Below are 144,179 nucleotides of genomic sequence, written 5' to 3'. Positions count from 1 at the left end.
AAGAAACCTCAGAACAATGATGGATTTCAATGGGATGATTGCAAAATGAGCCTCAAACCTTGAGGGTTAAACTCTGACTGTGTTTATTTGCAATCATTTTACCTCGTGATCATGTATAACGGCTCAGTTTAGTCTGGCAAATATCCACCGTCTCGCTCAGGAACAAAAGATGGTCTCATTCGGTCGAGGTCAGTGAGTTCATGTAAGGTCGCTTGGTAGTGGGCAGAATTAATTCCTTTTTGTTCATTTTTTTATGTATATTTATATTCACCTTTATCGTAAATCTGTTAAAAGAAGAAAAAAATCAGCTTAAACGGTTCTCATTTATTAGTTATTTCTCAACATCTTTTCTTTGTTAACAAATGGAAAAGTCAGCATATTTTGCTTTGATGCTCTGTTTAAGCAAACACATTTCAGGAAAAGTGAAATATTAATAACATTCATCAATCCGATGCCACTCTGTCATCCTGAAGTGGGGGAATCCCTGTTTGCTGGCTCAGCAGTGGAGAAAAGGAGTGGAGAGAGAGAAGGCGGCCTGGCCTTCCAGGAAGTCTCGCCTTGTTCCTTGTGGTTTGCCTGAGAATGTACAAAGTCAAATTATGCCGTTGCCATTTGCTAAACAATATCAAAAGTCATTCCCCTTAGAGAACTGCAATTTTAGTTTTTTTTTTTTCTCTCTCATTTTTGGAATCAAGTTGACTTCTGGGATTTCTTTGTTCCATTTGGCAGCGCTCTGCAAATGTCTTCAAAAGATCAAAGCAAGCATAAAATGCGTTATAACACGATTCTGACAGCAAATCACGACCACAGTCGTTTGATCAGAGTAAATGGGCAGGCTGTGACCTCAGGTTTCAGAATCCACCTGGCTGATGGTTTTGGCAGCACCTTCACTCCTGAATCGAGCGCTTCTTGGGTTTTCAGTGGGAGTGAATCCAGTGCTGAGATGGTCTATATCAGGTCTCTCCTGAAATGTTGCCATTCTATATATGGGCATAAAAATGTGTTTTTTTCCGTTGTCAAGTCATTCTTGTTCCACAAGCACTTCATCCTTCCCAGCACAATGAAATCAATGAGCAACATCATTTGAATGCGGAAAGACAACTTAACCACTGCCTGGAGACAGGAACAGACTGTTGCTTAAACACTCGACTTATTATAGTGTGATTTAGGCCTAGACTTTTAATAAACACTGCTCCAATAAATGACAGTCAATTTAAGAAAGTTGGAAACAGTTGGAAATCCAGCATATTCAAGGGTATTTATGTATGATTATTATATAATTTTAATGATTTATCTTTTAAATGTATTACAATTATAATTTATATAAAATTATATATATATATATATATATATATATATATATATATATATATATATATATATATATATATATAATATTTACATTTTTAAATATTACATTTTAAAAATAAGTTTTTTAAATTGAAAATTTAAAAAAATGTGATATGGATGAGAAAAAAATTATGCATATAATGGCGAATTCTGTTCTTTTAAATGTGAAAATTTTCATCTATATTTCATAAAAAGTTTGTGTGTGTGTGTAAATATATTAAATATTATGGACATTAAATTAAAGATGTTTATTACAATTGACATTTTTATATAAAATAAAAAAATTAAATATTATATGTGTGTGTGTAAATATATTAAAAGATTATGGATATTAAATTCAAGATGTTTAGGTAACACTTTATCTTAAGGTGTGCTTGTTACACGTTACCTGTACTTACTATTATAATAACAATTAATTACGCATAATTACATGCAAGTAATCCTAACCCTAACCAAATAGTAAGTGTGTGTGTGTATGTTTGTATGTGTGTATATATATATATATACTATATATATATATATATATATATATATATATATATATATATACACACACACATATACATGTATGTACCCTTAATATTTGGTTAGGGTTAGGATTAGGGTTTGGTTTAGAGTTACTTGCACGTAATTATGCATAATTAATTGTTACATATTTGTTGATATGGATGAGCCCTTAGATAAAAAAAAAAAGAAATGATGCATGATGGCCGAGTTTTCTGCTCTCAGTTTCATGTCGCTGCTTTTAATCTATGTTTATAATCTCCATAATCAAGTATAGAGGAAGTACAATGACTTTGAATTTGTGGCTTCTAACAGAACTAGCATGCATTTGTTTTTAAACCTTTCATCTTTATGAAAAAGCACGCAGTCAAGCTCCGAGGTTCTCACAATACTGCTGTGACCCATCTAGCATCACAAACATATACACACCTTAATTACTGCAACAAAGTCATGTTTCGTAGCAGCTCTGATACAGCTCTGAATATCCATGCACAAAGAATACAAGGAACTAAAGCACTGTGATATATGATTATAGCAGTACAAGCCATATTTTAAACTGTAAACAGCTCATTTTGAGGTCAGCCCTAATCTGACTCACACCGAAAAATGGTTCCTATTAATGAAATGGATCGAATACCACAGCCCCTGGCCACCCTCCAGTTCCTGGTTGTTTACCACTCACTGGTTTTCCTCGAACAGTGAAGAGTTCTTGGAAAATCTTGGCTGTGCAAAGAGCATCTTGAGCCCCTTCAGAACCCCCATACATTCCACTAGCGCACACATGCACTCTTTTACTACAAAAGCCTTTGATTAGCTGAGTGCATTGTCCTTCACAACCAAAGCATAATGCAGTGTTGTTTGCGTGTTGTGTAATATCTTATGTTCTTCTTTTGTGCTTCTTATTTATTTTGTTGGTTGTTGGTGGTTTTATTTGTTGTTATTTTTTTTCACAGTAATCTGAACTCTCATGCGTACGGTGCTTTATGGTGAAACCGGATAAATTACACCGTTTAAACAGCATAATTCGTCCCGCAATCTCCACCACATTCTGGTCTGTTATCAACATGTGTTTCATATCCAGATACTGTATCTTAAGAAGTTTCATTCTTAAAGTGTGCTCACATTTACTGTTGCTTGTCGAAATTCTCGTCAAAATCCAATCATTCCAATAGGAACCCGGAGTTTCACTGACAAACAGAAAGTGGCTACTGTGGCTTATCTCTGTTCTTCACGAACAATGGGTATTTATTGCAATTTCGTTACAATTTTTTATTTATTTATTTTGGCTAATTTATTTGTTTATAGTGTAATCTATTTTATATATATATATGTATTTTTTGCAAATATATATAATTTATTGTTTTATTTTGAGGCTATTTACAAAGAATTTTAAATTGTGTAGATCTTGCATTAATTTTTATTTTTTCCACTTGTTTGTGTAAAAAAAAGTTTATTGACTTTTTTGTTGTTGGTTTATTTCATTCATTTATTGTTTTATTTTGAAGCGGTTTACAAAGAATTTTTAAATTGTTTAGATTCTGCATCAATTTTTATTTATTTATTTATTCAATTTATTTTGTTTTATTTATTGTATTATTTATTGTTTTGTTTCATTATTTATTGTTTCATTTTAACTATCCTTCACAGTTGTTCTATAAACTTTACGGTCTATAAACTTCCCTCTGAGACTTTAATTAATGATAAATATAATGTATTTCATGACATCTTCAAATGTTAACAATTTAGCGTTTTTCGCTAATTTTGTGACCACACCTTTAGTTTCTTTGTAAACTTTTTGCATTACTTTGGACCAGGTCAGCAAGTAAAATAGCGATTGATGAATTATTTTTCTTTTCTTTTCTCTCAGGACCTCCATTGTCTGGATGATCTGTCGATCTTCTCCCCTCCGACCGACTCCTTAACCGAATACACCGTTAATAACTTAATTAATACTGACATGCCTCCCAACGTGCCCACGATATGGGACATCAAAACACCAGCATCAGTCCAAGAGGTGAGGCTAATTCCTAACACACACTTATTCCAAATGCTGAACTTAACCAATGGTTTCCAGTCATTTTTGGCATATATGCCGAATGTTATTTCCGTAGTATGAGAAACCACACCTGTGATTGACACACGCATGAACTGAACCTTTGTTCCCGCTCTGATAGTAAACCATGTGATCTTTCTGTTGGCTTTAACTTTTTCTTTCACTCTCTTTTGTTTCTCTTTTTCCTCTTCAGTTGAATTCTAACAGGTTTCAAGGATTAAACTCGTTAGATGACATCACTGCTATCATTAATACACCACCCATAGGAGGTTATCAGGTAATTGTATATTTTTAATAATGAATAATATATATTTTTAGAAAAACTGTAGCAGTGGTTGTAGTTTTATTATATATACAATTTTACAATAATACAATTTTATTATATATAAATGAGTTTAAATAAAATAATTTAAATAAAAGCATACTAAAAATGTAATTCAAAAATATTTGTATACAAATATAAATATGATTTTTTTAACATGTAAATGAGATTTCAGTGTCTCTGTAAAGTCTTTTGCTTTCTGTTTTTCTTCTCAATCATATCATGTGTTTACACAGAGACCCCAAACACAGCCAGAAGAGGAAGAGGAAGTCGAGGTGGAAGAGGCAGAAGAGCTGGGTCATGTTGACACCTATGCAGACTACAGACCCTCTAAATGTAAGCATTGATTTTAGGAATGCATGTTATGGCTATTCGTGTCCTACTGGAGGATTTAAATTATTTTCGCTTTCTGTTTTGCTATCTTAGCCAAGATAGGAATATCCCATCCAGACCGAGTGGTGGAAACCAACACTTTGTCCAGCGTACCTCCTCCAGATATCACCTACACCCTGTCCATCCCAGAGACCACCATAAACAGCGGCCAGCTCTCTGCCTTGCAGCTGGAGGCCATTATCTACACCTGCCAGGTACCCCAACCAGCTTTGCCTTTCTTCTCCCACTTAGTTAAACAACATGCACAACAAAACATTAAAAGAAAATAATGGACTGAACTCTTTCACACAAGAAAAAAAACATATATATATATATATATATATATATTATATATATATATACTATATATATATATATATATATTAGAGGCTATTTACAAATGATTTAAAAATTTGCATAATTAAGTTATTTGTTTATTTATTGCTTGATTTGTTTTATTTATTGTATTATTTATACATTTTTTTTTTCATTTATGTATTGTTTAACTTTGAAGCTATTATAAAACATTTAAAAAAAATTCAGATCCTACTTTTTTTATTGTGAAATTTATTTTACTTATTGTATTATTTATGTATTGTTTTATTTTCAGACTATTTACAAAGAATTTTTAAATCCTGTATTTATTTATTTATTTATTTATTTATTTATTTATTTATTGTTTTATTTTGAGGCTATTTACAAATAATTTATAAATTGTTTAAATCGTGCATTTATTTGTTTGTTTATTGTATTATTTAATGTTTTATTTTGTGGCTATTTAAAAGAATTTATAAATTGTTTAGATCCTGCATTTATTTATATATTTATTTATTATGTTTTATTGTGTCATTTGTGTTACTTATTGTATTTTTTTTTTCATTATTTTTGTTCCATTTGAAAGATTTACAACAAAAAAAATATATACTGTATAAATATCCTGCAGAGTTCATTAAGGCTGTATTTCCCAAACGTACAGTATATGTCTGTCAAAACTTCTATGAGGGACATTATTTACTATAAACTTCCCTCTGAGACTTTAATTAATGCTACATATAATGAATTTCATGACATTATCAAATGTTAGTAATTTGGAATAATTAATTAAAACAAACAAAAAACATTTAATTAAAACAAACCTTTTTTAACTTAATTTTATATTGCATGTTAAAAGTTATACACTTTTATTCAATTCAGCATTTGGTATTTCTCTCATAATCTCACAAACGCCCCTGCAGTTCTATCATAAAGATATAGTAAACTCAGTATCAGACTGATTGTTTGCAAATATTTTATTGTTTCTAATCATTAATATCAACTTCTTTATAACACTCTACAGCAACATGAAGTGATTCTGCAGAACAACCAGCGGGCTGGCTTCCTCATAGGGGATGGCGCCGGAGTGGGCAAAGGCCGCACAGTGGCTGGCATCATTCTAGAAAACTACCTAAAGGGAAGGAAGAAAGCACTATGGTAAGGGATCTCCAGATCCGTCAAGCCTTACAAAACTCGCACCGTTGACTCCACAACAAAGACCGACTCTAGATCTGATGCCTCATCCTTCTCATCTCTCCTCCAGGTTCAGCGTCTCCAATGACCTGAAATATGACGCAGAGAGAGATCTCCAAGACATCGGTGCACCCAATATACAAGTGCATGCCTTGAATAAGGTCACTATTACTGTGCAGCTCAATATGGCAGCCCTTTTAACGGAGATCACGTTTCCAGTGATGCACATTCTCACAGACTTTCCCCGTAGCTTTTCTCAACACGTCTAACTCTAACTGTTTTCCATGCAGATAAAGTACGGAGACACAGCTACCTCAGAAGGGGTCCTGTTTGCGACCTACTCTGCACTAATCGGGGAGAGTCAGGCGGGCGGCCAACTCCGAACGCGCCTGAAGCAGATCTTAGACTGGTGTGAGCCGGGTTTTGATGGAGTTGTATCCTTCACATTCTATGTGCATAAATAGATTTTGTTGGCAGGGGTTTGCTAACTTTGTGTTGCCTTAAATTCCTTGCAAAATACATGTTGTTTCCAAAAATTAAAGCACTATTAAAAATTCAGTGTTATCACAATAATACATATAATAACAAATAATAACAATGTAAATATTTATTACAATTCTGGAAATTGAAAAATGAAAAAACGGAAGACGAAATGCAAATATGGAAAATATTTGTAATACTTTTCATTATTATTATTATTATTATTTATAAAATGTAATATTATTATATAAAAAATATTAAATATAAAAAATAATGTATAATGTTTTAATTTACATATTTATTTTTATCTAATCGGCATTAAAACACTATTTCCAGTTTCAATACTGTTTTCTTTGTATACTACTTTTTTTTTTTTTTAAGTAACATTGGTATTGTAAGTGGTGCATTTTATGTATCATGTATAATTTACTTATTTAATGTAATGTTTATTTATATTTTATTTATATTATAATATTTATTTATAAAGTTATTTTGTTTAACACAGTTTTTATTTCTTACTGTTAAAATACATTCTATAAAATCTCTTTTTTTTTCTTTTAAGATATATGCAGGCCCCATTGCAACTTCTGTTTTTTGAACGTTTGGTTTCGTTTTGTTTTAACAATCCTCAGCAAAATATGTGGGTGATATGAGTGTGAACAGTGAAGTTTTTACCCTTGACCATAGACATAGATTATATTTGACGAATGCCACAAAGCCAAAAACGCAACATCCACAAAGATGGGCAAGGCCGTGCTGGATCTGCAGAACAAGTTACCGTCAGCCAGAGTGGTATACGCCAGTGCCACAGGTGCCTCTGAGCCAAAGAACATGATCTACATGAGCCGCCTGGGGATCTGGGGAGAGGGAACGCCCTTCAGAACCTTTGACGACTTCCTCCACGCCATTGAGAAGAGGTTTGTAAAGGAGCACGAACTTGCTAGCTTTCAAGTATGAAAACAGTCCTTTTTGGATATGTAATCTGAATGTACTCTTCATTGATAGGGGCGTGGGGGCCATGGAGATCGTTGCAATGGATATGAAGGTCAGCGGGATGTACATCGCACGCCAGCTCAGCTTCTCAGGAGTCTCATTCCGCATAGAAGAGATCAGTTTGGATGAAGATTTCAAACTTGTGTACAACAAAGCTGCTAAACTTGTGAGTTATGAGAAGAATCCCAGAGATCCAAACTATTCTTCTTACTTTTACTTTAAAGAGATAGTTCACTCAAAAATAAAAATTACCCCATGATTTACTCACCATCAAGCCATCCCAGGTGTACAGGGTGTACAATCAGAGTTATATTAACCATTTGACACGTGGGTTTAAAATATACTAGCTGAGCCCCCAGAGTGAGTTTTTTTTAGGCGACTGTTATGTATCGCCTTCAGAGTACACGATTTTAGCACGATTTTGGCACAATTTGCTTGACGTAGGGATTCGTAAATGACAATGGGCGTCGGGATACAAGGAGCAGAGAAGCGCCTTTGTACATGCTTTCAAAGATGCTGAAACAGAAGAGAGACAACGGTATCAGTCCAGCTAGGTGTAATTTTACAATGGAGGAAATGTTTGTGGATCTATGGCTACAATACTCCTGCATTTATGATGTTTTCTCGAGGGATTACCGCATCAGAGTGGAAAAGTTCAGTTAAAAACTATTTCACCTCAGTTCTCTTTGACAGTCCTCTTCATGAAATCCAGATTTGTGTCCACTGTCAGGTTTTCTTTCTTTTTGGGCTTTCCTGATGACAAGACAGGGCAGAACACGCTGTTTGCTAGCCATTGTTTGTTTGCGCTCATGTCACCAACTGTCTAGTTCAGCGTTATCGATGGCAGCACGCAAGTCGTTAAAGACGGCAAGCGAAGAATGTTCGGGTAGAAACGTGTAGTCTGATGTTTCTTGTTCACGACACGACAAGATTTTTGGAGTCAAAATCGTGTGATCTGGCACAGTGACTGTCGTAAAAAAAAAAATTGTGTAGTCTGAACCGGGCTTTAGTTCACACTGAATCCGAACTGTGGGATTTACAACACGCAAGTTCATCCTCTACTCCCAAAAGATGTTAAAGTAAGTCTCCGGTAAACTGGGAAAAGATCAAAGTAAACTTTATAGTTACCTACACAATATGTATATGATTATCAGTAAAATAGCTTATATTTTGTTTAAGGATCATTATTGCCGCTTCCATAGACATCAGCATGTATTTTACAAACTATAAATGAATGATTTTGCCACTACGTATGTGTATTTAAATCTCTGAAACCTAAAATAAGCATTATATGGTTGAAAACACTGGATAATATGCACTGAACGTTCCAATCACACCGATGTGATCGTACGCGTTACAGGGTTAAAAAATGTCCTGGCTCTTCCAAGCTTTATAATGGCAGTGAATGGGGGTCGAGATTTTGGAGGCCACAAAAGTGCATCCATCCTTCATTAAAAATGCTCCACATGGCTCAGGGGGGTTAATAAAGGCCTTCTGAAGTGATGTGTTTGTGTAAGAAAAATATCCATATTTAAAACTGTATAAAGTGTAATCTCTAGCTTCGGCTAACTGTCGTACTCGTGTTCACGAGAGAGTGAGAGTCAAGTTTTTTATAATAAAGAAAACCTAGTCTCCTCTTGGCTTATATTGAAATCTTCTGATATATTTTTCTTTAAAAATAGAAGGGAAGAGAATAGGGACTAGAGCTGTCAAAAGTAGCCAGTATCACTCAGACTGTATATTCCCAGTCTTCTGAAGTCAATGTAAGACTAAAAATGTATCTGTTCACTGATTATCTTCCCCTGAAATGATGAAGTTGCAGCAGAGGAGAAGTGTGGCTTCAGACATTGAATACAGTGCAATACCAATATGAACCATTATTACAATACTTTAACATTTTGGTCAATTTGAAGCTTAACATCTTCAGTCTCCATTCACTTTCAGTATATGAAAAAGAGTGACCAGGGTGTATAGGTTTGGTGAATAAATGATGAACGAATTGTCATTTTTGGGTGAACTGTTTCTTTAAATAAAGTACAGCAACACAAGTATCTAAATTGGTCTGTAAGTGGCTCATTCTGCTGTGTAAAAGGGTTTGTTACTAGTACCAGATTGTTACTAGTTAATGACTGTCCGACAGCTTACAGCTTGTTCATTCGTTGTGTATCCATCCGCAGATTATCCTTATTAACATTATTGGCTAATATTACTGGTTTAAATAATTATTGTTTATCTTAATGGTTTTAAAAAATATATTTTAGGCGTGCCAGTATGTCAGTAAATTTAAACTACTGCTTGCATTCAGAGTATAGGTGTGTGTGTGTGTGTGTGTGTGTGTGTGTGTGTGTGTGTGTGTGTGTGTGTGTGTGTGTGTGTTCGTCTGTGAGTGTTTGAAGGCCAAGTGCCACTATTGTTGTGATTTTGTAATGTTAAATAAAGAAGATAATGTTTAAGTATTATTGTTATTTTTTGCCCCTTGCCATCAACTTGGTATCGAGTATCGTGTACTTTTAATAGTATTGTTACCGACTACTAGATTTTTGGTATTGTGACAGCCCTGCTGTGTATCTGCACTGCACTGACACATAAATCTGATATCTCATCTGCAGTGGGCGGAAGCTTTGGTCGAGTTCATGGAGGCCGCTGACGAGCTCTGCATGAGTTCCACGAAATCCCTGTGGGGTCAGTTTTGGTCGTCCCACCAGCGTTTTTTTAAATACCTCTGCATCGCCGCCAAGGTTCGCTGCCTTGTGGAACTGGCCAAAAAGGAGCTGGAAGCAGGAAAGGTCAGTCAGATCAGTGACCCTGACCTTTCTCTAATGATTATATGTGTTGCTATAGGAATTTTACACTTCTTTTTGTTTCTCCTCTCTCTAGTGTGTCGTGATAGGACTACAGTCAACAGGTGAGGCTCGAACCAGAGAAGTCCTTGACGAAAACGACGGACACTTGGACAGATTTGTCTCTGCTGCCGAGTAAGTGAATTTTGGGCATCATTGAAACCTTTCTGAAATATATGGACACCTTATGACTACTTCTTTCCAGAGTAGTGCTCTTGTGGTTTCACAATGATAGAAAGCTTTCTCAATATGTGTTACTGTGTCTCACAGGCCATGCATCATTCTGAAACCCAGTGTCATCTGATAATAACCACTTCCTGAGTCCATCAGCCATTACAAAAAAAAGACTTTTTTGACATATGTTTGTGTGTTGCATGTGTTTGTGTTCCTCAGGGGTGTGTTTCAGTCGCTGGTCCTCAAACACTTTCCGTCCGAGAAGCAGATGAGAGAAAAAGGAGCGGGGAACAAGAGGAAACGTGAGTTGTGTTTCGCACTTTAGTATGAATGTCCATACATTGGCGGTCTTCATTTTTATCTTCATGCTTTGATTGAACGTTCTTCCACAGGTAAGCCACGGGGACGGCAGCCAAAGCAACCCCGGCACGGCACTTATGTAGCGGGAGTGATCAACATCAGCGATGACAGCAGCACAGAGTCTGACGTCTTGGATAGCGACTCCAACTCCTCGCCAGACTCAGTCCAAGACAACAATGACGATGTCATCTTCGTCGATCAAACCAGCTACCAAATGGGTACATTGACTGTGTATTTCATGAAGCAACTCATATTATCTCCACGCATCCTGATGATTTTCACTTACAGCACCTTTGAAGTAAGCGAAAGCAATTGATCTTCGCTTTTATCCTTCCTTAGCACGGTTAGAGGAGAAGAAACAAGGGCTTCTCAACAAGATCGCTGAGCTGGGAAAAGAACTACCTCTTAACACACTGGATGAGCTCATTGATAAGTTTGGAGGTCCAGAACAAGTATCAGAGGTCATTATTTAAGTATTCATATTCCTATACATAGCTACACCTCAAAACAAGGTTGTGTCCCAGTGCTGAACATTCTTTGTGTCTATACACCCAGATGACGGGACGCAAAGGCCGAGTGGTGCGTCGACCTGACGGCAGCGTCCAATATGAGTCTCGCGCTGAGCAGAGCCACACTATCGACCAAATCAACATCAAAGAGAAAGATCGCTTCATGAATGGAGAGAAGGTAGATCTTAAAAAAAGGAAATCTCCAACCGTTCTGCTCTGATTCTTTTGGTGCATCCAGTAAAACCTTACTTTACTCCCTTCAGTTGGTAGCCATCATATCAGAAGCGGCCAGTTCTGGGATCTCACTTCAGGCTGACAGAAGGGTGAAGAATCAGCGTCGGAGGGTTCACATGACCCTGGAGCTCCCTTGGAGTGCAGACAGGGCCATCCAGCAGTTTGGTGAGAAGGCAGCATTACCTAATGTCACCTATTATGTTGGTGGCCATGCACTATTTATTTTGTTTACTCTAAGTGGGTCAGTCTTCCAGCTCCAGGCTAGATCACAAGTGCTTGTGAAAAGTGGTTACACTGTAAACACCCAAACACAGCGTCAATAATTCCACCTGCATCACCAAGCCACAACCTCTGTTATCAAAGCTCTCTTCCCATAAAGAGTGTCACTATACCACAACAACTAGCTGACAACACTTTCTGTTCTTCAGGTCGTACTCATCGTTCCAATCAGGTCACAGCACCAGAGTACATCTTCCTCATCTCCGAACTGGCCGGCGAGCGACGATTTGCATCCATCGTGGCAAAGAGGCTGGAGAGTTTGGTGCGTCCCTGACATGCTAACTCTTAGTTGGTTTCCATATCTCAGTAATGTAAAAATTGTAATTACTAATATATACAGTATATATTTAGTATACATTTATTTTAAATACTAATTGTATATAATTATACTTAAAACCTTGCATTTAATTCACTACTTTGGTCCTGATATTTCTAACCGACGTGTTTGCTTTTCACAGGGAGCTCTGACTCATGGTGACAGGAGGGCCACAGAGTCTAGAGACCTTAGCAAATACAACTTTGAAAATAAAGTGAGTATCTGACATACAACAGTGACTACTAAAAATACTCCGATAAATCATGGACTAACCCGTGGTCTGTTTTGGCTGTTCCTCATAGTATGGCACCAAAGCTCTAGATAAGACTACCAAAGCCATCCTTGGTCAGATCGAAAGCAAGGTACCCCCTCCACAGGACTATCCTGGTGGTGACGCCATGTTCTTCAGAGGTAAACTGGTTTTGTGCATTCCTCTTACTCACATTAAGATTGAAACTTGATCTCACAAAAGCCACCACTGCCTTCTAATCTTAGACATGAAGCACGGTATGAAGGACGTAGGCATGCTATGCAGTCAGTCACGCTTGGGCATCAGCACTGAAAAAGGTAAGGTTTCCATAAGAGACATATCGCATTTGTTTTGTACACACGTGACATATTTCCTCACATGCTAATCACATATCTCCCCACATCATGTGACTCGTCTTTGTTTTAGACTGCAATATCAGCAAGTTCCTCAACCGGATACTGGGCCTAGAGGTGCACAAACAGAACTCACTCTTCCAGTACTTTACAGACAATTTCGACTACTTGATTGAAAAGGACAAGAAAGAGGGCAAATATGATATGGGAATACTGGGTAAGAAGCACTACTTCTGTTGGTATGGTACTTTACGTTGGATTTATCTGCTTAGATGACAACCAAATATCTGCATTCTCTCAGATCTGGCACCAGGCAACGATCAGATTTATGAAGAAACACAGGAGAAGTTTCTAACAGCGGGAAATCCTCAAGATGGTCAAGTTATCCTGTACAAGGTCAGTATTTTTTAAAAAGTTGAAGGTTGAAGATACGCAAAGTTGCATAGATTCTTACAAAGAGAGGTTCATAGAAAACAGCTCTTAAATGGTTGAGCTTAGAAAACATGCCTAAGGCACAGGAGTTTCAAGCGTGACGCACACTGAAAACACGCTAATCATCCCTTCCACCAAGAGCAAATTTGTTTTGAGAGCTTACGCAATGAGGACTGGTTTAACAGCTATTACCGTAAGTGGTTCCTTGCCCGAGAATAAACCACACTGCAAGACTTTTCTCTTTGCATATATTTGGAATATCCAGAAATATGTGATGATTAAATTCGGTTGCGATGCAAAACAAATCGCGATACAATTGGAGTAGGAGTTTTTAGAAAAGTTTACATGGTATTTTCTTTTCACCATGCCTCTGAATGATGCATATTAAAGGGCTACTCCAACCCAAAATGAACATTTTGTCATTAATCACTTACCCCCATGTCATTCCAAACCCATAAAAGCTTCGCTCGTCTTCGGAACACAATTTAAGATATTTTGGATGAAAACCGGGAGGCTTGAGACTGTCCCATAGACTGCCAAATAAATAACAGTATCAAGGTCAATGAAAGTATGAAACGCATCGTCAGAATACTCCATCTGCCATCAGTGATTCAACCGTAACGTTATTAATGTGACGAGAATACTTTTTGTACAAGAAGAAAACAAAAATAACAACTTTATTCAACAATTCCTTAAATAAAGTTGTTATTTTTGTTTACTCCTGGTTTTCATCCAAAATATCTTAAATTGTGTTCCGAAGATGAATGAAGCTTTTACGGGTTTCTGCTGTTTCCTTCAGATATGTTTTATGTATAGTTTTCACAAAACTAAAGTCAGACCATTCTGTCTTTGCTTCAAATTTCGAAATTTTACAGTCTAATTTAGATTAAAAACTACTCATGCTGCATCGTGAGTTGAGAGAATCGTTACATCCCTGTGGACATGACTGATGAACATTATCTCTGACAGAACTCTTTGTTTTGTTGAACAGATAAGTGTAGATAGAGGTATGCCATGGTTGGAGGCTCTCCAGAAGGCCCAAACTCTCAGCAACCCGGATGAAGGCTTCTATTTATCCCATAAAGTGAGTATATGAACAAAAAACTCTCATCTTTCCAAATTTGCATGTAGTTTCCTTTTAGTAACAAAGATGGTTCCTTGGAAGAACCTTTCTCTTCAGGGGTAAAGGAGGGTTCATGTGTCATTAGAGTTCTTCCGTAGCTTACTCTGCCAATGAGCATGTTTGTGCCTGTCTCGTTTGCAGCTGAGAGGTAACTATCCATGCGTGCTGCTAGCCGTGCAAGGCCAGGAGCGCAACATGATCATCTACAAACCAAACATCGGCAAGCAGGCCCAAACGGAAAGCCTTGAGAACCTCCAACATAAATACCGCAAGGTGGGTTCAAATGTACTGATTAAAAATTCAAATTAAAAATGATGTGCAGAGCTGCCATCTAGTGAGCATTACCGTTCTAAGACACTGTTTAAGTGATGTTTTCTACTCTTGCTTCAGGTCACTCCGGAGGAGGCACGGGATAGCTGGGAAAACCAGTTCACGTTCTCCTTCAGGAAATGCAGCCATGCTAACTGGTGAGAAAAGAGACCTTCCCGACTTGGTACTAGCCAAACTGAGCCAAGAGATTCTAACATGTATGCATGTTTCCTGCAGGAACGGGAGGTGCAAAAAGGTAGACGAGGGTCAGGAGTGCTTAATGGGCACTCGATTGCGTCAGTATCACATGTTGTGTGGCGCTTTGCTCCGCGTTTGGAAGCGCGTGTCTGATGTGGTCGCTGACATCACCAGCTCCAGCATTCTCCAAATTGTCCGCCTCAAGACCAAGGACAGCAGCAAACAAGTTGGTGAGTCAACCTGATACCCCTTCCTGAGGAGTTCCTGACTAGCAGATTATGATGCTCTGGTCCGATATCCAAAAAGGTAACCACTACAGCCGTTTGGATATCCTCTCTTTCTCCCAGGTATCAAGATCCCAGAGAACTGCATTTCAAAGGTGCGTCAGGAGTTGGTGAGGATGGATGCAGAGGTAAAGCAGCGACGTCGAGAGAAGGAGCAGCAAGCTCAGGAGCAGCGTCAGGCCGAGGAGCAACAGAGGCTGATGGCACAGCGTCAGCTTCAAGACTTCTTCACCCCGAATTTGTTCACCACTTTGCAACCCCCCAACATGCCCAGCTTACCAACCCCATACGTTTCCTTCCCCTCATTCCCTTCCATTAAAAACCCTTTGGAAGAAATCCTGGACTTGACGCTTCCCAATTCCTCGTCCTCCTCCCAAGTTAGCACTCAAGCTGACCTGGGTGTGGACAACCTCTCCAGGCAAGCCGACCCTACGGTGGACGACTTCAACCTTGAGTTTATTCAAGAGCAGCCGCAGCAGGAGAGCCAGGCCATACAGGAAAGCAATTCAGCACGGGACAAAGACCTGTTAGACATGCTAATGTCCTTGAACTCATTTATAACACCCCTTAGTCAGACTATCCCTGCCTCTTCCTCCTCAGATGCACCTTCGTCATCGGTACCCATGGTCTTTCCAAATACCTTCTCTTCTTCCTTGTCCAACTTCACTCCCTCGCTCACACCATCTTCCTCGCCGCTCGTCTCTCTCCCCCCTACGGACCAACAGATGCTCCCGTTACCCAACAACCACTGCAGCTCTGAAGCCATCATAAACGTACGAGAGGTGTTGAACAGCATGCTGCAAGGTGGAACAGAATCACACCACTCTGTCATTAAGTACCAACAACCCGAGTGAGAGCTTTCCAGTCGGACTCTCCTGTAAGCTCGCACACACTCAGGGCTGTAGTCTGACCACTGCCCGCGTCCTTCTCCGCCATCGGTCTCGGTTCCACAAGCATGAGATTCTGCTTCACAAGATGGGAGGAAGTTTGGTGTTCGCTCTGTTCTCCAGTCGAGTATGATCCCGACAGGATAGTCATCCCTGTTTCGCCATCCTGAATTGTATACACTGGGGCTTCTACGAGTATTGATTTACCAAAAATCTTGGGTTTTGTTTCGGTTGTATCATACCACATCGTACAGTATATTTGGCTCAAGATGGAGCATGCAGGAGAAAAAAGGCACTTGAGGTACCATTTTGGTTCCTCATTGGAGGAACCCTCTGGGGAAGCTCCAGGCACCTTTGAAGGTGCCTCAAATGTTCTTTTGAGATCTCCGATACATATATTTGAAATGCCTCAAAGACTAAAGAAAGGAACTAGCTGTAAGTTCCGTATAGAACATTACTGACTCTCTCCATTTGAAAGTGTGCCTAGAGGTTCTCCAAAGGGTTCTACCAAAGTGCCGACCAAGAGGAACCCCAAAGGAATGGTACCTCAAGTATCTTTCTTTTTTTTTCTTCTGTAGTATCATTTTTTCCATGTGGGCCTAGCTGAAGTTGTACGTGCCTCACATAGGCAAGACGTACCACGAGGAGCTTAAGCTTTGTTTTGCATCGAACAATCATCAGCTTTATATTTCCATGATGCACTTCTGCTAAACAAAACACTTTTTTCACCTGAGGAGCAAGAGAACAGGCTACTGTCGAAATGTGCCTTTGGAACAGACAGTGGAATGTAGACGTAAACATACTCCTGTACCCTTCACGTGCAGATGTTTGTAACGTATTTATTGCCTTTATTTATCAGGCCTTGAAACAGTGTGCTAGTAGGAGAGCGTAACTACCTACAAATCACTGACCTGTGCAGCTGTCTCTCTGTTGTTCTAGAACAGAACAGTCTTTCCTGCTGTCCCCTGACAGAACGGTAACGATGTGTTAGATTTATTTAACCCCAAAGGACTTTGTCGCACTTCGTCCCTTTCTTAGTACAATATTTCCATTGTGACCTAGAAACTAAAAAGTCCTTTCTCCCTCACAATCCAGTATGGATAAAAAAAAAAAAAAAATCTGATTTCTTCGTTTGAAGCAATGTGAAATGCATCCCTGGTACAGTCAAGAAGGGGCAATAAAACTTTTATCCAGTTGAATTTTAGCCCTTATTTAAGAGATTCATTTAAGAGATGTATATTAATATTCGTAACGTGTGTAACAATTACTTGATTATTCTTATTTAATTTTAAAGGGACATGTTTTAGATTATTTTTTATGTTTTGTTTTATTGATATTTTGTTCCTTTTTTCCTGTTTATCTTTATTCTTTATGCAATTGATTCATTCTTAGATATTTTCACAGATGTTAATATTGAAAAAACCCAAATATTCACTTCGACAGTTCATGGCTCTATGGTGTTAAAACCACTCCCTATCTCAGGATGAAATTTATGTCCGATGAGTTATTTAAATCTGATAAAAATGTATCCAGATGTTTAATGTCTGCCTAAAGACATATTTCACACATGAAATATTATTTATTTAGCCATTATTGCATATTTACTGCACAGTTTATTTTATTCTTTTCATTAAGGGAAATTCTTTCAGCCACATTTGCACTTGAAATTATTTTTATTTTTTTGTGAAATTACATGTAGATTCTTTCTCCTGCATATAATTGTTACATACTCGTACAAGAATTTGAATTGTTCCGTAATAGTTCACATAGTTTTTACTTTACAAGTGATCCACAGTGTATCCATTTAGCTTTCTCAGTGCCTCCCCAAAAAGATGAACATGTGACTTAAGTTTCTGTTATGCATTTTAATAAAGCGTCTTATACAACGAAAGCACTATACGGTGAGGCCATGAAACTGGGACAAAGTCAAATTAACCTGTTACTAAATAGAAATGCATTTGACTTGCTCTGTGTATGATTTGCACTAAAACAGCATAAATGAGTTTCTGTGTGGTTTGTGATCCAGTGCTGCCATGTTTGTTTGCTCATAGCCCTTCATGGGAATGTTCAATACTGTAAACATCTCGATTCATTGGCTTCGCTTTTATATCAATATGGCATTTACGTAATTTATTGCTATGAAAAAAAAACATGCTACTGACAATATATGTATCTTGAACTGTTTTAGTCCTGTGTTCTTATGTTTTTGTCATTTACTATAGGCCTATTTATAATTTAGATCCAATTGTATATATTGTACAAAAAAAAACAAAAACAAAAAAATAAAAACAAATTGTGCCTTTCGACTGTTTCTTAAAGAAATTGTTTTCTACTTGTATCTAAAGAATGGAACATATTACAAACTTTGTTAATAACAAAGCAAAAAAATTAAATAAAATGTTCAGATTACACAGTTTGTGCGATTATTTGTGTTTAATTGCTGTTGCATTGTTATATGTTGCCAATACAAAAATTGTAGTTTACTGATGACAACAAAATAATTTTATTGTATATATTTTAATTTCAGACTGCTTAGCTGATGTTTTTCTAGAAGTATATAAGTATGTTGGTTTGTGCTTTGAACCGGTTAGTGGCTTTGAATGTTTGAATATAAATTTATTTGAATATACAAATTTTTAAAAGACATCTCTTTGGAAGTTTACTAAGGCCCCCTAGTGGTCACCTGTCCTCTGGTAGACAACAATTGATCTTAATGATTCTGTCTGGTACTTCTTCAAATGATACCATATCATAGTCTTGGTACCAATGTCAAGAAACATTGTAACACCATACCTTTTGTAAATGTATGAAATGCCATAATCCAATTAAATTACATACCATTTTGAATTACACTTGACACCATGGACCATTAAGTTTATTAAGTTTATAAATGTAAACTTGCAAATGCAGTGGCACAACAAAGCATTTCATGGTAGCCTGCTGTTTTGCGTAATATATGTACTCTTCCTGTTATTTTAACGAATCTTACCTTATTTTTGGTTTGGCATCTTGTTTAGGTGAGGGACAGAAAACTAGCAGCAGCTACGCGCTTCAGGCGCAGGGTTGCCAGATTTTCACAACTTAATCTGTTGTTTGTTTGTTTTTGTTTTGCAGAGGTTCCCCTGGTATAATTCCCATTCCAGGGGCTTAATAACACGTTTTTGGGGTCGCTTCAACTCGCGGACATGAAAAACAACCCGCGGTAACAGTGTTAAAGTATCCCAATTCCGCGTGAAAATCGCGAACTTGGCCACACTGTTCAATAGCGCGCTTTTCGGACGAGGGCGCTGTAGCGTAGGGAAAATAATTATTTTACACTAAAATTCAAAATATTTTTTTCAGAGACCTCTAAATGTATTTTTAGACAAAATAACAAAGGGGAAAAATTCTAAAAACATTTTATAGCACATATTAGTATAAAAACAATTTAAACTTCAAATTAGAATTGTCTTATTTTACCACAAAGACTTACTCGATGTTATTTTGACACTATGCATTCCACAATTATTTGGTGGGACATAATGGAAAATAAGATCAAAAGCCACTGTGTTTGGTATAGAAACTAGCCTCGTGACGAAACTGCCCAACCCACCTGTATTAAACTCCTCCCCCTGCTTACAGGTACACGATCAGGTGCTGCGAAATATAACGAAACCTTATTAGAAAACTGCAGGTCCCAGGCCCTGTAAGGCCTCCGATACGGAACTACCTGTGGATTTTAGTATAAGTTTTTAAAGCGGACACATCATAAGGTGAGTCGAGTGTTTTTCTTTTCTGCTCTGCTCTGCTTTGTTGTGTTTATCGATTGTGTTGGCCCTGAGTCATGGTTCTCCTTTTGCTGAAATGTAAGCTGTTGGACTGGAAATTAATAATTGGTGATATTATGTAAACATGACCTGCTTCTGAATTTACAGCTTGTGGTTTAGATCATATTTTAGATTATACATGATTCTTATACCTGCTTCTCTGTGTTGAGTTAGCTCTTCGTGTAGTATGGGTTGCCAGATTGTTTGACGCAAAAATACAACTATTGGTCCTAAAGTCTGTCGCGGCTTCCCTGTTAAATCATGTTTTTAGCAAAGTTCAGATTTGTTGACAGCTAAATGGGAATAGCCTAATGTTGATGCACTTTAATATCATTCATAAGAGAAACACCGTTAATTGTTGTAAGGCTTTAAGTAAGCATACGTCGCGACACGTCCTCAATTTTAAACCACTGTCTTGTGAACATACAGTGGTTTCCTTTTAGAAACGAGCAGAAAAAGTGTTCATTTTTAGTCATTTAAAATATTCAGACTCATTGACAGCTGCGTGAATGTCGGTTCATTTTAATTTTTCCATTACATTATGAGAACCGATGTTCATTAAAAAAATATATATATATAAACTAATCGATAGCAATGTTGAATCTTTTGAATCGAATCTTTTTAATGAACACGTCGAGTTCACAAATCCAGTCTGAGAGAATCGTACGAAATGAATCGGTGTACTGAAAAAGTGATTCTCGAGTGAACTGAACCGAACGGAGAACCGTTTGTAGGACTTTTTGCTAATCTTCTGACTCCTAATGAACCGAGAACCAGAGTAAACCAAGAATTTCACTGATAGGCCGACAAGTAAGTTCAACAGCGATGTTTAGCGCGTTTGCAGTGAGGAGGTAGCTACTTTAATCGGTTCCTTGACGTTCTGTTCGAAAGAACCGATTCGCAGAAATGAGACAAAAGATTGAAACAGTGCTGCAGTAAACTCAGCCTAATCTGGCTCTACTGGTTCTGCCACTCGTTTCAGTCAATACGTGCATTGTAGTTTCACTGTGGTTTCGAGAAACGACTTTCCCATATATCCACATTTCTCTTCAGTGATGCTATTCATATGTCCGAGCCAAAGATACACTACTTATGAAGGACGTGTTTTTGCTTGTTTAGTACAATATGTAGTATTCCCATCAACTGTATTCAATTGTCATTGTATCCTATGAGTTTTAACACTCTGAGGTGTGTTTCAGCCAGCCCGCCCAATTAATAAAAGTAGTTTGTTTTAAGAACATTTTGCTAACATTCCCATTAAGTTATCTGAATGATCAAGACAGTAAAGGTTTAAAAAATTATTGTCTTGGTTATGTGTATAGGCTACATTAGAGAGTGCATTAAGTTTGCTTATCATATTGTAACAGATGGAATGTTATTAAAGACCTGATCACTTTGAATGAACGTTCTGTTAAAGAATGTTCTTCCATGACTTTGAGGGAACTTTGCCGGAGCGTCACCCAAAGTTCTGGGAATGTTCCCTGTTGGTGGGGTGTGTAGAAACATCTTGTATGTTCTTTGTTTCCTAATGTTTTCTGCTATGATGCAGACCGACAAATGAAAATAGTTATGAAGAACTGTGCTGGACCACCAGAAACCTATGGCCTCCTATTATGAAAGTGTTTCCAGATACTGTTTGAGGGAGAACACCTTAAAACAACACCGTCTGACATTTGTACATTCCTCCTACATTTCCTGTCAAGACTGTTGGCCTGAGGGCGTTAAATGATTCCAGGAAGATGACCACAATTGGGTTTTTGGAAAAAGTGTGCTTAGATTTAAACAGTTCCTAAATTTATTTTGATGTAATTACAGAGATGAAGCCCACGTCTTTGAAATGGGAAATCCAGCCGTGTTACATTGGTAATTAAATGTTGTGCCTGTTGCTATGCTGTTGCTAAGGTGTTCAGAGTGGGTTTTAGTATGTTGTTGTGTTTGCTAGGGATAGTTGACTTAAAGGGACAGTTCACCATAAAAATGCAAATTCTGTCATCATTTACTCACCCTCATGTCGTTCCAAACCCGTATGATTTTTCTTTCTTCTGCAGAACATATTTGACAAAGTTGACATTTTTACGAAAAAGCAAAGGTAACTTTTTACCATTTTTATATATATATATATATATATATATATATATATATATATATATATATATATATATATTTATAAATATTCTTTTTTTTTTTTTTTTTTTTTTTTTTATATAATTTTTTTTAATAATGATTGTGTACACTCGCATGTATTCAAGGTTGGAGGAAAATATGTTTTTAGTCTACTTTTTACTTGATGGTTACATCACTTCTTTTTAATTTAATTAAAACTCTTGTTGAAAATGATAAAAGTTCTTAAAAAACATACGAAACCAACATGAATACAAATACTACATTTCAGGATTTTTTTTATTTTTTATTGTGGACAGTGTTATTATTGCTAACTGTGTGTGTGTGTGTGTGTGTGTGTGTGTGTGATTTTATTTTATTTAAGTTTTTGCTGTTTGAAATAAAGCTGACAATATAAATTACAACTATTAAAAAAACTAGACCTAAAAAATAATAGGACTAAATTAGACATTTTGCTTTGGCAACTTACTGAAATAAATAATATAACTGAAATAAAATTATATTAAAGCTAAATAGAAAAAAAAATGAATACTAATGACAAAAGCACATAACAAAGTTACTAAAACTAAAAACTGGAAATATAAAATAAAACCTAATTCAATATAGTAAAAATACTGTAATATTACATAAATAATACTAAAACAACATTGATTGTGGACCCTTATACTAATGTCACTGACCCACATGCTTCCCTTCAAAACTAAGCGTTAATCTTCGTGTTCCGCTTTCTCAAGCCCAATATATGCAGAAACCTTCACTAGGCCAGTGTGCAGATTAAACATTAACAGGCCGGGGTAATGATTGTCAGTGTAACCTCATCAGCTTCCTTCAGCAACTCGACAGCTTGTTATCAGAGAAAAAGCTACTGTAGTGTTTTTTAAATACAAAAAAATACATATTTTTGTGGTTTTCAGTGCCTTGGATACCAAGTCTGGGTTATGAAACCTTAAGTAAACCAATCTATCCATCACTAGTCTTCATAAGGGTTCATTGTCTCAGTGAACGGAGACCCTCCCACCTAGAGATCCCAGTTCCTCCTTAATTCCTTGAGGGATAGTAAATATCAGAAAGCACCTAAGGATTTATTGAACTAGTGGGTGGAGCGTGTCTTGGGCTCAGGTGAGGGTTCGTACATGGTTTGTTTTTGTCCTCATTAACCATATGTGTTCATATTTCCTGTGGGCTACAGGAAGTGAACTGCTTGTCAGGTGCATCACCAAGAATGGAGATACTATACTGATTCCAATATTTCGGATACCCTGCTTTGTTTACGTTCCTATATGCTAATAAGGTAGACGACCTTGTTTAGTTCTGGAAATGGAAGTGAGATTTAAAGGGACGGTAAGTAGTTGTTGTGTATGCTAGTAGTTGAAGGTGTCTTAAGTGTACTAAACAGCGGGATGTGTCATCTGAGCCGTGTAATGACAGCTTTACCCAGACGGGAATGTAAATACTGACATGCACCTGTTGTACTTGTAGTGTGAGACTGTTATAGGGTTATGGAAGAGTAAAATAGCCTTAATTATGTACAGATTGTGTACGATAAATTGGCAAATAGCGTACTTATTTGTAATACACTAATTGCAGGAGTCATGTGCTTTCCTCATGGGCAGGGTTGTGATTTTAGTCATTTTCTAGATGCTTGCATGCTTTTTTTACCACACGTTGGAAAATTTTATTACTGTATGCTATCATGTGACTTAGCTATGACTCTTAAAGGGACTGCTCACCCAGAAATGACATTTCTGTGATCATTTATTCACCCTCATGTCATTGCAAACTCATATGATTGTTAGCACAAAAGAAGATATTACGATGAATGTCCTGGCTGCTTTTTTTAATATAATGAAAGTGAATGGGGATTCGAGCGGTTGATCTCTAAAATGGCACAAACTCATAATAAAAGTTGTCCATATGATTCGAGGATTGTGCTGGTTAGGTTCATGCTAGTTCACATAAATGAATGGAGTCTGGTGAGCCATTAGCTTTGTGTCTGTAAGGCTTTGTGCAGTGATGTGTTTCATATGATCATAAACTACAGCATAGTGAGACTCAGGAGTATGTCAGAACAGGTGTAGGAGCACCAGACTGTTAGAGTCTAACATATTCCATGAAGGGAGTTTCCTAGAAAAGAGTAGTTCTGATATTTGCATCCCTGCTCTCCACAGTGTGAGCCACTTCCTTTATGACTATTGTTGCTGTCATCAACAGAAGTCATAGTCATTTCATATCAGAAATCTACGCAATTTCAAAGTAATACTAGTGTCCTGTGTAGTCAGTTTTTTAAATATACTGTATATAGTACCGTTCAAAAGTTTGGGATTGGGTATTTTATGTTTTGGAAAGAAGTTTCTTATGCTCACCAAGGCTGCATTTGTTTGATCAAACATACAGTAAAACAGCAATATTGTGAAAGGCTATTATGGGTTCAAATAACTGTTCGCTATTTGAATATATGTAAAAATCTAATTTATTCCTGTGATGGCAAAGCTGAATTTTCTTCAGTATTTGCAATCACATATTGAAGAGACATCAATCTAATATGCTGATTTGGTGATCGAAAAAACATTTCATATTATTCTCTATGTTGAAAACAGTTGTGCTGCTTGTGCTCGAAACTGTTACTTTTTCCAGGATTCTTTCATTAACAGAAAATTTATTTGAAATGCAGCTTTTTTTTAACATTATAAATGACTCTACTATCACTTTTAAACAATTTAAAATGATAGTTCACCCAAAAATGAAAATTCCCCCATGATTTACTCACCCTAAAGCCATCTTAGCTGCATATGACTTTCTTCTTTCAGACGAATACAATCAGAGTTATGTTAAAAAATGTCCTGGCTCCTTTAAGCTTTATAATGGCAGTAAATGGGTGATGAGAGTTTGAAGTCCAATAAAGTGCAAAAATCTATCATAAAAAGTGCTCCACATGGCTCCGGGGGGTTCAATAAAGGCCTTCCGAAAGCAATCGATGTGTTTGTGTAAGAAAATATCCATATTTAAAACGTTATAAATCGTAATCTCTAGCTAATCTCTAGTACAGGTGTAGCGTAAGATCCAGTGAGAAATGACGAATGCGGAAGCACAGAGAAGAGAGCAAATCAAAGCACAAACAATATTTAGAAATGAAGTTTATAAAGTTTACCCCCAACTTGAGACATGTGGATTACTTTTTATGATGGATCGATGCACTTTACTGGGCTTCAAAATCTCAACACCCATTCACTCTCATTATAAATCTTGAAAGAGCCAGGACATTTTTTTAATATAACTCTGATTGTATTCACCTGAAAGAAGAAAGTCACATAAAGCTAAGATGGCTTGTCACCAGTAAATCATGGGGTGGGCCTTATTTTCATTTTTGGGTGAACTATCCCTTTAATGCCTCCTCGGTGAATAAAAGTATTTTTTAATATAATAGTTTAATATAATATGTATACATTTATAGAATACAGTATGTTCATTGATTTATATAAAATAGGTTTATTGTTAAGGGGACACTCAGTTTCACAGCTAGATTTTTATATTTTCTGAAGAAAATGAGTAGTAGCCTATTTGTAGATGTGTTCGTTTTGCTATGGTTGATCAGCTTTGCGAACAGAGACTCTCCGTGACCTTTGCTTGCCAACAGTGGCCAATAAAAACATGGGACACATTCCAGGAATTCTCTAGTCCAATAGAAACCGCTCTCAAAGTATATCATGGTGATTGCAGGTCTTTGTTTGGGGACACGTAAAACAATAAAATGTTAGTTATTAAAATTCAGCGAATTTTGGAAAGTATTCATTGCTCATTATTTACAAGAAAAGAAACTAAGTTGTATGAGCTGTGCTAAACATGAACTTTGGTAAAGGGTATGGTACTGATAATGGCTTTACCAGTCACAACTGACTAGTATTTGTAATTTAAGTCATCGTATGTTGGTCAGTTTCAAAATCAAATGGCATGCCAGTGATTTTAGCTACTCAGTGGGACATGTGTATTGTCAGACTGTGTATTGGTTTGGTGAGCCGCTGGTGAGGAAGTGTCGGGTATCGCTGATGTCATGCACTGGCTCCGCCCCCGTGTACCTGTACAGCAGGAATTCAGCAGGTTGGAGCATGCTCAGCTAGAGCCATTACTTCTCATGCTCGGCCGAGTTGACAAACAACAGCCGAGTGTTGGACCTTCAAAAAGAAGTGAGGCCCTCAAAAAACGGTGCTTTTCGTCTGAACAGATCTTTGTTTGGTAGCTTTGTAAACAATGTGTATTTGTTGTTGTTTGTTTGATGTTGCACATATGAATGTAGCTGTTTCTATCTCGTTTCAGAAAGCAGAAATGGAGGAGATGACGATATGGGAGCAGCACACGGTCACGTTATCGAAAGTGAGTTGCGAATTGAGGGTTTAATTTGCTTTAGCCACACCTTTATCGAGCTCTGTACAGGTGTGTCAGAGAACGTGACACCCGGTGTAGAGTTTCCCTAACAACTGAAAGTCGAGACGGAAAAGTTTAGCAAGCAATTGTGATACCAAGATTGTCTTAAGAGTTGTTTCCACCTGTCACTAGGACACACCCGAAATTTGGAATGTCAAGTTTGGGGTCATGTGGTGCATTTCAGTATAGAAAGAAGTTGCCTTCATTCAATCTTTTTTTGTTTGTTTGTTTACTTTTTTTTATTTTTTTCACTCTTTTGTCTTTTTAAATTACATTATTCATCTATTAGATTTTTCTTTTCCATTTTCTTTTTTTTTTTATTCTTTCATAATTTTTTTTATCTTTCTTTTGTCTGTTTGTTTTTGGTATTTTTTTTGTTCTTTCTTTTGAACTTTTTTGTTTGTGTGTGTGTTTGTTTATTTGTTCTCTTGTGGTTGTTGTTGTTTCTTTTATTTTGAACGTTTTCGTTTGTTTTTCAAATTTTATAGAAATTTCTTTTACTTTCAGTTTTCTTTCATTGTTTTTTGTTTGTTAAATCTTGTTTTATTTCATTAATTTTGCTTCTATCTGTTTTTCCTTCTTTTATTTATTATTTACTCATTTGTTCTTTTTTTCTGTTGTTTTTTGTTCATTTGATCTTTCTTTTTCTTTCTTTCATGCATTCTATCATTCATTCATTCTTTTGTCATTTCATTCTGGTTCTTTGCTTTTGTCATTCTTTCATTCTTTTTTTCTTTTTTATCTTTCATTTATTTAATTTCTTTCTTTTCTTTTGTTCATTTCATTCCATTTCTTGGCTTCTCGTATTCTTTAATTCTTTTTTGCTTGTTCTGTTATTTTTTTTTGTCTGATCGTTCATTCTTTTGTTTATTTATTCTTTCGTTTGCAGGATTCCAAGGTCGGCTTTGGTTTTGCGGTCTCAGGTGGGCTTGACAAGCCAGTAAACGGGGACACAGCAGTGGTGGTCTCTGACGTGCTTCCCAGCGGCCCCGCCATGGGTCGTCTTCAGTGAGTACACAAACATAACTTCCTCCCACACATCCTGTCTAATCCTGTCCAACCTGTCATGTTTGTGTACAAGATGGAAAAACTAACGCAGACATATCTGGCAGATTATTTTTGTGATAGAGACTCACGTGATTTATTGCCCACAGGACACGGGATCAGATAGTTATGGTGAATGGCGTTTTGATGGAGAAGGTCACCTCACTTTACACTATTCAAAATCTGAGGAAATGCGGGAAAACGGCAAACATTGTAAGTGAAAACATTGCCAAATCATCATCTCGGTAAAACATTCATAAAGTAAACGCTGATTTAAAATGTTTGCATTTGAACTGAATTCAATAAATTTGCAAATTAAATTGTTTGTTCATTTTGTAGACTGTGAAGAGGCCACGCACAATTCAGATCCCTGCGAGCAACAGACCTACTCGTTCTGCCTCGCAATCCAACATACTAGACGACGATATGCCACAGAGGAGGGGTCAGCGCAACACCGACACCAGCCGTAACCAGCGAGCTCGAAGCGTGACCCCTGACCGCAACGGTCACGACCTTCCCATCATGTCCGGCTTCAAGAGACTTCCCAGTCAGGATGTGCAAGACAGACCCATCAGAACAACCCTTATCAAGAAAAAACCCACAGACGGTCAGAATCTCAACAGCTTTGCATTGCTCCAATATTAGTGGTTCTTGCCAAGATATTAACATGTTTCTCTCTGTAGAGTACGGCATGAAGTTAGGGAGCCAGATTTTCATCAAACACATGACTCCCACTGGTCTGGCTGCCAAAGAGGGCAGCCTTCAAGAAGGAGATCTTGTTTTGAAGGTGAAGAACTGCTTCTTTAGAAACCGTTCCAATGCATGCGGATGTTGTGTAACCTTTTTGAAAATTCTGGTTTAGATTAACGGCCTGACGACAGAAAATCTGTCCTTGCTGGAGACCAAGCACCTGGTGGAGAAGTCTAGAGGTAAACTGACCATGCTGGTGTTGAGGGATGACAGAAAGTTCCTCGTCAGCATTCCTGAAGTGGAGGACAGTCCTCAAAACAGTGCCGACGAGAGGCGGCAAGACAGTAGCTCAGAGATGGAGGGTGAGCGTAGATGTTTTTACAGCACACAGCTGATCTGTGCCATATAGTGTGCTGACATGATGACGTATTTTTGTAATCCAACCCGGTCGGCATCAACCTGGTTCCCTCAAAAAAAAACAATAGGATTATTTGCCAAAAGTCAAGAGTAGATCCTGTTGCAAAATACAAAGAGATCCACATCCAGGCACAAAAGCCTTTATTCTAAGACAGAATTTTTGACATTTTGTTCCCTCTCTGGAGCAGCCATAGTTTAGCTTGCTTCAACATCACCGCCATTAACCTTAGCTTTCGACAACTCTTTCCATCTATTTAAAAACAATACGAGTAGATGAGTTTACCTGTTCGCCACTGAATTCAGAATGGTGGAGCCAGAAATGCTAAAAAAATTTACATGTTTCGGCCTACAATAATACGTCATCCCTGCAGCACTCTAAAAAGGTGGGTTTTAATATTAACTTTTCAAATTGTGCCTAGAAATCTCAGACCTGGATTCTGACCTCCCCGCAACACGAACATCCCGTCCGAGAGACCGTCGTTCTCGCAGGTGAACATCTCAACTTTGACTTAATCTCTTTTAGTCAAATGACCTTTGCACTAACAGAGCTCATTAATCCACAGAAACCGTGCCAACCCTGTGTCAAAACCACGAGAATCGCCTCCTCTGCGCTCTACAATGCCCCCTCGCAGAGGTGAGTCTTACTAGCAAAACTCATTGGGACTCGTTAAGGAAACACGTAACCATTTAATTCAATTTGACATTAATAGATTATCATGACCGAGAACTTATTTATTATAAGATTATTTTGACCTAAATACTTTGTCCATCGTTGTATATGTAAGTGGCTGAATGATGCTTTGGCTCTTGTGCAGTTCCCTCAGAGTCTGAATCCGACCGCAGTAACTCGCCTCCAGCATCAAGACATGGCACTCTTGATAACAGAGACCGATACAAGTAAATATGGCTTCATGTGAATTTACTGGCCCCATATGCATATTGACAATTATGAATCTACAGCACCATATTTATAATGTATTTATATTATGTTGTATTTAGTTTTTGTTCAGAAATTATGATGAAACTGCATTAATTCATGCCTTATGAAATTACATTTTGTTTATTTATTTATGTTTTGCTGTTTTCTTTCTGTCTGGGTTTGTTTGTTTGTTTGGCTTTTGTTTTTTTAGTTTGTTTTTTTCTGTCTGTGTTTTGCTGGTTTTATTTATATAAAAAATGTTGTTGTCTGTTTTTTTCTTTCAGGATGTTTTGTTTGTTTTGTTTTGTGGGGAAGGTTCTGTCTGTTGTTTTTTTTATTTGTTTGTTTTTGTTTTGTTTTGCTGTTTTATTTTCCTTTTTCTGTTTTTCTGTTTTTTTGCTTGTTTTGTTTTGCTACTCTTTTCATGTTGCTGATTGTTTGGATGAGATGCATGGCTCACATGTTTGTTTGTTTGTCTGTTTCAGGGTTCTCCCCGGGATCTCTGCGTTGCCAAACCCTCGAGCCTCACCCGTCACCCAGAACTGGACCCCCTCCATTGCCTCTCAGCCTCGCAGAGGTCTGCCTCAAAAGCGCTCTGACACAGCATCGCTGATTTTTCCATATTACATATAAACCAACTCTGGAATCAAAGACTGATGATTCAGTTAATGATATGCATAAATGTTGTCATTGACATATTCTCAGTAGCTTAATGGCCATTTGTTTTGTGTGACCAGCCGTTTCCGAGTCCGATTCAGACCGAAGCGCCTCTCCTCCCCCAAGGCGTGAGAGTCCCAAACCTGAAAATCACTCCAGATACAAGTATGAATTCACAACATGAGCAGCAAACACCCAATCCAATGAAATCTTAAGCACATTTTCAATATCAATAAGTCATTGAATTGTCTAAAAGACTTGCTAATCTCAAGTATGATTGGAAACATAGAAACCTGTTTTTATTCCCAACCAATTATTTTCTTTAAACAATTATCAGGGCCAATCCGGGTGATGTTCATATAGTTCTGATCCAGTCCAATCCTGCTACTGGAGGGCCAATGTCCTGCAGAGTTTAGCTCCCACCAGCTCCAAAACACTTGCTTCTAGTGAGTCTAAAGACCTTGTTAAGCTAGTTTAGGTGTGTTTAATTAGAGTTGGAGATAAACTCTGCAGGATAGTGGCCCTTCAGGAACAGGTTTGGACACCCTTGATGTAACAGTTCTCAAACACGCATGTCACCCTCGCTTAATTCACAAGTTTTAATGATATATCGACTACTGAACTAGAAAAGTCTTCATTGCCTCTTCATATCTGTTTTCCCAGGGTGCTTCCCGATCTTCCTCCTCCGGGTATGAAGTCCTCCTCTCTTAGCAAGTCTCAGGATTTCCCTCGCCGCATGCCGTCTCCTTACAGGCCTCCACCCAAAGGTGATTTTTCACCCCAAAGCAGACTTATTTGTTCCATTATTGTGGCCAATCTAGCTCATTCAAGAGCATGTCTTTTCCATACAGCTGCATCAGAGTCCGAATCGGACGATAGTACCGGACCCCAGCGCAGCCAGGAGTCGCGCAATAGATACAGGTACACATGAAGGAGGCCTCGCATCGGGCTCTTTCAGTAGGGGCTGATCATCTATCTGCTCATGATGAGAAAACAGTTTTATTTGCTTTATTTTTTTGTTGTTGCTGTTGCATTATGTTGTTTGTATACACTTATGTAATTCTGTTTCATTGTGATATCTGAAAATGTGATGTGTGTGATCTTTTAAAATAAAACACACCGAATCAACCTGAGTTTTCTCTTGTAGTATGTTAATTTTTGTCACTGAAAAAAAAAAATATTGCTTCTAAGATGTAGATAATCTTGGAACTAAGATCTAAAGTATACAATCACATTATCTAAATAATTCCTAAAACAACACGTATAGTGTTAATATTCTGCACATCCAGAGGTGCAATAGAGATGGAGGTATCATAGATATTAATCTAATTAGTTTACTGTAGTATTTTCTGCTTGTCCTTATGAATCATTGATTTTTGGGACTTAAATTTGACCATATAATCACTTATGGATATGGATAGCCCACCCCAATCAATGAGAGAGAGACCCCCAGAAACCCTGAGGTGAATATCTCCCTCTGTTCCTAATCATCAGTGATTTTTGCATTAGTTCCCACTTCCTTCACGGACGAGCATAATTAAGTATCCCCGCCTCCCATCCTCCTCTTGTCTCTGATCGTCCCATCTGCCCTCTTTCTCTTGCAGGGCGACACCTGAGGTCATATCAGTCCCTGTAATGGATCCCCCAAAATGGGCAAAACCCTCAACGCCTGTACAGAGAGGTACGAGCCAATCATAAACCGAGTAGTCCAGGTTAAATATTAAATACTGATGGCATGAAAATTAGGTTTCTTTAATTTTTCTTTTGTATGTCACATTTAAATAAAAATATTTTTTACATTATTTTCTAAATATTAATGTGTAAATTACACAAAATTCTGTTAGTGTTCATACACATTAAACATTAATATTCGCACATTATTTTCCCCCAATATATAAAAATTAAATGCTAAGGGCATGGAAATATGTTTTGACATTTTTCACACCTCAGTTTTTAATATTTTTAAATGTTGATGTGTAAATATTAAATTTCAATCTTAAATATTTTCAAAAAGTTATTTATATATTATTATACATTCTTTTTTTAATATGATTGTGTAAATTCTGTAATTGTTCATTTACATTACACATTAATATTTATGCATTAATTTTCCAATAATTTATAAATTGCATTTAAATGCATACATATGCATTTTAAATTTTGATTAAATGAAAATATTTTGTCATTTTTTTTGTTATTCAACTTTATATATTAATGTATATATTTAAATATTCATGTGTACATTAAAAATGTTATTTAAATAAATTCTTTTTAATAAATTTTCTAATTGTTCATACACATTTCACTTAAATATTTGCACATTAATTTTCCATAAATTTATAAATTACATATCAGTACATGCATATACATTTTAATGACATTTTGATGACGTAAAAATCATTTTTGTCCTTTTTTTCCTTTTGGTTACTCAATCTCAAGCATGAAAAGTATTTATTAAAATATTAATTATTCATGTGTACGTTAAATATTAATATGTAAATATTCACTTGTAAATTACTGTGCGTTTCAAATACATTATACAATATTTATGAACATTAAATCATTTTAGATATGTCATTAGCTATTTATTTGAGTTTTAAATAGTTCCATATGCATTTTAAATTATCTTTGAATTGTTAATAACACATAATGCGCTTTGATTTTCATATTTCATCAGTTCCCTCAGAATCTGAATCAGATAGTTACAACTCTCCTCCGTGTACTCAGTATAAAGTAGTTTAAAGTCTGTAGAAGCTGAAGAGGGTGAGAGGTGTTAGAGATATTAAATGTATTTTATGTTTTTTTTGTTATTGTTGTGGTTGTAAATGTGGCTTTGTATTATTGTTTTGTCTCAGAGCTGAAATGCAAGCGCCGGTCATCAACATCCGACAGGATTCTTCACTCAGAGCCGCTCCTGTCAGACCACCACCTGAAGGTCTGAATAATGCACTTGTTGCCTTCATGTTCCTGCATCTGTGCATCTTTGTAATAATGTTGTTTTGGTTCGTCCACCAGATTCCTCTGAATCAGAAAGAGCCCCATCGCCTGTCAGGAGATCTGAGAGTCCCAGCCACAACAGCGATCTCAGGTCAGAAACGCCTCCTCTGATTTATATTTATATAATCCACATTTATAACAGCGAATTATGTCATGTTGATACAGGCTTTGGGAAAGTATGAGTCAGTTTCCTTTTGGGTTAAGAACAACAGGCATTTCGGTTAATGCCTGTTGTAAGTCAATAAACACCTTTGTTGCTGCTAAACCATTCCTTAAGACATTATACATGATCGTAGTGACTCACTGTGTGAATGTGAATATTGCCTCTTTCTTTCAGTTTCCCTCGTGCTAACGGCACTCTCCGCTCTAACATGTCTGTTCCCAACCACACCATTTTGAGTTGTGAGTATCAGCAGTCTTAAAGCATGCCCCCATAATGCATTGCAAATTATCGAGTGGCTATTGGGTACTAAATTTATAACTGTTTTATCTCAGCGAAAACTGACGAGGAGCCACTTTATTCACTTCCTCCAGATGCAGTGCCAACACCAAACCTGGGGTGAGAAATGTAATGTTTCTTTGTGTGCAGATCAAAGACACGACATGAGAGGGTCATATTTCACCCCAGAATTAAAAGGAAATAATAATGATTAATATTTTGCATTAAAAAAAAGGCTTTTTTGTTGTATTTGTCTTATGACAGCACATATAAGTGTCAATCAAAGGTACTACAATTATGTATAAATACCTTTTTTTGTTGTATTTGTCTTATGACAGCACATATAAGTGTATATAAGGGTTGTTAGTTTTATTTTTGGGTAGGTAGGAATTGTGGGTGGGGGGAGTGAATGTACAGCGCTCTCTCCACCCTCAATACCACGACTTAGGTGCCCTTGAGCAAGGCACTGAACCCCAACTGCTCCCCCGGGCGCCGCAGCATAAATGGCTGCCCACTGCTCCGGGTGTGTGTTCACAGTGTGTGTGTGTTCACTGCTCTGTGTGTGTGCACTTCGGATGGGTTAAATGCAGAGCACAAATTCTGAGTATGGGTCACCATACTTGGCTGAATGTCACGTCACTTTCACTTTCACTGTCACTGGCTGTATGTGTCGTTAATTTGTATTTCAATTTTGTTTGTTTAGATTATTTATACTTTTGTATATTTTGTTATATCATGTATATTTTTATATATTTATAGTTCATTTAAATAAGCTTAAATTAATTTATGGGGTATACATATTTTACTTATATGTAATTTAATATTTTTGTTTTTTAAATGTATAATTGTTTATAAGCATACGTTAAAAACAGTAAGACAATTATTAGCATGATGTTCAAATACTTTATTTAGATTTAATTTTTTGTTTTTAATATGTATAATTAAGATCAAGAACAACACAACACATACTATGATAAACAAATAATTGTAGTTAATTTAAAATATTATTAATTATAATATATTTTATAATATTGTAATATTTTTAGTACTGCCAAACGATTAATCGCAATTAATCTCATACAAAATAAAAGTTTTGTTTGCATAATACAAGTATGTGTGCTGTGTATATTTATTATGTGTATATATAAAGACATACATACAGTATATATTCTGAAAATACAGACATGTAAATACATTCATATAATTAATATTATAAATAAATATATTTAAAATATATATATATATATTTTTCTGATATATATGCATTTGTGTGTATTTATATATATACATAAATATACACAGCACACATACATATATTATGTAAACAAACTTATTTTGGATGTGATTAATTGCGATTAATCATTTGACAGTACTAAATGTTTTATATTTTTAATAATTATAATTAAATGCATAATGACAGTACACTAAATTCTATCATGATGTATAAATACACAATTTCTTTTTTTAAATTATCTTTAGCTTTTTATATTTATATTTAAATAAGCATAAGAAAAAAATTTTAAAAAATCCTATAATGTATAAATACTTTATATGTATTTAATTGCTAATGTTTCTTTTTATTTATTTATTTATTTATTTATTAAACCGATTAAACTTTTAACAAATGTACTTTCTCTATATCAGGTACAGCTCAGATCAGAACCACGTCAGCTTTGTGAAGGAGGGCAGCGTTGGGTTGAGGTTGGTGGGAGGAAATGATGTTGGCATCTTTGTTGGTGGTGTCCAGCCCAACAGTCCAGCCCAGAGACAAGGCATGCAAGAGGGTGATCAGATACTGGAGGTAGGACCAAAGAATCACGTACATGAACAAACCTTTCAGCAGAACCTTTCTTCAAGACTGCTATTTTGGTAGGTGAATGGTGTGGACTTCAGTCACTTCACCAGAGAGGAAGCAGCTATGTATCTCATGAACGTCCGCGCTGGCGACCGTATCGATATCCGGACTCAGAACAAAATGGACAGTGAGTGCCTTTGTGTCTCCATATTAGGATTAAGAAGTCAACATGAAATCAAAATCAACCCAATTTCGGTTTTATAATACTAAAAAGACAATCGGTTGCTTGTCTTATTGTGAACATAAATCCATTGGGAAAGTAAAATGGGTTACGAATAACATTTCCATATTAATCTTGACATTTTAGTCTACAAGAAGATTTTGAAGTCCAGCCTTGGTGACTCTTTCTACATCCGTACACACTTTGACCACGTGGCTGAGAGCACTGTTGACTTGAGCTTCACCAGAGGCGAGGTGTTCAGAGTGGTGGACACTATGCACCGTGGGAAGCTGGGAACCTGGCTAGCTGTGCGCATGGGCAATGATCTACACGAGCTGGACAAAGGCACCATTCCTAACCAGACCAGGTATGTTAATAGTAGTTTTCAGTCTTCCTTCCAAAGCTGTGGTAAGTTTGTGTGCTTGTTAAGTATGCTCCATTATAGTACCTGCTTGTATTCTAGGTGTCTTGATTCTCTTTCTCTATCTCAGGGCTGAAACTTTGGCGAATTTAGAGCAGGCACAGAGAATCAGTGCAGCTGAACGCCAGGCCTCCGGCCCCAGAGCCGAATTCTGGAAGTTACGGGGGCTCAGAGGGGCCAAAAAGAATGTCAGAAGAACCCGTGATGACCTCCTACAGTTGACTATTCAAGGCAAATTTCCAGCATATGAGAAAGTCGTTCTGAAAGAGGGTTAGTGAGTTTTATTTTTTAAAAACACCTTTATTTCTGACTGAATCTTTGGTTGTAACATATGTTTGCTTGCTCAATTGCAGCCAATTTCAAACGGCCTATCGTCATTTTGGGTCCTCTGAATGACATTGCAAATGAGAAGCTGGTCCGAGAGTTACCAGATGAATTTGAAGTTGCAGGTATGAAAAATTGGATGTAGGTTTTGAAATCACTATTTCTTAACATTTCTATTGAAGGTTTTTCACTTTCAAAAATTTAAAGGGATAGTTAACCCAAAAATGGAAATTATGTCATTTAATTACTCACCCTCATGTCGTTCCAAAACCGTAAAACCTTTGTTCATCTTCGGAACACAAATTAAGATATTTTTGATGAAATCCGAGAGCTCTCTGACCATCCCATAGACCACAACACAACTGTGTCTCCATTTGACATCAGTGGTTCAGCCTTAATTTTATGAAGCTCTGAGCATACTTTTTATGCGCAAAGAAAACAAAAATGATAAACTTTATTCAACAGTTTCTTCTCTTCCGTGTCAGTCTTTAAAAAGACATTCTCGAGAGTACCACAACGTATGTTTTCTTTGCGCACAAAATTATTCTCGTAGCTTTATAAAATTACGGTTTAACCACTGATGTCACATGGACTATTTTAACAATGTTCTTACTACATTTCTGGGCCTTGAATGTGTCAGTTGCGTTGCTGTTTATGCAGGGTCAGAAATATCTTAATTTGTGTTCTGAAGATGAACAAAGGTCTTAGGGGTTTGGAACGACACGAGGATGAGTAATGAATGACAGAATTTTGATATTTGGGTGAACTATCTCTTTAATACTCCTATTTTATTGGTTATAGAAATGGTACCCAGAGGTGGAAGTGAAAGTTCATCCAGTGTCATCAAACTGGACACAGTGAGGCGAATAGCAGAGCAGGTAATTTTTTTTATTATAATACAGAGTAATGCTGTCAAAATAAACCAACATTACCTAAACCAAACACTTGTAACTTGCTCTCACTTACAGGAAAAGCATCCCTTGCTGGACATTACGCCCACTGCAGTAGAAAGATTGAATTATATCCAGTACCATCCCATGGTGCTCTTCTTGGATCCTCATAGTCGAAAAGACGTGAAGTCAATGAGGCAAAAATATATGCCAGGCTCCAACAAGAGCTCTCGTCGCCTATATGCTCAGGCCTTAAAGCTGAGGAAACACAATAGTCATCTATTTTCTGGTACACCTTTGAAGCCTGTCTTGAATTCCCTGTTTGAATCTTATTTAAAGACACCATTTAATGTGCTCTAAAAGACAATCTCTGGTTTCCTTCACAGCACGTATTGATCTTCAGCCTAATACAAACATGTGGTATGATGTTTTGAAAGACAAGATTCGGCAGCACCAATCTAAACCGGTCTGGGTTTCTGAAGTTGCGGTAAGAACCCTAGAGAGAATTATGGTACTAAATGGTGCACTCACATCATGTAGAATTAACGTAATTACAAGTTTTCAACTTTAAAAACCTTATTTTTCTTTGTTAAACTCAAAACTTTATGAAAGCTCCAACTTTATCATGGTGGCATAGCCAACAACTCTAAATCAAATCTCTTCGATCTCTTGATTACCATAATTCCAACAAGATGTGAATGTAGAATTGGTTTAGAGCCTGCATTTCATACTTTATTTGGTTAACAAGTACTTGGTGTATGTACAGTTGGAGGGAGGCGGAGATGAAGACCTTGACGCATTCAACCGTGAAAATAACTCTGACTACCTCAGTGGTGCCAGCGACTATGAGGACACCGACGGTGAGGCTATTACGGATGGTGAAGCCTACACAGACAACGAGGACCTGGAAGAGCCCTCTGTAGGCATTGCCAGAAACCGCGGCACTGCACTGGCCCGCTCCTCAGAGCCCGCCACTGGGCAAAATCATAGTCCTGAACCTTCCTATGACCCAGAGCCATACCTAGAGGAAGAGCCCGAGTACACCCTACCTCCCGGGGAAATACCTCCCATCCTCCATGTTCCAGAGCCCCGATCTTCACGCCTTTTCCCTGGCAGTCCCCAACAAGAAGACGATGTCCCCTCTCAGCGGAGTTTCTCAGATTCAGACTTTAGTGCTGGTGACTTGGCTGCACCACCAGCACCTTCTGATGTTCCGCCCAACTTCAGGGCACCAGATCCCAAAGAAGTCCAATCAGAGACCCCTCCACTGTCAGCCATAGAGGAGAAACTACAACAGGTACCATATATACCTATCACCCATGCGACTGACCTATTGAGCAATCAGACATAACATGATTTAGACAATTAGGATATGTTCATGGATCTACATCAGGGATAGGCAACTTCGATCCTGGAGGGACACTGTCCTGCATAGTTTAGCTCCAACCCTAATCAAACACACATGCCTGTAGTTTTTTTGTGATCTTAAAGACATTGATTAGCTTGTTCAGGTGTGTTTGATTAGGGTTTGAGCTAAACTCTGCAAGACAGTGGCCCTCCAGGACCGAAGCTGCCCATCTCTGATCCTTAGTGGGACAAAACATACCATAACCAACCTTTAAAAACAGAGGGAAATAAGTTGAAAATGTTCTATACACCAGAGATCCCAGATGTGAACCTAACCCTGACCCTAAAATCTGATTGATTGGTAGAACCACACAGTTTGAGTAGTACATCATGATTTAGTCAAGCAGGACATGTTCCTAGATCTATACCCTTAGTAGGATCAACAAAGGACAACTTACACTAACCATAAAACAGAGGGAAATGATTGAAGTTGATAATGTTCTTCAATCCACTAATTGCAAGGTAACCCTAACCTTGACCCTAAAATCGGATTAGTTGATGATTCCACCTTAATTAAAATTTGAGTAGCACAACATTAAGTAGGACATTCTCCTGGATCAACATCCCTAGTAGAACCAACAAAGACCAAACATATCCTAATCTTTACCTACCTTTAAAATCAGAGGGAACTGGAAAGTCAATAGTGTTCTTTGTCCCAGTCATCCCAGAGTTAACATAATCATGACCCTAAAATCTGACTGGTTGATAGATCCACCAAATTACAGACTGAATAGCACAGCATTATTAATTCAAGTATAGGACATGCTCCTTGAACAACACCCTTGGCCAACAAAGACTTACCCTAAACATAGCCTACCTTTAACAGCAGAGGGAAATAAGTTGATACTGTTCTTCATGCCTCTAATCCCAAGGAAGCCCTAACCTTGATCCTAAAATCTGATGATTTGATGATGCAACCTTAATGTAAGTTTGAGTATCACAACATCATCAAGTCAAGTAGGACAGGTTCCTGGATTTACATCCTTAGTAGTTCCGGCAAAGGACCTTTCCTAATACCCACACTTTCTTCACTACTTGAGAGCACAACAGGAAGTGCACAAGACTGTCCCATGTCTGAAAAATGTTACTAGTAGTAGAAGTTTACTAGTAAAGTACAAGTAATTGCAATCTTACAACACTATTGGCACTTTTCCACTGCGTGGTATGACTCGGCACGGCTCAGTATGGTACGGTACGGCCCGGCACGGTTTGCATTTCCACTGTAGTTTAGTATCGCTTCAGAGTGGGTGGGATTATTCACATGTCATTATAGTTGCGCTGCCTCTACTGCCACGACTCCTAAAAAAACTTTTTCATTCCACATCGCCCCATCAAGCTCTCGCTTGTCCACTCCTCTGCTATCAACGAGAGTAACGTCTGTACTTCCGCAACAGACAACGAAACTTTTGGTTGTTAAAAAAAAGGTGCGTTTGTTCAAAACAGTTGTGTTCGATCCTATGCTGGCTGTGCTGATTTAAATCTAGCGGTTCTTTTGTGTTTGTGTTACAAGTTCAGTGACGCAGGTAGTGACGATTCTCTCCGGCCAATCTGTGATCAGAAGAGTTTACACATCATGTTTTGGTAATGGTACAGTTCACTTGGAACCTTAACCGAGGTGGTACTAAAAAAAGTACCAGGTACCAGGAACTATACCCAGTGGAAAACCCCCCAAAAGTGAAATGTACTGAGCCGTACTGTGCCGTACCATGCAGTGGAAAACCGCCATTAGTTGTAAGTGTGTCTCATCAGGTAATCAAAGGTTCTGTGGCATTCACAGCCATTTGAACGTTTGGGCCAAATACACAAAAAAATAATGCATATGTGGGTTTTGGGACAGGCCCAAAGGCTAAACCCTAACTCTAACCATAACCTACCTCTACAAAAAGAGGAGAATTATGGTTGGCAGTGTTCTTCTTGCCCCTAATCCCAAAGGTAATCCTAATCCTGACCCTAAAATCTGATTGATTGGCAGATCCACTGATTTACACTGAGTAGTATGGCATGATTTAATCATGTAGGGCATGTTCCTGGATTGAAATACATATTAGGACCAACCCCTTTCCCTTTCCCTAACCATAACCTGCCCCTAAAAGCCCCTGTTCTTCACATCATTAATCACAGAGATAAATGTAACCTTGACCCTAAAATTTGATTGGTTGATAGTGATGTTGTTCTAAGACCAACAAGGATGGCGATCCAGGAACATGCTCTACTTGACTAAGTCATGTTAAAGGGATAGTTCACCAAAAATAAAAATTTGATGTTTATCTGCTTACCTCCAGGGCATCCAAGATATAGGTGACTTTGTTTCATCAGTAGAACACAAACAAAGATTTTGAACTCAAACCGTTGCAGTCTATCAGTCTTATAATGGAAGTGGATGGGGATCATGGCTTTGAGAGTCAAAAAAACATACACAAACAAAACCAAATTAAACCCTGCGGGCCCTGACGATGCATTTATGTGTAAACACACAAAACGATCGGTCCGTGCAAGAAGCTGAACGGTATTTAATATAGTTTTTTTACCTTTGATTTTGACCACATTGTCCGAACTGTCCTAAGCGAGTTCTCAACAGCCAGCACCTGACACGTCTTCTTCTTCTTCATGCTTTACAGCGGATTGCAGACTTGTAAGCGCATTACCACCACCTATCTCTCAAATGGACCACTGACACTCTTAATTGAGATTGTAGATAGTGTCAATGGTCCATTTGAGAGATAGGTGGCGGTAATACACTTTATAAGTCTGCAATCCACCGTGAAGCAAGAAGACGACGATTATGGGTCAGGCACCGGCTGTTGAGGTGCCGCTCAGGAGAGTTCTAACATTTCGGACAATGTGGTCAAAATCAGAGATAAAAAACAATCACAACACAGACCAATCGTTTTGTGTTTTTACACATGAATGTTTCGTCACAAGCCACAGTTTGGTTTGATTTTGTTTGTGTATGTTTTTTTGACTCCCAAAGCCATGATTCCCATTCACTTACATTATATGACTGACAGACTGCAATGGTTTGAGTTAAAAATCTTTGTTTGTGTTCAAATGAAGAAACAAAGTCACCTATATCTTGGATGCCCTGGAGGTGAGCAGATAAACATCAAATTTTCATTTTTGGGTGAACTATCCCTTTAAGCTCTTTGGATGCATTCAATATTAAATATTTTTTAAATACTTGATGTAGAAATTGATGTGAAACACATTCACATGTGTTTTATTGTTTCAGGCCCGTATGGCAGAACAAGAAAGGAAACCCTCCCCTTCATTTATAGTGTAAGTCTTTATGCGTGGTCTGTCAAGTTTAGCTCAGAAGAATAAAGTACTAAATGAATTTGTTTTTCATTTTTAAATGTATTTATAAATCTTTTCTTTTAGACTGGCACATCACGAAGCCATGCAAATGCGGAGAACACAGATCAGAGGAAGCGACAGTGACAGCGATGAAGATGACAGAGATGATGATTTTAGTGTAGATGATGATGAAACTGATGACATTGAATGGGGACCTGCAACAGAGCTGTAATACACATGGATCGTACTAACATGGACTTCTCATGTCTTGGTGTGGACATTTACACAAATAAACTGGAAATATTTTTTTTTTATTTCCAGTGTTTTTTTATGCAGTGTCCTTATGGACTTGTGATAGATAACTGTAATCTTGGATCGATTTTGAAGATTTGTGACCAGAATTGCTTCCTTTTGTGGGTTTCGTAGTTTTAATGGATGTGCTGAGATCTTCCTCAGGAACATATTAAAAATAAATATTGCCAGTTGTAATAAAGACAATTTGGGTATGGTTTACCCTCTTCAGTAACTTGATATATATATATTATTTTAACTATTATTGTTTTTGTATTTTGAAATAAATGGAACAAAACATTTAAGCTCACACGATTATTGTTAAAAAGTATGCTGAAATTCATCTTACTAAGAAGTCTTTTCCACAATTTTCTGGCGTGAAGTGAAGTGAAGGGCTTAGCAAATTGAATTGAAACAATAATAAAATGTTTTTATTATTTATAGAGGCTCTAACCTTCCCCTTTCTCTTAAAGCATTGATCAGGAAGTCAGTCATTTTAAAGGGATACTCCACCCCAAAATGAAAATTTTGTCATTAGTAACTTACCCCCATGTCGTTCCAAAGCCGTAAAAGCTTTGTTCGTCTTCAGAACACAATTTAAGATATTTTGGATGAAAACCAGGAGGCCTGTGACTGTCCCATAGATTGCCAAATAAATAACAGTCAATATCCAGAAAAGTATGAAAAGCATTGTCAGAATAGTCCATCTGCCATCAGTGATTCAACCATAACATTATGAAGTGACGAGAATACTTTCTGTACGCGAATAAAACAAAAATAATGACTTTATTCAACTATTTGTCTCCTCTGTGTCACTCCACATCAGCGTAGCGCCATTTTTGAGAATCTGAGCTGTACACAGGCAGCGTATGCTCTTCTGTGTCAGCCGTGCCACAAGGATACGTTTCTATGTATATTTACGCTTTGATTTGAGAGAAAACAGCGCATCAGTGCAGCGCGGCTGACACAGAAGAGCATAAGCTGCCTGCGTACTGCTCATATTCTCCAAAACGGCGCTACGCTGATGTGGAGTAACACAGAGGAGACAAATTGTTGAATAAAGTCATTATTTTTGTTATAAAAAGTATTGTCAGTGCTCCATAAGGTTACGGTTGAATCACTGATGGCAGATGGTGTATTCTGACGATGCTTTTCATACTTTTCTGGACCTTGACAGTGTAACTTACTTGGCAGTCTATGGGACAGTCACAAGCCTCCCGGTTTTCATCCAAAATATCTTAAATTGTGTTCCGAAGACGAACGAAGCTTTTACGAGTTTGGAATGACTTGGGGGTAAGTGATTAATGACAAAATTTTCATTTTTTGGTAGAGTATCCCTTTAAGTGCTGTCTCAAACAAAATCCTTTTTAGTGAACTGGAATGTTCTTTCCCTAAAAAAAACAAACAAACAAAAAAAAAAAAAACAGGAAGAATCTATGCTCACTATGTTCTCTTACTGAAATTACTGCATTCAGTGCCTGAATTTGTGTACATTATATACAGACTCACTACCTAGGGTGCAAGGGAGCAGACTGAGACACTCCTAGGAAATTATATATAGAGAGAGAGTCTTAAAAATAAAGGTGCTTCATGATGCCACAGAAGAATCTTTTTTTGTTTAAAGGGTTCCATAAAGAGTCTGAAGAATCTTTCTGTTTCACAAAAGGTTCTTTGTGGCAAAAGAAGGTTCTTCAGATTATATAAAGGTAAGAAAGAGATGGTTCTTTGTGGAATGAAAAATGGTTATTTTATGCCATCGCTGTGAAGAACCTTTTAAGCACCTCTATTTGTGTGTGTGTGTGTGTGTGTGTGTTAAAAAAAAATTGAAAAGGTGAAATTGTCACCATTCCAGATCTAACCAGTGGTGAAGATGTTATTGCATTTTGCGATTGGTTTCCTTGTATTTGTTTGCATAAGACTGCTATGCTAAGATATTTCAAGACAGATACAATATTGCTTTAGCACAGATAGTCCTATTTCATTGTGGAAATAAAATTGCAGTTAAAAAGATTTTTTTTTTGTCAAATAAAAAGATTTCAAGACATGATTTTGTCTCGAAAGTGGGCGGTGTTTTAAAATTTAATTAAACAGCAGGTGACAGACATTAACAACAACAACGTGTGGGGCAGTTGGCCGAAGCTTATTTTTGTTCTAAAACGATGTGACTCATTGCACAAACGTCGTTTTAAAAGTCTCAGCGAGCATGCATGATGTTATCCAGACCTCGTGTTTCTACATGGCAACGCAGTTTCACTTGTCAAAGTCACAGCGAGAGAAAAAAAAGCGGATGCGCCTCAGACTGTTCTGATGAGTGTCAGTAGATTCAGTCAATGTGCGATCATATTAGAGGTGCGAGACACAAGCTCGAGCTCGGAGTGCGGAAACCTCGCATCAGCGCATTGAAATGGGGAGCTGGGGGGTTATATCGTAAATTAAAAGAAATACGCGTAGGATCGAAACAATTAAAGCTTAAAATGTTCTCAAAAAGGACAAGGGAACTGATAAAGACGCACTCGATGTCAAAGAAGAGCCGAACAGGAAGCAGCCCATCGCCTCTCAACTCTCCATCAGTAAGTCTCACAGCATCTCTCGACTTTTCCTCCTGCCAATCAACTGGAGTGACATTTCACTCTCGCGCTCATGTTTTCGCTTGGTTTTCGACGTTGCTGAGAAATTTACGAACGCTATCAGTGTTTTCAAAGACAAAGTAGAATTCAAGTTGAATATTTAGAACGTTATGGTATCTAAAATTATAAGAAGAAAGGGACGGACTAAACTTCCTCAGTGTGATATGGCGCAGCAAGGGGCAAGAAGTTCAGGTTTTGCCTTACTTTGAATATTTTTCTCCTGGTTTCAGGACTTGATTTACTTCCAGGTGCTGTTTAAGGTTCAGTTGCATGTATTAAATCAAAAGGATGAGATATGATGGCTAACAGTTGATTTTCAACGCTCAGTAGCTGGAAATGTTGAAGCGTGGTGGATCAAGTAGCAAAAGCTACAGTCCTTACGCGACTAGTCAGAGAGTGAAAAAATCAAACGGCAAAACTAAATTGGACATCTTACCAAATAGACCCAACGTCTGGCTCAAACAGGTGGGTTGTATTTAAAAAAAAAAAAAAGGTACTTTTTTGTCAATATGCATATTTTAAGTAGTAAATATTTGTGTTACTGTTAAAAATATGCATTTGTGTATGATATGCGTACTAATATGAATTTATCGTTTTTGTCAAGTGGTGTAACCAGTTGTAAAACTATTATACAAGTTATCTTAGGAACTTGAAAGTCTACAAGGAATATTTGTTCTTCTAAAAATGAATTAGATCAAAATGAACTGCGAAATGTTAAATGTATATATTTAAACTTTAATATGTCTTATTGAAATATTCCAAGTATTATGAAGAGTTGTCAATTTAATTTTCATAATTTGTTTTTGTTTTTTTATTTCTCTTTATATATATATATATATATATATATATATATGTACCTATATCTATAGTTTATATATATATATATATATATATATATATATATGGGGAAACGTAGTAATTTTTATATATATCTTTTTAAATGAATCTTCTTTAAACGTGAACTTGATTTTTGGGATAACACCCTGTTAACACTTACTGGTTTATGTATCATATTTCACCATTCGTTCATTGGTTTGTTGACTAAAATTAGGCTGGAATGAGTCATAATTGATGGGGTTTTCGGTAGGTTGGCTTTGATTTTTATTTTTGTTTGCTTGGGTGGGTTTTTTTTTATGAGTGAGGGAAGTTAGTTTGTGTTGAGTTATTTGTTGTGTGTGTGGAAGTAGGTAGGGGTTGGATTACTTGATTTTTTTTGTGAAGTTCTGTTTACTAACAGCCGTCTATTGTAGTTGGTCACACGTCTTGTGTTCTATCCGCAAAACTTTCTACCTTAAGACTTGTCATGTTTATCAGTTTGCCCACACTATATCCTTGTTTTCTTCTTTATCATACAGCTCTCTGCTCTTCAAGAACAGCCTCGTAAAGATGCAGTCGATGGCGTCACCTCTTTATCCCATACTTCCTCCAGTCTGTCTCCCCCTGTCCTAGAAGTCCCGTCTTCCTGTCCAGGTACCCCTTTGGCCCAGCACACTAAGCTGGTTGGCAGCCCGTCCCCAATGGGCACCCTAAAGCGTCCGACTTCCCTGAGTCGTAATCCAAGCGCCGCGGGCTTCCCGATCCAGTCTTGGGTCTTCAGTAAGGGTGCAGGAAAATCCGTCATCGCCCAGAGTCCCTCGCCGGAGATGCCCGAGACTACAGTGGCTATCGAGGTGGAAGACATCCCGTCGTTGTTGCGCATAGTGGAGCGGTTTGCCAAAGCGGTGGAGAAACTGAAAGATGTTGTGCTTGAAGGTAAGATAATGGGTTTTCTTGGAGAAGAACTACAAAAAATCTGTGAATTTTTGGGTGAAAACCAGCAGCTGTGGTTGCCAGAATTTTAACGTAAAAATATGGTAGAAACGTTTTAGGTTTTACGAACTGAAGTTAAATTTACAGTAAAACATTTCATTAATATAATGTTAAAGTACCAAAGTGAACAATAATATACCTAAAATGTGTTTTGTACATTTACAATATACTTACAACCACCATAATAAAAACCAAAAACAAAACAATGTTAGTAAAAATTCAAACTTCATCACAAACAAGGTTATAATAGTCAAAAAAAAGAAAGTCAAACCAGATTAAATGCATGTTAACTAATAATAAAATCAAGTCTTAACTTATTAAAAACTTTATTTAAAACGTATTTTAAAATATTTATTATATAAATCATTGAAATCAATGAAAACTGTAGACGCATTAAAAATAGCAAACTAAATTACAACAAAATTAATAATAAAATTATAAACAAAGAAAAATGACTAAAATTAACAAATGGAAGTGGAAAATTACAAAAACTTTAATAAATGATGCTAAAATCTGCACAACTTCGTGATTTCGACTTAAAATAATCACAACATTTGAAAGAATTTTGGGAATGTAAAGTTACATAAAGTGGCGTTAGATTTATTAGGTTTTCACCTTATATAGTAAGAAGTTACCGTTAACCATTTAACATGTTTTTAACATAGCATTTTTAGTCGTTTACCGTTATAATTACAACTTTTTTTTTTTTATAGTGTAGTTGACATGGATGAAATGTTTCCGAAACGTATCCTGGTACTTATTTTCATGTTAGAAACTCCCAACAGTTCTCGATACTTGTCTGCCACATGACTATTTGCACGTCCTGCCGCAAACATTACCTTCCACTGAGGATCATGTGATCGCGGAGCAGAGAAGGGGCGGGGCTGAGTTTGCTCAAGAGGCCCTGATCTTCCTGTATCTGCACTGAGGCTGAGTTCCTGTGGTGCACCACACTGGCGCAGGAAATGGTTCTCTCAGAAAACACCCCCTTCCACTCTCAGGACTCGTAGAGCAACGTCATTCAGCATCAAGCATGTAGTGCTACCCAAAAATAACAAAATCAGTTCTAGTTTTCTGATATTTCACTATAGACAAAACTATCTTTTCCCGCAGAGGATCCTTATAAAGAGCACTGTGATGGTGCCATGATACAGTGATGGTAAAAGCATGGTGTATATATATTTTGGAAAATATTTCGTGCGCATTAAGTTGATCATTTTCAGTTAGATCAGTTAAATCTGAAGAGAAATAATTTTCATTTAATATTAATGCAACATTTATTCGTATAGATCTTTTCCCAATTCATCCAAACCAAAAAATCCCCTAAAAAAGACAACAAAGGCACTATTCTTGAAAGTTGTTGTTGCCAGGAATTGTATAATGTATATTTAATCATATTTTATAAAAAAATATTTAAATATATGTATTTCTATTAATATTCCTATGAATTCTTTTGCTGGTCCAAGTTTGAAAACTTGTATATTATGGAAGTAAATGATATGATACTTGGTAGTTGTCCAAAAAATAAATGTTAATTAACCAATTAATACTACTAATAATAATAATAATACATTTAGTATACATCTTTTATTCATTTTGCCATATTTAAAATATATGGGCTTGGTTTTGGTGGTTGACTCATGCCACAATTTCCACCACTTTTTAAAAAAAAAATTTATCATTGAACACAAATAGCCTACTTTATCTGATTGGAAAAAACAATTTCCACCACTTTTTAAAAAAAAAATTTATCATTGAACACGTATTGACCACATAATGTGAACTTAAAGTGATTGGTTGTAGGTGTTTTTGTTCTTGGTTTTAATTTTTGTAGAAGTTTTGTAGTTTCAACCGAACAAAGAGAAACTAAAGTAAGAGTTGTAGGTGTTTTTTGCTTCGAGGGCCTGTCTTGCATCATCTTGACTCTTAGGATCACTGCAGATATTTCTCAGCATGACAGACATTTACATGTCGGTTAAAGGGTTACTGGGTTCACAAAGAAATATCCAGGTCATATTGTGCCCTATAACCAGAAGAAAAATGTTAAGATGATAAAGTGAAACCTGTTAATTATTTAATTTATTTAATTTGCTTTTTTTTTTTTCTTCTTCTTTCTTTGTTTTTGTTTGTATAATTTTTTATTTATTGAACAAGACTGAACAAATTAACAATTAATAATTTTTTTTTTTGTATCATGTAGGATGAAATATGACCATGGTATTTTTTTTATTATATTATTATTATTATTATTAGTAGTATTTTTTTTTTTTTTTTATCATTTATAATTTTTTGTATAATGTAGGGTGAAATGTGACCAAGGAATTTATTTTATTTATTTATTTTTGTCATTTGGGCATTTGTTTTCTTATGGGTTGAAATATGACCCAGATTTTTTCCTCATAATTTGTATGTTTTTATGTTGTGGCATTTATTTTCAAATGGAGTGAAATATGACAGATTTACTCATTTTTCTTAATTTTTTTCCTTAATTAAATTTTCTTTTTTGCTTGCTTTCTTTCTTTCTTGATGAAATATGACCCAGATATCTAATAATAGTTTTGCTTATTTGATAACACGGTGTGAAGCGTTATCATTTGGCACAAAGATCCAAGTTTAATCAGAAGTCTTAACTTGTGAGCTTGTGCGGCTGTAATCTAGATGTTTATTTTCAGCTGTTAAGAGTCTGATGATAATGTTGTTTATGGTTTTTGGCAGACAAACAGGAGAACCGGCGTCCACTGGCCCATGAGTGTTTGGGGGAAGTTCTGCGCATCCTGCGGCAGGTCATCAGCATGTACCCTCTCCTCAACACTGTGGAGACGCTCACCGCTGCCGGCAAGCTCATCTCACAGGTCAAAGGTTAGAGCAGCCATTTACAGCCATTCTACAGCAGTAATGAGTTCCTGTCATTTTAAAGGGGTCATATGACGTTGCTAAAAATAACATTATTTTGTGCATTTGGTGTAATGCAATGTGTTAATACGGTTTAAGGGTCAAAAAACACATTATTTTCCACATAATGTACATTATTGTTGCTCCTCTATGCCCCACCTTTCTGAAACGCGTTGATTGGCCAGCTATCCAGTGTGTTGTGATTGGCTGAATACCTCAAGCGTGTGACGGAAATGTTACACCCCTTAACATATTGTGATGCTGTGTCCCAGCACGATAAGACAAAAACATTAAAACCCAGTACAAACGAGGCATTTGTTGCATCCAGTGGGGACATAATTATTGATTATAATGACTTATACTGGCTTTTAAAACGTTGCGTTGCATATCGCGCTGCGTAAACATAAAACCATGTCTGCATTTGTGATCGGAGAAACGACAAACAAGCTCTACTCTACACTGCTCAAAACTCGCATTTAAATCATCAGTGGCAAAACCTTTACATAAGAAAACATACTTACAGACTGTGAGGCAGAACAGCCAGACTGCTCTTAAAAATTTGGAATTGCCCCACTTTATAAAAACAGTCTTTGTGCCACAGACGCATTGCAGGCTACTGGTTCAGGAAACAGTCCTCCGTAAATGCGCTGCCACATCTGAATATTTGGGGTTGCTGTTCTGGAACAGTGTTAAAACAGTAAACCACTGGATTTCTAGTCATGTCCCTCTTTTGGAAGACCACACAGTATTTTCGCTTTCACAATGAAACGGCGTCTCCGACAACATGGTGCCGTGGCAACAGCGAGAATAAAGGTACACCTTCCTATCGTTTTGCGTGAACATTGGGCCGGTTTTTTTAATGCAAATATTCCCACCAATGGTGACGTAGACATGGCGGGGGAGCCCGCTTCCTTCTGTGTAGACGAGCTGTTGGAGGCTTTTGGAGGGCGTGGACGAGTGTTAACTTTTATATAAGAATATCCTCGTTTGGGGTTGAGACTTTAGTCTTTGTAAACTTTACAGATCGTTCTTTATGCACCAAGAGCTTGAAACACTCCAAAGAGAAAGGAAAAATTGAAATCGCATCATATGACCCCTTTAAGCAATTTACTAACAACATTTTTTTGTCTTTGACTTCAGGATACCACTATGAAGTGTGCAATGAAGCAGACAAGAAAGATTTTGAGAAGGCCATCGAGACCATCGCTGTAGCCTTTAGCAGCAAGTGAGTATGAAGCAAAAATTAAGAAAAACCCTCTTAATACATAAATACCAAGAGAGCGATTTATTGTTAGACCTCATTTTCCCCCCATGACTTGTTGGACAATTTCAAAACAAACTTTGCTGTCGAATGTTTCAAAACTGCTAATTATTCAATTTGTCTATATTTCCCTCTCCCTTTCTTCCACTAATTTCGCTCCCCGGTCATTCTGTCCGCTTAAAAACAAAGGTTCAAAACATGCTAATATACTAATTTTGTATCTATTCCACTCTCCTTTATAACAGTCATTCAATTCATCACGTGTTCATTCAGGAACTTAAAAAAAAGTCCTTTCTTCCACTAATTTCTCTCCCTCGGTTCATTCTGTCTCTTAAAAACAAATTTCACATTTTATACTTCTTTTCATGGAATGTTTATTTTATTTATTTTTATTTGTTTGTTTGATTTTGTTTACTTTTTAGATTCATTCTGAGAGATAGCACATTCTTTTGCAAGGTATTCATTTATATGCATTTAAATAAAAAAATAAAGGGGGAAATTTCTCCTTGAATGAGTGGAAAATGTATTTATTTATTGATTGAGCTTATATTGTTCAGTTAATTTGAGGGAAAAAAACACCATGTGCCTTTTAAAATGTTTTGGTTTACTCCGTTTATCTATTTAGTTTAAGTTTTTTTTTACCAGTCTAAATTAAGCATACAGAGGACTGCAGTGCCAAACAGCATACTTTGTGTACATTATGAAATCTTCTTTTTTCTAAATGTTCTGTTTTAGTTATTTGAATTTTTATTGTATCTTCTGAAGATATAAGGAGGTTGTTTATGTGTGTTTTGTTCTCTTTTGCGAAAAGAGCCGAGAACTCAAGGATCTGATAATATCATCTCTCATGTAGTATTGCTGTTGTTGTCACTTCAGTTTTTCATAATCGTATCTATACATTTTTTGAATGGCAGTGCAAAATGTTACTCAAACGGTCTTGTTCATGTCTTGCATTCATTTCCTGTGACCAAAACCTTAAATCATACAGCAGTGCAATGTGACTGTGTTTCTGTGGTAAGAACCGAGCAAAGGGGAAGCTGAGAGCTGGCATCACATCATCTGCTGCAGTTTGAGTTTTTCACTTGTTGTTGTTTGTGTTTTGTCAGTGTGTCTGAGCTGCTGATGGGAGAGGTGGACAGCAGCACGCTGTTGTCGGTGTTGCCGTCTGAGAAGAGCAGGGTGAGTGTGTGTCGGTCTCTGTATGGAGCGGATGTTGGCAGCAGGGTTTGACTTCCTGAAAGTGGTGTTCTGTGATTAGAGTCACTGCTCTGTGACACAGTCGTCCTTCTCTGAAATAAGACTCATATGAACACACATGACTGATGTGTATGATGTATATGTGACACAGTGTGTGATCTAAATATTTGTTTATTCTCTTTGAATGTTCAGTCTATGGAGAACCTCTCGGGTCATGAGTCTTTTCACACACGGAGTGATTCATCTGAGCTGGGTACATTGTTTTTATGTTCTGGGTTAATTGTTTTTAGTGATGTGTGTTTTTTGTTTTTGAGTTATTAATTTGAGCTGTTTTTTTTGTTTTTGAATTTTAATTTTGTCTTCAATATAATTTGTATATAAAATATTATGTTTAAAAATAAAACTATTATTTGTATTTAATTTTATTCATTTATTGACCTGATTATAATTGTGATGTTCTAATAAAAAGTGTTGTGCAGAACATATTTAAAATTATGAATAATCATATTAAAATACATAATTTTTGTTATTATTATTAACTATTTATTGTTATTGGTGGTAGTAGTATTGTTTTAATAAAAATAATAATCCTATTATTAAAAATAAGAATATTATATGTTTTGATTTTATTATTAAATATAAGATTATTTATATGTTCTGAATGGATATTTTATTATATATGTCTATTTAAATGAATACTTGTGTAGATATTTTTATCATATAAGAGATCTTTACAAAATCACAATACATAAAATATGGTATTATTTTTTATAATATGTGTTTTATTTATGAATTATAATGTTGAACATGTATTTAATATATGTTTTATGTTATTAAATTTATTTAAAATAGTTATCTTATGTTGTTTATTTATTTAAACAAGTCATTATCATATAAAACACATTTAAATCGTATTTTTTAAATATTATGTATTAGCGGTTAGTATTGTTGTAGTAGTAATAATAAATAACTAGACTATTAATTATTTTTTCAATTTTGAATGGTCTGCAGTACATTAAGATCTAGAAAATAGTTATTATTTTTATTTTTTTTTTTTTTCTATTTTTAGTTTTTGTATTTGTATTTTCCTGTTTTGTGAAGTGACTCAAATTATTATATTTCTATTCGTGTTCGTGCTGCCTGCAGCGCAGTGAAGGGAGGAGTGGACTCGGCTCTGACGTACGCTAAAACCATCTCCAAATACATCAAGGATCTGATCGGCTACGTTGAGAAGAAGCTTGCATTAGGTAGGATCACATGTGCCTTCAGTGATGTGATGCTTGGATGTAAAATAGGGCTGTGCGATATGGGGGAAAAAGATATTTCAATTATAAACAATATTATCAGGACAAATGCTAATGAGTTTTTTTTTTTTTTTTTTTTTGTTGACAAGATATTGGCTGCGATTTTTTGATTTTTTTTTTTTTTTTTTTTTTAAAATTTGCAAAGTCAAGCTTCAGCTCAGTATTGTCAATAAATTGCAGGGCACAGTATGAGTATCATTACCGTGCTTGAAAAAAGAAAAAAAAGAGATTCTTAGACGGTTTCCCATTAAACCTTTACAAAATTCCCTTCTTGTTTTAACATTATTCCAATAGGAATTACTGTTGTTCTGTTGGTTGCCATCTGCCAGATTACATCCCACCACATAAGTTATCCATCAAATAGACACCATTATAGTTTACATTAAAACCTTGGGCCCTGCCATTATAACCCTGAAATCCATTCAATTCTCAATTTTGTTTTTGGTAGGGGGAGGTCTCTATTATATTTATTTTATTTTTTTTCAGCAGACAAGATTATAATTGGTATAACTACTTTTAGAGAATTAACTTAATTACTGAATTTCACTGGAAGATTTTTTTTTTATAAAGAACTGCGTTTCTTTGGTCAATATTAAAGTATTACATATGTTACATTATATTGGGATTTTAAGAACAAGTGGAAAATGTGCTTAATGATTTATTATTTGTTATATTTGATATTAGTTAGAATTTTGAGATTTGAGTTTTAAACGCGGAGCCAGGCGCGAGTCGACGCAGGTTGTGGCGCGTGAGTCAAGCCTCAATCCATACTGCCAGATGCGCTCCGTGGGAGTTTGCGGTGCAGAGCCGTGCGCAATATAACCTGAGCGTTACAAACAGGCTGTGTGAGTGCGGCAAGTTGTGAACGGTCGTCGGTGACGCGGGATTCCGCTTCGCGTGGGGAAGAGGAGAGAGTGTGAGAAGCATTCAGAGATGCAGGCTGTGGTGGCGGTCTTCTGAATTGTGAACATGCAATAAGGGATGCCTCTTGATATACATTGTTATGCAGCTCTTGCAACCTTTACCTTTTTTTGTTGTTGTCTGTCGTTCGAAGCTTAGAGTTAAATACGGTTTCTATAGTTTTAATTTGCCTAACTATTGATCTGACCTGAACCAGAGCGTTACGAGACAGGCTGCGTGAGTGCGGCAAATGTTGGAGGCTTTTTTTTTTTTTTTTTTTTTTTTTTTTTGTGTGTTTTTATGCATGGAATTTTTTCTGATTGGGGAAACGAGGTGCGCTCCCAAAATCTATTGGTTAGTAAGACTGCCACTCAAGGCTGTCAGTCATGCATATGCTATGGAACAGTAATATCGCGTCCACATCGCAACGTTTTAAATCGCGATTTTGTTTAATCGCACAGCCCTAATGTAAAATTAGTTTTTAAGTATAATATAAGAGATTGAAATAGGGTATATAGTTCTGTATAAAACTTCGTTCTGATTTTAAATCCTGACTGGTTGAGAAACATCCTTTTTTTTTTACTTAATATTTGACATCTTAAGTTGCAGTGAATATTTATTAATTAATGTTTGTACAGAGCTGGAGTTCTCCAAGGGCTTACAGAGGATCTATCAGTCTTGTAAACAGACCATCACACAGGTGATACCTCACCTCACTCACATTCTTTTTACCCCCCCCCCCCCCCCCTTCTTTGAAGTCTTCAGGATTGGTTTTTTTCTTCTTCACTTTCTTCTTCATGCGTCTGTTTTTTGTGTCCATCAGGCCACACAGAGCCCTTCTTCTCCATCAATCTTCTTTGCTCTGGAGCAGGAACCTGGAGCAGAGCTCTGGGATGCATCAGCGGGGACAGGCGGCCTCCACCCTGCAGAACCAGACCTTCGTCATGGTACAACACCAACATGTCCACCTTTTGCCCTTTTATTATTAAGGCAACCCTATGAACCATAAGAAGGAATATGATGAAAATGGGCACACTTGTAGTGATGGTCATGAATAGTAAACTGACCAACTCTATAGTGCCACCAGCAGTTCAAAAATGGTTATAACTTTTGTTCAATTTTTTGTTTTAATGATGGTTATTACACTTTTTTACACTTTTTTTTTCTATTCAATAGGTTACATTAAGACTCTGCCCATTACAGTAGCCACCATTTTGAAAAGGACAATATTCAATTTTTTTCGCTACTCCTCCTACAAAATTTGTCCAGATCTTCAGAAAATTGGCTTAGATGATCTTTGGATTAAGCTGCACAGAAATGACTGAACAGAATTTTGATATTCATCTTTGTTCAAGAAGGTTGTGATGGTCGTAACTTAAAGGTTAGTTTCACAGATCCAAAATGCACAAATTTTCAACTATGAATGACGCCACCTTAAAAAGTCGTTGCCAACCCGTAAGACCTTCATTCATCTGTTCTTAGCAGCACCACAAATGCTCCATTTAACGTTGATGTTTTTGGATGCATTTACATTGTTTTCGTTCGGATCAAAGTGTAAACAACGTATCTGTGTACAGTGCTGCTGACGCAGAACAGTATACGTTGTTTACGTTTGTGATAGTGTGAAAAATGGTGGATGGGTTTTACATTTTAATAAAGTTTTCGTTTTGTATTGTTTTGGATTCTTGTGTTCGTTATTATTGTTTTCTTTGAGCACAAAAAAAGTATTCTCGTAGTTTGCTAAAATTACGGTTGAACCGCTGATGTCGCATGGATTATTTTAATGATGTCCTTGCTACGTTTTTTTGACTTTGATCGTGTAAGGATCCTTGTTGTCTGAACCGCAGGCTCAAAAATATCTTAATTTGTGTTCTGAAGATGAACGAAGGTCTTACGGGTTTGGAACAACATGAAGGTGAGTAATTAATGACAGAACTTTCATTTTTGAGTGAACTCTCCGTTTAACGATGTTGACCCAAAATTAGTTCAGAGGCTGTATTTTGGCCAAACTTTGATGAGTCGTTTGTTTGCTTTGTTTTGATTATGTTCTGAGGCTACATGCCAAAGTAAACGAGACTTTGTTTGCTACATCAACACTATGTTCTATGAAATAGACATGTTTGCTTATAACTGTTGAACAGTTGCCTGTGCTCAGCGAGAAACAAAACATCCTCATCTTTGCCGTGTCCATTTGACGCTTGTCATGGCGAATCCAGGAATACTGATTGTCCACCATTCTGAATTTTCATGAATTGCGATATCTTTTAAACGATTTGACATTGGCACAAATTTCGATTGGTATCACCATCAGCATGTCCTGAAGGTACCTGAGAAGATTGAACACAGCGCCCAGGAATACTGTCCAGAGAATATAAGGTTTTTTTGCGAAACAAACGTTTATAACTTTTTGAAAAACCGTTCAAAATGTGTTTGTTTGCTCACTTCTTTGTGACATTACGTGGGTCCTTGGATTATGCCAGATCCCTCCGACTTTGTCCTCGTTTATTATTTTTACAACAATTGTGACCTCCACCATTACTGAATTGAATCAAATTGAAAACTGAACAAAAACAAATTTTGTCCATATATATGGCTCATATGAGGTCTTAGGGGGACCAAGCCACAGAAAAATTACCAGATTAAAAAAACAAAACAAAAAAAAAACTCCAAACTCCAACTTTTACCATGCCTGTGTTGTTTGTTGACCTTATCGGCTAGTTAGCTTAGCATGGCTCACAATTGATTAGCATGCTACCAGTGAGTTGCCATTTCTTTCGTAACATGATCTTCTTCAGCTATACATGCGGTTTTACCATGAAAACTACAAATGCAAGCAATAAATTAGATTACGTGTGCCCTAATCTGTTCAGTTATCTGGTTTAGCATTAGATTAGTTTTATGTGATTTTGTTTTATGTGATTGTTTTTTGGTATTAGGTTGTAGTTAATCTTCGTTGTTCTTCGTTGTAAATTAGTCTGAAAGACTTTTTAAATTTATTTCACTTCCTACTCCTTCCTTCTTTAATATGTAATAATCATTATTATATTATTATTATTCTTATTATTATTATATTATTATTATTATATGTACATTTGTTTCTAATTGTTCAGTCATGGTTTTAATATCTTGAAATCTGGAGCATGAAGTAGTTTGCTGTGAAGCATCATGTGCTTTGTGTTCATCCACAGCCTCTGCTGCTCCGCAAACAAGAGCATGAGAAGAAGCGCAAGGAGATCAAGGAACAGTGGCTGAAGGCCAAGAGAAAACTGGTAACGTTTACATTTATCCATCTTATGAGCTGCCAGAACACTTTAAAGCTCCAGCCAGGATGAGTCTACATGCAGTAAACCATACGAGACGCTAGCAGCGCAGGTCTGTAAGGGGTGTTGTGTGTTTGAACACAGATGGAGTGTGAGGCCAACCTTCGCAGGGCCAAGCAGGTCTACATGACCCGCTGCGAGGAGTACGACAAGGCCAGGACGGCAGCTAACAGGGCCGAGGAGCAGACGAGGAGCGGCAGTTCTACCACCAAAACAGTAGACAAGAAGAAACGCTGGAGGAAGAGGCCCGCAACAAGGTCAGACTTGCCACTCCCACAGTGCAGCTCTCATATTTTTGCAGGAACCAATGTCCAGTGGTTTAGCAGGTTGTGTTTTTGTGTTGGTCTCAGGCTGAGGAGGCCGAGGCCACATACCGGACGTGTATCGCAGATGCCATCACACAACACCAGGAGCTGGAGCACATGAAGGTCACCGTCCTGCGGCAGATCCAGGAGGTCATCAAACAGAGCGACCAGACCATCCGCTCGGTAAACACTTCACACTCACTTTATAAATATAAACAGGTTTTATTCGTTTCTTATTAGTCTTTACGTCTCCATTTAAAAGAAAATTATAAATATAAACAGGTTTTATTCGTTTCTTATTAGGCGGCGAAATTGAGGAAAGTATCATATGATATTGATTTTAGTTTTTATACAGTTTTTTTTTTAATTTTTTCGGATGTTGTTTCACAAAAGATCTGGATTTTGTGACCCAAAAATCTAAAAAAAAAAAAATATATATTATCTATAATATAATATATAATATATATATATATAAGTATCTATATCTAATAAGTATATATAGATATATATCAATATATATGATATATATATATATATATTTATATATATTAGTCATATTATATATATATACTATATAATTATATATATATAATCATATATATATAATATATATATATAGGCGGAGGGATATATATATATCATATATATATATTATAGATATATATATATATATGATATTTTTAAATGTAGTAATTATATTAACAGACTTTTTATATAACACACCTATTTTGGGAGTATTTTGAAATGCAGCAAATATATTTTTAAGAAAATATAAAAAATGTAGCTTTATTTTTTCATTTTTGAAATTTTGATATAGGAAGTGTTTTTTTTAAATGTAGCTTTATTTTTTCATTTTGAAATTTTGATATAGGAAGTGTTTTTTTTGTTTTGTTTTTTTTAAATATATTATATTTTAGGACCTTTTTTTTTAAAACGCAGCAAATATGTTTAAAGCATTATATTTTTGAATTTTTTAAATATAGCAAGTTTATTTTTTAATTTTGTATTTTGACCTTTTTTTTTTTTTTTTTTTTTTAAATTATTTCGTTACTTTTGCGAAAGGCGGAACACAAAAAAAAAAATCAAAAAAAAAAGAAGTAAAATTCATGTAAAATTTTTTACATGGACAGAAAATATTTAAACATCTTTTTATACAGCAAATATTGTTAAGAACGTTTTTAAAGAGCTATATTGAGCAAATATATTGTTTCACTCTCGCTCTGTGTGTGTATATATTACACATTTTTGTGTACATTTTGAAAGTATTGCATAGTCAAAATATTTAAATATTGTTTCACTTGTTTTGGTGGGGTGTATATATAATAGTATTATAGTATATATATATATGCACATATTATATATCCTATAGTATATATTATTATATATATGATGATATATATATAATTATGATTATATATACTTAATATATAAAATTGCAATAAACAGCAAATTGTATATTTTTAAATACTGTGTTAATTTTTTAAATTTTGTAAATATATTATTTTAAAATAGTATTTTTTGTATTTTTAAATACTGTGTTAATTTCTTCAATATGGAAAATATATCAAGATCCTAAAAGTTAATGTTTAAAACTCTGATCAAGACGTGTTGTAAGCTAAAAACGCTGTATGATCATCTGTAGAGTATTTTAGGCAGCCACCCTGTTTGTGTTTTTCAGCCAGTTATTTTGCTGTATACCTAGCATCAATGGCCTAGTCATGCGCATTACTCAGATTTAAACAGGTGGACTCCTTAGTTATTCATTTTTAAGGTTTAAAGGATAAAAATAATGAATAATGAAAAAAAACAGAAAACTTTAAATTTTAATTCCATTTCTCAGGTTTGAGGGATCAAACTACACAATACTCATAACTACCAGATCATGCACATGCAGACGCGTAGTGTAGCCGCTGCCCGCGTTGACAGTGCGTATAAGCACGCGTGTGAGCTACGGCAGTAGCAGTCAAACTGTGACGACCCGGGACAGCAGTACCGCCATATGACAACCGTCAAAGGGACCTTCAGATGACGCGAAGTTGAGACCGATGACGCATTACGAGGTTTGAGGACCTACTCTTGCCTCCTCCAGCCTAGACTAAACACAAACACTCCTCTTAGCTTTCACAAACATGGAAACTAGGTCATGTCGCGAAAGTGGAATGCTGAGTATTAGCTCAGCTGGCGGTCGATTGTGGTCTCTGACCTCAGGCCGGCAGTCAGAGCTCCGTGCTTGACAGCTGCGCAACGCTGTTATTGCCAGAGCAGTAGCTGTGCCACCGCCGTCGGCCTGCTTCACCTACCGTGTGCAGTCTGAAGCCAGTGGAGTATCACGCGTACGCCGCTCTTCACAAAGATGCCCACCCCGCACAAGAGAGGTCCCATAGGCAATGACCTTTGTCGTTCTTCTAATTATTATCCACTTGCCCTATAAACAACTAATGTCAAGTAGATTTGTAGTGAACCACACAAAAAGTGTGTATTATTTTAAAAAACAAGGTGTAGTGTAATGTAACTCATATGTTAAAATAGGCAATGTACATGTTTGTTAAATTTTCGATATTTAATTTACAAACTGACCCTTACCTTAGTACTTGTAACTAATTATTTTAGTCTTAATTAAATGTTCTATATTAAAGTAAAAGCCGTATAACAAAGGATCTTTTATAAACAAAAATTATAATTGGATATCCCACTGTTAGCTAATATAAATCTCACCGTCGCACCTCTCACAAAAGTACTTATTACAAAAAAACAATTATCGTTATTTACTTACATCGAGTAGCCTGATCTAAACATGTATGTATACATTCTTACTTTATTATTCACAGTTCCAAATCATATATTACTAGTTACCCATGTCAACTATTTTACTAAATAGTAAATGTAAATTTTATAGATTGTATTTAACACATGTGTGTGGTGTGTATTATATATATATATATTCAATATATAATATATATCCGCTATATATCAGTTACCTATATGCTATATATTTAGCTATATAACACACGGTTATGATTGCGTATCTATTTTTAGGCGTTCACAAATAAAACCCTTTATTATCTATTTTCCGTTAGTCATGTTGTATTCATTTTTAGGGTCCAAATAACAAATTTATTAATATTTTGTTTGAACTGTTGTATATTCATTTGACTAATTTATCAATGAATTGTTTTTTGTAATGTTAATTTGTATTTTAATTTTATTTAAATAATATAATGGAATTTGCATTTCACGCAAATGTAAATCTAAATTAAATGTATATATTTTAAAATATACACATGATTATTGAAACTTTCAAATTCCGTGTTTATTTACAATTGGCTCATTAAGTCCGTATTAGGTTTTTTTAGCGATGCCGTTCATTGCCTTCTCAAAAGGTGCTTGTTTGATCGATAGCATCTTTTGTGGCAGGACGGGGTGCGAGGTTATGACATCTCTAAAATGGATTACGCCAACCACTGGGTATCTGAACGGTGTTTGTTTTTTTTTGGTGTCAGGCCCAGACACGGTCACATGACCCCACAAACATCCTGCGGGTCCCACCAGGTAGAGACACAGACAGTGTGGGACGGAGGTATAGACGGAAGTGGCCTGGGCATGTCCCCCTGATTCATCTCCACGAGCAACAGTTTACAACTTCCTGACTCCATGACTGTAAAAAAATAATATATTAAAATTTTAATATTAGAATTATATTAGGCCCCGGTTGTTCGTAACGGTTCACAAACCATGTGTGTTCCGGTTACATACACTTCGGTCTTTGACCATCACGTCCTATGCTAAAATTTAATGTTGTATTATATTAGGGGTGTAAATGTTTTTTTTTTTTTTTTTTTTTTTTTTTTTTTGGTTTTGACATCACGGTCTGATACAGCAGGAGGAAAAAACTAAACAAAAAATGTACCCTGTAATTATAATTAATTTTCTTAGGGATAAAAATCTACCTCAACTTCTGCTCTAAACTATACGGAGCCTTTTTGCATTGGGCTACTAAAAATCTACCTCAACTTCTGCTCTAAACTATATCATTCCCAAAGTAAATAATTAACAACAGATCCCAAACTTAAATTCTATTACTATTTATTTTTAACTTCAATACTCAAATTAAAAAAATTGTAGGCAAACATGTAAATTGTTTTTAAATTAACTTCTAAATTATAAAATTTCCATTTGTTGTTGAAATATAATAATTTACAGAGTCATAACTTGTTTTATAAAATATTTAAGCATATGCATTAAATAAGACATCACTAACAGGTAAAATATATATAATGAAATATAGGCCTAAAGTGTAATATTTTACAAAATGTTCTTTAGACTTAATTTCTCTAGCAAATAACGAGCTGTGGACACTGATGACTTGCCTGAGGTAAATGAAATGCTACATGCCATTTCGCTTACAAGCTGTTTTAATGACGTCTTTCAGCGGTTGAAACACTTACAGGCCTATTAAGCAGTTACGCAAGGGGTGGGATGTTCATTCATGTATATTTTGCATTAAAACTAGTAATAAAGATGAAGGGATGGATCGCGACTTGCGTGGGGGTTTGTATTCCGCTTGCCGTTAGAACTGATGGCATGTAATTTACGTGCGATATGTCGCGCTCTCCACCCCAGCCCTGAGGCATTAATTTACGGCGATATGTCGCGCTGCGTCAAAAATGTATTTGTCTGAATTTCCTGATTTTTTTTTTTGAGATTTATTTATTTATATATATATATATCTATATATATATATTATATATTAATATACCTATATATATATTATATATATATAATATATTATATAATATATATATATATATATTATATATTATATATATATGTTTATATTATTTATATATATATATATTTTATATATTTCATAATAATATATATATATATTTATATTTAAGACAATTATTTTTTTTTTTTTTTTTTTTTTTTATAATTGATGAGTTTTTTGTTATTTTTTTTTTTTTTTTTATTTTTTTCTAGGTGACATAAGTAAAATGGCTCATCAACTGGAAGACGCTGATGAGAAAGACCACTCAAATGTTTACTTTCCTTTGAAACGCCAAGTGAACGTGGATAAAATAGTCTGGTGCACAAGTGTTTTCCTTTCTAATCTGTGCCTGTCATCCAGTTTCTCACCATCCGCTCAACGTTTTCCAGATATAAACGGCATCGAGCCTGAGATCGTGGTGCCCACCGGGCCGTTCAGGAACGTGGGTCTGTCGAAAGCAGCTCAGACGCACAAACTGCGTAAACTGCGCTCGCCGTCCAAATGCAGAGAATGCGACAGCTACGTTTATTTCCAGGGAGCCGAGTGCGAGGAGGTGAGGTCATGCCGGCTGCTCTTGGGCCTCATGTTTGAAATAAGCCAGGCTTATTAAAGGGATAGTTCACCCAAAAATTTAAGTTCTGTCATTAATTACTCACCCTCGTGTCGTTCCAAACCAGTAAACCTTCATTCATCTTCAGAACACAAATGAAGATATTTTTGATGAAATCCGAGAGCTCTCTGACCCTCCATAGACAAGGATCCACATATTTGGATATGTACGCGGATGCGTTGTTTACGTTCCAATCAAAGCGTAGACAGCGTATCCGCATACAGTGCTGCTGACAAAGAACAGCATACGTTGTTTACGTTCAGTGGATGCTCTCCAAAATGGTGCTATGGGGTGACACGGAGGAGACAAATTGTTGAATAAAGTCGTCGTTTTTTTTTTTTAATTTCTTTGCACACAGTTTTCTTGTAGCTTCATAAAATTGCAGTTGAACCGCTGATGTCACATGGATTATTATCTCCTTGCTACGTTTCTTGACTTTAATCATGTTAGGATCCTTGCTGTCTATGGAGGGTCAGAGAGCTCTCAGATTTCATCAAAAATATCTTAATGTGTTCTCAAGATGAACGAAGGTCTTATGGGTTTGGAACGACATGAGGGTGAGTGATTAATGACAGAATTTTCATTTTGGGGTGAACTATCCCTTTTAAAGTCTGATTTGCTCTTGGCAGTGTTTCCTGGCCTGTCACAAGCGCTGCTTGGAGACTTTGGCCATTCAGTGCGGCCACAAGAAGCTCCAGGGTCGCCTTCAGCATGTTTCGGCGCAGGAATGGATTTCTCGCAGGGTGTTCCGGCAACAGTCCCGACGGGCATCAAGGAACCCTTCATCATCAAGAAGTGCATCGGCGCGTTTAGGATCGAGAGAAGAAAGAGCGCTGAGAATGAAAGGGAACGTTCAGAATCCAGCCACGGTACGTCGTAGGTAAGTTCATATGCAGATGGTAATGGGGGATTGTGAATTGATGGTCGTGCTCTGTTTGTGGTCCTCTCTTTCAGGGTATTTATCGTGTGAGTTGTGTGAGGAATTTGGTGGAGGAGATGTGCTGGTGGAGCTGTCACAGTCCTCGCCACACGACATCAGCAACGTACTGAAGCTGTACCTGCGGCAGGTGAGCCACCACTGCATCACGACATTTTATGAAAAATCATTCATTTCATAATATTGTGGAAGTGGCATTTTGGGGTTCTGTATATTATTTGCATTTTTGGTTGACCTAAATGTAGCTAATTTATTAATATGTATAATTTTTGTATATATTGTATTTATTAATCTAACTAATTTATATATTGTTCTGTTAAATCGCATTATAAATCTCAATTATATTAAAACATCATAACAGAATTTGCATTTGTAGGGTGCACTCAAATAACCCAAATAAGTGTATTAATATTTAAATTTCAATTAATGTTAATAACTATAAATAAAAATAAAAATGATCTATTATTTATCTATGACTTATTAATAATTAAATGTTTATATATTGCATTCCATTACATTAAAATTACATTATTAATAAAAAAATTAAGCATTTTGGGATTCCCCAAATTTTACTAATTTATTATTATTATTATTATTATTATTATTATTATTATTATTTGTATATTTTATTTTAATTTTCAGTTAAATTCATATACATAATTATTTTTGCATTTTTTTTTTTTTTTTTTTTTGCATTCACCCAAATTATAAATTTACATTTAAAAATTACATTTTCAGTTTTTAATAATATATTACAACACTGTATTTTTGGTGAACAAATCCTTTAACCGTTTCCTGTAACAATAAGCTGCCTTCTTTGTTAGCAGTGGCTTTCATATCCTCATATGTTCACCAAAGTCAGTCGTTACATCCTTATTTTGTATTTCTGTCTCTTCCTCAGCTTCCAGAGCCCATCATGCCCTTCCGTCTCTACAATAGTCTGATGGGTCTAGCGAAGGAGGGAATGGTGGCTGTGGTGGGTGAGGGGGGAGAGGAGGGCGGGGGGAGGGGACGTGGTGGTGGTTGTTGCTGACTGAGGAGGATGATGTATTGGCCCTCGTGGACAGACTCAAGAATCTCCTCAAAGAGCTGCCCAGACCAAACACCGCCACTCTGCGCTACATAGCGCGCCACCTGAGAAGGTGCAAAGCCTAGAATTAACTTTCTCAAATTTCAGGGTTTATTATAGTCTGACTCTGCCAAACTCTGTTTAATAAACACTGATTATTTGGTTAATGTCCCTCTGTTTTCAGGATTGCAGAACTGGAAGATGATAATAAGATGAGCCCGAGTAATCTGGGCATCGTGTTTGGCCCCTCACTGATGCGGCCCAGGCCCACAGGGGCCACGGTGTCTCTGTCATCTCTGGTGGATTACCCATATCAGGCCCGCATAGTGGAGACCCTCATTGTGTTTTATCCCGCCATTTTCCATTCGGACTCCAGTCGGCCTGCATGTGCCAGCAGCGCCCGCACACAGTCTCTACAGCAGGTTTGAGATTCATACGCAGTAGATCAGATCTCTCGTGTTGTGCAAGCGGTGCGTTTTAATGGGAGGTTAACCGTTAATGCAGAACAAATGTGATGTTTTGGTCTGTGCAGGAAAGCAGCATTGATGGAGAAGAACACTGTTTGAATGATGAACAAGCAGTCGCAGATGAACCCGGCGCTGCAGAGTCAGACAAGTTAGAGGGCCATGGTATTACAGACTTTTATTCCTAATATTATTGGTTTACATTCTTCAGATGCATTGTGTGTGTGTGTATTCTGATTTATTATCTTTTGATATTTTAATTGTTTTAAATGTTATATTCCATGTTTTATTTGAATTCATTCATATCAATTTATTCTTATTTACAATACTTTTTATATAAATATTGTCATTTTCCATTTTGGGATATCTTTATACTAAAGTTGGTTTTTCACTTTCTTTTTGTTTGCCTTATTACACACACAAACAAAAAAAATAAAATTATATAAAATTAGACATTTTTGTACTCAAGTTTTTCATTTTATTTATTAGCCTTTCATATTGTATTTAAAATGCATATTAATTGATATTTATATGAATAAATATCATTTCAATATTTTGAAATATTTGAAATTGTTTGTTTATATTTCTATTGTATTTTAGTTTTTCATCTTATTTTTTTTCCTTTTATATTTTTTATCATACCTTTATTTTAATTTGTATTTCTTTTTTTAATTTTATTTCTTACTCACTACTTAGTTTTTCACCTGCCTTTCATGTTAGTTTTATCTAATGTACATACCAATAAATTCACACAAATGTAAAATTAATATTTATTTAAATATCACCATTATTTAGATTTTTTTTTTTGTACATTTATTTTGTATTTATATACTCCTTTAAGTAGGTGTTTAGTTTTATTAGATTTTTTTTATTATTATTATTCATATATTTAAAAACAAATTCCAATTAGCAGTTTTGCATGCAATCAAATAATAATAATAATAATAATAATAATAATAAATAAAAATGGTACAATGATCTGTCATGTGTCAGCAGAGAGTTCTCCGGGAACGCCTGGTTCTCTGGAACACAGTCTGGACTCGGATTCAGAAGCAGACGAGGAACGGGCCAGAGGCGAACTTCAGCCCCCCAGTCCTACAGATCAGGCACTTGACTCTACCGACGAAACCCAAATGAGACCACCCGTCCTCCTCGTGAACCTGCAGTGTCCCTCCAGCTCAAAAAACACCACTGACCCCCCTGCCCTCCCTGAGAGCGAGCCGCCAGAGTTAGACGAATCAGAGGAAGCGCCAACAAGCTCGCTGGCAGCGTTAAATATCAATCAGAGTAACACCACAACACTCACTCTCTGAGTTCACCGCAGCCAGGGTTTGTCTTTGATGTTCCAATTTTTTTTTTGTTTTTTTTTTAAAGATGCATTTTAATATTTAAAATACTTCAGCTTAGAATCCTGCAAAAATTTACTGATTTTTTTTTTTTTTTTTTTTAATGGTTTTTGGCTTTATTTTACAAGAACAGCGGTACGCTTCTGGTGTCATCATGCATTTTATCTTATGAAATCATCTTATACTCAAGTGTTGATGAATATCTCTGTTGTTAAATTTTGTTTGTGTCTGTCTTTTAATAATAAAAAAATGAGTGATTTCAAAATGATCGGTTTACAGCTAATGCAAACTAATGTCCCGGTTACATGCAAATCAGATAGCTATAAATGCATGTTATCAGACAACATGGTAGCCAATGAGGATGACGTTGTTGTTGCTGTGTAGTGTTTGGTTGGTTAGTTTGGTTTGCACACTTCTGTCATCTTCCCTTTCTTCTTCCCCCTCATCACAACAATGGCTTTCAGAAAGAAAAAGGTGAGTGCTCGCGCTTTCTTTACTTTCATGTTTTGAGGCTTGTGTTCACAGCTCATTTGGGACCAAACTAAGTGTTTTTAATATGGAACGTTGTCAACTAAAAGGACACACTGAGAGACAGAATAGCAAAATCATATTTATTAGTTTAAAAAAAAAAGGGGAAGACAAAATTCAGCCCATGTTCACTCTCAGCAGTTAGAGAAAGTTTCAATCTGTCAAACAAAAGATGAAACAAATATCAGTAATTCCTTTAAAATATTAACATTAAAGAATACAGATTTTTTTTTTTTTAGTTAAGGAATTAAAATGACACTTAAAAACTAAATACATTAAGAAAACAAATTAATGTAAGATATTTTGGATGGAAACCGGGAGGCTTGTGACTGCCCCATAGACTTTTTATTTGTTTTGTGGTTGAGTATTGGTTTTTTTTTTTTTGTGTTGGATTTTAGTTATTGTTGTTGCTATACAAATTCTCCTAATAAACAGAAATACTGACTTCACGAGCATTACTGGACCAGTCTGTATGTGATGTACCGTCCAGCAGTTTCACTCGGTCTGATGATCTTAACAACCTGAAGAACAAGTTACTTGAACACTCAAATGCTCAAACTACAGAGTTTTAGAGATGTCAAAATAAGAAGAAAATACACAGAGTTCCTACCTGGCCTCTCTTTAAGCCAAAGTAACGGGCAACAGGATCCCCGGCTTGAATTCTGGGAAGCTGGCTTTCCTTTAGTTTACTGGAGAGGAGCTGGTTAAGGCTAAACTAACCAATCTAAAGTACCAACTACTACAGTAAACCATCCAACTGAATCCAATAAAGCAGGGTTATTACAGTGAACTAAAAAAACAAACAAACATGAAAAACATTGCCTAAAATAAACACAGGCATTCACTTGCGAGGTATTTCTTTCCCACCATACTATGCAAGTCAATGGCTACCGTCAGCTGTTTGGTTACCAATTCTTCAAAATATCTTCTTCGTGTTCAACAGAAGAAAGAAACTCATACAGGTTTAGAACGACTAGAGGGGTGCGTAAATGGTGACAGTTTTCATTTGTGTTAATCCCTTCAACTGAAATAAAATATTAAAAAATGTTAGTTGCCAAGTCAAGATTTCTCATTTTCATTTAACTTGACTAAAATTGAAATTAGGGCTGCACGATTAATCGTATTTTAATCTCTGTAACGATATCCACCTTTCTCGATTAAATAAAAATAATCGTTACGATATTGGCCGGCTCGTTATTTATCCTGTAAACATGTTTTTAATTTGGCATTTGCGTTATCTTGCATTGCCAACAGGTCTTCGCTAGCGTTCATGCTTCTGGTTGCCAGATGTTAAGAGCTTCAAGTCCCAAAACAGAGATTTTCTCCTTTTTGTGCCTGGTGTTTTACTTAATCTGTGCAATCTGGCAACCCTGTGCGGGTGCTCACTGATGGCAGAACAAGCGCTGATGATATGAAAACATACATGAGCTGGAGTTCAGCGATATTCTGCTTACATGAAAGTGTCATACAACCTGTGTGTGTGTGTGTGTTTTACAAGCCATTTGTGCTGTCTGTGTAACCTAATCTGCCATGATCAAACGTTCACCGAGTTTGAATAATGGATCTATTGTGTTTAAGACAAATGCGCTTAAATTGCTACCTGTGGCAATACAATGGGGGAAAAATGTACATAAACAGGAACTGTTGGAAGTAATGTTAAGAGTTTCTAAAGTTTTTACCAGTTTTCATAATGTTAATCAGTTGAAAACTGCTTGACAATGTTAGTTTTCAGTGTGTATTAACGATCTCAGAGCAAAATATTTACTAAAATCTAATATGAATACAAATGACAAAACACTAACCACAGCCATCAGTTCTGCATTATTAGAGTTGGTTGAATGAAGTCAGTGTACAGTCAGTGGAGGTTGGTCAAAGGACACCTGAAATGTTATTGCATTTACCCTTTTGATAGAATAATCGTTATTAATAATTGTGATTATAATTTTAATCAAAACAATCATGATTAACAGTTTAACCATTATCGTGCAGCCCTAATTGAAAAAAAAAAAAAAAAAAAAACACGTTGAAAATCTGAATAAAAACTATGACAGTATCATTGTTAGTAACATGACCGTGCTATAAACTCCAACCAAAACTCAAAGGATACTACCGCGCCAGCAACTCTGTCACTTCCTCTTTAGTCATGACTATGTGCTCTGGAACAAGCTGAAAGAAATTAAAACACATTATTATTGTGCAAATTACACTAAAACATTAATGTGCAATATTAGCATCTTGGTGTAAATGGCCAAATGATAAGTCGATAAAAATCTAAAACGCTTTAAGCCCGAGACACTGCATGATTTTAGCAATCCTATAAGATCACTGCATGTCACACTGTGCATCATGGATCTAATAAACTCGGGTGCGACGTGTGTGTAGACTGTACGATACGACGCACGTTACTATACAAGAATAAACGTCATCAGCATGCACTAGTGGTGAACAATAAGAGCAGGATAAATCACACTTTAGCAGTTGTAGTTTTTTTAATGTGTGCTGAAAAAAGGAAGCAGTGCAAGAGGAAGGGATAAGAGCTTGAGTTTTATGTTTCAGCGCCATGATTTCATGTCGCGTTTTTATTGGCTGGTCAGTAAACGTGGATCGTAGCAGCAAACACACTGTGAGATGATCATGCTGAACCGTAGGCTGTCTTTGGTCACAAGACTGACAACGGCTGTCTTCGAACCTCTCTCACTGTACATTTACATTTATGCATTTCGCAGACGCTTTTATCCAAAGCGACTTCAGGCTATTATTTTTTTTTACCATGCATGTTTTTTTTTATCGTGCATGTTCCCTGGGAATCGAACAAAGAAATGATTTATCTATGAGTGAGAGGAAGGAATAGTTGTTTGTAATAGGTAGGACGATTGGTTGGGAGGATTGTTTCACAATGTCTTGTTATCTGGGACAGCCGAAAATCATGCAGTGCGTTTTGGGTTTTATAAGATAGCTACAACACTCACACCATAATGATATTATAAGAGCACACTTCAGTTATTTCGTCTGTCTCTTTAAAGGCACGAACTCGGGTGGATTCTGATTGGCTGTTAGTGTTTTTATCGTTAATCAGTGGAGGAAAAAAAAATCGTTCTTAAAGTCATAGGAATGATATTCCTAAGTATAGTTTTAATGTGGACCACCATATATTCTCACAGAAATAGAACGATTACAAAAACTTTATATCTATCGACGACAACGACGCTGGAATCTGAACGATTTTACTTTTAGCTGATTTATAGTCCAACCAAAATGTATTCGGGGACACCTTCAACATTTCGCACATTGTCACACAGTTTATTCGCTACTGTTTAGAAAATGGTAATAAAATATAACAAGACTCAAGAGTTGAACTGTGACAAATTCATCCTGATAATGTCAGATAACTTTGACAGAAAGGTATGTAATGAATCATATAAAATAGTTCCATTTAAGTACACAAATAGATCATACCACTTTAGGTCGACCAATTACCAAGCAGTGCCTAATTTTGTTCAATCTGTGGTGTAGAAAGGTCACATTAGCAATTAAAGACAAACACTTGAACAAAACATGGTCAGGTCAAAGTGTCTGAATAATTTCTGGTCCCAAATTTTAATCAATTTTACCAGAAGTAAACTGTAAAAAGAATTTTGGGTTATAATGTGTCACGGTTTACTTTATTTTGCTATCCTCACTTGCATAAATGAGCTATAGTGTCCTGCAACCACCAGTTAAAAAAATAAAATAAAATAAATAATAATAATTATATATATATATAGATATATATATATATATATATATATATATTTACATTTAGTCATTTAGCAGACGCTTTTATCCAAAGCGACTACAAATGAGGACAATGGAAGCTAGACATGTGCCGATATTCAGTAATGCGATATATCGCGGTAATGAATATGCACGATATTGTTCTCATGGGCATTTCTAAATACCGAGAATAATTATATGTTACAAATTATTCAGAATTTGGAATGCATTTTAAGAACACTTTTCCCATCAACTGGTTAAAATGCACAACACCGCTGTATGCTGCTTTAAAGACGCATGTGCGCTCTGATGTAAACAAGCACGCATGAGAAGCACATGGGGAAACATGTGAGAGACGCGCTGATGAAAGCACATTCACTCTCTGACAACAGATGGCGCTAAACTGCAGAAAAATGCAGCCCTTACCCTGGAAACCCCCTGAAAAAAAGCAGTTGAGCAGCTGCTAACATTTAAATAATATAAAATAATATTTATATATTTCCATAAATGTTTTTCCATTTTAATCTGGACTACAACATGCCCTAGATATTGTTTCAAAGTGTTTTGATTCTTTATTGTTCATTAACACTTTACATTAGGGCTTCATTAGTTAACAAACTGCCAATGAAAAAATCTTCTGAACATTCATTAATCTTAGGTATTCCAATATTTAATAACACATTGTTAAAATCGAAAGTTGCAACTTTATTTAATGAGCTAACATAAACTAAGACTTGAATTTTTTAACAAAGATTAGTAACTTCTGTAGCAAATGTAGCTATTTCTCATTGTGAATGTTAGCATGCATTAACTAAGGTTAACTAATGAGGTCTTATTGTAAAGTGATACCTATGGGTCTTTATAGTTCTTTTTGCACTTTAATCTGTGTAAAACTTTAACTTTAAATATATTTTTTGTATTGCTTTATTGTATTTAAATGTTTCAGTTATTTTGTTATAAGAAAAAAGTTATTTAACCCTGTTTTTCTGTATTATGACCACTTTTTTGAAAACTTAATTTCAATACCATGATAATACTGCATACCGTGACAAAACATGATCAATTAATCGCAACAGGAAGATTTGATACCGGCATATCCCTAGATTAATTTCTATAAAATGATAATAGAGCAATGATATATAAGTGCTATAACAAGTCTCAGTTAGCCTAAACACAGTATACGTAGCACAGGGCTTTTAAATAATATAATCAATAAAAAGAAAACAGATAAAATAGAAAAAGAATAGAGCAAGCTAGTGTTAGAGGTCTTTTTTATAATTGTATAATAAATGAAAAGAAAATAGATAGAATACAAAAGAATTAGAAAGGTAGTTAGATTTTTTATTTTTTTTTATAGAATTAGAATAGTGAGTGAAAAAGTTAGAGGGTCAAATAAAGATGGAAGAGATGTGTTTTAAGCCGATTCTTGAAGATGGCTAAGGACTCAGCTGCTCTGATTGAGTTGGGCAGGTTATTCCACCAGGAGGGAACATTTAATTTAAAAGTCCGTAAAAGTGACTTTGTGCTATCTCAAAATTTATATCTGGTATCTACATTTTTGGTTTGACTGTACTATAAAAACACTGACAGCCAATCAGAATCAGCCTGACTTTAAGAAGCTGCGCATTTAGCGCTGCAGAAGACTCACCTGAAGTGCTCTTATTGTCAGTTGGCGCGAGAACGTTGATATTGTTATCGTTTGAATATTGTAAACAGTGTGTTTAGTTTAAACGCATCTTCCTCACCTCGTGTTCGGTGATGTTGATTAGAAGCTCCTGCTGAAGAAACTGCTCAAGTATGTACTTGGGCGCCATGTCTACCAGAGACTGAAATTTAAGAGACAAACACGTAATTGAAACGCTTTAATAGTTAACGCTCCTCTAAATGTAAGTGTTTATATGCTTGCGTCACCTGTTTGGCGGAGGGCGTCATGCCCATCTGGACTACAATGATGGCCCTGGTGATGTTTTCTTCTTGCATACGCTGGCAGTACATCTTTATGGTCTTGATGCCGACCTTTGGTTCCTCTGAAAGCAAGAGCAGGTAGATATGATCAATCAAGCGTTCCTCGGCCGTTCGTAACGGGCGGGTTCAACAGGCGCTTCGTACCAGGGAAGAACACAAACATCTGGTCGGTGGGATCGTCGTTGTGCGCCACCAGGACCGTGAGATCGGTGCGTCGCGGTCGACCCTCGCTGGGTTTGTCTCCGAACTGGTTTCTGAACTCATCGAGAGTCTGGTCCAGTTCATCTTGCGTCACCAAATAACCACGATCGTGACAGAGCTGAAACATAAAGATAGATATTACAAGGACATAATAGCGTATTTCTGTTATCTGGATGCGTACAGTGTTAGGAGATCACGATACTCCTGCGGATCCGAATAAACGTCACAATAAACTGTCTCGCGGCATGTAAACAAGTCATATGGCCTTTAATTTACCTGCATTATAGTTTTTCTAATTTTCCATAGCCTGTATGTCTCTTCCTCGTCATCCATATCGCGTTAAAAAGAGGAAAATATTACGATTAAAAACAGACCGCTTATTCGATCCTTTTACTCCACGTTTGGGTCCCGGTGCTGCCGGGCGCGTGTATATGACGTCATACGTTACGCCACAGTGCGTACGTTTGATTTCGGATATACAAAATAATATATATAATATATATATATTTTTGTAAATGTATAAGATTTGCTATCCGTTTTTAACGAATAAAATGTGCTGTGTCGATATTAGTTAAAATGAATGCACATTTAAAATGGGTGGTTAATAAATTACAAATAATCTTAACCTAATTAAAATCATCTTTATTGATTTCGTTTGAAAACAAACAAGGAATTGGGGGGAGGAGGCTGTGTAACGTTCTCGAAACAGTTCCGATTATCTTATTGGAATTTCATGTGGAAAGGAAGTGCGTACGATTTCAGCAGATTTGGTTCTCTCGAACAGTTCGTGTCAAAGAATCGATTCACAAAAAGATTCAGTGATTCTTTTCTCGTCTCTTATATTTAGAGCATATATTACATTCTTTAAAACCTTCAAATAAAGCATGAAGACACATACGTTTTATTAATATATTAATATATAATTTCATATGTCATTACGAATCGTGGGGTTCATTTCATGAACGAATCGCTCTGTCTACCGGTTCAACTGATTCACTGAAAAGAACCGACTCAAAGGAAGTGTTCATTGAAGAGTTGGGTATCTCTGCTGGACTTTGCAAAGCGAGAAGATAAAATATGGCCTTTATGCATCGTTTTTTGCTGTTCGGGGCTTTATCGAGCAGTGGGATCATTGGTGCAATGGTACTGTAAAGTTAAATACTTTCACTTGCAAATCCGAGTCATATTACGTAATCTGGTGACGTTTTGAGGTTATGTGCTGCATAATTACGGGGGTTTTGCAAATGTTTTATCACCAGTTTACACAATCAGCCCTATTGTGCAAGATGAGCTCTAGTTTCAGTGTATTTAGGTCTTTGGTCTTTAGTCTTTTTGTCTCATTCTTCCATAACAGTAGTTCACTTTTCCCGTTAACGTGAGCCTATATAAATAATGCGCAACAACAATAATCATAATCACAATGTAATAATTTTTTTTTTTAAATCTTTGTATTGTTGTTGTTGTTGCATACATTACAAGAAATTTGGTTTCATAAGATCTGTTTAGTAATAGACATTGTTTTCTTTGAAACATGTATTGGATCTCTTTTATTTTCGCATTCATTACATATATTTTACAAAAGGATCACTTATAAAATTCTCCTATTTATGGTGTTTTGATATATAAAATGTGTCCAAAAATGGCATGAACAAATGCCCAAATACTACTAAGACAGCTAATTATGACATTAAATTGAAATTATGGCTTAAAAAGTCAAATTATGATACAAAACTAAATGAAATTATGACGACAAATCAATTGAGATAAAAAGAATTCAAATTTATGACAAAAAAATAATGACTTGGCTCAAAATGTTCTCAATTTCAAACCTTTATGCCATAATAATAGCTTTACATTTATTATAATTTTGACTTTCTCTCTTAATTATGACTTACTGTGACAATTTTTATGTCATTAATATTGGCTTCATCTCATAATAATGACTTAGCATTTCATAATTCAAACTTTTTCGCTCTGAATTATGACTTGGTATATATTCATCATGACTATCTTATTGCAGTTAGTGTGAGTCAAAACATCGTTTCATTTGTTGGTAGCCTATTATTTCATTTCATAATGTTTTTATGGCATGAATCTATTCCTGAAGGCAATGCCTTATCAATATCCAAATGAAATATCACGTGCTTGTTATTCTAGTCCACTTTAGAAGCAGTAACATTTATATAATGCAATCATCAGCGACTTATCTGATATGTGGACCGAGTGCAAACACGCACATCAAGCTATGAGCTTTCTCAGTTGTGTAAGAGCGTCACCCAGTGACCTTTGACCTCAGTAGGAGTTACAGTCAAATACCCCACACGCAGACAAGCCTTAAACCTGTAGTCAGCAAAAAAAAATCAACCTATGAGGAAGAAGCAGCCTTGGAATCCAGTTAATATTAATTTGGAGCCCTACATATATAAGCGGGGTTTTCAGTGTTCTGGAGGATTCTGCACTTTAAGAGGATTTGATCTAATGCGCTGCCTGCTGTTTCAGTAGTTAGTACTGAAAGGCAGTCATGCGTCTCTTAGGGTCCGCTGTCGTTTTCTCCTTAGTGTTGCAGACAATGGTAAGAAATGCTGTTAAAAGCCCAATATTTAAAATGTGTGAATAGCTTTCCGTTTTTTTTTTTTTTTCAGTTGCGTGTGGAATTTAAATATAAAGATTTGTATCTGATATTTGTTTGAAGGATTACTTACAGAGTTCTTATTGTTTTTGTGTGTGTATGTATTCAAATCACTCCTATTTGTTTACAGCAGCATGTTTTTATTTTTTTTTAGTCTGCACAGCTAGAGGACTGGCAGTCGGCCAAATCCATTTATGAGTTCAGTGCCACGGATATAGACGGCAATGAAGTTTCCTTGGAAAAATACAGGTGAGAGATAGAAATCAGCATGTCATGAAACCTGTTTGTTCAGGTATGAAGAACAGCACAGTGGACTTGCAGTCTACAGGAGTCAATGCTAGTTAGTAAAAGATTTTGTCTGCAGATTTTGGGCTGTCGGAGTCGACATATTTCTGTGGAAGCCCATTTCCACAACAACGTTGGCGAATCATAATTATGAGATAAAAAGTCATAATTATGACATAGTAAGTCATTTAAAAAAAATGTAGATGACATGCTAGGTCTTACTTATGGCATGAAAAGACAAAAGGCAAAATTATGATATTAATAGCATAAAAAGTAGAATTATGATATAAAACGTAATAATTACGTACTAGACTATAATGGACAGAAATGAGAAAAAATTAAATTATTACAAAAAACTATTGAGATAAAATATCAAATCTAACAAAGTCATAATTAAGACACTTTTCTTTACCTGTCATGATTATCTTTTTGTCTTATTTTAGCCATATATGTCAGATTTGCAACTTTATCTTATTTATTTTATCTTTACTGAACTTTTTGTCTCATAATTTGACCATGTATATCAAAATTATGACTTTATCTCAAATTTGACTTTTTATCTCATAATGATGACTTAGAGTATTTTATAAATTAGATTTTTTGCACTCAGTTAGGACTCATAATCTTATAATTTAGCATGTCATAGTTTAAAATTTTTGTCTTAGTTATGGCTTTATCTCAGAATTTTGACTTTATCTCATTTTTAAGTCATAATGTTGACTTTTAATCTCATAACTGTGAGTATCTCATAATTTCAACGTTTTATGTCACAATTATGATTTACCGAAGCATGATTATTTTTAAGTGGCAGAAACCATAGATTTCACAGAAAATTGTGTAATGTATGATGGGCACAGACTATGATTCTATCCAATCAGAGGATATCAAACATGTTCCATATTTTGAGACGATTTTGTTTTTATTCGTTTATTCACATATTTCTGCATAAGTCTGGTAATGTGTTACAGTCATACAATATGATTGTGTGAGGCATCATGGCATTAGTGTCAATCAGTTTGTAACTCTAACAAAATCTAATTTGCTGTACACTTTAGGGGAAGAGTTGTCATCATCACTAATGTTGCCTCAAAGTGAGGCAAAACCCCGGTAAACTACTCTCAGTTTGCAGAAATGCACGCCAAGTACACTGAGAGGGGTTTAAGCATCCTGGCCTTCCCATCCAACCAGTTTGGACATCAGGTATGGGGACAAAAAACATTTTTAATGCTCTTAAAGCTCATTAATACAGTGATCTAATAATACGTTTTTGTTCAGGAACCAGGAACAAATTCCCAAATCAAGGAATTCGCCAACTCTTACAACGCGCAGTTTGATATGTTCAGTAAGATTGATGTGAACGGTGACTCCGCACACCCTCTGTGGAAGTGGCTGAAGGAACAACCTAATGGGAGAGGAATCTTTGGAAAGTGGGTTGCCAAATAATTTAACTTAGTTGACTTGTAAATTCTGTGGAAATAAATGCTTGTTTGATATCGACTAAATAGATTCAATGGATAGTCCAGCCAAAAATGAAACGTATGTAACTCAATCTTCTGTGGAACTTAAAATAAGATATTCTTATATCTTAAGATGTTGTATATAAGAATGTTGGTAACCAGACAGTTTCTGTTCCCATTGACTCCCATTGTTTTATTGTCCATGTAATGAAAGGTAATGGGAACAGAAACTGTTTGGCTACCAGCATTCTTCAGAATGATCTTCTTGTATCTTCAACAGAAGAAAGAGAGTCATGCAAGTTTGAATTTGACATGAGTATAATGAAATGTGATAGAATTTTCATTTTTTTGGGTGAACTATACCTTTAATAGAGCTGCACTCTAAAAAAAACTTGTTTAAATATCTATTGACTGTTGTTTTTATTCCATTACAGTGGCATCAAATGGAATTTCACTAAGGTTTGTGCATTTTCCCTTTGAATTATGCTCATTTAAAACATATTATGAATTAAATCTTGTATTTTAAATCTGAATACCTACTTAGCAATTATTAGTTTGATTAAAATAGTTTAATTTGCTATCAATTTTTGCGTTTTCTTTTCAGTTCCTTATTAACCGTGAAGGCCAGGTTGTGAAGAGATACTCCCCATTATCGGATCCAAGCGTAAGTTGTATTAATCTTTGATTGTATTTTCATCTGAGTCATAAACTAGGTCATGTTTAAGATTAGCTACAGCATCTAATTATCACAGTGACTCTGGCACACAACATATATTTTTTATTAAATATTTCTCTTTTAGGTGGTGGAGAAGGATCTGCCTAAATATCTCTAAGGAGCATCATTAGCTGACTGTCAAATTACTGCACGCTGCCCTGCCGCCCCTCTTCATTCTCTCCGACTGACCGCTGGGTATCTGTGATGTCGTCTCATGGACTAATGATGGTTTGTTCAGAAACCCTTCTTGAGGAAAGAACGGACCTGATGCATTTGGCGTGCAACCCCTCCTGAGAGCATCATCAGTGGCCAGAATCAGTCTGGAGAGAGACCCCCGCTCCTTTAACTATACCCCTCTGCTTTCAAATTAAAATATGCACATTTATTTAGAACTAAACATGTTGTCCAAGTGTAAAATTTCTTAATAAACGCAAAAAGATTAAAGTATTATTATAGTTTTTTGTTTTGATTATTTTACTATTTTACTATTTTTGAATTAGTTTTTATTTTCATATTTATCATTTTCATTCAGGTAAAGTATTAGTAATTTTGTGGCGTTTTTTTAATATATATATATATATTTATATATTTTACTATTTTTGAATTAGTTTTTATATGTTTTTTTATATATATTTATATATGGCTTTATTATTATTTTTAATACATTTTTATTTCAGTTTTAGTCATTTGAGTACATAAAGGTAAATTAAATAAAAAATATAAAAATGTTGCTTTGGCAGTTAGCTGGAATAAAATAAGTAAATGTTTTAAAAAATGATTATTATTTTAATTAATGTTTATTTTATTTCAAGTATTTTTATGGTTTTATTTTTAGTTAACTATAATAACCCTGAAGTGAGCTTGAAATATTTTATATAATGATTGCCCAGGAAAACTGTAAAATCAACATCGATATAATAATATGAATAATTCTCATAATACTATTTATATTATAAACACTCTATATATGTACACACACAAAGAAATAATATTTGTTATTTATTATATGTGCACACTGCTTCATTTAATACAAAAGGATAATTCACTAAAGATTCATTAAACATTATTGTTATTTTTCATTAATTAATATTTTGTAGGAACAACCTAACAGTGAAAACAACACTTTTGGGATTATTATATTACATTATGTTAAAACGTACCAAATTTTAATTAAGTCGTATATATGAGAGTTAAGCCTTTCTTCCGACGTGTACTAATGAAGATTCACCAACAGAGAGCAGCAGCAGCAGCAGCAGCCTCATCCGAACACTCAGCAGCTCCTGTGCAAGAGTTTGGAAGTGCGAGTCATCTCGACGAATCGACTCGATTTGTTTCGGTTCAGTGAACCAGTTCAAACAGTCAATTGTTCTGATAGTCATCATGTTCGTTTTCTTAATGACGGGAAAGGCTCGCTGTTTATCACTATGGTTATATTAATTACAATAATTTAATTTTAGAGCACAGCCACCACAAAATCAGACTTACTTTGAGATCATTTTGAGGTTAAATACAGATTTAAAATCATAAGAAAGCGTTCAATAGCTATGATACTGTTTTTGAAGCTGTTAGCATTTTCATTAGTAACTGTAATTTAATTACACATTTTTCTCGTAACTGACTGATTACAATTACATTTATTTTGTGATTTAATTACGTTATTAAGTTACATGTAACTAGTTACTCCCCAACACTGCTTATGTGGTAAACTTGTTTTATAAAACAGGCCCCAGCTCAAAATGATTCGCGAGTCTCCTAGCGAATCGGTTCGATTCAATCTGTTCAAACGAACGATTCCTCCGCGAATCGAACATCCTTATCCCATAACAGCTCAGAGGAGAGCAGGAGGACCACGACGCGTAGGGACAGTCCTCAGTCTCCCACCTTATTTTTTGTCAGCTTATCACACCATACACCCTGAGAGGAAAAGCGGTGTATGTTTTTGTAATATTGGCGGTAGTCATCGGTTGCCAGCGCTCTCGCTCGGAGGATTCATCCCGGGGTATTGAATGGAAGCGGCGGCTGAAGAGGCGGCCAGCCTGTCTGAGGCCGGGGATGGGAGTCCGTTATCCGGGGCAGCAGCATCCGAGGACGCGGGGACGGCGGACGGCATGGACTCGGGTAACCAACAACTTGGGTTTGATTCGAAAGAAGGTGTCAAGAAAGACATCGGTTCATGCAATCTCATCTGATTGATTCATAGGTGGTTGGGATTCACATGGATAGAACTAGCAAAACTAGCATTCATGCATGGATTTGGACACTGATGCATGAGATTTTTCATACATGCATCAGATTATTAGGGTTCACATGCTGCCAGAGTCAGTGTGCATTAATGTATTTATAGTTATATGGGCATATTGTCAGGCGGATGGTGTGACAACCAGGTTCAAACCAGATTCAGCGAGCTAGCGATCAGCAGGGACACTGGGCAGATGACAGATGGGATGGTGGGGGATTCAGGTGACAAACAGGGTGAAGGGTGCATTGCATTTGTTTAGGATAAATGCCATCAAATGTGCCAATTAAATGCATGAAGGATGACATTACAATAATGTTTTGATTTCTAAAGGATTCCTCAGATCGGTCAAATAGGACTTTACTTGTATGCATGTGTGGTGCAAGTTCTCATTGTTTTGAATATTTTTAATATTCAAACACGAGCCATTTTCTTTCTTAAGTTATTTTTCTTTCTTAGAGTGTGTGCAATTGCTCGGTAAGTCTTAGAAAAATATTATAACACTAATATGACTTCTAAAACAAAGTGCTGTGGCAATACAGTGACCGTAATATTTTCAATTTTCATAAGTTCTGATTATTAATAATTGTAAAACATACATTTGACAAACAACCAATTGCAGATCGGAAAAGGAGTCTGCAAATATTATAATCGCTTTTAAGTTTGGCTAGTTATTTATGAAAAGATATAATGTTACATTAGTACATTACATGTGCAAGTACATCATGAATGCTTTTATAATGCATTATACATGAAGACTTGAAGTAAAATAATAAATTAATAAAAAATAAAAACCTTAAGTTTTCTGTTTATTTCATGGTTTAAAGTTGATTATTTAACTATGATATATTAAAAAAGAAGCCTTGTGCTTGAGTGATATATGATGATAATTACAGAGTTTCACTTCCATAACAGTTACTGTATCTATCAAATACACTCTTGTTTCTGCCTCTAAGAGACTGTTTTTTTTTCCTCCCCAGTTCTCCATTTGTGTTTTTTTTCTCTTTTAATTAGTCACGCATCTGTGTGTGAGGTGTCAGTGATCGCATTCACATGCATGATATGCTGATAACCAAAAATGCCTTATTCTGCAAACCTGAGAAGCTACAGTCGAAATGATCAGTTTTTACTCTGGTTTTAACATCAGTATGTAAATGGATGCACACACAAACCCAGCGATGACCTTTTCATGACAAGAAAAAGTTAGTTTTCTTGGGTTATTTATCATAATCAGTGTAAGATCATACTTGTAAACCCACTCTATAAGATTATTAAAGAGCACAAAATATGATCCACTCCATAAAGTGCCTGTGTTCAGTATGTACTTAAGATTGACCTTTCTCCAGCTCATTGTTGACAAGATTTGTTCTTTTGCGTATGCGTGGAGGCTTTGCAAACTGCATTGTGGTTACTGATTTTCAAAGACTTAAATGTCAACACAATTGGCTTGTAGTAAAAGCCACATACTGTCTTGCACTCCAGTCTCATCGTCTACTTTTTAATCACTAGAACTGCATCCAAACAAGGACGGTTCCCTCCCTTAATTCCCCTGGCGCTGGTGGCTCCTGCCTCGGCATCCTTCTGTTTTCACTGGTTTGCTCCCTGGCGTCTCCCGTGTAGATGTGTGTGGGAAAACATGCTGACTGTTGAGCATGCAGTCGCACGACACATGTCTCACGATGGTCTGTGAGTCATTTTCGCACCTGAAGTGATCTGGATGCCATCATCCAGCCTTGTTTTCTTGGGTTTTTATGTTTTGTTCATAAAATCAGATTCAAGTTTGGGGAGTCACAGGTATAAAAGAGTTCTTTAGCTGCGTTTTTGTCCAAACATGACGCAGATCTCAAAAGAATAGAACAACATTTTTTACATATGCTTAAATTTATTAGCGTTTTATAGATTTTATAGAGTGTTGGATGATGGCAAAGGAAATCTAAATGTCAAAATAAGAGAATTAACGCACAGATGAATATTCAAAATTGACCTATAATCGGATGATAAGCAATAAAATACTGATATATTATGTATTCATGTGCATAACTCGCATCCACAATGCTAGGGTGTTAGTGTGTTGTTGCTAGGGATGATTTGGGTGGTAACTAGGGTGATGTTTTTTTAACAAGTTGCGAATTTAATTGATACGCAAAAATTGGAACATCGCAAGACAATTCACAAAAAAGCACTTTTTCAGTAGTAATGTTTCTTTTCAGATTGAGTTATTCATTCACATGTCTCAAATTGTACCTCAAACAAGAATAGTTTGTATTGGGAATTTGTTGTGCATTGGCGTTGTAGTTTCATAATGCAGTATACCAAAATTTGCCAAAATCCACCAATATACCATAAATACATGGATGGCTCGGGTTCTGCCTTCAATGTAAGAATTTGTGATTTGTTTGCTTACTTTATATTGTTTTATTGTTGCGAAAATTGAGTTTGAATGTCTAGAAAAGTTGAATTCACTTTATTTAGTACAAATTTCTTTGTTAATGTGCGTGACTTCAGATTAGCCGCATTAGCCGCTAATAACTAGAAGAATAACAAAATAAACAGTAAAATTATTTGTGCTACCAATGTATGTATGATTCTGATAATAAATTAAAATAATATGATAACAAATACCTAGATGCCAATTGTTGCAACCAGAAGATTGAGCGAGTCAAGAACTGATTCAGTCTGATTTATGAAGAAATTATTCATAGTGCAATTAACAATTTTCCCTACCAATCACTGTTTATTATGATTATGAGAACAAATTAAAATACTATAATTTAACTGGAAGCATTGGCGCCAATAGCCTTGTGGGCAAGTGCGCCGACATATAGTGCCGTTGTGCTATGGGCGGCCCGAGTTCAAATCCCGGCTTGAGGACCTTTGCCAATCCCAGCCCCCCTCCCACTTTGCTTCCTGTCTGTTCTACACTATCCTATCATAACAAAGGCAAAAAAAGAGGTTTGTTCAAAGCTTTAAATATGAGCAATAATAATACATTTTGCACATGGTAATATAGTTATTGCTCTCGTTTCGCCCAGTCTGAATGATAAATATCTGTTGCTGTTCAGTTCAGAGGCTGTCTTACTCGGCTCATTAAGAGCAGCACTGAACCGATGATGGCCGAGATAGGAAAAGATCTTTATTGTAAATTAATTATAAATCAATTTTGAGGTTATTACCGCTAAGTGGACCGTCTAAAGCACCCACTTCATTATCGTCGTGTGATGGTGGTAGTTAATGTACACAATTAAAGCATCTGTGAAATCCAGACACGGCTTTCTTGGTTTATACAAATAACATCCCATGGGATGCATATATAATCAAACCCTAGGCTATACTCAAAACTGTATAGTGTTGTGCCCACTGATAACGCTTTGCAAAACAGGGCAGGTCTGTCTGCAAACTCCATCTATTTCCTCTACTCGTGTTATTCTAATAGCTTAGACTGCTGGGAGTTTTCAAGCTCTGGTGGGAAATGGAAAACAAGCAAGAATTGCATAATGCTGTCTCTGTATTCCTTGCCCCCCTCGCTTATGCCCTAAAGAGGATGGAGCTTTTTATAGGCCAGCCTGCAGACAAGACCAGGGTTCTGGAAGACACTCAATACCATCGGCACCTTAGAGGGAGTAGGGCGTCTCCTACAAGAGGACGCAAAGTCCTTCTGTGACACATTTTGTGTTCCAGGCATCATAACAAAACCTTGTTGTATGGAAACTTAACAAAAGTTGCATGGTTTATAATGGTTTTCCGTATGCCTGCATGATGGTTTCTTTCTGACCCAAATCTCTTTGGGTGTGTTCACACTTGGCAGGTTTGGTTTGATTAAAATGAACTATTTTGCGATTGTTTTGTTAGTGCGGTTCACTTGAATAAGTGTAAACACTGCTACCTGAACCCTGGTGTGCACCAAACAAGCGGACTGAGACCCTGAAATAGGAGGTCTTGATCTGCTTCCAAACGAACTCTAGTCTTGTGTAGCCAGACCTTCAGACTGACGGCAGAAGGTCTGGGAACCTTGGCCACTTTGAATGGCCAAGGACTGCCAAAGAGGCCATTTTGTGCTGCGTCATGTTTAAGGGCATGGAAATGTCCCTATATTAACAGACCGGTGTTTAAAACTCTCATTTAAAACTCATAGACTATTTTAAAGAGGCTATGCTGTGAACTTGACATATTTCACATACTCTTGAAAATCCAGCTTTTAGTAAATCTTGATAAACGCTCATTGTCACAGTTGTAAACACAATGGCTTTCTTCTTTCATGAGGGGGTTTGGCGTCCTGGCATCTTTGTTTCCAGTACGTCTCTCCCGCAAATCCTGTGGAATTCAACCAATCAGATGTGTCAAGTGTTTCCAGTTTTGTGTGCCATATGCATTAGATGTTCAGCCATGGTTCATGGACATGACGTCTGAGGCTGAGACTAAACAAACTCTGGTGTGGTTCAACATCTAAAATCAAAACAGGATGTGGTGTCACAGGATGCAACCCTAAAAATGACAAAATATTCAAGCATACTTGGTTTTCTTGTACAGTGTACCTAGCTAAGTTCTGGTAATATAAGGTAACTAACTATATGGGGTAGGGTTAGGTTTAGGGGAAGGTTCATGGTTAGTACCTAGTTATTACTTTATTACTATAATAAGTACATACTACATAGTATGAGGAACAGGACTGTAAAATAAAGTGCTACTGCCCAAAGTATACTTCAGTTTTGACACGAATGCTAATCCTATGTGTACTGCCAAATGCATAGCTTTTTAAAGTAAACTTTTGATAGAATGCGCAAATCTGTTTTATCGTCGGCCAGGAGAAAAAACGTAGAGCTTAAAGTATACTTAGCATTTGCGTACAAATGAACATTAGGGATGGGCGATATGGGCTTAAAAATATATATCACGATAATTTCTGGTATTTATTGTGATAACGATATCAATGATGATAATTCAGGAAATCTTATGCATCCACTAAAAAAAAAAAAAAATCCTGCTTCTTTAAAGAAAGGTATTATCTTTCCTATTTTTCCCAAAACAGGGTGTTGCATCTGTGAGTGAGCATTACTGAGAAATGTAATGACTATTTAATTCATACTGGAAGCCGGAGGGTGCCCTTGCACAAAAAAACTCCACATATGCATCCAGAAGTAATTGCACTGATGATGCTCCAGGAAATCCCAAATATGGACAAAGGTACCCAGTTATCACTGTAGCTGAATAAAACGCAGATAGAGAAATTTTAACTGTGGAAACCTGAAGACAGTAAACATACAATCGCGACAATATATGGTTTATCTGTGTTCTTTAAGCAATCTTGGGTATTTTTATAAGGATAAAGTATAATTATAATGCAATGCTAATCGACATAGCCGTAATCACTGTTTATAATACTATAAAATAGTATGATTTCTGCCTTATTCTGTGCTATGAAACCACGTCTGATCACAAAAAGTTATTTCAAACACTCAACTGCTGTTATGAAGTTAATTTGGAGAAAATGCATCTCAGTAAATTATATCTTTGTTGGACAACATGTTTGTAAATAGGCTCATACACATGCAAAATTGTACTACTGTAATACCTTTATTCAAGGCTCAGACCGATTTTTGTCACACTGTACAGCCCTGACCAAACCAGTTCCAGACTGTAGAAGGAGCTCCTCGTTTAGTGATATATTTTCCTCCTCAGTTTCACGCACGCCTTCCGCCATGTTGCTCCGCACGTTCACACAGAAATATGTCAACAGCTAGGCTTTATTATCACGGGAAGACTACTTCTTATCGTGGGGAGAATTTTTACCAGTATTTTGTAAACGATAAGATGTCGCCCATCCCTAATGAACAGCATGGACTTTTCAAAGTATGCTCCATGTTTATAGCATGCGCAAACCCGTTTTATTGTTCACCAGGTGAAAATTATAAAGCTCAAACTATACTTGGCGTTTGTGTATCCTTGAACACCATAGCCTTTCAAAGTATACTCCATTTTATAGTGTGCACAAACACAGGTGTTCGACACATGCACACTATAAAGTTTCATCTTTGTTCAGTGTCTATTTTTTTGAGAAGTTATGAGCAATAAAAATGTCCCTGTACTTGTTTAAACTAGAGTTGAGTGAATCTCTTGACTCCTGCACACAAGCGCATTGTTGGGTCTCTATTACTTAGAAGAGCTATGAACTTTGAATTTATCTGTTGAATGGGTCGTTACTTGAATGAAATTCGCAGAACTTTGTAGTTTTTGTTTTCATCTCTCAGATCAGAAGTGAGCAATGAAAATGGTTTTATGTGCCTTATTGGTGGGTTTGCAGTTGCCTGTTTTCTTCCGTTTGCTTTATACAGTTCTGTTTTACCAGATTACAAGCTGCCCTTTATATGTTATCATGGTTTTACTTCCAGAATTGAGATTTTTGCAGTCATACCACATGATAACCTTTACTCCAAGTAGCATATATATGCTAAATCTTTGGTAAATTTAGTCCTATATAATGAATGTTAGCGTGAGGTGTCAAGTGACACCTCCAAGGTTCTGTCGTCGAGTTCTTCATTTCAATCCATTTTGAGCTGGCTGTGATCACACCTGTCCATAGTGATTTCAGGAGGTGTTTTGTTAATTCATTAGCACTAGAGATGTTATGAGCTGTAACCTGTGTTTTAGAAGTTTGTCAAGTTCAAAATGGCTTGACGTAAGTTGAACACTATCTCATAATAGAATAAGAATGCTGTTGTTTAAGTAACTCAGTGAATTTTATGATCCTTTAGCAATGAATGATATTACCATCAGCTCTGTTTAACCCAGTTGACTAGATGATTTAAACATATTTCCCTTCAAAATCAGTTTTTGAACCTTGACTTTTAAACTTTAATACAGTAAACATTTTGTTGCTGTAAAGATGTGGCTTAGCCTGCACGTGCGGTCAGTTTAAATCCCAATTAAAATCCTTCTGTTCATGTAGAATTAAAAAGCAGATTTTTGCTGGTCTAATGCTCTTTATTAGATGCGTGGTCGACCCTGGCTAGCGGAGTATAGCAGAAATCCTGCTGCATGTTTGTGCTTGAGCTTGAACTGAGGCCAAACCTATCACTGGTGAACAAGGTCTAGGAAAAAGCTCTTTTAAGGAGAACCACAATGTTGCCCAAACAGCTTCAAGATCCCATGACTGCTGGATCCAGAAATAACAGGACAACTAACTTGGTCATGAGGCTTGTTGGTGTGGATGTGCTATTTCAGAGGTGAAAATGGAAAATTGGTTTGTTTGGGACATTGCACGCATCATGTTTTTCCTAACTTTGTGTGTCCAACTTTTTTCCATTTACGGTACAACAACAAATTTACCAAAGATTTGAAGCTTGCTGGTGGAAAATCCAGCTGGTAATGAATTTATGGCTGGATATTAGCTAGTCCAAGCTAGCCATTACTGCTGATAGAACATCTTTGACTCAACAAACCAGCTTCCAGTTGGTTATGCCATCTTAGCTGGTCTACCAGCTTGTGGTCCAGATGGTTGACCAGCTGGAAACCAGGTACCATGTTCCAAAACACAGTTACCATCCTAAAGTTGTAGTTCACCCAAAACTACAGTGAGACAAGAACTGATTGAGTCTAATATGTTAACAGATCATTCAAGGACGTTTCAAATGATTCATTAAAGATCTGACTCAAACTAATTATTTGTTCACAATCACAATATAATATAGGTCAGATGTTAAGATTTTCCCCTGTTATTAATAACTAATTGTAGTGACCAGAGTCAGTAAGTCAGAGACTGGTTCGTTCTGATTTGTAAATGAATCATTCTGATTTTGTGAACCATTGAAATGATTCATTGAAGATCTGACTCAAAATTATTATATGTTTGCAGTCACAAATTAATGCATTTAGGGCAGATGTTAAGATTTTATTGATTCAGTAAGTCAGGGACTGATTTGTGAACAAATTGATCTAAATTTGTGAAGCATTTCAAATGATTTTTTGAAAATCTGACTCAAATTAATAACTTGGTCACAATCACAAACTTAGTTAAGGCAGATGATTTGATTTTCCCCTCCGCTTAGCTATTAATCGTTGCGACTGGACCATTAAGTCAATAAGTTAAGAACTTATTCATTTTTATTTGTGAATGAATTGTTCAGATTTTCTGAATTATTTCAAATGATTCTTAGAAGATCTGACTCGAAAGACAAACTAATGTAGACAGGATAGATGTTAAGACTTTCCCCTCCAGTGACCTTCTACTTGTTGCAGTCAGATGATTGAGTCATTAAGTCAAGAACTGATTCATTAGAATTTGGAAGGAATCCATTTTATTTTATGAACCATTTAGAATGATTAATTGAAGATCTGACTCAAAAGAATGATTCATTGGCAAAGTAAGGTAGTTAGGGCAGATGTCAAAATGTTCAGTAGGAATTACTCAAATTATGGTCTGTTTGTTACACGAAGTTGTCAAATAAGTTCAATGTAAGTCATATAATCCACTTTTAAGATTCTTTTTTTAAAGCTTAAAATCTCCAGATTCATTCTTTGTAAAGGAAAAGAGCAACCAGAATATTTCTCAGAATTTCTCCTTTTCTGTTCTATGAGCAAAAGTTAGAAACAACATTTGGGGTGCACAATAAATATCGGCCGATAATTAATGTGCATCTCATCAGTAAAGCTGATAATGAACATGGATTTGTGCAGCTTGTCAGTTAACAACGGCTCCGTGTAGTAACAGCTGCTCTATGTGAAATCACGCACCTGATGGAATTTACCGCTGATTAGAAAACCGGCTTTACTGACGAGATGCGCATTAATTATTGGCCGATATTTATCGTGCACCCCTAAATGACATGAGGGTGAGTAAACAGAATGTTAATTTTTGGGTTAAAGCTGTTTTTAGCTGGATTTTCCAGCAGGCCCGTCATCTTAGTTTTGCTGTTGCTTTCTCACTGCATGGCTATGAGCTGCTCTGTCTAGCGGCCAAAGCCCTATTTAGAGCAGCATGTGTCTGTTGATGCCACATGCATATGCAATCTCCAAGAAAGCTTGTTGACCTTGATTGGGATGCCATGGAAACCGAGGAACACGGCTGAATGGGAGCGTGTGCAGATGCATCTAGGACAACAGTGGTGTGAGAAGCACAGCTCAAGAAATCCAGCCGTCATCTTCACATGGTGTATTTTTATCAAACCATCTTTGTCAACAAACATCCCAGTCGCTGTTGACAGCTGCTGCTGATGCTTGAGGGGCGGCGACAGAATATAAATGGAGGTGAATAATGAAGTTGGCTGATGCTGTCTGACCCGCTGACTCTTGAAGTCTGATTATAATTGCAGATGAATATGTCTTCCATAGGTTTTGTTTATATTTCACACAAATCTGATTTGGTTTCAAATCATAATCTTTAGGGCTGACTTTCAGTGCTTTCATATTGCAAATGATGAAATCTGATATTTTTATTCAGATATTGTTGTGAATATCTGGTCAATCACTTTTCTTTTTCTTTCCTAGACTCTACATCAAAAAAGGCTTTCATAACAGAGGTACATTCCTTTTCTCACATATCAACAATATCTATTGTTAGACTGTAAGATGAACCTGTTTATGCAGGGATTGCAGGTTGGTGGTATCTCATATTTACACTCTTTATTCCAGATGCCTTCATCGTCAGGCCAGCCAGCCCATGGGAAGAAGATCGGACACAGAGGAGTGGATGCGTCTGGAGAAACCACGTATAAAAAGGTGCATTGGTCCTACAAAATTTCAGCAACTTTTTCTTGATTTGATATTGATTCCGTTCAGATTATTTTAGTTACTTCTAGGGATGGACAGTATATCTGTACAATATCAGCCGATATTAGTATTTTTTTAATCTTACCATTTATTTATTTTTTTTTAAATATCGGTTCACATTGTATATTTAATTGTACATGCCAGTTTCCTCTCTTTTTATATTTGAATTACCTTTGCCATCATCTGATGTTGTCCTAAAATTAATCACTTTTTCTAGATCCGATACTGATTCCATTCAGATTATTTTAGTTACTTCTAGAGATGGACAATATATCGGTACCATATCAGCTAATATTAGTTTTTTTCTTATATTTTCTATTTTAAAAAATGTGGGGAAAAAAACCATTAAATTTAAACTGGTTGATATTGTATATTAAATTGTACATTCAGATTATTTTATTTACTTCTAGGGATGCATAATATATCGGTACCATATCAGCCGATATTAGGAAATTTTTAGTGTAAATTTAAAAAAAAAAAAATTCTGTGTTTTATATCGATTGATGTTGTGTATTTAATTGTCCATGTTAATTTGCCATCAACTAATGTTAACCTAAAATGTATCTTTAAACCAATAATTTACTTTAATAACATTATTAATAATATTCTTTAGCAAATCTCAAAATTAATAAAAAATATTTTCAGAATGTAAATTAGAATTTTGTAATGCCTAAATTACTCTTGTATTTAACATAATTGATTTTAGTTTAAAGTTTAATTTTTAAATTTTTTTTTTAGACAAAATAGTGTTTAATTGTAATATTGACTGTTCATCAGTTATTTGGCATATTGTATAGAAAATAACTGCATGTATAATAATAACATGCCAATTGTTTATTTGTTTATCTGTTGCGACCAGAATTGTAATATTGCTAATAAGCTCAACAGAAATAAGGCACCAGGTGACATCTAAACGGAAAATGCAGAAGATAAATCTCTGGGTTTAGGGTTAATATTTATGAGACTCACATCATCTTTATCCTCTTCAGACCACATCTTCAGCACTCAAGGGGGCCATTCAGCTAGGGATTGGCTACACGGTTGGCAACTTAAGTTCCAAGCCTGAGCGGGACGTCCTCATGCAGGATTTCTATGTGGTGGAGAGCATCTTCTTCCCCAGGTGCGCTGTCTGTCTGAAGTTGAGGGTGGATGTGGAATTTCACATAAAAAAATGATCATCTCTTTGTTCTTCCAGTGAAGGGAGCAACTTGACGCCAGCCCATCATTTCCCAGACTTCCGTTTCAAAACCTATGCTCCTGTCGCCTTCCGTTACTTCAGAGAGCTCTTCGGGATACGGCCAGATGACTATTTGGTGAGAAATATAAGCTAAAGACTGGATTTTATAATAAATGCTTGTACTTATTTAGGATTATTGAAGAATCACTCAAGCAAAATTCATTGTCATTTGTTTATGCGTTTCTCAATCTGTGATTGCCTTTAGTATTCGCTCTGTAACGAACCACTGATCGAGTTGTCCAATCCTGGAGCCAGTGGCTCAGTCTTTTACCTCACGAAGGACGATGAGTTCATCATTAAGACAGTCATGCACAAGGAAGCAGAGTTTTTGCAGAAGCTTCTTCCTGGATATTACATGGTGAGTTGCTGTACTTTGACTGATACTTTTCAAAGTAGTGGTCAACCAGTAAGTCAGATGCCGATATCTCGAAAGCAGGGTGCATATATTATACAACACATATATATCACATGATATAGTACAGTCTAATAATAGAAAATGATGTGTTGCCTACATAAAATTAGTGAAATGCTTATTTTAGAGAGTAATCCATAATGGTGAGCTAATATTTATGGCCAAAAATTAACCTGAAAATAATTATCGGCTTGTCAGCATCTGATGCAGACCTTTATACATTTTTCAGCTGCAGTTTAAGCTAGGAAAAAATACTGTTTGTGTTGCATTGTTAAATGTTCTGTATTTTTTGAGAAACATGCTCTCTAGCTTTTTAGCCCATTATCACACGCTGTCACAAATCAGCCGCCTGGTTAAACAACAACACTGCTGATTACCCAACAAGTTATTTTGAACTCATTTCTCCCCCGAGGCTATGTGCCTACTCTTTACCTGAATGACAAAACAAATGACACAATTAGCATGTAAGCCATGCACGTTCCAGTTTTCTGTCTCCAGTGGACCATTTCATTCCACAATATAAGTACAAAAGGGTTTGGTTTCCGAGAGAACATGAGGTTTTTTTGAGTAGATGATGCCTAAATGGGTTCCCAGTGTCAGCAGAGTCTAACCAGCGACTGGCTTGGCTTGTTCCATCCATTCATCTGGAGCTAATGAGCCCATGAATGGTGACGGATCAGTTGTTGTTTAGCAACAATGCCGACTTTGGCCAGTTCGTGGTCTACAGAAACCTGTCTTTATTACTGTCTGGCTCTTTTCCTCATTCTGTTTCTCTTCTTTGATCATATCTTGTAGGACATGTAACCTATGCGAAGGTGATGGGTGTCACAAAGCTTTTCTAGGTTGGATATCCGCTTCATTGCTTTGCTTTTGTGTGGTGATTTTTAAGAGGATTTAAACTCCAAACTAATTGGAATCAGGTGGTTTTACTATGCTCTGGAACATTAACTGGCAAAATGAATGTCATTGACTTGTGAAAGGTGTTTTTGGGGTTGAAATGTGTTTTGTGTCTGGAAGAGTTTTTTTGTGTCTGGAATGCGGAAAAAAACTAATAACCTTTACCTTAATTTAATGCATAAATGCTTTTAATAAACTTGGATTAACAAAAGTGTTATTTGCATGCCATATAAAAATATATTTTTTTTGTTTTTTTTGTTACGATAATCAGATGTGCCTTGCAATATTCACATGATTTTTAAAAACAGTTAATCGAAAAAAAAAATTATTATTATGTATCATTGTAGTATGTATCATTTATACATACCAAATCTGTGACTTTTTTTCCCCTGTAGAACACAAAAGATGCTTTGATGAATATTCGCGATGCTCTTTTCCAAATTGTGGTGCCATCAAGAAATGTCAAAAAAGCTAAATAAAAGTATCATAAATGTTCTTTTTGTGTGAGGAAAAAAAATTATTTGATGAATATCTAATTTTTATTTTACCATATTCAAACTCGAGTTGCAAGTTTGTAAAACTTGTCTCAGTACATTTTGGCATGCAAAATTGGAATAAAAATGTAGAAATAATGACAAAACTGTAATTTTGGTGTGAAATATTTATTTAAAGAATTCATAAATTGATTGGAAAAGGCCGAAAAGTTGTTCCTTGCTGAATATCTTTCTGTGGGTCTTAAAGTGGTCTTAAAAAGTATTAATTCAACCTTCTACAAATTAAGCCCTAAAAAGGTCTTAAATCAGAGTTGAAAGTCTTAAATTCATAGTCACGGCATTTAATTTTGTATACACTGCAAAAAAAACAACAACAGTTCAAAACTATTTTAAAAAATTTTGAAGCGTTGCTAATACAAGACATTTACTTTTAGACATGTTGACATTCAATTTAATTTAATACATTTTCTTCACCTTAAAACATCTTAAAATGTCTTAAATTTACCTTCAGAAACCCTGTCATTTGTATTTTCACACATTTATACTTAAATTGCAACTTTTCGCAATACATTTTGGCGCACAAAATAAAATGGTGACAGAATTGTAATTTTGGAGTGAACTGTTCCTTTAAGGAATAAATAAAAGCATTATACAAAGCATGTAACCAACAAAAACAAATGTACCCATTCTTCGACAGATGTTTAGCACTTACGTTTGAATCTTTGTTCGCTCTGACTAAATCGTGTTTGATTTTTCAAATGTTTGTTTCCTTCAGAACTTGAATCAGAATCCTCGCACCTTATTGCCCAAGTTCTTCGGGCTGTACTGCGTACAATCGGGCGGGAAGAACATTCGGATGGTGGTCATGAACAACGTTCTGCCCAGGGTGGTGCGCATGCACCTCAAATACGACCTGAAGGGGTCCACGTACAAGCGACGGGCCTCTAAAAGAGAGCGGAAAAAGGCAAAGCCCACTTTCAAAGACCTTGATTTCATGCAGGACGTACCAGAGGGTCTCATGCTGGATACAGACACGTACAGCGCCCTGGTCAAGACGTTACAGAGAGACTGTTTGGTAAGTTCTTCATAGTGTGCTGCTGTCTAGAGCAGACAAGCCATTCAGGATTAATTGATGTGTTTTTGGTGTATAGGTCTTGGAAAGCTTTAAGATTATGGATTATAGTTTGCTGCTGGGAGTTCACAACATCGATCAGGCGGAGAAAGAGCAGCAGATGGAGGGATCTCAGGGCAGCAGTGATGAAAAGAGGCCGCTGGCACAGTGAGAAAAGAGGCCGCTGGCACAGAAAGCGCTCTACACCACTGCCATGGAGTCCATACAGGGAGCGTCGGCCTGTGGAGAGGACATCGACACCGACGACACGTGAGTTGCTGAAATTAGTCCATGTTTTGACACCTATAAAGGATATTTAAAAAGGTATGTGATGCATTTTCAGATGTATCAAAAAATATGATGAAGTAACAGGGATGCAATTACAAAATTGTAATACTTTATTTATTTTCTTTTTAAAAACTCTGAAGTTGTGTTTGTAATCTTTAGAAAATCTGGCTATCGAAAAAATCGAAGTCCCATCATGTTAGATATGCTGTTTCATCTGCAAGTGCATTTATGGAAGCTAAAGGATTGCAAACAAAAAAAATTCATGCTGACTTTTTTTAGAAGTCAAAATATTTATATATATATATATATATATATATATATATATATATATATATATATATATATATATATATATATATATATTTATACTTTTATCAGTAGGTTTTTTTATACTTTGTCAGTAAGATTTGGGAAATGCTTTTCAGAATATTTCTATTTTTATTTTGCCTAAATACATTTAAAATGTTTTTCCTTCAAAAAAAAAAAGAAGAATTTGTGTTTCTAATCTTTATAAAATTTGGATAAAATAAATTGTCCTGTTAGAGATCCTGTTTCATCTGGAAATATCACGTTATGGAAGTAAATAACATGCAAACAACATATTCATATTGACTAACCAAAAAAATACAATTTTGTTAGTGAATAAAAAGTGAATAAAAAAGTTATTTATTTATTTATTTATTTATTTTTTTATTCTGTTTACTTTCTTTTTTTTCTATTTATGTATTTTTTTCTATTTAGACTTTATAAGTCTTTTTTTTTTAATATGTTTTTTTTTATTTTTATATATTTTTGGGAAACTTTTTTGAGTGTGTTTCTGTTTTTATTTTGCCTAAATAAGTAAAATGTGTTTTTTTTTTTCTTTAAAAAACGTGTTTGCAATCTTTATAAAATTTTGATAAAATTAAGTTTTCAGTTAGAGATCTTGTTTAATCTTGAAATATCTAACATTATAGATATAAATAACCTGCAAACAACAAATTCTTGTTTACTAACCAAAAGGTGAACAAAGACAGTTTTGTTTTGTGTTTCCGTTTGTGTTTTCTGTTTTGTTTTGATCTTATTTTCATTTAATTTTGTTTGGTTTTATTTAATATTCATATAAACGGATTTTCAGAAGTGAACAAACAGATTATTTTTTGTGTTTGTTTTTTTGTTTTGTGTTTTATCTTAATCCTTTTTTCATTTTATGTTTATTAGCTATTTTTCTTCTTAAAGTATTTTTTTATTTAATTTAGCCAACTTTTGGAAAGACTTTTCAGCACTGTTGCAATTTTGTTCCCAAATGTATAGTTACACATTTAATTTCAGTATTTAGCAAGGTTTAGACCTTTTTTTTTTAAGCTTTCATATTTATTTTCATGTTTTTTTTTGTGTGTGTGTGTGTGTGTGTGTTTTTTTTTTGCTTGTCAGGATGGGCGGTATTCCTGCAGTCAATGGAAAAGGAGAGCGTCTGTTACTCTACATTGGAATAATCGACATCTTGCAGTCTTACAGGTGCTTGCGTCAATCTCTCCGACTCATGCCACTTACTATTTACATCAAGAAGTGTGTGATTCATTTCTGCCGGTATGATTTGGAAGCACTAGGGAATAACTTTATTCATTTTCTGTTTAGGTTAATAAAGAAACTGGAGCATACGTGGAAGGCTCTAGTCCATGATGGGGTAAGAAATACATTGGATTTCATTGACTATTATCTAGAAAAGACCGTCTGAAATACATCACTGTCCCTTGCCAGACGCTCCATTTCATCACTTTGGATGAAAAGCTTTGGCCAAGTTAACATCCAGCTGTGTTTTCAGACTCTGTGGTCTCCGACCTTCAATATAATTCCTCATACTTCCTTCATTTTCGTATTAATAAAGCATGAACAACTGCAGTATATTAGCATGAATGGGGTTTAGTGAGAATTACAGGGTTTTGGAGGAAATGCTTGTGAAATGTGCACTAATTTGGGGCTGTTTTCTCAGAGGATGTGCTAATTGTGCTATTGCTGCATATGCATATACCACACACAAGCACACACTCATTTTTCTCTCCGGCTCAGCTGTGAATAAAGGAGATTTCTCCAACCCTGCCTTTGACGCAACAGTCTATGCCATACTGCCAATGGCTGACGGGTCATTTGCATGCTAATTAGGTTATTTATAGACCTAGAGTTGGTATATCTTGATTGCGTCAGCTGGAGGTGACAGTATATATTACCTAAAGGCTGACTGGTTGACTCCAGGAATAATGAATGTTAAACTGGAAACTGACATGAGAAATGTGTAAATATGATTTTAATTTGTACTTCACCTGTTCAGTTGAGCATGTGTATACTATATAATGTAAATGAATGCATGTTTTTGTGTGATTTATATGTGTGAAATAAACAAATGTGACAGGTTCAGTGCTAGTTAAACTCTCTGACAGAAGTTCTGGCACAAATTACCAAAGATTTGAGTCACAATTTGATATTAGTTCTGAACAAACTGTTGTTTTCTATTTTTTTTGTCATCTGGAATAAGTCAGAATGTGCTGTAACTTTTCACATTGATTGAGATTGTTCACTTATTCTTTTTTTCACTCTTCAGGACACAGTATCTGTTCACAGACCGTCTTTCTATGCAGACAGGTTCTTCAGATTCATGAGCACCACTGTATTCAGAAAGAGTTCCTGTGAGTGAACTGCATCTTAGTTGTACTTGCACTGTTCAGTTTCATAGTAATAACAATGACGCTTTGGCTGACACCAATAAATATTTATTTTAATAACCAATAACTGATAAATGGTTCTTGATAAAATTCTACAGTATTTGGTCTAAATAAATTAATAAATAAAACTAATAATTTAAAGATTCAAATTAATTTATGCTTCACAGCATTTTAATGTACAGCAGGAAAATGGATATCCATCAATGAATATTCAATAGATAGTCATACTGTATGATTTGCTAAAGATTACATTTAACACTGTTATTAAATTATATTATGAAATGCAAAAATTTCTAAAACTGAAAAAAGAATAATAAAAGCTATATAGAAATATAAAAAACTATAGAAATATTTAAAAAAAATTACAAAAATTAACTAAATTTAAACTGAAAATATAAAGATAAACCTAATTCAAAATCTTAACAAATATTATTATAGTATAGAAATAATAATAAAATAGCATTGCATACAACAAAAGCATAATGTGAGCATGGGCTGTCAAACTGACAAACAAATTATACATTAAAACCTCATTCTTTCAGCACTGAAATCCTCTCCGTCAAAGAGGGGTCGTGGGGGTCTGGCTGCAGCCAAATACAGCGGTCCCGGGGCGGCCTGGTCGGCCAGCCAGCTGCCGTTTGTAAGAGACGAAAACATCTACGACCTGAGAGGAACCCGTAGCTTCCCCACTCTGGAAGACGATGGTAAACAATAGACGAAGTACATTCTTCATTATCAACCATAAGAACTTAATGGCTTTAGTCACGCTTAAATTCGGTTTCAGGTCGGGCAGATGTACTTCCCTGCACCCCTCCCTCATTCGAGGAGGCCACCACAGCCTCCATCGCCACCTCGCTCTCCTCCACCACTTCCCTTTCCATCCCAGAACGCTCCCCGTCAGACACCTCTGAACACCCGCGCTACAGGTAACACCCGTCTGTCACTATGTAATATTTCCACATCTCGGCCGTAGCAGGTACAATAAACTCTGTTTTCTTCAATACAGGAGATACACCCAGTCCAGCCATGAAGAAATGTAAGTAAAACACACTGGTCTACTAGATCTTCTGAAGCCGTATGATAGTTTTGTGACTGAAATTAACGAGTTTGTTTCATTAGCAGACTTAACAATGTTTATTTCTCTCCTGGGTTTGATCTCCTTAATGAAAGGAGAATGGTTAGTTATGTAGTTCATGTGGTTTAGTTGAGCCCTCTGCTGGTCTTGTTGTAGAATGCAGGATGAGGACCAGCAAACCATCACAGTGGAGGTGGAGGTGGAGGGACTGTATGACAGTGAACTCACCCTCGCGGCTCCCCAGTTATCGCCGGAGATCAGGTACGCACTCAAAACTGAGAATCTGCTTTCACGTAATATTTAATATTTACTTATGAAAGCCAGATATTGTTGGGCATATTGAAAAATAGGTCTTGATGAAGTGTAATAGAATTTTTTTTAAAAAAGTTGATTTTACATGCAAATGCATTGCCGCTAAATCAAAAGCAGTGTGGATGTAAGATCAGGGGTATCATGGGAATGAAGAATTAGATGTGCTTCATTCAGCTGGGCTCACCTGCTGTAGCTCCTCATAGCGATGGGAAAATGACACCATGACAACTGCCACAGAGGAACATAACCAAATAGGAAGCACTTCATCACATTGGCAATAAGTACCCAAATGTTTTTGTGTTAGTCAGGACCAGTGGCAATATACCCAAAAATTTAATTTCTATAATAAATAGTAATATAACATGAAAGTATAATTAAATTTATTCCTTCTTTACTTAAAATAGTATTTATTTTTTAGAATATATTTATTATTTATTCGTCCTCGTTTTACAGCAAATCAATGTGAATTTTGAGCCTTTGAAGATATTTTGAAGAAAGTTCATGCTGCACACTTCCGGACAAATAGCGTAGCATTAAATAAAACTAAAACTATTAAAAAAATAGTTTTTGGGGACTGATTGAGCTAAAAATAAATAAATAAAAATTTGTATATTAGTTAAAAAGCTTAAACTTAAAAAAAGTTTTGTAAAAATGAGAAACAGAAATAAAAAAGTACTAAAATTACACAAAAAAAAGAAATAAAGCTGTATAGAAATATATAATAATAATAATAATAATAATAATAGTAATAATAATAATAATAATAAAAATTACAAAGGTGCATAACAAATTTACTAAAATGTAAACAACAATTGAATCAAAATGATAACTGAAAATATAAAAATAAAAGATAATCCAAAATAATAATAAAAAATTTAAATGTCTATAAATAATACTAATAACCATGGGCTGACAAATGGATAAGAAAAAGCACCAAAAAAGTGGCCCATACAATTTAGACTTTATATTCCAACTTTTCTGAAGAGTGAATTTTATGGTTAATTCACTAAAAATCTCTAAATTGTCTTTTATTTTTCTCTTCCACGTGTATAGTGAAGCTGCAGAGACGTTTCTAGAAGCCTCGTCCTCCTCCATCCCGGGGAGCCCCAGGATAGTGGTAGAATCTGACAGCTGCAGTCAGGCCTCAGGCTGTACGAGCCGTGCCTCTGTGGATGAGGATGATGATGTGCCAATCACAGACATTTATTTTGTAAGCCCTCCACTCCTCTGAACTTAAAATATGTGTTTTTAATAATGTTATGATGCATTGTAAGAACCTACCAAGGTCAAATATTTTTTCTACTTTTTTAAAGTAGTTTTTAAACTCTAACGATATTTAGTGAGGTTTATAGTTAAAATATGTTTTATAAAAATCCAATGCCATAACTTTACAATTCACTTATATGTATCTTGATTAAAGGATGTTTATAAATTTTTACTCAAAAAAATCCCATAAGAAACTGTATATTGCTTGAAAAAATGAAGCCTGTTTTAGATCCAGATACATTTTTGCATTATTTTTATGACAATATTTTCAGAATATTTTCCCTCTAATTCACATTTACATGCTTATTACAGTCATGCAAAAATAATATATTATTTAATTGTAAATAATGTATTCATCATGGTAGTATTTGCTATATATATATATATTTTAATTTATGCCGGTTCGATTTTTTTGTTAATGTAATTACAGTTACAAGTATGTCAAATATATAAAAATTTTATAGAAAAATGTTTAAACATTTAATAAAACTTTAAGGGGTTTTATGCTTAACTGTAATGAAAGTAATGTCACAGCAGTAATAAAAATAAGACTTTTACATTTTATTCATGTAAAATATATAATTTCCTTTTGGGGTTAAATACGACCATGTTCTTGATAGACTGTGAGATTCATCCAGTAGTAAACAGTGCTAATGCAACCATTGTTGGATTACTGGTAACTAAAGGAAACATCTCCAATACTAGACAGAATCTCACAGAGGGTCTCTGTTGGCCTGTGGGTGGGTGTTTGTGTGCCGAGGTGATAGGAGCTCCGCTGGGTCTTTATTTTCATCTTCTGTATGACAGTGTAAGACCCACTGAAATGAAGTTCCAGTCCTCTTGTTATTGCTAAATGCTGAGGATATCATTGTATGTGTTAATTTTGAACACAAGTACAATAGACACATTCTGACCCATGAATGACAAAACACACGGACGTGCCAATGCATCCACAGGGATGTCTCCAAGGACAAACTGAGAAATGGCCTTCATTATCAGTTGTTAGTCCCAAAGAGGCTCTTAAACCTAGAGGCCTAGAGACGCCAAGCACCACCTCTTGAATTATTCATCTATTAACACCCTACACCAGCTGCTCCGTCTCTCTTTTCTCTTATTAATGGAGCTGTCAGTTTTTTTTATTTATCGAGCTAAACAGCACTCCATCTCCTTGACTTTTTCATTACCTTTCTGCCATCTTTCATTGACTGCCGTCTCTGTTTGTCCATATCTCTTTTGTAAGTTCTCTGATGGCAGCATCTGTGTTTGTCAGCTCGTCACACACAGAAGGCGGCACGCTGTAAGTTTTATAGCTGAAACACTTTAAACTAGTTGTAGAGGTAGTTTTAGAAATAATCAAAACAAGTTGGCCCCTGAAGTTCCGACTAGTTTAACTTTTTGTAACCCTTGACTGATAAACAGGATGTTGTTGTTACTGTACCTTTAAGACTTCTGTATGTAAATGAGCCAACATAACAAGTGTGAAATTGTTTTGAAAATTTGAGGTGAATATATATTTAGCTAGTTTCCAAGGCAACATTTCTCCTTTTCATTTAGTTTAAAGGGTTAGTTCACCCAAAAATGAAAATTAGTCCACATTTTACTCACCCTCAAAGCGTTCTATGACTTTCTTCTTTTAGTCGAATACAATCAGAGTAATATTAAAAATTATCCTGGCTCTTCCAAGTGTTAGAGTGGGAGTAAGTGGGTGTTTTTGTTCAACAGTCCATAAGTAGTCAAATAAAGCGCGTGCATCCATAATTAAACATACCTCACACGGCCCAGGTGGGGGGGGGGGGGGGGAATAAAGGCCTCCTGTAGCAAATCGATATGTTTTTGTAATAAAAATATCAGTATTTAAAATGTTATAAACATTTTTATCTCACTTCCGCTGACTGTCGTACGTGAAAGCCGTTCCTGGCGGATTATGTAGGACGTGTGCATTGCAATTTGTTTCTTCTTCTTTTTCTTGTAAGATTTAATGGTGGTTGACAGGCCAACTTATGGTGTATTACCGCCACCAACTGGACTGGAGTGTGAAGCATTAACAGGAAGAAGGGAAAAGAGGGAGGAATAAAAAAGGTGCGAGTTTGTTCAAAGGAGCAAAGGAAGCAAAGTTTTCTTACTTTAGCAAAGGAAAACCAGTCTCCTCTTGACTTATATTGAAATCCTCCGACATTTTTCTTTACGAATCCTAATTTTGTGCTTCTTATTTGTGACCAGCGTTTTGTTTTGTTCTCTCTCCGTCGCGTTTCCGCGTTCATCATGAATCACCGGCACGAGTGCTGCGCATATGTCCTACGTCATCCGCCGGAATGGCTTCCACCTACGACAGTTAGCAGAAGTGAGAAAAAATTGTTTATTAAAGGGGTCATATGATGTTGCTAAAAAGAACATCATGTTGTGAATTTGGTGTAATAAAATGTGTTTATGTGGTTTAAGGTTAAAAAACACTTTATTTTCCACATACTGTACATTATTGTTGCTCCTCTATGCCCTGCCTTTCTGAAACACAAGGATTTATACAAAGCTCATCGTTCTGAAAAGCGAGGTGTGCTCTGATTGGCCAGCTATCCAATGCATTGTGATTGGCCGAATGCCTCAAGTGTGTGACAGAAATGTTACGCCCCTTACTATACTGTGATGCGTGTCCCGGTCAGAAAACTGGCGAGACAAGACAAAAACATTAAAACACATTATAAATGCGGCATTTGTTGCATCCAGTGGGGATATAATTACAGATAATAATGACTTATACTGTCTTTTTACACAGTGCATTGCATCGCGCCGCATAAACTATGTCTGCATTTGTGATCGGAAAAAAGACAAACAACAAGCACTGCTCTACACTGCTCAAAACTTGTGTTTGAATCATCAGTGGCAAATCCTTTAAATATGTAAACGTACTTACAGGCTGTGAGTCAGAACAGCCGGCATTGTAGCCTTCTATCCCAGGATCAGGAAACAGTCTTCCATAAAATGCGTTGCACACATCTGAATATTTGTGTTGAACTGTTCTGGAACAGTGTTGTAAATACAACTTAACCACTGATTTCTAATCGTGTCCTCTTTTGGAAGGCCAAACAAAGTATTTTCGCTTTCACAAAGAAACACACAGCGTCTTCACAACATGATTGCTGCAGTGGCAGCAACAATAAAGTTACGTCTTTCTTTGCGTGAACATTTGGGCGGTGTTATGCAAATCACCCCACACAGTGACGTAGACATGTGGGGGCGTGTTTAAACAAGGTGTTTTAGGAGGGCGTAGACAAGTCTTAACTTTCATAAAGAATATCTCTTTGGGTTTGAGACTTTAGTCTTTGCAACTTTAGGGATCTTATCTATGCACGAACAGCTTGTAACACTCCAAAGAGAAAGGAAAACTTGAAATTGCATCATATAAACCCTTTAAGGTTTAAATATGGATATATTTCTTACAAAAATGCATCGATTCACTACAGGAGGCCTTTATTCACCCCCTGGAGCTGTGTGAGGCACGTTTTATAACATATGCACATGCTTTATTTGACTACTTTTGGACTGTTGAACAAAACACCCACCTACTCCCATTCTAAAGCTTGGAAAAGCCAGGACAATTTTTAATATAATTCCGATTGGATTTGTCTGAAACAAGGCAAGGCAAGTTTATTTATAAAGCACATTTCGTACACAATGGTAATTCAAAGTGCTTTACATAAAAGAAAGTAAAATAATCATGAAAAGATAATCACAAAAATAAAACAGTAATTCAAAGTGACGTTGAAAATGATTTAAAAAATTGATTTAAAATGAATTTAAGACAGTTAAAATAGAAAATGATTTTTACATAAAATACAGTGCCAATCAGTTCGGACATCCCACAGTGCTCATTCAATAAATGCACAGCTAAACAGATGAGTTTTGAGTCTAGATTTAAAAGTGGCTAATGTTTTAGCACATCTGATCTCTTCTGGAAGCTGATTCCAACTACGGGTGGCATAGTAACTGAAGGCGGACTCCCCTTGTTTTGTGTGAACCCTTGGTATTTCTAACTGACTCGATCCTAATGATCTGAGTTGTCTGTTAGGTTTATATTCAGTGAACATATCTGCAATGTATTTCGGTCCTAGATCATTGAGTGATTTATAAACAAGTAAAAGTTCTTTAATCCTAATGTATCTGGAATCCTAAATGTAACTGGAAGCCAGTGTAAGGACCTGAGGACTGGCGTGATATGCTCAGATTTTCTGGTTTTAGTCAGAATCCTGGCAGCAGCGTTCTGGATGAGCTGCAGCTGTCTAATGGTCTTCTTGGGAAGGCCGGTGAGGAGACTATTACAATAGTCCACCCTGCTGGTGATAAAGGCATGAACAAGTTTCTCCAAGTCTTGACTGGAAACAAAACATCTGATTCTTCCAATGTTTTTAAGATGATAGTATGCTGATTTATTTACTGCTTTGACATGACCACTGAAACTAAGGTCTGTCTCCAGAATCACACCAAGATTCCTGACTTGATTTTTAGTTGTTTTTGTTTTTTGTTTTATTTGTTTGTGGTATGGATTCATGTTGTGAACTTAATTTTTGTTTCCAAATGCAATGACAGTTTTTTCCTTGTTTAACTGGAGAAAGTTCTGGCACATCCAACTGTTAATTTCATCAATGCATTGGCAGAGGGAGTCAATGGGGCTGTAGTCATTTGGCGATAAGGCTAGGTAAATCTGGGCAATTTGGTTCTTTCTCATTATTTGACTTAGTGGGAGCATATACAGGCTAAACAAGAGTGGTGCAAGAATTGAGCCTTGTGGGACTCCGCATGTCATGGACATTCACTTAGACTTATGCTCTCATATACTCACATAATAACCTCTCCCATCTAAGTAGGACCTGAACCATCTGAGTACCGCCCCATAAAGCCTGTCCCAGTTTTCCAGTCTCTCTAGAAATATGTTATGATCGACAGTGTCAAACGCAGCACTGATATTTTGAATCAGTATCCAGAATCAGAATTTTAGCGAATATCATTTATTATCTTAATGAGTGCTGTCTCTGTGCTGTGATGTGTTCGGAAACCAGATTGAAAATGGTCCAGGTATCCATTTGAGTTTAAGTATTTGTTCAGCTGATTAAAAACTACATTTTCTATAGTTAAACAAGAAATATAACAAGAAAGTCATATACACCTAGGATGTTTTGACTGAGTGAAATTTTTGGGTGAACTAACCCTTTAACTCGATGTAGTGAAATAAAAAATGAAAAAAAAAAAAAAACTCTTTTTCTTTGTTTTGTTTATAGATTTAATATTTTGTTTATTTATTAAATTTTGAATTTACTCTTTTTTACTAATGTCTGTCTTTCTTACCACTGCATTTCTGATATTCCTCACTCTTGTCTTCCTCTCTGCATATTTCCTTTGGCTGTCTCTGTATCTGTCTCCACCCTTTCTGGTGCCCTCTGCTGTCTGGCTTTTGTAAAACCAGCCTCCAGAAGACAAAAGCTGGGTATATTCTCCTCTGCACTTCAGCTCAGGGCCTAAAACCCTGCCAGAGGATGAAGGGGAGAGTGAAACAGTAAGTGCGCGGTTTGCTGTAGTTGTCTTGGGTTCGCGATTCTTGACGTTGACGATCCATTGTCTGTTATTCCTTGCATATTAATTGCATAAAATTCAATGTGTCCCAACAGTAATCAGACCTCAGGAAAGAGGGGCAGCTACAAGGTTCAGACCCTTCAGACGTCCGGAAGCTCTACTGGTCGGACTTTTTCACAACTTAAGCATCATTTTCATCATCCTTTCACCCATTCCATAAACAACACCAAGCAAGTAGTAATGCCAATGTCCAGACTTATTTATGAGTAATAATGAAAATATTTATGTTTAATTATTTTTTGATTGTTTTGTGTTTCATTTATTGTCTAATTTACATACTGTGAATGTGTTTTCCAATTTGAGCTCTGGGACTCGAGACTTTTCCCAAGAGTGGGTTTTAGGTTATTATTTTTAATTTTAAGTTTTTAAAAACTTAACTTGTTAATGCGCCTTTGTTATCAGGTAGCATTGTTTGTTTCGTAACTGTTGAAAAATTAATGTTCTGTCACAGTCCTTATATATACACAAACATGGTTTGCTTTATTTTTATTGTTTCTTCAAAAAAAAAAATTATTAAGCCAGCAATAGTGTTCAAAGTTTCAGAGTTATGAATTTCCAACAAGTGGCTGTTTGATGTGTGAAATTTGGCAATAACCAAAGTCCCGTAATTTTCTCTTCTTTTTTTTAATTTAATTTTAATGTAAAAATTAGGACTGATAATTTTCCACATATTCTTGTTTTGCCTCATTTTTAAACATTCTGGTAATTCAAATTTGTTCCGCAGATTTTCCCGCCAAAATCCAGTACAAAGTCTTCAGGGCCTGGTTATTAAGACATGTTTAACTGAAAGATGGGACCAAACTTATTATGTGGGAGGCCAAATATGTAAAACAACTTGTTACCATAATCGTAATCAGAAATATTTCAGTTAAAACATTAAACTGTAAATCCACATGTATAGAGTTTGTGTGTGTGCCTATGCATTGAGTGTGTTTGTGGTTCTAGGTAAGCGAGTGTCTCATTTTACAACGGAAGTGTGCAACACTGATTCTTATAATGTGCAGTGGCCAGTTGTTATTGATATTGCTGTTGTATCCAAAATAAAGGGACTACTGCAGCAATGCATTTGTAAAGTGTAGCACAAGCATATTTTGGTTGCCTTAATTATTTTTTGCCAACCTAAATCCTATTGTAGTTATAAACTATTCACTAATTCAGTCTTTCGTTCTGGTTCACCAATGATAGTGTCTTAGAGAATTTGTATATAGATCTTTAAATACATATAAAATCTATTTTAAATGTTATTTGAAGTTTTCTTTTGTATTTTATTTTGCACAAGTGGCCTGTGAAAGGTGTCCTATAGGTCCACACGAACCCACCCATTCTTCCAGCGTCGATGACGTTTTCTTGTTTCAGTCTTTGTATCAAATGTGTACACTTTACAGTTGGGATTGTAAAGTCTATACGGTCAACGACATACAACTGTATCAATCGCTTACTCTTCCAACAGTTGAGCTGTGTTTGCGTGTGTGTGTGTACGTGTGTGTGGTCTAAAAGCTGTGTGCCCCCATAAATAGCAAAAGTGTAAAGTCTATACGGTCAAAGCTTAAAGAAAAAAAAAAAAAAAAAAAAAAAATTTTGTAATACCTTAAACCGCAATCCTTTATAATTCTCACACACACTTTATTTTTATATATGGGCTTAAAACTAGCAGCACCAAATTGCAGAGATAATGCCAAACATGACTGAAAAGCACCACACAACACCACTAAGTTCTCAATGTTGAGATTTATTAGCAAACCTTTAACAAAGGCAATTTCTTGGAAAGCATCACAATAAAAATTGCGGAGAAAAAAAAAAAAACATTTGGTCTCTAAAAGTCATAGGCAAAACTAAAAGTGTACCATCTGGCACAAATACAAATATGGAACTGACAACTAATTTGGAAAGCTTAGTGGGGGGTGGAAGGAATCAGTAGGCAAAGATGACGATTATGCATTTCTGTCGATCCTGACATCAATCTCTCGGCCGCTGAGCCGGTAGCCGTTCATGGTGCGACAGGCTCGCTCGGCGGTCTCAGGACTGTCAAAGCGCACCACACCGCAGCCCTTGGACTTGCCGTTCTCCATCTTTATGTCTGCATACTGCACAATGCCTGTTAGAAAATGCAAACAAGCCATATCGATTAACAAACAGAGCAAGAAATGCTGAAAGAAAAGTCTTATGGAAAAGTGTCTTACCACATGAATTGAAAGTGTCCTTCAACATCTTCCAAGTGAAGTCAAAGGGCAGCTGCAAAAATAGACAATTACTTTGTGAATGAGAGGGGAAAAATGAATAAACATTTATTAAAAAAAATAAAATAAAAATAAAGCAAGTTAAGATGAAATGCTTACATTTCTGACAAAAATCTGGCAGCCCTTCCTGGCATTGGCTCCACCAGTCCCTGGCCCTCCTTGTCCAGACCCACTGAAAGGAGTCCCAAAATTGCCACGATCCATATCAGCAGGTCTGTCAAACTGCCCACCGACACCACCAGAACCCATCCGGTCCATGCCGGAACCCATCCGGTCAAGACCTGAGGCGGGGAACCGGTCCATGCCACCGGAGCCCATGCGGTCGAAGTTTGAACCCATTCGGTCGAGGCCTGTGTTCATCCTGTCCATGCCCATAGGAGAGGCAAAGTCCATCCCGCCACTCATGCGATCCATGCCGGACGGGCCCAAGCGGTCGAACCCACCAGGGCCCATGCGGTCCACGCTGGAGCTCATGCGGTCGAGGCCTGATCCCAGCCGATCCATACTGGGCCCCAGACGGTCAAGCCCTGAACCCATTCGGTCGAAGCCGGATCCCAACCGGTCCAGATCAGCCATGCGGTCCATGCGATCCATTCCCATTCGGTCCAGTCCTCCCATGCGGTCCATACCGCCGCCAATCCGGTCCATGCCAGCGTTCATGCGATCCATTCCCATGGAGTTCCCTGGAAATCAATTAAAAAAAAAAAAAAATTATTTAAAAGGTTAACATTATGTAACCATCTAAGAAATTTATAGGAGCAAAGGTTAAGGTTACTAACCCATTCCTCGGTCAAATGTGTCTCCAAAGTTGCTACGGGACATACCCATGTCATTACGGCCACTGAAATCTCTATCAAAGCCGCCGCCGATTCCACGATCCATATCTGCAATTTAAAAAAATATATATAAATAAAAACATTTTTATTTAAAACATAAAAACACAAACTACTAGCAAAAAAAAAAAAAAAAAAAAAAACACCATTTACCATTCATTCTTCCCATTCCAGAGGGGCCGAAACGATCCATGTTGTTCATGCCACCTCCAAAGTTATCCATCCCTGAAGATCAATAACATTTCAATTCAATTCATATTGGGGAGAAAAAAAAAAAAAAAAAAAAAAAAAAAAAAAGGAAAAACACCACACAGAAGATAGTTCACAATTCAATACAAAAATAGCAAGGTGATGAATAGTTACCTTGAAGCTTTTTTTTTTTTTTTTTGGTGGATAAAAAGCAGGACAAAAGTAAAACATTTAATAGATAAAATAATCAGCAATTTATAATAAAAAAAACCCACTAAGAGTCCTAGTGTACAAAGTAGCATTTTTAGCATTAATTAGCATTTTTAACGTAAAAAAAAACAAAAACAAAACCTTGATAATTCATGAGGAAAAAATAAGCACTATTAAAAAAAAAAAACCTTGACGATAATTTCACAGATAAAACATGCAGTGCTTTTAAAATTGAGAATAAAATCTTGTAGATAGTTCATAGCGGATAAAATAAGCATCAACTTAGAAAATAATAAAACCAACTAAATTTTTAGTTCAGTGACAAGAAAAAAAATTAAGATAATTCACTGTAAACAGTACTACACAAATAACTTCACAATTCATAGCACACAAAATATAGAAAAAAAAACAACATTGTGCTGCTAAAAATTACACCAGTTTTATGGAGATCAGTGATGTTTGGATAGCGCCCATTCAAATGGACTGAGCACCCTTGAACTACAGCATAAAATCAGACCAGTAACACCTGCAGGTCCTTTCCAGATGGGATCAAAACCGGCCAAAATAAAAGAATGGCTGATGAGATGAACCACATACCTCCCATTCTACCCATGCCACCAAATCCCATTCCATCCATTCCTATGGAGAAAATGATTTCATGGAGAGGGGAGGGGAGTGATGTTCAGTGAGGGCATACAAGAGGAAACATTCCCAAGAAACCAACATGCAACACGCTGTTACCTCCTGGTCCCATGTTGCCCATCCCACCCCGGTTGAGCTGGGTAGCGTCAATGGGTTGACCGCCGGGTCCCAGACCGAGACCGATACCACTCAGACCACCTGCATGAGACAGTGGAACTGGTTTAGAGAAGAAACTAGCCAACTACAACAAAGTTTTATGGCTAATGGTCCATACAGCAAATGTTAATATCAAGTCATCACTTACGAGGAAGCGCTGGAGGACGTTCTGGGGGTGCAAAGTCCCCTTTGGGAAGGGATTTCTCATCCTGAAAAGACAATGACAGGTTTTAAAGAAGTGAATTTTGAGAAGCCAGAAACAAGCTTCCATGTTAACCCCATGTGATTACTTACCAGCTTGACGTGCATGACCCTGTTGAAGAGGAGCTGTCCGTTGAACATCGCTAACATCCATTAAGGAAAACTTCAAGCATTGCACATTTTAAACAGCATTAAACAACCTTATTCCAATCAACGCCACACATCAAAAGCTACTGTGAAGGATACAGACTGCTTGAACGGCCTCAATGGGCATCTCAAACGTGACAGTTCCCATTCCCCTGCTCTTCCCGTCTTTATCCTCCAGGATATCTGCACGCACAACCACTCCAGCCATTCCAAACACCTCCTTGAGCTTCTTCCATCCAACCTTGTAGTCCAGCTGTGCAGAGAGATGCCATATGGAAAGTCAGGGGTCAAGTTTCAAAATATGGGACAATATGGTTTCAGAATGGATTCAAAGACTTACATTGGCCACAAAAATGGAGCTTCCGATTTTTCCAGCCTGGAGTCCGTGGATGACCTCGTTGGGGATGTTGGGGTTGTTCATGAGACTGGGAGGGATGTTGACCATGGAAGGACCGCCAGGGCCTGGGCCCATCCCCATGCCTCCACCCATGCCTCCTCCCATTCCTCCACCCATGCCTGGGGGTCCTCCGCCGCCACCACCCCCACCACCGTGAGCCCGATTAGCTTCACGCTGGGCAATCACTCCATCCGGATCCTTCGAGAAGCACCACCCATGCCTCCTCCCATTCCCACGTTAAATACATCCAACATCAAATATTGACAAGTTGATGTTGCTATCAGTATAATATACCACTATGATTTTATTGTTTTTTTGAAGACACTATTTTTACAATCATGCCTTGTTACTTTAACACATCTTTTTAAAAGCTATTTTTACAATCTTATCAGTGTTTCCAATAGTCTTAAAAATATATATTCGTAAATTTGAAAAATGTAATACACAAATAATTAAATTAACGTTCTTTCAGAAAATAATTAATATTCAATTAGCTAATATTCATATAATATTACAAACACGGAAGAATACAATGATTTTTTTGGTTGGAATGAGTTGAAATGGCTAAAATTGTATAGAAATTGGCAAAAAAATTGGAAACAGATTTACTCTATATGCACCGAGTGTTATTCATCTGCAAGATGCACAGACCTCTTTGACCTTGAGAGGACGACCGTTCATGACATGTTTGTTGACTTTCTCTACAGCCTTTTTCATGAGCTCTTCAGTTCTGAACTCAACCACCCTATTTAAAAAAAAAAAAAAAAAAAAGTAAAAAAGTTAGCAAGAGTTGTGCAAAAGCCACAAATGATAAATGATCGATAGTCTGAATGATACTTACGCACAACCCTTTATTCAGTCAGCAAACCAGCCAGGATGAACGGACAAACAAAACAGGAAAGAAAGAGACAATTAGACAAGCGCCACAAGAAATCACCGACAACTGACTCAGGAAAAATACATCAGACACACTAAATTGATAAATAATATTCATATAATACTTCTCTGTGGTGTTCAACAGTTACATAATTACATTCAAACTCAAAATAACTGACAGGATAAATTGACGACCAGAATACACAAGCGGCCTTCAGTTCCAATTACTCGTTCAGGCTCCATTTCTGTTGTTATCCCACTAGTTGAGTCGCTCAACAAATCATTGACGCCATGTTTAGTTACTGAACACCACCTGAAGTCCAATAATGAGACTCGCAGTGCAAAAAAAATGCTACCTCTTAAACACACAAGAACCAGAATTACTATATAGCTGGGAAGCGATCCCTGCGGTTCCACTCAGAACCGCAGTCGGCGTCCGTTTTTGTTCAAATGCCACCCAAGACGACACATTTTGAACTCTCAACCCAGTCCTGAACATCCCACATTAAAATCAAAGAGTACATGTAAGAACTCAAGCGGACAAATGGAGGTTCGTCTCTTGCACTTACCCTTGATTTGCCTTCTCCGTCCATTAAGTGTTCCACGTACGTTACCTCACCCACTACAAATCAGATTCCAGACGACACACACCAAGGGGAGAGAAGCCGAGAGAACAATTGGGGTTTAGAGCAGACACAAACCGGGGGACGGTGAGAGTGAGCTCGGCCTGCGAGTCCAGAGCCTCCTCCCCCAGCACCTCAGCAGCACAAATTCTGGTACAGGTCTACAAGAAGCAAGCTGTAAAGTGCATTGAGGAAAACTTCTTAAGCTGTCCTTGCTGGGAACCTCAACATCCAAGACTGACCAAAAGGATTTGACCTCCCGAGCCATCGAAATTGGATGGATTGTCAACTATGGCCTTTGTTGGAAGTCAAAGAACCATTTCTGGTGAGGTTAACAAGTCTTCGGCTACCTCCGAAACATTCGACACACCTAAACCATATCGTTAGTGCAAAAAAAAATAAAAAATGTTACTGAATAAAAATAGTTAATATGTTATTATATAATTGGTTTTTTGTTGTTGTAGAATCATATATTCTGCGACATGTGGAAAAATTTTGTTTTCAACTAAACAATTGGACTCTTGAATTTAATCGATTAGCCAAACCAGCTCCAACACGTCCAGTTGGATGAACACTCAAGAATAGAATTAGATGAGACCGCAAACCCAAACCAGGTCTAGTCTGTTTGTCAAAAACTACCTCGAAGAACCACCTGGCTTTTCTTCAGCAAGAACGTCTGTCCATAAGATAAGACAAGGACCAGCTTAAGAAGCTGCTTTACTCTGTAGACCTGTACCCCCAGAAATCAATCACATCCATTTTTTAAGGGCACAATAATGAAGATCAGCTGCAAAAACATTCACTCTGGCATTCACCTAAAAAAAGAAAATGCAATTTAATTCTACAGGCAACAATTTCCACATGAAATTCCCCATGCGTACGAATCATTAAGCATGGAGGGGCTACTACACATGGATAGGGAAAAATGTGACCACTCATAGATTGTTCTGAAATACTAACCAACAGTTTAGGGTGAAAACTACACACTTTCTCCAAAGCCAAAGAGACCAAATGATGGCATCAGATTCATATGAATGGATTAGACTCGGTTCTGTGTACGTGCAATTCGCACAATTTTTTAAAGTGCCATCCACCTACATTAGCTAGCTTGAATTATTAATCGTTTTCCACAACAGACAAGACACTTTTCCAACAGACCACTTCCCCATGATGGGATGTTTATCCTCTGACCTAAAGCAACTGAGTAGGTGGCCACCTTCAAAACCCCCAAAACTATAAGAATAAAGCTCCATGGCTCTAAGCTAACCTGAATGTCCAATTAAATATTACGAAAACGTACCTATTTCCTTCATGAGATCTTTCAGAGTTTGCCATTTAACATCATAGGGGATGTTGCTGACAAACACGCGGTATCGCTTGTTGGGCTTCCCGTAAGGTTCAAACCGGCCCCCGCCACCGCGCTTCTGGGGCCTCTCCTTTCTAGACTCATGGTTGGACTTGCCGTTCACAGCATTTCTGTACGGAGAAAAAAAACAACATGCAATTTGATAAATGTTTTCCAACCCAACAAGAAAACCATGCAATCAAGTTTGAGATAAAACTACATGTAGGCTACTTGTTCTAAGTTTTCTATTCATGTACAATGGAGTGTACATTTCCTAAACCCCGTTACCAAAATTTAGTTATTATGTTTGATTTTTCTTTTCTTTTCAAATACACTGTAGTTTTCCTTAGCTATGTCAACTGAATAAATTAATTCACACTTGCCGAAGGTTTGAGTTATAGTATTTTGAAATTTTTTTTCATTTTCAGCCATGCATCATAAAATCTAAGATTAACAAATAATTGTTTTTTTTTATTATTATTATTTAAAAGTAATAATAATAAAAAAAACTCATGCATTATTCCATTTGATTTTCCATTTGCTCTACAGGCTTTGAATTTTCTTCAAACCTGTTACCAAAATTGGTCTAAACGCAGTTTAACCCCCTGATTTGACGTTTCTTAGCAATAAAATGCATTTTAAAATAACGTATAACGGGGTTGAAAATTAACAAATTAGACAGTCACCCTAGCCAATCTGAGAACAAATGTTTTTGTAGTTACTGAGAGGTAAAAACCCAACAACTTTACATTAAAAAAGGGTTTTCCCTCTAACAATAACTCGGGTAACAGGGTTGAGTTTGCAGCTAACGAAACTTGGAACCCGTTCCAAACCGTTAAATGTTCTATTTTTACTCGTGCATTTGTTTTTAAACACAATAAATTCCATTTAACAAATAAGCTTTCGTAACGACAAACAAACATCTAAAACAAGCAATTCGTCGTTTCTAATGGCCAAGAAACGGGCATGCAACAAACTAGGCCTCAGCAAACAAAGGACACTCAATCTTGTTTGTTGCGTAACAAAAAAAGGTCGTTTAAATCTCGTCTACGTGCTTTAGTTTGTGTATTACGCACATTTCATGCATGTTTCCCTAGCTTGTTTCCTCCCATTGTGAATCTCTTTGTCTCATCAGGACACGCACCAAATAAACGAGTTTGTCCTTCAACGCTCACATTTAACTGAAACCTAACTATTCTTAGTAAAAATGCATTATGCACCCAAAACATTCCGTAACTGATATTGTTTTAACCATATATATATATATATATTAAAAAAAAGCAAAACATGGAATAAAAAGCAAAACATGGAATAGAAAGCATGCAGTTGTCGTGTTACCCTTGCTCTTGTTTCTCTGATTTAACCTCAGACGACATTTTGCCTTCAGATGTTCGCTGTCCTCCTCCGCTTTCAGATTAAACTGTTCTAAACCACGCAGACTAGGTCTAGAAACAGATTAAAACCAGTTTAAAGTCGTAAAAACACCGAGGGTCGTGTTGTTGTCCCGTTGCGTCGCTGAACGCGTTCAGTCGCTGCTTCGATCCTTCGCCTGGCGAAATGGCGGCGGCGCAGAAAACACGAAGCTGATATTGGAGGCGACGAGAGGCATCACGGGAAACAACGTGTGACGCGTGCTGGTTTAAAACCCTCAGGTGCACAGTCAACATAAGCTGCATCTCTGAGGTCCACCGTAGTAGTGGTTAAAACCATCGCATCATTACTTTACTAGGTTGATTTTCATTACAAACCTAACAGATTTCAGCCTTCAAATGACGTGTTTTACATTCTAAACAAAGAGCTAAATATTCAGAAAACAAAGACGTGGCTGTTCCCTCAGTTCCACAACAATGAACAATTTAACTCCTAATTATTATTATTATTTCATTATTATAATATCTGTGTTATTAGAGACAGTGTCAGTGAGTCTGAGGTGAAATGTGTGTGAAGAAAACAGAAAAATCAAAGTAAATATCACTTGCGAACAGATCAGTTTTCCCATTCAAACTGTAATTTTGATAAAATTACACAAACCATGTGAGAAATTGTATTCAGTGTTCTCTGTACGTAATGCTAATTATTTATAAGCATGAAAAGTGTTGCCAGGTTTTTCTAAAAATGTTTAAAAAATGTCATTTCCATCACATAATGCTATAAAACACAACATATCATTTAATATGTAGTGGAAACTACACTTTGGTGGGAAATTTCTTGACTATTAAATACATGTAAACACACTTTTGCACATTGTTGTGTTCATTTGAATTCCAGTTCAGCTGATTTTAATATATATACATATATACATACATACAATTGTGACTTCTTATCTCACAATTCAGACTTTGTTCCTCTCAATTCTGAGACATTTTCCCTTGCATTTCTTTGTTTATATCTCACAACTTTCTGACTTCTCTGAATTGTGGGTTTATATCTCAGATCTCAGTCAGAATTTTCATTTATTTCAATTTTGTCCCATGATTCTGTGTTGAAAACACACTTCCATAAAATGCAGAGCTTCAGCTCATAACAAATGGCTTGCTGCCCAAAAGAGTGAGTTTAAGCTATTTCTGAAATTGTGCAACCTCTCAGAAATCTCTGGAAAGAACAACAGCACAGTTACCAGGTCCAGAGCATCGTTTTTAATTTGCTTTGCACACTTTTCTTGGCTGATTTCAAGCACCAACATATTTCGGTGAGGACGTAACAGACATCTTTCTCTCAGCCACTGCACAACATAGACATTGTAGTATTTCAAAAGTTCAGTGTGATAAAAATCCTGTGCTCGGTGAATAAATGAAAACTAAACAGAAGCAAAATAATACATAGATGAATACATTAAAACACACACGGGCAAAATTAGAGCTATTTCAACTGAATCAACAGACTGAGTACAATTCAGTTCAGATTTGGAAATGCCTTCTTTTTTGAAACGGCAAGAAAAGTTAATTTTACAGTTAATCAGGATATATTCTAAATTAGAGAAAGTGCCGTTGTAGTTAAATAAGAAAGCATGCACTGGAGGAACAGAGAGGTTTCGGTTTTATTAACATCATCATTTGAGCTGCTCTTGCGTTGTTGCATATTGTGGCCAGCTCACTGGCATCCACTGCAAGTTAAAAACACTCAATAAACAATAAAACCATGAGTTCAACATCGTCCCTCTCCTAAAGTCCTTCATATGCAACATCATCTACATCTATGTATATCATACATGTATTGTTAAGGTTATAGGTAAGAATTGCATTGTAATATTTTTGAAATTGCACTCTCGATGTATTACCCTACGTTGCAAAATAACCAAGGAATGGGCCAAAAAGTGAAGAAAGCAGGTGGAAGCGCAACGACGAGACAGCATTCCTCAAGTTAGCATTAAGATGGTAAAGTCGCTGGTGATCCGACACCACTAGTGGTTTGAAATAATGGTTCAAATCGGCAACTTCTTTCCGGAAAAACACTTAGAGCAATGGGAAAGACGGTGATTGTGATGATGGATTATTCCTTAAACACTACAAAAATATCAAAATAATTATTGTTAAATAATGCCATCATATTTTGTGTTTCTATTGCACAATTTTCTCCCTTTAAAATAAAGAATCCATTTAAAGAGGAAAACCTTTTTTTTTTCTCCCATCCTCCCAATGCGAAATTAGCTGACAGGAGATGGGTGGTGCGATGAATTTGAAGGAAAAACCTTTTGCATGTTTGAATATCCAACTACAGAAGCACCTTTTGGTTTCAGACTCACTTGTTTGTGGCGCGTGAACTTCGCGCGTGCGTCTAAGCGCAGGCCGATCAGCTGCGTCCTTTAAAACAAGTGGTCAGCAAATAATCCAGACATTCGTGGGACTGTCTGCTCCATACACACACACACACACACACACACACACACACACACACACACACACATACAGAACCCTGGACCTAAAGCACACAACGCTTCTTAATAACAGAGACATCAATTTATCTACACATTTACAATTGAGACGCATCAGAATTTACAATAAAAGAATTCATGGACCTATATATCTTAGGTAGCTCATTTTATTAGCCTTAATAGAACAGTTCAGCCAACATTCTGTCATTATTTATTCAACCTCATGTTGTTACAAACTCACATGCTGGTTTTTTTTGTTGTTGTTTTTTTTACACATTATGTGATTAAAACAAAATCTCACAATTCTGACTTATTTCTAACAATGGTGAGTTTACATCTCACAATTTTGACTATTCTCAGAATTCTCGCAATTTAAATTATTTCCCTCAGAATTCTGAATTTAGAGTCTTGCAAATCTGTTTTATTTTCTGCTACAGAATATATAAAAAAAAAAAAAAAAAAGTGACTGCAACTTTTTACAATTTTAGCCTCTTTTTGTGTTAATGCCTCACAAGTCAGACCTTTCTTCTCAGAATTGCTCATATCTCACAATTCAGATTTTCTGGTGAGAAAGTGATATATGGTAAACAAAATGAACAAGGTATATAACATATTTATAAACATTTTTTTAACATACCAGAGAATTGAACTGAATTGAACTGAACTGGAAAAAGTAATACTGTTTATTAAGTACTGCTGGTAGTGTCCAAAAGTTAATTGTGAGATATACATTTATTATTATTATTTTTTTTTTTTAAATTTTACCATTTTTTTTAATTTTTTTTACAATTTTTGTATCCCATCCTGTAACCAAGCTTCCATTAGCATCTGAAGAATTTTCACAAAGATCTTTTCTAGAAAGTAAAAAAAAAAAAAAAAAAAAAGTAGTCTATACGGCTTGCGCACTATATTCCAACTGAAGTCATACGAAGCCAAATTTTAAGTAGCGATTCACTTAAAGTCTGTTTTAATAAAACTAGGCGTGGCAAATCAACTATTACAGAATCTCAACGTAATTGAGATTTTAGAGCTTTGGAGAAAATTACCACTTTTATTTCTTTCTGGTTCTTGCACAAAACCATTGTATAAACTTGTAAAAGGGCGCATGTTTCATATGAACCGCTTTCATTGCGATCTTGAAGCTTGACAGACAACGTCACTACAAATTGTCATTGTACGCGTTCGGAAATGATTCACGAAAATTGTTCTACGATTAAAATAACAGCAGTAAAGTTTGAAGTGACATTAGGGTGAATAAATAACGACATTTTCATCATCAGGTGAACAATGCCCTCAGTGAACTTTACCGCCAAAATTTTGCGCAAATCTTTTCTAGACCTAGATCTTCCACAGCGAGTGCATAAGGCGCAAAAGGGTCCACATTAAGAGTGGCAAATGTGCAATAATTACGATACTGCCTATCCTATTCCCACACTTTCAGACGATACATAACTGTAGGGATCGAAAAGATCTTATGGTTGGTGTTCTGCAGAATTTTCTTGCACCAATATGACACACAGCTAAAACACCTTTGCTTAAATACTGTAGTGTCATTCATGGACGATGGTTTCGTTACTGGTCTGGCAATGATGTTTAGCTTTACAATTACTTCTTCCTCTGTGGCTTGACCTGCATCTTTCACAAAGTGAACTGCTACAAAATCCCAAGTATGCTATCCTCAACCTCAGGCATTTGATGCTAACTAAACAGCACAAAGAGCCAGAGCCTACAAAATGCATACTGTAAACACACATACACATTCAACTTTAAACACTCACCTAAAAAAACGAAGGAAAAAATGATTCAACAATGAACTGTAGAGGTCTGTTTGCATCTGCACTTATCACAACTCAACAACAACATATAAAGTTGCCACATATTTGCATCCCAAAAGCGTACACATATCTACATTTGTTCAGCTCATATCTAGGCTACGTTGTCAGAAAGTGCTACGACTTTAAAACCACTGCATGCTGTTTTACGTTGTTCGGAGACCGTTCGATTTGGAAAAACAGCCTTTGATCTGTACGCAAAATTTTAACTCACGAACAGTCACCAATTTGATGAGATTTGCGAAATGAACTAGGCATGCATGAAAACCTGCGTGTGTTCACAGCAGAATCATGCCAATGGTGGCGTGTTATTGCACTCTCTTTTTTTCGTTAACCTCCGGCTGGGCTTGAGCGTCCGCAGATATACATCAGCCTCCACATTCATTGCCTGGGCAAATGGCCCTGTAATACCCATGTCGATCGAAGCTTAGAGCTTACTTGTTCACTAAGTGTGTATATATTTATATATTTATATCTTGACTAAATCGTATAGGAGCCACAAGATAAGTTTGCTTAGGCGCAACTCCGTCGGGTTAAGATGGAAAGTACTTGAAGGTAGATGAGTAGAAAAACGATACATCGAAAACGAAAGAAAGGTTTGGTTTTAAGCTTCAGCAGCCGTATGTATTTGAGTCATAATCCCTCGCCGCTGTGCTCAAAGGAATCGTCTATACACATAAGTTAGATTTCCGATTGTTTCAAATACAATGCATACTGAACAGTATGGGGCCTCAGCCTGGCTGTTCAAGAACCAAATAAATAAAAACAACACACTTATAAAGGCTCGAAAAAAACACATTAAAAGAGACTTGTGAAAAAAATAAAATAAATGAAGTGCTCACATATTTAGATAAAAAGGATTAAATAGAAAAGAATGCATCCAAAATGCCGCGGCTCTAGTTTATGACACTGTGTCAATACGCTAATACCACCGCGATCGGGCCCCACTCCCCTGCACCACGTCTCTCATACAATGGTCTCGTCTGCCGTCTTTTTCAGCAGCTTTGTGGAAAGCAAGGAATGCTGGGTAGAGTGTGCACCCTTGGTGTCAGGAATGAGCAAGCGGACTTTCTGATTGGTTCGTCTCCACTCTGAGTACAGGTGACAGTGGTAGCGGAATGAGACCTGCAAAACAGGGACAATTTTTCACACTTTTGGTTTGAGCACCAGGTCCTACAAATTAAAATGGTAAATTTTTATAAAAAAAAAAAAATTGTCTGGGTGACATTTCCCACCAGAATGAGAAGAAAAACTATGAAATAAGAAATTATATTATAAGAAGATTCCCTCCACTCTCCAATTCTCATTACCAGAATATAACACATTTTTCTTTTAAATTCAGTGTAAACTTAAGGTGGTGCAAAAAATATTACGACGTAATATAGTAGTAGTAATTACTACTATGTAGTATACCGGCATATATTACTATGTAATATTTTTTACAAAATTTAATAACATAGGATTTTTTTTTTAATATTATATTAAAAATATATATAAATATAAATATTTTTTTCCTATGTAGCACCCAAACTCTGGAACAATCTACCTAACATTGTTCGGGAGGCAGACACACATTGTCAGTTTAAATCTAGATTAAAGACCCATCTCTTTAACCTGGCTTACACATAATACACACACATTTCTTTTACTCAAATCTGTTAAAGGGTTGTTAGGCTGCATTAATTAGTAATTTTTTAATTATTATTAATTAAGTCAAACGGAACTGGGAACACTTCCCATAACACCCTTTGTTCTTGTTACAGTGTAAGAAGAATGGCATCTACGCTAATATTAGTCTGTTTCTCTCTTATCCCGAGGTCACCGTAGCCACCAGATCCAGTCTGTATTCAGCCTAGATGGTGGATCAGCACCTAGAGATGACCTCAACAGCCCTGAATGTCAGCGGAGACCAGGACAACTAGTTGAGCCCCAGAGACAGATCCCCAGTGAAGACCTTGTCTCCTAGACGGCCATCGGGACAAGACCACAGGAACCAGATGAGACCTCTGCACAATCTGACTTTGCTGCAGCATGGAACAACCTGCTGGTTCATCTGGCCAGTTAACTGGGCTGAGCCTGGTTTCTCTTTTTTTTTGAGCATTTTATTTCTTTATCATTTAGACAGGACAGTGGGGAGATGACAGGAAAGTATTGGGTAGAGAGAGGGGAGCGGGACCGGCATATGACCTCGAGACAGGAATCGAACTCGGGTCGATGTAAGCGCAGTTGCGCTGTATATGTCGGCGCACTAACCACGAGGCTATCGGCTATCAAGGCTATTTTGTCCATTCTGTCACCAATGGAGTTTTGGTTTCTTGCCGCGGTCGCCTCTGGCTTACTTTGTTGGGGAACAAGTAATTATTTTCCAGCCATATCATTGACTTGATTGCAGAAATACTATTTGAACTGAACTGAGATGGATGATGACATCACTGAATTCAATGATTAACTAAATTTCCTTTTTGATACTGTAAAGCTGCTTTGACACAATCTGTATTTGTTAAAAGTGCTATATAAATACTTTATGAATTTTTTGCATTATGGTAATGAGAATCAGGTGTATTTTTTGCATTGTGGTAATGAGTATGGGATTTATTTACATTACGGCAATGAAAATTAGATTTTTCTGTCATTACGTTATGAGAATAATATATTTTTTGCATCACAGTAATGAGAACCAGATTTTTTGCATTGCAGTATTGAGAAGGAGATTTTTGCATTACCAAACATTTTTTTTGCAAAAGTTTTTCACCACTGCAGCGAGGAGGACAGTTTACACTTTAAAAAAAGCGGTTACCGTTAGGGCTATGCAATTAATCGCATGCGATTGTCATATGCATCTCGTCAGTAAAGTAAAGTAGTAAAAGTCAGTAAAGTAGTAAATCTCCGTCACATGCTCTTAGATGAAGCAGCATTTAATACACAGCCATAGTTCGTTGAACTATGAAAAACAGCGTTCATAATCGCAGGCGACTTGTCTTTGAATGACTGAGCAAGAGTTTTTGCCAATGATGGTGATGAGATTATTAAACTTTTTTTTAAATTTAATTTAATTACATTTAGATTTATTTTTGAAATTTTGTCTTTATTGATATAGGATAATGTAGAGTAAGACAGGAAGTGAACTGGGAGAGAGAAGGGGGTGGGATCGGGAAAGGTGCTTGAGCCAGGATTCGAACTAGGGATGCCTGCAATGCAACAGCACACTGCTCACTCACTAGGCTATCACTGCCGACATTATTAAACACGTTTAGCACAATTAACATAAAGCATTATTTTTATTGGGGAGGGGGGCTTTCAGCCATTATCTGAATGTAAATGAGATTTCAGAGTTTCTGGAAAGACTACCACTTTCATTTCGTTCTTGCACAAAACTATTGTATAGTCAATTGTTCTATGATTAAAATATCATTACTCAAGTTTGGAGTGACATAGGTAAGTAAATAATGGCATGCTCATTGTCAGGCAAACGATTCCTTTAGTAAACCTTACCACCTTATTTGCAAAAATTGCAAACAATACCAAGATCTTCCACAGAAAGTGCATAAGGTCCATTATAAGAGTGGCAAATGTGCAATTATTATGATATTACGGTAATGAGAATTAGGTTGTTTTTTTGTTTTTTTTTTAAAGAGAACAAGATATTTATGGCACTGCAGTAAAACAAGATTTCTTTGCATTAAGGTGATGAGATTATTAAACATATTTAACACAAAGCATTATTTATTTTTTTCCTTTTGAATTTTGGGGTGAAATATGACCCAGGCATGTTCAGACAAGTCTTTGTATGATTGCCCAAAATGAATTTAAGCATTCTGTTTCAGAATTAAAATTGAAATCTGCATTTAATGGATTGTAATACAGTACCAGTGTCCAGAGGACGTAGATGGTGAAGAGTGCGATGGTCAGAGCGATGAGGCCGACTGCCTCCAGGCGACTGTTGAAGTGCAGGTGGTCCTGTGCACCCCGTAGACACAGCCAGCCTGAGATGGCTGCCAGGGGCGTTATAAACAGGAAGCACACCATGTCACAGAAGAGGGTGCGCTTCTCATTCCGGGGGCCTGGGTCCCTGAGCCACTATTGAAAGATTATGTTAGGATTAGTGATGAAGAATAGATAGACAATTTGACAATTTGCCATTACATGTTATGATCAATAATCAATTTCACAGTCAACATTTTTAGTAAAGATCTGTTTGAACAATATTTTTACCACTTCAGCTTAATTTGTTATCAATATTGAGTCTAAATATAAGAGTACTATGGTAATGTACAATGGTAAGTTTGACTTATTTAAATCTAATGTTTGGATAATTTCTTAAAAGAGAAATGTGTACCTAATCAATTAGTCATTACAAAACAAGGATGAAAATGTATTAATTAAAAGACAAAAACATTGCATAGATAATAACAGCGGTAATGATAAAAATGCCCTCCATCATATATGCTGAATATGTAATCCAATATTTGTTTCTTATAATTATTATGATAGAAAATATGAAAGCATAGCATTTTTGCTTTTAACAACAATTTGTAAGGTGAGTAAATCTTGTACTTTCCCTTAATAAAAAAAAAAAAAACTGCCTTAAAGACATGATTTCTACCTTCCTGAGCCAGGTTACAACTCTTTGGCCAATTCTCAGACAATTTTATGAACGATTCTGAAGACATTATTTTATGACTAATTCTGATTTCAAGGATAAAGTTATTCTTGGAAACATGACCTAGATGTTTTCTGCTGCATCTGTGGATGTTTTACGGCATCCAAACAGCAATAACAGATTTTGTGAAAAAATAAAAAAAAAACGTCTTTATGTCTAAACTTGTACATTTGAGTATATTGTGTATATTGAGTCTTTGAAAATATTTTCTCACTTATTTGCAAACTGTCAAAGAATACATTTTGAATACTTATCACCACTAAACCAAACTTTGACTGCTTCTGATTCTGATAAGTGCATTTAGGAAATCAGATGCAGGGATGTGTAATAGTTAATAAAATATTTATATTAAAAATTGTATTACTTTAGAAAGAAAAAAAAATTGTATTATCAAACATTATATAACTTAATACATATTATCAAAAAAAAACAAAAGGTCAAAAACTGGTTTTCAAGCATCCAAACAATACAAAGTTTAATACATATAATTATATTTTATGTAATAGAATATTTGTCCTGCATAACTTTATTTTTTTCCGGATCAAAAAATAATAACTATTTTATATTATTTCCACAATTTACAGAAGATTCCTACTAAAATGTAATTCAGTGTAACAATAGTTTATATACCAAAAAAATCTTGTCAGGCATATTTATCATTAGATGACATTAAGACTCTATTATTAATTAAAACTAATTAATAATAATTTTACATTTTTACCAATCTTTGCCACTAGGCATGGGCCGGTATGAGATTTTGACGATCTGATAACCTTAAGCAAAAATATCACGGTATTGTTGTTACAGCTCTGAAATGTGTTATTTTTAAATGACTGGGTACAAAAAAAAAATTCAGCTGAAACACAATACATTTTGTTTTTAAGCAACATACAGAATATTAGAAACAGTAGAATTTGTTTATTTTTTATTTGATATGTTTCCTAAAAATAAAAAAATATTTCATATACATATCATTTATATAATTTAGTTATATAATAATAATCATATACTCATTCATATAAACCCCCAAATCAATATAGAGGATTTTCTTCCAATAGTTCGTACATCATGAACAGTGAGTGATCTGCCTGCTACAGTATTTTTCTCTGTGCGTCCGTCTTCAGCCTCTCTGGCCTGTGTTAACAGGCGTTAACAGACTATATATTTTCACATAAATGACATTTTGGAAAATTATTGCATTGCAACGCAGTTTGTGCAAGTCCAGAACAGAGAGTTGCAATAAGGCAAAAAACGTCCGGTTGCCGATCGCGTAAAGGCCAAAGTATACTTCGGCCGTCCATGCACCGTCGGCATTACGTTATTATCGTCATCAAGAGGGCTCGCGGACAGCCGCGCACCCCGTGGTACTGCGCATGTGTCGAGTTCATCCGTCCTCGCTCATCTGCGGTTGTGTATACTTTTGAAAGCTGTGCGTCATGGCTGTGCGCGAGACAGAAAGGAACGCTGAATGTGAAGTGTACCCGGGCCATCCTACACACACGTGACTGACCGATCGCTCGCACCAACAGGAGGAGGAGGGGTCAGTTACTCTCTACACTGCACTCAGTCTGAGGGATTCCTACTCTTTCAGTCTTTGAGGAGAAATGGAAAAGAGCACATACCGCAGGAATGGTATAATGGAAAATATTAGTGGTTTTGAAACCGTGACATTTTCAAATCGCGGTATACCTTGAAACTGTAATCAGCCCATGCCTATTTGCCACCATCCTTCAAACTACTAGGTTTTTCCCAATTGTCAGCCAGAAGTTTTTCAGCATTTAAAATATTATAAAAGTTTGTATGATCGCTTTTTCTTTATATATATTTTAATAAGTACAGACTAATTAATATATATTATTTTATTGTGTTGAATTTTTACATAAATATGTTTCGCTGAATGACAATGGAACATTATACCACCCACATTTTTGACATATTAGTTTCACAAAAGTTATTTAAAAGCAATTAAGCTGACACTTGCATTTACTTTGCTTTCTATGAATATGAAATCACTTGTATAAATTTCTTTTGATGCTGATGTCTCGTCTTTGACCCAAATATTATAAAGTATGCCATGTAAGCACACAAGCAAGTAAATGTCTAATAGCCGAGCCATGCAGATGAGGCTAAAGGCATTAACCTTTGTTACCTCTGTGAGGGGCCGGGGCCGGCGCTCTATGGTAAACTCAGTGTGGCACAGCTCACAGTAGCTGGTGTTAGAAGAGGACAGCCACTTCTCCAGGCAGCTCTTGTGGACCGTGCCTAACGTGCCAGTGCAGTCGCACGGGGAGAGAAGCCCCTCGCTATTGCACACGTCTTGACCTTCGTGGCAGATCCGGCAAATCGGCCGATCGCTAACAGAGAAGGAAGTTAATAGCTTTGCCTTTAGGCAACTGGAATATATATTGTTTGACATTGAAAATATTGTTCAGATTTGTCTACCTCTGGGTGCCCAGGGCTTTGATAACAGTAGATAGTAGACGTCCGTCTTTGGCCGTGACCTGGGTGACGTACTGGGCTCGGCGGGTGTCAGCTTCCTCCACGGTTTTGGACAGGGCAGCGTTGCCAGTGCAGTCGCACAGGGAGCCTGGGAGGTGGCAACACTCCCCTGTGGTCATTTCGGGGCTGTCCAGGAGGGCGGGGGGCAGGGGAGCACCGGGAGGAATCAGGGAGCAGCCTCGCTGCCACACCTCAAGTCACAAAGACCCTACCACTGCAGAGAAGAGGAACATTTACAATGGTTACATTAGGGAAATTTCCACAGCGAAAATGGTCAACTGTCAATTGGCAATGAAGCAACGCACCACACAGAAGACACTGTCAAACTACAAACTCATGTGACCAACTCAACCAGATGCAAATTCTGTTCAGGAAATCTTTCAGATAACGTGGATTCACAGAACAAGGGTAAACGTGTCAAAATGTAAATTATTTTATTTTTATTTTTTTCTGTGAGAGGAATATTATTTGTTCAACACAAGTTCAATCGACAGCATTAGTGGCATAATGTTGATTACCAAAAAAAAAAATAATAATAATTTTTTGGCCTATTTTCAACTTTCTCCTCATTTTCTTAAAAAGAGTTATAGTGAGACACTTAAAATGTAAGTGCATGTGGCCACTTTCTAAACCAAGAAAAACTAATCTAAGACTCACCATTTTAATTATATAAAAAGCGTAAAAAAAACACAAATGTGTGTAAAGTTGCATCCAATTTTACAACTTCGCTGCAGAGACATCATTGTAAACCCTAAAATCGCTGTAAAAATAAGGATTTAAATAGCTTTACAGTTTTTAAACTAAAAATAAAGTATTTAAGTGCTTTTATTATAATAAGATTTAAAATGTCTGCTTTTAAATCATCCAAAAACCATCCCATTTTCTATCATTGTAAATTTCTTACTATAAGCAGGATTTTTGCTTTGTCTTTTTCAATTATTATTATTTTTCAAGTCAAAATCTCTTTTTGTGTGAAAATCAACAGTGTGCCACAAATGCATTAGAGCTTAATTTGTACTTAAAAAAAATATTTGCCATCTAGAGCTAATTTTCGGCAATGTTTTACTTTTACTTCTTTCCAAATATAAAATACAATGTGGCACACATTTATGTCAAATACAAAATTAGTGCGTGTGTGTGTTTAAACAATTAATTATATATAAACACACAGACACTACTATTTAACTATTTGGGAATTTTTTCTGTGTGTGTTGAGGCCCTGTACATTTCTGATCTAGCTTCCTTGGAACACAAAAAAATGTGGTATTTTAAATAATGATAATTTTAAAAATCATGACATTAAAAGTAAATGTAAACAGATGCTGTCTAGCAACAAAGACAAGCGCAAAGCAATCTGATAATAAAGACATAAAAATAATAAAGACAGAAAGAAAAGAACTGTGCATTATATTCCAAGGTTTGTAACTATTTAAAATCCAAAACTTGATTTTGTCTCATTTCCGAGCTTGGCAACTGTAATTACTACCAGCTTGCAATGAATAAAAAAAAGAGCATCGTGGACATTCTAAAGAACGTCTCCTTTTGTGTTCCACAGAAGGTTTGAAACAAGACGAGGATTCGATTAACACGATATATCATTATAATACAAAAATAAGCACATTGACGTCAACTGAGTCTATTAACTGAACAATACACAAATGAAAACCCAGTGAGCTGCCGTTTGCACACAGCATTTTTTGGCACTGTATGTTTCAAAACCTTATTTTCCACATCTTTTGATGAATGGCAAGTCGCTGCATTATTAAATCTAGATATGATCTAGTGACCAAACCAACAACATATAACCTGTACTAGCATAGGGATGTGCGGACAGAAACAGAGATGAGAGAATAACCAGCGTAACTGCACTACCATTTTACATGAAACCCTGTGCAGCCATAACATCAGTCCACATTTAAAGCATCTGGTTTGGTCTGATCTGATCTATCAAGCTGTCTTTAGACACTAATCTAGGGTGGGCCTTTGGCACACAGCACAAACTGCCAATTAAACATCAGTTTCCTCCAATATAGCGCTAAATGTTTCTTAGATATCCATTTAAACCGAAATCAACCGGATTCGATACGTATTAAGACAAAGTCAGAGTGAATGTGGAATAATGCAGCTGCATTAGACTGCTAGTAACATTAGCCGTGTAGCAAAATATGCCATCAAAGCCTGGGATTAGAGATTAAAACATCACTTCTTGTCGTCTAATCTTACCTTCTGGCTTCCCATGCTGAGCTGGTGCCTTAAGGGTGAATTCCTTTTAAACGTGGCGCTTGTTTGCAAACGATAAGATAAAAGTACAAGCCTTGTTTTGGGTTGATCCCTTCAGCAGACGCACTCGGCTCGGCCTCTGATTAGCGCCGTGTACGATAAGAGCGCAGGGGGAGGCGCTTCTCTACGCAGCGCTGCTTCGGAATGTTCCTAGACAGCTTTCGTGAATAGCCGTCATCCGAGAAGTGCCTATTGTTGTTATTTCTAAGGACTGTTCATTGCTCATGTGAGGCTTTATGCGTTGTGATGTTAATATGGTTTGATGTTTTAATAATTGTTTAAACTAAATACTTGCCTGTTTAGTCTTTATTTTTAACGATACTGAACAAAATGTGCATATTTATGCGTAACGTAATGTAAAGTTTCGTTTTTCAGTTTTGTGCGTAGCCTAAAATACACTTTTTTCGCGTTATTTCCTCCTAGTAAATTGTTTTAGAAGTGTAATCTGAAAATATCTACTTTTTAAATAATGTCTTTAATAAAAATAATAATAAAAAAAGGATTTTAGTTTTAAATTTATCCCCTTTACCAGATTAAGAATGTCACTTAGTTTAATATTTCATTTTTCACTTTTGTGCATATTAATCAATTGCACTTTTATTCCCCATCTTTTGTCATTTTGACCAAATTGTTTAGATTGTAATTTTTCTGATATGACATGTTTTGCAACTGTGAACAAAATTACTGTTTTTGAATGTCTTAATATTTTTTTTTTAATTTTGTATAAATTTCTCCCCTTTTTTCTAGTTTATTTTAGACTAAGAATGTCACTAAATATTTAGAATAATTTTTTTGTCTTTTTTTAAAGCAAACAAATAAAAAAAGATTATGCTAATAATTAAAGCTATTAATTTATTAAAATTTCATGTTCACTTTTGCGCTTAAATACTTTATTTGTCTTTTATTTTTAACTATATTAAGAAAAGTCATCTTTAAAAATAAAAATAATAATTTTAAGTAATTTTACCAAGTCCTAGATCAAAATACTGAATCCTGTTTTTTTTCCTGACCAACAAAGAGCTTGTGACATGGAAACTGAATAGATCGCTCGAGTCTTACCAACCGTGTGGCACATGACACTTATTCTAGGTACAGATTCAGACATACAGATCATATTGTGCAATATGGAGTCCAAAAACAAAAATCACAACTGTGATTTTGACAGTAATTTAGTTTATTTTCCATTTTAATGTAACCTGATAAAAGGCAAAACAGCTGTTGTGACTTCATGGATGTGTAGATGTCACATAACCACACTCGAAAAAGGCATCTTAATCACAGTATGGGAAAACATAAGGCATTTCCAAACTAGCCGTATGACAGTCAAACAATCCTATATATATATATGGACTTTCACAGACCGGTGAAACAACTGACCATCTAAAACACTGCGCACCATTGCATTCTCCCACTGAAGAGCTATAATACCTCAGCAATGCAATGAATAGTTTACATACATATTATATATAACCATTATTTGAATAATTTCTCAATTCATGAAACGCTTAATAGATGCATTCACATAACTGCTATATATACGGCTATCTGAACGCGTTGATCAAATTGCACAACTTCACACCTGTCAGCCCTGGCGTAAAATATTGCAGCATAGGACTAGAGGTGTGATGCATGAAATGTTTACGAATTGAAATAAAGATGACAGCAGCCCTCCTTTGGTATCCGCACGATCCAAGGCGAATCAGAGTTTTTGTTTTGTTTTGTTTTTTGTCAAAAAAAACTTGCCCTTTTATCTCAAGTCAGGGATCTGGCTCAACAGACCGCAGGCGTTTAGTGTGGATCCCAAAGAATAGCCTTCAGAGGAAGCCGAAGACACACTGATCCCTCACCATCCCTTTTCCACAGGAGCGGATCACACGATCAGCGCCCAAATAATCACTTCAGAGGAAAACGTGAATTCAGACAGTGGATAATAGTAAAGAAAAGAAAGAGGGACAAACAAACATGAACCCCAAAAAAAAAACAAGGATAAGGAATGTTACCTAGAGATTCACGCTTCTAAGGGACGTCTAGAATTAGCGTGGAAATCACAAGGAGGTAAAAAGAGGAAAGAGCCGTAGCCATAGCACAACACACAGGAGCAAAGCCGAGATAAATAGAGGGGAACTGAAGCCCAAGGGTGGGGGTAGAGCTGGGGGAAGTGGGGTCACAGGTTCTGACAGCACTGAAATTTGTTGCCCTTTAAACCATCGGTAGTGGGCGGCACGCTGATGTCCACTACGTTGTTGCCGGGAGACTCGTCGTGCATGGACCTGTCGGCGATCTGCTTCTGTGACACGATCCGATAGATTTCTGTAAGAAAAAAGTCGTGACATGTTAAGAGACTTTTAGTTTGAGACGCACAATGGGAATGTAGTAAGGTGCGGTCACATCAATTATTGAAAATAATTTCTATAGGAATCCACACGATCAGTAATTTCGCAAAAGGACGAAATATTTCCCCTCAAAGATTTTGCATAGAGTTCACATCGGTCACGGGACGAATTCTTTGGCTGGCAGAAAAATTCAGTAATTTCAACAGGAATGCATGTGATCAGGAGTTTCGTGTAAAGGGCGAAGTATTTCCCCATGCAGATTTCGCAACAGGTTGGTCACATGGATTCAGCGCATTCGTAGAGTTAAGGTCATTGCACACTGAGTCCGAAATTTTCGCACATTGAAATATTAATACGACCTCACGTTGTGTCAATCACGTTTACACACTGCCTCCGAAACTTTTGTCCATCATAAAAAAAAAATTTAAAAAATTGGATCGGGTTCAATTTTCTGCATTTTTCGCATCCGTAGCAAGCAATTTGAGAGGTATTTTGACAATTCCCCGATTTCCCCGAGCATATTTTGCAACAGGTTCACACGTTGGTCACATGGATTCGCAGAATACATCAACTTGGATTGAAATGGACTTTTTACAGGCAAAATCTACTGGCAAAATCCAGCAATTTTAATAGGAATTCATGCAAACAGGAATATTGCATCATGGCGAAATATATCCCTTTAAATATTTCGCAACTGTTTCATACTGGTCATACTGCAATTTTTCTGGATTAGTTTGAAAGTGGATTTTTGTGGCCAAAATCCAGTTATTTCAACAATTTCATACACTAATATTTTGCAATGATTTTGAGTTGGCCACATGGAATCACCGCATTCATCTGCTTGGTTTAAAAGTGACTTTTGACAAAATCCAGTACTTTCAATAGAAATCCACGTAATGTAAATTTAGCAGATTTTTGGCCACTAAATTTTGCTGAAAATGCGCTAATGATTACTTTAAGTAGCACTTTATTTAATTACTTTAAATGGGTGACGTTACGTGTTGCCAAACTGAATTGTGGATCTGTTGCATCGCGGCATTGCTGTTGCTCACGGCAGAAATTGAAAAACTTTCAACTTTTTAAGCTCCAGCACAGGCGTCAGCCAATCAGATTGCGTTACGCAAATACCCTAGCGCAGTCGCTAGCCAATTGTGTTCATGCAACACCAGAAAATAATGTCACTATGATGGTTGCGTCAGCACCAAGCTTCAGACACACCCTCGGTCAAGCTTCGACACCCCGCGTGAACGTACCGTAATGTGACAGTAACTTTAATTACGATCAGGACCTACCTGTTAGTATGTTTTTAAATGCCTCCTCCACATTTGTGGAGTCCAAAGCCGATGTTTCGATGAAGGAGAGACTGTTCTTCTCTGTATAACACAAGATGAGAGATAATTTAACACCTCAGGTAGATCTATTCTCACTAAACATGAAAATGCTGGAGGAAATGCTTACCTGCAAAAGCTCTGGCCTCATCAGTGGGAACGGCCCTGAGGTGCCTCAAATCGCTCTTGTTGCCCACCAGCATGATGACAATGTTGTTATCCGCGTGATCCCGCAGCTCCTTTAGCCAGCGCTCCACATTCTCATAAGTCAGATGCTTTGCGATGTCATAAACCAGAAGAGCGCCAACTGCACCCCGGTAGTATCTGTGAAAGAGACCCATGTAAAATATATGCTAAAAATGTATATACTAGTGTTGTCAAAAGTACCGACTGTGATATCATTTAGTAATGAAATTTGAAAAACGTCAATCTCTCACTAAGATTTAAGCACTGTTGAGTAGATTCTCAAAGAGCACTGATTGGCCACAGTGTTCACGTGCTCAACAGACATGACTGTGATTGATCACTGAAGCCATCGCTTCACACTGTTCACCGAACACTCACACACAAACACACGGGACCGCTTGAAAGCCGCGTCTATCAGCGGATCGTCTATGTGCAGATATATTAGGGATCCGCTGACGGTGATGGATCAGCTGATAGACGCAACGTTTTTAAAATTTCAGTACCGAATGGTATCACGGTCTGTACTTTTGGCAACACTAGTATATAGTACAATAACATATTCATACAAAGGAGATTAATAACTTTTTTCTGACAATGATTTAACCATGATTCTTTACTAAATGATGCAGTGTGTTTAAAAAAAAAAAAAAAAAAATGTAATCAATTTTGATATTTTACATTTTTTACATTAAGTATTATTATTAATTATACTGTAATTATACAATAATATAATTATTTTATCATTAACTAATATACTATTATGGGCCATACATCAAATCAATTATCAATAATTACTCTATAAAATCACTTATAGAATTATAAATTATAAACTATTTTATTTTTAATTTATTGTATTATTATACTACTATATACTAGTATAGTTATAGTATAAGATATACCTCTAAAAAAATCGTCCTATTATTAAACAGAATTTAAATTATACTCCATATTAAATATATATTAATTAAAAATAATTTACCAATAATGCTAAAATTAATGTATTTAATTATCATTGATAAATTATTAAAAAATATGAGATTTAAATTAATTTGAACAATAACAATTCTATAAAATTACTTTTACATAATTTGTTTTAAAATAATTTCATTTTTTGTATACCTTTTAGTCAGACTATAATATTTTCCATATTATTTCTAAAAAAGTAAATAAATAATTTTATTTTTCAATAGATCTACTACAAATATACTACACATAATTAACTTAATTTGATCAATAACTTAAAAATTATAGAATTATGATAAATCATGAAGATATGTGAACCCAATGGCCCGTACAGACTGATGAGTGTGAATTAATTGGCCCATAGAGATGATGGCTGTGAGCCACACAAAGCAAAGCACATTCAGTCTTGCATTTTGAAGACCCCACATGGGACAGTGCCATACTCTGGTATGTAATTTCGTCCCACACACAGAACTCTGGGTTAAGATTTAACTATTCTGTTAAGCTTATCTGTACTCTATATATTTCCCAAATTTAAAAAAAAAGGACTTAATTACTTCTTCATGTACTCACGCTGATGTGATGGCTCTGTAGCGTTCCTGTCCCGCTGTATCCCAGATCTGGGCCTTTATGGTCTTGCCATCCACTTGGATGCTGCGGGTTGCGAACTCCACACCAATGGTGCTCTTGCTCTCCAGGTTGAACTCATTCCGAGTGAAACGGGACAACAGGTTACTCTTCCCCACACCAGAGTCTCCAATGAGAACCACTAGAAAACATCAGACCGTTTGAACAAGACAGCTTCACAGCTGCTCTTATACAAAACCATATCCACAGGGAAGACATCATAGCCATCACCGCATGAGATAAAGGCCACAGGACAGAAACAGTCTACCATGTGAGTCCTTGAAACCAAAGTGTGCACCCAGAGCGCATATACAATGTCATCATTTGTAAAGCAGAAACACTCTAGATTAGTGAGCCATCCCGGTTCCACTGTCACTTTCCCTTCGCTCCATCAACCTGACACCATAAAAACTGTAATACAGGCCTAGACAAATTACATAAGGAACGAGAAAGGCATAGAAAATATCAATCAGCTCATACTGTGTCCGTTGCAATGTGGTCGGCATTCATTCTCTCTAGAGGAAACCTGAAGGGATTCACAAAACGGTTGTTGATGAACTGGAGAACATCTAAAAATCGGTCAAAGCCTTCAACAAGAAATCTCAAAAATGACCAAAGTGGCACATCTGTAAAACCTCAGCAGAACTCTGTGGTTTCGTCACACACTGAAACTCTTTTTAAATACACTGTAAAAACAGGAACCCGATGTGGGAAGCAACTTTAAGATATGTAACTTATAAATTAAACAATGCAACTTGTGTATATATATATATATATATATATATATATATACACACATACATGAAGCAATCTGATGCATCCAAAAATATGTTTTACAATGACGTCACGGTCATCTACAGTTGTCAGCTTGACATCACAGAGTTTGTGTCAGATTAATGATTTAACTAAATTACCCGCTGTGAAAGCTACAGAAATGCTTACGATTGCAGGTTTATGGCCAAATTTGGCCTGTTTGAACATCAAGAAGCGACTCTTGTGTAATAATAAACGACAAAAAAGTTTCCCAAGGCCTAGCAACCACACAAAATATTAACCAACACAGAGCTACTAAACGACTAATTAAGTTTACACGTTGTTCGACGTTTTTTTATATAGAAGCAAAACTCCTGAAGTGAGCTGAATATATTTTGTCTGTGGCTTAGGTATGAACCGATTGCATTGAAACAGCTATTTATTTATGTAACGTTATCTCACTTTAGTTTGGACGCTATATAGCTGCTTAGCTAACATAATGCTAACTAACTTACATAAGCGAATTGCATTATCGTTTTCATACTGTCGAAGGAAGATGCAAATCATTAAACTCAATATTCAAATGTATCAATCTGCATACAACTCTTGATTCTTTGAAAGCCACCGGGTAATATTTCGATAGCTAACGCCAGTAAACTAGCATTCCAGCTAACCCAGCTAGCCACAGTCATCAGGAAACTTGCTGTTTTCGTGGATAATAAAGAAAAACTAAACACGTCTATTCTTATTTTTGATGCATAAAAAACGTACCTTTAAATAAATAATCGTATTCGTCGTCACGGGTCCCCATTGTTGGTTTACCGCGCTGAAATGCTGTTGTTGGGCGACAGACCTCTCCTAATTGGCGATGTGCGATTCGTGAACGAATCGTTCTTATGAGTCGGATCTTTTAGTGATCGGTTGAGCCGGTCCATGAACCACACCGAATGACTCGTTCATGACCCAAGAACCGTATGTTTCGGAGAGAGTTGGTATTAATATAAATAGATGAAAACATCTGAGATTTGTTCTAAATGCAAATTAAGCATTATATGCAATATTTTTTTTTTTATACATATTCTTTAAATAAATCTTTTGAATTTCCCAGTGCATAATCAGAATACAAGGGTTTAGGCTACATGAGACAGATAAGGTGCAGCAGGTACGGCACTAGACCAGAGGGGGGCCCAGCCGAAATATTGCTCCTCCAGGAACGCGGTTTCAACCGTGCCCCCTCATGATTTTAAGCAAAGTGGATTTTGAATTTAGCTTCCAAAAGACCAAAAATGGCTTCTTTTTTTTTTTTATTCATTCAGATGAGTCATCGCTAAAAGCGCGTGTTTTGTCCATAGACTGTATAAAAACAGGTTTTGTCCAGTGCGCGCGTTCGCTGACTGAATTCTGTTCTCTGGCGAATACTCTCATCATAAACAAAGTGCACATGTGTGTACGATGTAAGATATTCATTTCACAGTATAAACAGCTTCAGTGATTATAATGGGAGTTGTTGACAGTGCTTGAACTCTGTCTAGACTGAAGTTAATATTCTTTGATAATGCAAATATTCTTTGCTCTCTTTATCTACAATGAAAGTGTTATAATTAGTAACTTACAATGTTTGTATTAATTTTACGTTAAATACAAAGTCAGTCATGTTAAAAATATTCTATGACATGACACCCATAACTAGTACAAGTTTAAAAAGACAGGTTTTATGCAAAGACTATGTTACGTTCCCAGTTAGTCTAGGGTTAGAGGAACAAGTAACATAATAAAAAGGTGATGTGTGGAGGCAGCAAGGTTCAATTCCCAACCCCAGAGCTTAAACGAAGGCAAACAATCAACTCAATATCAAAAACAAGCTCATTTTACAGATATGGGAGGATGTCAAAACTTCGAGAGGGGGCAAGGCCAACAAAAACCCTCTAACTATTTGGGAGAAACTAACCAAGCGAACAAAGAAAAGAAAAGAAAAATAAAATAAAAATAAATTAACTCCCTAACTAGCATAAACAGGAGAAAAACATGATAAAGAAAATGGCACCCACCTCTCTACTAACACATTCCCAATAAATTAACAATATAAGCTTAATAGGTAACAAACAATAACAAGTACAGACAAACAGATAATAACTTCCAAAACAAACCAAATTCCTTGTCATAGGCAGGTGCCAAATCCTGCTGGAAAATGAAATCAGCATCTTCAAAAAGCTGGTCAGCAGAAGGAAGCATGAAGTGCTCCAAAATTTCTTGGTAAACGGGTGCAGTGACTTTGGTTTTCAAAAAACATAATGGACCCACACAAGCAGATGACATTGCACCCCAAATCATCACAGACTGTGGAAACTTAACACTGGACTTCAAGCAACTTGGACTATGAGCTTCTCCACTCTTCCTCCAGACTCTAGGACCTTGGTTTCCAAATGAAATACAAAACTTGCTCTCATCTGAAAAGAGGACTTTGGACCACTGGGCAACAGTCCAGTTCTTCTTCCCCTTAGCCCAGGTAAGATGCCTCTGACATTGTCTGTGGTTCAGGAGTGGCTTAACAAGAGTAATACGACAACTGTAGCCAAACTCCTTGACACGTCTGTGTGTGGTGGCTCTTGATGCCTTGACCCCAGCTTCAGTCCATTCCTTGTGAAGTTCACTCAAATTCTTGAATAGATTTTGCTTGACAATCCTCAAAAGGCTGCGGTTCTCTCGTTGGTTGTGCATCTTTTTCTTCCACACTTTTTCCTTCCACTCAATTTTCTGTTTAAATGCTTGGATACAGCACTCTGTGAACAGCCAGCTTCTTTGGCAATGAATGTTTGTGGCTTACCCTCCTTGTGAAGGGTGTCAATGATTGTCTTCTGGACAAATGTCAGATCAAGCAGATCAACAGTCTTCCCCATGGTTGTATAGCCTAGTGAACCAAACTGAGAGACCATTTTGAAGGCTCAGGAAACCTTTGCAGGTGTTTTGGGTTCATTAGCTGATTGGCATGTCACCATATTCTAATTTGTTGAGTGAATTGGTGGGTTTTTGTTAAATGTTAGCCAAAATCATCACAATTAAAAGAACCAAAGACTTAAACTACTTCAGTCTGTGTGCATGGGTTTTTCAGTATTATTATTAGTAAGCTACTAGTAATAGTAGTAGGACCCATAAAGAAAAATCTAAAGTGATATCTCTTTAACATCTTACTTTAAGATTGAATTAAGATTTTGCTTGAGTCTGCTGCTTCTCAAACTTGTCTCCTGAGGCAAAAACTCTAACACTCTCACAATGGTCTCCTTTAAGGTTTTAGAAGAGATCTCAACAACATCAAACACTGTGCTAGACTCTTGTATTTTTATTGTTTTGATTATATGATTTTAGTGTGAATAAACAAACAAACATTCAAATGGAGTTTGGAAGGCACCTTTGTCATATATTTTAGATTCATTGCACACCAACTGAAATATTTCAGGTCTTTTAAGTGTTTTAATACTGATGATTTTGGCATACAGCTCATGAAAACCCAAAATTCCTATCTCAAAAAATTAGCATATCATGAAAAGGTTCTCTAAACGAGCTATTAACCTAATCATCTGAATCAACTAATTAACTCTAAACACCTGCAAAAGATTCCTGAGGCTTTTTTTAAAACTCCCAGCCTGGTTCATTACTCAAAACCGCAATCATGGGTAAGACTGCCGACCTGACTGCTGTCCAGAAGGCCATCAGTGACACCCTCAAGCGAGAGGGTAAGACACAGAAAGAAATTTCTGAACGAATAGGCTGTTCCCAGAGTGCTGTATCAAGGCACCTCAGTGGGAAGTCTGTGGGAAGGAAAAAGTGTGGCAAAAAACGCTGCACAACGAGAAGAGGTGACCGGACCCTGAGGAAGATTGTGGAGAAGGACCGATTCCAGACCTTGGGGGACCTGCGGAAGCAGTGGACTGAGTCTGGAGTAGAAACATCCAGAGCCACCGTGCACAGGCGTGTGCTTTTGAACCAGAAACAGCGGCAGAAGCGCCTGACCTGGGCTACAGAGAAGCAGCACTGGACTGTTGCTCAGTGGTCCAAAGCCCTTTTTTCGGATGAAAGCAAATTTTGCATGTCATTCAGAAATCAAGGTGCCAGAGTCTGGAGGAAGACTGGGGAGAAGGAAATGCCAAAATGCCTGAAGTCCAGTGTCAAGTACCCACAGTCAGTGATGGTCTGGGGTGCCATGTCAGCTGCTGGTGTTGGTCCACTGTGTTTTATCAAGGGCAGGGTCAATGCAGCTAGCTATCAGGAGATTTTGGAGCACTTCATGCTTCCATCTGCTGAAAAGCTTTATGGAGATGAAGATTTCGTTTTTCAGCACGACCTGGCACCTGCTCACAGTGCCAAAACCACTGGTAAATGGTTTACTGACCATGGTATTACTGTGCTCAATTGGCCTGCCAACTCTCCTGACCTCATCCCCATAGAGAATCTGTGGGATATTGTGAAGAGAAAGTTGAGAGACGCAAGACCCAACACTCTGGATGAGCTTAAGGCCGCTATCGAAGCATCCTGGGCCTCCATAACACCTCAGCAGTGCCACAGGCTGATTGCCTCCATGCCACGCCGCATTGAAGCAGTCATTTCTGCAAAAGGATTCCCGACCAAGTATTGAGTGCATAACTGAACATAATTATTTGAAGGTTGACTTTTTTTGTATTAAAAACACTTTTCTTTATATTGGTCGGATGAAATATGCTAATTTTTTGAGATAGGAATTTTGGGTTTTCATGAGCTGTATGCCAAAATCATCAGTATTAAAACAATAAAAGACCTGAAATATTTCAGTTGGTGTGCAATGAATCTAAAATATATGAAAGTTTAATTTTTATCATTACATTATGGAAAATAATGAACTTTTATCACAATATGCTAATTTTTTGAGAAGGACCTGTAGTCTCATAGTCTCCTCCAATGTTTCCTCCACACATTATGCTCAGATTTTTCTCTTAAAATGACTCTGGTGGTCTCACATGTGTCTCCTTTAAAGTTTTAGAAGAGATCTCAACAATAATACACACTGTGCTCAGTCTTTTCTCCTATACTAAAGAGTCAGAAGCTCTCACATTTCTCTCCTCTAAATTTCAGAAGGGATCTCAATAACTTTACAAAGTGTGCACCAAGTCAAATGTCTCAATAGGAGCCCAAACATTTTATCCATATAATATGTTATAATAATCAAATCACTCAGTTAATGATCAAGATTGAGTCATAAGCTGTATGTGCCTTTCAGCAAAAAAAAAAAAAAAAAAAAAAAAAAAGCTCACAGCAAATTTCTGGAGTTGAAAGTGTTAAAATAGGTGTTGTGTGAAAAGTTAGATTTTTGGAGTTTATTTTTTAACTCTGACTACAGTTTGTGTTATGGAATACACTCTTAAAAATAAAGGTGCTTCAAAAGGTTCTTCAAGTAGTGCCATAGAAAAACTGCTTTAACTGCTTTAATTCTTTTTGGTTCCACAAAGGACCATTCAGTCAAAGCTTCTTTAAAGAACCATCTCTTTCTTACCTTTTTGTAATCTGAAGAACCTTCTTTCGCCACAAAGAACCTTTTGTCAAACAGAAAGGTTCTTCAGATGTTAAAGCTACTTTATAGAACCATTAAAAAAAAAAAAAATGGAATCATTTAGCTTCTATGGCATCGTGAAGCACCTTTATTTTTAATAACCTGGCTGTGTCATATTTTGGAGTTTATTCATTGGTGTTCATGATTTCTTCTCAGTACTGACTTGAGAGCCAACAAAATATTAAATAAAATGTTAACAATAAAGAATAAAGTAGGTTGAACTGATCCTGTAAATTACTGATGTGAAAATAATAAATATATTGATATAAAAAAAATAATAAAGTAGGATATTTATAGACATTTAAACTTCTTGTACATGACTAACCTTCACAAAACAAAACTGGAATATACTGCAACATATAATGCAATATATTACATAATACATTTCCATATATTGGAAACTAAGGCTTATGTTTTTCAATATTCAGCAATATATGCATTGACAATATATGGCTATATATTGATACATACAAATATATTTAGAAATTAAGACAAAAATAAATATTCATTGTTTGATACTTTGAGTATATATTGCACATAAATGCTCCCATATAAATGTGTATATGTATGTAATATGTATGTACACACATATACACATATATATACACACATTCACTGAATGAGTTACAGCAGTTTTTTAATTCCCAGCATGCTTTGCTTCGGACTGTTAAAGGAAAGTAAAACTGTTAAAAAGTAATTGTTATTTAATGTGTTTTTGCTCAATATTAATATAGGGGGAGATCTATTAGCATTTAATGTTGTATTATATTGAAATGTAAAAGGATTTCTGGTATGTGTAAGTTTGTGGGGTCACCATTGTGCAGAGGACTAGAGCTTGTGGTTAGTATCATTGTTGGGCAAGCTATTTGGAAAATGTAGTGAACTAAGCTAACAGTTACTCTTCATTAAATGAAGCTTCATTACACTAAAGCTACAGCCCTGTGAAATGAAGTAAGGTGTTTAGTGTAGTTGTTTGAACTACATCCAAGCTATTTTTTTAAAAATTCAATTTTTATATTGAACCAACATCATAAGTCAATGCTCTCTCAGTGATCAATAAAACTGTCAATCAAGCAGATAGACAGGCATAATAGTTCAGTTTAGCTGCTTATTCAACAACTGTTCCAAACCTATTTGGCAACAAAAATCAGTATCATGTACAGGGCCTGTATATTGTGGCATAGGAGTATGTCACAAGAATGAACAATACTTCTGCAGCATTTATTAATGTTAATTTTAACATTTACTAATGCCTTATTAAAATCAAAAGTTGTGTTTGTTAAAGGGATACTCCACCCCAAAATGAAAATTTTGTCATTAATCACATACACCATGTCGTTCCAAACCCGTAAAAGCTTTGTTCATATTCGGAACACAATTTAAGATATTTTGCATGAAAACCGGGAGGCTTGTGACTGTCCCATAGACTGCCAAATAAGTTACACTGTCAAGGTCCAGAAAAGTATGAAAGACATCTTCGGAATAGTCCATCTGCCATCAGTGATTCAACCGTAACGTTATGAAGTGACGATAAAGCACTGACAATAAGGTTGAATCTAATCTAATCTAATCTAATCTAATTAGCAACAATTCCATCAGTGGTTAAAGTGTCCGTCTAGTGCCTTGCAGAATGTTATTACATTTTTGCTAAATTTCAGATTGCCTGTGCCTGCTGCAGCCGGTGGTTCCACCAATCATGTGTCCAGGGGACATTAAAAGTGCACTTTCTGTGTCATGCCTCTCAAAGTTAATCAGACAAAGATGTTTGTATACCCTTGTTATTGTTTTTTTATTTATTTTTTTATTTAACGTTACTCACACAATGGATGGTACTGTACATAAACATTATTGTATTTGGGGATATTTATAAGTGTTTTCTTTTCTGTGTTAAACAGATAAAGTTCATACTTGCATAAGCTCAAGAATTACCCTCATGAAAAACAGAGCTGTCTGTGTGAATCAAAGTAAACTATAGTAGAATAAAATGTTGCACTGAACAGTATTGCTGGTGCAGATGTATCAGACCCATTTTAGTGACTCTTTGGGTATTCAAACAGAAGAAATAGGGGGATAGAATCCAGGCAGTGGATGAAAACAGGCCTACCAAAATAAAAAAAAAACCTAAATACTAAATCTGTCTGAGCTGGTAGAATGAAACGTAGCATTTTACATACCGAATTGTTAGTATAAATCAGACCCATTTTAGTGACTCTTTGGGGGTTATAATCCAGAAAGGTGGATGAAAATGGCATTGTCTTAATAAACCCTCTAAATCTAATGCAACAGGATCAAGGATTTTCATGCAATATTTTTGTTATTATTTTAGTGAATATGTTTACTGGAATATCATACACGTTTCACTGCCCATTATTGGATTCTACTTTGGAACATAATATTATTTTACTCTGATATCATTTTAATGTCCATTAACATTGCGATAAAGAAAGTTACAGAACATTGTATGTACAAATGTAACTAATGTGAGAACTAAGAAAATAATCATACATATATACAATAATGTGTACAGTTTTACTGTAAAACTTTTACATCATTACAAAAGAAGGTTTGTGTTGATAAATTACATTTATTTCGTCAAGCATAACACTTCAGAGTAAAAGCAATACATAGTGGGCTTGTATCGATGCAAACAAAGACAACGACAAAATAAAAATTAATAACGAGAGAAACGCCATAGACGCGTCATCAAAATAGATGCCACGGACATTTGCCAGTCTCGTTTACGATTAGGTTTAAAATGCAATGAATTACATTTATGAGTTTATACTGCCATCTACGGGAAAATCCATAAGGTTTCATCAAATTGAACGTTTGGAGTTGGGATCAGTGAAGCATTTGACCTAACTTTCCGTGTTTTAACCATAGATATACAGGTGCTGGTCATATAATTAGAATATCATCAAAAAGGTAATTTATTTCACTAATTCCATTCAAAAAGTGAAACTTGTATATTATATTCATTCATTACACACTCACTGATATACTTCAAATGTTTATTTATTTTAATTTTGATGATTATAACTGACAACTAAGGAAAATCCCAAATTCAGTATCTCAGAAAATTAGAATATTATTAAAGACCAATACAAAGAAAGGATTTTTAGAAAACTTGGCCAACTAAAAAGTATAAAAATGAAAAGTATGAGCATGTACAGCACTCAATACTCAGTTGGGGCTCCTTTTGCCTGAATTACTGCAGCAATGTGGCGTGGCATGGAGTCGATCAGTCTGTGGCACTGCTCAGGTGTTATGAGAGCGCAGGTTGCTCTGATAGTGGCCTTCAGCTCTTCTGCATTCTTGCGTCTGGCATATCGCATCTTCCTCTTCACAATACCCTATAGATTTTCTATGGGGTTAAGGTCA

At 36.3% G+C, this 144,179-nt stretch overlaps 8 protein-coding genes and 1 pseudogene across 15 annotated transcripts in view; 5 read left to right on the top strand and 4 right to left on the bottom strand.

The window, feature by feature from the left end:
* The window catches only part of LOC109071587 (protein strawberry notch homolog 2-like), a 51,782-nt gene extending 33,245 nt beyond the window's left edge, over window positions 1-18,537 (top strand). For both annotated transcript variants that reach the window (XM_042748902.1, XM_042748903.1), the window contains 27 exons: window positions 3,722-3,868; window positions 4,101-4,184; window positions 4,466-4,565; window positions 4,656-4,816; window positions 5,938-6,071; window positions 6,178-6,268; window positions 6,398-6,541; window positions 7,281-7,504; window positions 7,593-7,746; window positions 10,190-10,366; window positions 10,458-10,555; window positions 10,814-10,896; window positions 10,987-11,172; window positions 11,294-11,415; window positions 11,510-11,641; window positions 11,727-11,862; window positions 12,126-12,238; window positions 12,435-12,506; window positions 12,595-12,703; window positions 12,788-12,859; window positions 12,969-13,112; window positions 13,197-13,291; window positions 14,319-14,411; window positions 14,592-14,723; window positions 14,841-14,917; window positions 14,997-15,187; window positions 15,305-18,537. In XM_042748902.1, the coding sequence (XP_042604836.1) occupies window positions 3,722-3,868; window positions 4,101-4,184; window positions 4,466-4,565; window positions 4,656-4,816; window positions 5,938-6,071; window positions 6,178-6,268; window positions 6,398-6,541; window positions 7,281-7,504; window positions 7,593-7,746; window positions 10,190-10,366; window positions 10,458-10,555; window positions 10,814-10,896; window positions 10,987-11,172; window positions 11,294-11,415; window positions 11,510-11,641; window positions 11,727-11,862; window positions 12,126-12,238; window positions 12,435-12,506; window positions 12,595-12,703; window positions 12,788-12,859; window positions 12,969-13,112; window positions 13,197-13,291; window positions 14,319-14,411; window positions 14,592-14,723; window positions 14,841-14,917; window positions 14,997-15,187; window positions 15,305-16,095 (4,062 nt within the window). In that variant the 3' untranslated portion in view covers window positions 16,096-18,537. The remainder of the gene's footprint in view (window positions 1-3,721; window positions 3,869-4,100; window positions 4,185-4,465; window positions 4,566-4,655; window positions 4,817-5,937; window positions 6,072-6,177; window positions 6,269-6,397; window positions 6,542-7,280; window positions 7,505-7,592; window positions 7,747-10,189; window positions 10,367-10,457; window positions 10,556-10,813; window positions 10,897-10,986; window positions 11,173-11,293; window positions 11,416-11,509; window positions 11,642-11,726; window positions 11,863-12,125; window positions 12,239-12,434; window positions 12,507-12,594; window positions 12,704-12,787; window positions 12,860-12,968; window positions 13,113-13,196; window positions 13,292-14,318; window positions 14,412-14,591; window positions 14,724-14,840; window positions 14,918-14,996; window positions 15,188-15,304) is intronic.
* A 4,686-nt stretch (window positions 18,538-23,223) lies between these two features.
* Window positions 23,224-42,497, top strand: LOC109071194 (tight junction protein ZO-3-like). Its single transcript, XM_042749547.1, has 31 exons — window positions 23,224-23,396; window positions 26,367-26,423; window positions 27,364-27,482; window positions 27,629-27,731; window positions 27,858-28,125; window positions 28,202-28,305; window positions 28,381-28,570; window positions 29,045-29,114; window positions 29,189-29,259; window positions 29,441-29,522; window positions 30,030-30,121; window positions 30,282-30,366; window positions 30,865-30,968; window positions 31,053-31,122; window positions 31,806-31,882; window positions 32,879-32,934; window positions 33,028-33,136; window positions 33,217-33,289; window positions 33,536-33,600; window positions 33,694-33,757; window positions 35,282-35,438; window positions 35,511-35,619; window positions 35,800-36,019; window positions 36,144-36,343; window positions 36,427-36,522; window positions 37,199-37,275; window positions 37,366-37,576; window positions 37,674-37,774; window positions 38,054-38,584; window positions 41,924-41,970; window positions 42,073-42,497. The coding sequence occupies exons 1-31, from the start codon at window positions 23,373-23,375 to the stop codon at window positions 42,218-42,220; spliced, it is 3,780 nt and encodes a 1,259-aa protein (XP_042605481.1). The 5' UTR covers window positions 23,224-23,372; the 3' UTR covers window positions 42,221-42,497.
* A 1,895-nt stretch (window positions 42,498-44,392) lies between these two features.
* LOC109071195 lies at window positions 44,393-67,356 on the top strand (annotated as a pseudogene).
* Window positions 67,357-67,685: 329 nt separating this feature from the next.
* LOC109071198 (DNA-directed RNA polymerases I, II, and III subunit RPABC1) lies at window positions 67,686-73,974 on the bottom strand. Its single transcript, XM_019087673.2, has 8 exons — window positions 73,812-73,974; window positions 73,479-73,653; window positions 73,281-73,396; window positions 73,115-73,195; window positions 69,724-69,782; window positions 68,227-68,305; window positions 68,062-68,137; window positions 67,686-67,774 (listed from the first exon to the last, which is right to left on the bottom strand). Exons 1-7 carry the CDS (start codon window positions 73,866-73,868, stop codon window positions 68,072-68,074), a joined length of 633 nt encoding a protein of 210 aa, XP_018943218.1. The 5' UTR covers window positions 73,869-73,974; the 3' UTR covers window positions 67,686-67,774; window positions 68,062-68,071.
* Window positions 73,975-74,545: 571 nt separating this feature from the next.
* LOC109071199 (phospholipid hydroperoxide glutathione peroxidase-like) lies at window positions 74,546-79,068 on the top strand. 2 transcript variants are annotated; one of them, XM_042749846.1, is made up of 7 exons: window positions 74,546-74,678; window positions 76,319-76,413; window positions 77,505-77,649; window positions 77,725-77,876; window positions 78,341-78,365; window positions 78,511-78,570; window positions 78,707-79,068. In XM_042749846.1, the coding sequence occupies exons 1-7, from the start codon at window positions 74,613-74,615 to the stop codon at window positions 78,737-78,739; spliced, it is 576 nt and encodes a 191-aa protein (XP_042605780.1). In that variant the 5' UTR covers window positions 74,546-74,612; the 3' UTR covers window positions 78,740-79,068. The 2 variants fall into 2 exon arrangements, with proteins under 2 accessions (XP_042605780.1, XP_042605781.1); XM_042749847.1 differs by lacking the exon at window positions 74,546-74,678 and adding an exon at window positions 75,946-76,107.
* Window positions 79,069-80,335: 1,267 nt separating this feature from the next.
* LOC109071200 (phosphatidylinositol 4-phosphate 5-kinase type-1 gamma-like) lies at window positions 80,336-107,555 on the top strand. The gene is given in 19 exon segments (XM_042749907.1): window positions 80,336-80,739; window positions 90,338-90,369; window positions 90,482-90,568; window positions 91,609-91,739; window positions 91,815-91,932; window positions 92,062-92,214; window positions 94,435-94,734; window positions 94,811-95,040; window positions 96,472-96,555; window positions 96,676-96,724; window positions 97,637-97,721; window positions 98,300-98,461; window positions 98,542-98,683; window positions 98,764-98,793; window positions 98,989-99,093; window positions 100,198-100,354; window positions 101,651-101,707; window positions 105,866-105,955; window positions 106,068-107,555. Coding segments are annotated over 19 exon segments (2,127 nt in total). The 5' UTR covers window positions 80,336-80,627; the 3' UTR covers window positions 106,071-107,555.
* Window positions 107,556-107,741: 186 nt separating this feature from the next.
* On the bottom strand, window positions 107,742-115,469 carry LOC109047581 (heterogeneous nuclear ribonucleoprotein M). Of its 2 annotated transcripts, XM_042749900.1 has the most exons (16): window positions 115,227-115,469; window positions 113,844-114,019; window positions 112,490-112,542; window positions 111,886-111,893; window positions 111,696-111,789; window positions 110,988-111,242; window positions 110,747-110,900; window positions 110,594-110,643; window positions 110,448-110,508; window positions 110,243-110,341; window positions 110,099-110,140; window positions 109,256-109,327; window positions 109,049-109,153; window positions 108,369-108,952; window positions 108,213-108,264; window positions 107,742-108,127 (listed from the first exon to the last, which is right to left on the bottom strand). In XM_042749900.1, exons 1-16 carry the CDS (start codon window positions 115,262-115,264, stop codon window positions 107,964-107,966), a joined length of 2,007 nt encoding a protein of 668 aa, XP_042605834.1. In that variant the 5' UTR covers window positions 115,265-115,469; the 3' UTR covers window positions 107,742-107,963. The 2 variants fall into 2 exon arrangements, with proteins under 2 accessions (XP_042605834.1, XP_042605835.1); XM_042749901.1 differs by lacking the exon at window positions 110,099-110,140.
* A 2,439-nt stretch (window positions 115,470-117,908) lies between these two features.
* On the bottom strand, window positions 117,909-129,182 carry LOC109047340 (E3 ubiquitin-protein ligase MARCHF2). Of its 2 annotated transcripts, none has more exons than XM_042749902.1 (5): window positions 128,974-129,182; window positions 126,694-126,964; window positions 126,392-126,605; window positions 123,459-123,668; window positions 117,909-120,716 (listed from the first exon to the last, which is right to left on the bottom strand). In XM_042749902.1, exons 2-5 carry the CDS (start codon window positions 126,867-126,869, stop codon window positions 120,558-120,560), a joined length of 759 nt encoding a protein of 252 aa, XP_042605836.1. In that variant the 5' UTR covers window positions 126,870-126,964; window positions 128,974-129,182; the 3' UTR covers window positions 117,909-120,557. The 2 variants fall into 2 exon arrangements, with proteins under 2 accessions (XP_042605836.1, XP_018920587.2); XM_019065042.2 differs by having other exon boundaries at window positions 126,401-126,605; window positions 128,974-129,168.
* A 1,004-nt stretch (window positions 129,183-130,186) lies between these two features.
* On the bottom strand, window positions 130,187-136,145 carry LOC109047341 (ras-related protein Rab-11B). Of its 4 annotated transcripts, none has more exons than XM_042749906.1 (6): window positions 135,992-136,110; window positions 134,948-134,993; window positions 134,414-134,609; window positions 132,822-133,015; window positions 132,656-132,736; window positions 130,187-131,340 (listed from the first exon to the last, which is right to left on the bottom strand). In XM_042749906.1, coding segments are annotated over exons 2-6 (618 nt in total). In that variant the 5' UTR covers window positions 134,949-134,993; window positions 135,992-136,110; the 3' UTR covers window positions 130,187-131,194. The 4 variants fall into 4 exon arrangements, with proteins under 4 accessions (XP_042605840.1, XP_042605838.1, XP_042605837.1 ...); XM_042749904.1 differs by lacking the exon at window positions 135,992-136,110 and adding an exon at window positions 135,895-135,927; XM_042749903.1 differs by lacking the exon at window positions 135,992-136,110 and adding an exon at window positions 135,736-135,765.
* Window positions 136,146-144,179: the final 8,034 nt, after the last annotated feature.

Source organism: Cyprinus carpio, chromosome B22 (genome assembly GCF_018340385.1).
Source record: "Cyprinus carpio isolate SPL01 chromosome B22, ASM1834038v1, whole genome shotgun sequence".
In the NCBI taxonomy this organism is placed as follows: Eukaryota; Metazoa; Chordata; class Actinopteri; order Cypriniformes; family Cyprinidae; genus Cyprinus; species Cyprinus carpio.
Note: the sequence above shows the minus strand (reverse complement) of the source record. Positions and strands in the feature narration are given on the sequence as shown.

What these genes read in the sequence shown, in the direction of transcription:
- LOC109047581 (XM_042749900.1), bottom strand. Translation starts at nt 115,264, where the DNA reads ATGTCGTCTGAGGTTAAATCAGAGAAACAAGAGCAAGG. An exon ending in TCAGAGAAACAAGAGCAAGG is followed by an intron (nt 114,020 to 115,226) that starts GTAACACGACAA and finishes TTCTCCGTACAG; the next exon opens with AAATGCTGTGAACGGCAAGT. An exon ending in GGACACTTTCAATTCATGTG is followed by an intron (nt 108,128 to 108,212) that starts GTAAGACACTTT and finishes ATTTTCTAACAG; the next exon opens with GCATTGTGCAGTATGCAGAC.
- LOC109071194 (XM_042749547.1), top strand. Translation starts at nt 23,373, where the DNA reads ATGGAAGTGAGATTTAAAGGGACG. An exon ending in TGCCTCTCAGCCTCGCAGAG is followed by an intron (nt 30,122 to 30,281) that starts GTCTGCCTCAAA and finishes TTGTGTGACCAG; the next exon opens with CCGTTTCCGAGTCCGATTCA. An exon ending in GAAAGTCGTTCTGAAAGAGG is followed by an intron (nt 36,344 to 36,426) that starts GTTAGTGAGTTT and finishes GCTCAATTGCAG; the next exon opens with CCAATTTCAAACGGCCTATC.
- LOC109047340 (XM_042749902.1), bottom strand. Translation starts at nt 126,869, where the DNA reads ATGACCACAGGGGAGTGTTGCCACCTCCCAGGCTCCCTGTGCGACTGC. An exon ending in AAAGCCCTGGGCACCCAGAG is followed by an intron (nt 126,606 to 126,693) that starts GTAGACAAATCT and finishes CTTCTCTGTTAG; the next exon opens with CGATCGGCCGATTTGCCGGA. An exon ending in TCTACGTCCTCTGGACACTG is followed by an intron (nt 120,717 to 123,458) that starts GTACTGTATTAC and finishes CCTGTTTTGCAG; the next exon opens with GTCTCATTCCGCTACCACTG.
- LOC109047341 (XM_042749903.1), bottom strand. Translation starts at nt 135,762, where the DNA reads ATGAAAACGATAATGCAATTCGCTTAT. An exon ending in ACCACATTGCAACGGACACA is followed by an intron (nt 134,610 to 134,947) that starts GTATGAGCTGAT and finishes GATGTTTTCTAG; the next exon opens with TGGTTCTCATTGGAGACTCT. An exon ending in TGAGGCCAGAGCTTTTGCAG is followed by an intron (nt 132,737 to 132,821) that starts GTAAGCATTTCC and finishes TGTGTTATACAG; the next exon opens with AGAAGAACAGTCTCTCCTTC.
- LOC109071198 (XM_019087673.2), bottom strand. Translation starts at nt 73,868, where the DNA reads ATGGATGACGAGGAAGAGACATACAGGCTATGGAAAATTAGAAAAACT. An exon ending in TTAGAAAAACTATAATGCAG is followed by an intron (nt 73,654 to 73,811) that starts GTAAATTAAAGG and finishes TTTATGTTTCAG; the next exon opens with CTCTGTCACGATCGTGGTTA. An exon ending in TGACGCCCTCCGCCAAACAG is followed by an intron (nt 73,196 to 73,280) that starts GTGACGCAAGCA and finishes CTTAAATTTCAG; the next exon opens with TCTCTGGTAGACATGGCGCC.